The 143,628-nt window shown below is 46.4% G+C and overlaps 2 protein-coding genes and 1 non-coding gene across 12 annotated transcripts; 1 reads left to right on the top strand and 2 right to left on the bottom strand.

Annotated features, from left to right (window-relative positions):
* Nucleotides 1-43,218: 43,218 nt before the first annotated feature.
* On the bottom strand, nt 43,219-118,466 carry KTN1 (kinectin 1). 10 transcript variants are annotated; one of them, XM_086748445.1, is made up of 44 exons: nt 118,381-118,466; nt 95,214-95,778; nt 93,475-93,612; nt 90,908-91,075; nt 88,480-88,610; nt 86,288-86,404; nt 83,523-83,663; nt 81,396-81,502; nt 79,705-79,837; nt 78,860-78,947; nt 78,385-78,551; nt 77,681-77,749; nt 76,375-76,412; nt 75,683-75,773; nt 75,294-75,362; nt 74,536-74,573; nt 74,328-74,418; nt 71,891-71,959; nt 70,515-70,549; nt 70,289-70,379; nt 69,394-69,462; nt 68,541-68,578; nt 67,782-67,872; nt 67,555-67,623; nt 65,890-65,927; nt 65,269-65,359; nt 65,073-65,150; nt 64,134-64,171; nt 63,069-63,159; nt 62,897-62,965; nt 62,450-62,487; nt 61,433-61,523; nt 59,269-59,355; nt 57,335-57,424; nt 56,180-56,260; nt 55,617-55,706; nt 55,435-55,527; nt 54,003-54,074; nt 53,460-53,543; nt 53,182-53,265; nt 50,742-50,825; nt 49,321-49,413; nt 44,761-44,884; nt 43,219-43,733 (listed from the first exon to the last, which is right to left on the bottom strand). In XM_086748445.1, exons 2-44 carry the CDS (start codon nt 95,731-95,733, stop codon nt 43,729-43,731), a joined length of 4,089 nt encoding a protein of 1,362 aa, XP_086604571.1. In that variant the 5' UTR covers nt 95,734-95,778; nt 118,381-118,466; the 3' UTR covers nt 43,219-43,728. The 10 variants fall into 10 exon arrangements, with proteins under 10 accessions (XP_086604571.1, XP_086604574.1, XP_086604575.1 ...); XM_086748448.1 differs by lacking the exon at nt 53,182-53,265; XM_086748449.1 differs by lacking the exon at nt 59,269-59,355.
* A 12,657-nt stretch (nt 118,467-131,123) lies between these two features.
* Nucleotides 131,124-140,935, top strand: TBPL2 (TATA-box binding protein like 2). The gene is made up of 7 exons (XM_086749284.1): nt 131,124-131,174; nt 134,248-134,654; nt 135,685-135,772; nt 136,439-136,530; nt 137,406-137,573; nt 139,159-139,253; nt 140,856-140,935. The coding sequence occupies exons 1-7, from the start codon at nt 131,124-131,126 to the stop codon at nt 140,933-140,935; spliced, it is 981 nt and encodes a 326-aa protein (XP_086605410.1).
* On the bottom strand, nt 131,225-131,296 carry TRNAG-UCC (transfer RNA glycine (anticodon UCC)). Its single transcript has one exon. It is a non-coding gene; the product is annotated as a tRNA-Gly (tRNA).
* Nucleotides 140,936-143,628: the final 2,693 nt, after the last annotated feature.

Genomic DNA, 143,628 nt, shown 5'->3' with positions numbered 1-143,628 from the left:
TCTACCGCATGGCCCAACGAGCTCTTGTTGGATTTGGTAAAGCTTCCTGATGTTGTCTTAAAGTAAAACAATCTTATATTGGACATTTTCTTTGTGCAGCAGCAGGCTGAAACTCCTGTCGTTGCACGATTTAAAAGCCAGGCTGCAAAAGCAAAGCCATACATCCCTCATCATAAATGCATTTCCAAAAAGTGTTCTCACTTCTGTGCTTTGCTTTTCACAGCCCAGATGAGAAAAAGGCTTATGTGAGCAAATCTAAAATTGTTCACCTGACTGTCTTACAGATTTCCAGGTAATAAGGGCAACTGTGAGCCGCCGTCTTTGCAAGATGCACGGACCTCAAAGACTGTACATCTCCTCTCTCCTCCTGCCCTTTCCCTGGGTTTGTTGCTCCAAGACCAGAGCAAACCTCATGTCCTTACGTTAGAGGCAGAAACTGGGCAGCCTCCCCTGGATGGGCAGAAGCTTGCAAATATTAATGCATTTCTACCTCTGAAGCAGGTTGTGGATGGCAGATCCCTTCCCATCGCCCTGCCCCATCCCCTTTCCTCCTTGTCTGCTGCTCTGTGGGGAAGCAATGATCCTTCCCGAGCAGTCAGGATCCTCCAGAAATGGTCCCAGAGCCTATGTGATAAACAGGAGTTAACAGCTTAGATTACCGCAAGCACTACTAGCATCATTTCTGCAACCAAGTAAGATGTTTAGACACGCTAGACCTTGTTTTTAAGGCTGCACAAAGCTGGAGCCTAACAGAGAGCAGATATACGTTCACAAGTGCCACCCACATTCTGGTTGAGTCAAAGAGCTGAGCTCTTGGGTGGCAAGGAAAGGGAGAGATTTAAACATGAAGCATGCATTAAATGTTGAGCAGGCTTGATGTCAGACTGCTCTGCCAGCAAGCTCAAAGTCAACAATTTCACCTATGGAAAAGAAACACCTCTGGCGAGATGTTTCCCTGGTGGAAAACACCCCTGGAGAGAGAGACCTGCCTTAGACCCAGCTTATAGAGAAATACCATCTATGTACACTTCATCACTGATTCCTTTGAGAAAGAGTGAGGGAGAAGAGGACAGGCTGAGAGAGCTGGGGCTGTTCAGCCTGGAGAAGAGGAGGCTTCAGGGAGACCTTAGAACGGTCTTCCAGTACCTAAAGGGGGCTACAGGAAAGATGGGGAGAGACTGTTCAGCAGGGCCTGTTGTGACAGGACAAGGGGTAACGGTTTTAAAATAGAAGGAGGCAGATTCAGACTGGACATAAGGAAGAAATTTTTTACCCTGCGGGTGGTGGAACCCTGGCCCAGGTTGCCCAGAGCGGTGGTGGATGCCCCATCCCTGGAAACATTCCAGGCCAGGTTGGCCGGGGCTCTAAGCAACCTGATCTGGTTGGAGATGTCCCTGCTCCTTGCAGGGGGGTTGGACTGGATGGGCTTTGAAGGTCCCTTCCAACCCAAACTGTTCTGTGATTCGAAGAGGGCATTTGTTGTGTGAGCATGAGTATTGGGATGGGCTTGATCCAAACCTGCTGGAGTCCAGAGGCACCTTCCATTGACTTGAACCAGACCCCAGCAATCTCTACCTGATTACAAAGTCCTTAGGGCTACGGGACAATCTTCATGCTGACAGCTTTGCAAGCAGGGATTAATTTGTAAGAAGAGCTGAGAGGTGTAGTTGTAAGATAGGGCCCCAACCCAGCATGGCAGGTTTCTTTCATTGCTTCTGTTCAATAATTATTTGAGCAATGGCTGCGTTTCACCCAGATACTGCTTTGAAAAACTGTGGAAAACTTGATCTATGGCTTGGCAAAGGCTGCACCTTCTGCCTACCTGCAGCAAAGACGGCGTTTGCCTGCCAAAAGCACAAGTTGAATTCCCCGGGATTCGGGGTGGAATTTGCAATATCCTGCCTGCCAAGCTGCCGAGCACATCCAGCTTTACGTGTGTGTTGATAAAAGAGGGAGGGGATGCCTCTGACACATCCGATGTCTTCTGTTGCTCTGAGAACACCTCTTCTGGAGGCTTTTTTCCCCATTTTGTCCAGCCTCTCCATCTTGGCCCTGTGTTTTCCACCCTGCTGATTTTCCCAGAGATGTAAAACTGTGCAGAGCGTTAGCAGATCTCTCAGATCCATCGTGTCCACTTTCTCCCATGCAACTGGAAGTGACTAGAGTTCATCTTTTGCAGCCCATTCAAATATTTGCAGGATAAGAACAACCGCCTTGCCACACCTGGAACTTCTTCCACCCATCCTGGAGGCACGACAGGATGTTCAGCCCAATTTGCAAACTTTTCCTTGCCTTTCTTGTTTTGCTGCCACAAAACAGGCAAATCATTGTTGCTCTGATTTCTCACAGCAACTCAAGTCCAGGCTGAGAAAAACGTTAATCAAACTTGAGCTCAAAAATGTTGGTAAAGTTATAAGCAAAAGAGGAATATTTCTGCAAGGTCAACAATGTGCACCTACGCTCTGCATAACGGCAACACACTGCCCAGCCACCAGCCCGTCCAGCCTGGCCAGGTCCCCGTCTGAACATCACCTGCAGTCTGCAGCATCAGGAGATGAAGCAGTTTACTCATGACCACCCAGGAAGCATTGTCCAAAACCCACCATCTCCAGTGTCCCAGTCTTGTGCTGTAACCACTTGCAGTCCTTTCCAAGAAAAGGGCCCTATTAGGAGCTGAGACCACCGTGGCTTGGTCCTCTCCTCACCTCTGAGCTTCCAGATGCATGGTGTCCCTTCTCGAAGGTGTGCATCCCCACAACCCTCATGTCAGGGATCCCCACACTGGCCAGGGCTGTCCTGCACCCATCACACTTCTGCATTTGCTTGTCATGGATGTTGTATTAGATCATAGAACCACAGCATGATTTGGGTGGGAAGGGACCTTAAAGATCATCTTGTTCCAACCATCCTGTCCTGGGCAGGGACACCTTTCACCAGACCAGGTCATTCAAAGCCCCATCCAACCTGGCCTTGAACACTTCCAGGGATGGGGCATCCACAGCTTCTCTGGGCAACCTGGGCCAGTGCCTCACCACTCTCACAGTAAAAAATTTCTTCCTTATATCTAATTATCCCAAGAACATCTCCTGTTTTCCAGTCACCCTGTACCACTGCCTGCTTAGACCATTTCCACCATCCATGAGCTACCTTCATGTCAGAGATCCTGCTTTTCTATCATCTAACCCACTCCCAACTTCTACCCTTTTCCTATTATCAACCTGCTCTCTGTGCAAAGGCTGGGGGCTTTCCAGCAAAAAGGTGGGATGGGGACAGCTTAGCTTGGGACAACCTACGCCTCCCTGACCCCAAGAACACTCAGTCCCTCTGCAAGAATCTCTGCTTTCCATCCTCCAGCTGCTGGGAGTGGTGATGCAGGGTTTTAAAGCAAAACCCAGAAGGATTCCCTTGCACACTGGGTGCTGCAAAGAGCACGGGTTCAGGGCCAGCACGGACAGTGATCCCTTGCATTTGACCTCCTCCTTTTTTGCAGAGCTGAACCACAGTCAACTTTCAATCAGTGCCTCAAGTGTCTTCATCAGAGTCTACTTGAAGGCCCCAGGCTGGCGCTGCACAACCTCACCAGCTCCACCAGAGATGTTTGCCGGGGAGAGCGCTGCAGGCTCCGTCTGTTTTGTCTGAGCTGATAATTCTGGGAGATCAGCTTAAAGCGTTCCAGTTGGGAGGCCCATTTCTCATAAACTCCTAAAGCCCCTTTTCTTCCAGCCTGACTCAATCCAACACGTTTGCTACTAGGCTAAGTTCCAGCAAAGAGTTTTATGTTGAATGCCAACAGCAAATTTTTATGACCGCAAAATAAACCTTGAAATATGATATGTTTAGATAAGCGATGGGAATGCTAAGAGACTCTCAGGGAATTGAATCGAGAGGTGTGAACTGTTCTGCTTAAAGGACGTTCAAAAATAATGGCACCGGGGCTGTGCTACCACTTCCAGAAAGAAACATGCTGGAGGAAACAGTCAGCAGACCATAATAACGTTGGTTTGAATTATGGCTCTGCAAAGACAAGCTATGCAGGAGCAAGAGGAGATGGATTATGATCATCCCTGAAGCAAAGACAAGGTCCCAAGGAGTTCAAACTCCAAAGACATGCCCCAAACCTGCCTTCCAAGGGCTTGGCCCAAAGCTACCGAGTGGCACAACCGGTTGCGTCATGGCTGCCTCCTGTTAAGCAGGGAGAGAAATCCTCTGCACACCCATGTCGAAGTAGCCTTTCATATCCCAGTGCATTTTTTTTTTCCCAAGCATTGCACTGAAGGGATTTCCATTCATCCAGATGAAACACTCAGCCTACTCCAGTGCCTGACCTGCTCACCACCACCGCCCACGTCACTGACGTCAAGGTAGCCAGCGTTGGACAAGATCGGCTCCTGGGTGAAAAACAGCTGTTGAAAGAGAAAACCGAAGGGACACATGCTTTGTGGATATCCAGGGACCAAAACTATCTCTGCTCCTCAGTTTTACCTTCCAACAGGTATTCCAACAAGCTGCTTGGAGGGGATATGAGATATCTCAAACAGCATGGATGGATAGTGTATGTGAGCTATATCCACAGCTATCCTACCTGGGGCTCCTCAAAAGCCTGGGGCAGCCACAGCATCTGTCTTCTTCTTCATCTCTGCTGCATAGCCCAAGCATATCCAGAAACATCCAGGATTTCTGGACATACAGCAGCCCTCAACAAAAGCGCTGTGCTACTGTGGGTTCTCACTACTCATGCAGAACTCCACAAATACTGAAGATTATGGCTGCATATTGAGAAATGCTCAAAATCTGCCTGGTGGAAACAGAAGACATTTTCACCATGTAGCCCCAGATGGAGCAATTCCTGGGGAGGAAGAGCCTGCAGCCGTTTGCACGGCCAGGGCATCACAGGCTCCTGGTTTCCCATCAACAATGAACTCAGCCACCATGGCAGCACCCTGTGATGGTAACCATCATCCTGGTGAGCAACCAGCCTGCCCAAGCAGACAGTGACCTGCCCTCAGGCAGACTTCTTGCCAGCCCAAGGCTGAATTGCAGCTGCGACACAGACCCAAGCCCAAGTCATCATTGATTTGGAAACCCCAGGGAGCTGGGGATGTTGCTGCTCATGTCTTCAATCTTCTCTTGTCCTCCCCTCTCAGTGCTTTCTTCCTCTGGGGATTCAGAGTCACCATCTTAATCTTTGAAGCACCCCATGGTCAGGCTCCAGACCAGCTGAACACACCAGTAATGAGCTAAATTGGTTGCCAATGGCATTGCTGTGAGAAGGGCAGAGCTCAGCTGTGCATTAGCAGTGCTTTCTCAGGGGGGTTGTTGGCGGTGGGGATGAACTCCTCCAGGAACCATAGCAGACCTCCCCATCGCGTGCAAAGGGCATTTTGCTTACCTCGGGAAGGCAAAACAACACATCCTTAAATTAACAGAGACAAAACAGCATGAGCGGTTGCTCATCTCACTCCCAGAGGAGAGGATAACACGACAAACACCCAGCAGATGCTGGCCACCTGGGTCCGGGCGTGACTCGGAGACACTCCAAAGTGGTGCACCAGCCTGCCAAACAAAACCTGGGCTCCGACAGTCCCATGCTTTCCCTTAACATTGGCATTACCAAACGCGTTGGGGGAAGAGGACTTGGAGTTGCCTGTCCTCAGAGGTGCAAATCTCATCATGGTTAATATTTTAATTAAAGCCCCGGGTTCTGGAGTCAACATGATGATGGAGAGGGCTCCACTCTTGGTATTTCAACCAAGTTTAGCCTCTGAAGCCTGCATTGAAGCTGGAGACACGGTTTCTTAAATATTTTAAGAGATCTATATTTTGAAATCAGCCCCAAGGGCGAGCTGGAAGCCACCCTAACGAGCTGTGTTCAATCACTCGGGCCCGATGGATGGCTCCAAGACATATCAGGTATCCTGCTCTGGCAATGAGACCCTGCCTGCGTGTCCTGAGCCTTGTGTTAGCTTTCACTGAGAGTTTTTCAGAAGAATGAACCTGAGCCTGGGACTCCTCTCTATTTTTATCATGTTCCAGCACTGCCAGCAAGAACCGGACAAACAACCCCAAGAAACGCCTCAGAAAGTCTGGAGGACAAAAATAAACGCCCAGACTGTGGTTAGAGGGGCTGAGCTTGGCTGAGCCAATTTGAGCTGGAAAACAAGCAAGCTGTTTTCTTTTAAAATAACACCAATGCCTGGAGAGGCAGAAACACCATCCTGCAGGATCGGGGCAGCACAGATCCATGAGGCGAGAGAGAAGGACAGGTTTGGGCAACCTCAGCCTCAACGCGCCCAGAGAGTGAAACTCTGGTAATCCCGGTGTTACATAAAACAGCTTCTTTCTCTCCCTTTCTGCCTCCTCATTTCCCTCCCCTTCTCAGCCAAGCCTACATCTGGATGCACCAAAAATAGTCTCGGAAATCCTGTTTTCACCCAACTTCAGCCACTCATGGGCAGGGCTGGGGAGCAGACGCGGGGCACGGTTTTGTAGGTTGAAATAATAAAATGGATATGCAAAAAAAAAAAGACAGTAAAGTACAACTTGTGATTTCCTCAGACCCAATGGAGGCAAAGAGTCGCCCCACCAATGCCCTATAAGCCCATACGCTGAATTGAGCGGTCCATGGCCAGAGCTGAGCTCAAGGAAGGAGAAACACATGGACCTGTGCAGGGCATCGTTAGCTTTCCAGAAAGAGCCTGATCCCTTCAGAATGAGAAACCCAGGTGTGTGTGAGTGAGATATAAACCAGGAGGAGATTTTAAAAACTGAGATCAAGAAACAGAGGAGGCACCAACATCTCTTTAGCAAGGAAAAAATGAACTCTAAGTTAGTAGGTACTAAAGTTCCTGCTAAACCCTCTGCTGAACACGAGGTTGATCTCGAGCTGTTCTTGTGAGCATGGAAAGTACCTTGAGCAGGGATGGAAGTGGCTGTACCAAACAAGTTTATACCTACCCCTAAATACAATCTTGTCTAGGACCCTGGCACCCAAGATACTGACTCTGGGTCCAAGATACACCTCAAGCTGGCCTTGCTGGCAAACGAAAACCATTCTGTTCTTTGTCTATTATCAATAAAGATGCAGCCTACCTCAAGTCTTCTGTATTCTTGGTGGTTCTTCAGAAATTCATGCAGTCCTTAGTAGTCAAAATAATGAGATTGTCTCCTAATGTGAGATTTCCTTTGCAGGATAAAGTACACCTAAGGGCTGCTGATGTAATTCTCTCATGCTAAGCTGATTAAATGCTGAGGAGTTAGAGCCTTTTATAATTTTATTACATTAGATTCCAGAGATGAAATGAACAGAAATGACCAGACACCAAAGGAGGCAGAAATCTGTGTCCGCAGATTTTAGAGACTATAAATCACATTCGGCCAATATAGCTAGGTGTCTGCAAGAACAAATCTAATAATAGCATATCCGTCTGTTCGACAATATGGATAAACTCGGGCTATGGGTATTGTACAATATTAAAAGGAGAATTACAAGCAGAACCACAGAGAACAAGTAAAGGTCATCGTATCCGAAGGTTTCATGCCACCCCTTCGAGGAAGACCAGCAGCCATGAGTACTGCTTAGCAACTGGCTGCAGGGTATTATTACCGCCGCTAATTATTTCTAGTGAGAGATGAAGGTTTACTGAGCTGGACAGAGGATGCGACACGATACATCCATCATCCCTGCCTGAAAGGTCTGAGCTGGACCCAGCTGCACCACATCTGTATATGGAACCTAATAAAGTCCTAGGCTGAGTTTGGAGAGAAATAAGGATTGCAGACTCCCCTGAAGAAGCCCATATAACTCTCAAAATCAAGGCAGAAACAGCGAAATCAAGGTGTAAATCCAGACGTGGCGTTGACTTTGAGTGAATTGACTCATTTCAGCCATCCTGGCACAAACCCCTTTGTTTCACTAGATTCTGGCTTAGGCAAGTCAGCTGAGGACAGAGATTACAAATGAGGCACATCCTTGTTGACCGCTTTCCCATTTTCCTTCACAGGGAAAGCTGGATTTATAAGTACTTTCCACCCAGGTCTTTGTGCACACTCTTGGTTCATATTGGCCATATTGGCCACACGACCTGGTTTGCCCGACACGGTGATTTATGCCACTCATCAACAAAGCAGCCAGTGTGAGTCAAACGACCTCACGCACAATGTGAAATTCAAGGGATATTCATGCACCGATGCTTTACATTTTTCTCCGGGCACCGCTGTCAGCAAAATGCTCCCATATTCAGATGAGGGTCCTATAAAAGGTCAAATTGAAATTGGCTTGCATATCTGAGCAAATATTTGTGAGCAATTTTCCCCGTTATTCTCTAAGCTTTACATATGGCCCGTTCAGCCGAGAAGTGTGGTATTTTAAAAAATATTAGTCGGGACTGCAGTGACTTAAAAACCGCCTGAAAGCAATTAAGGAGCTGACTGTTCAAATGTATTTTCTGCAAACAAAAGTTTATTTGCTATGTATAGATAAATGCTGTCAGTGGACTAATTTGGAAGTCTTGTTGATTACCCATTGTAATGAGGCCTATTACATAATTAAAAGAGTTTTCTCCTAACTGCATTTTCCTGCTAATTAACATTTTATGCCATCTACAATGGACACTCTGGGCTGCATCAAAGACATTATTATGCAATTTTATCCTAAGAGAAGTCTATGAATTATTAATTAATATCAAATCTGTTGATTAAAGGGTAATTTGTAAGTAAGCCAGTCATAGCTAGGAACATGCTTTGCCCATAACTATTCCCCTGAAACACGCTCCAAAATAATATGGACTAAAAAAAAGTTTGAATATTGGGAGTGTGAAATGTGGGAGACTGGGATAATTTACAAGAACCTCTGATGTTTTTCCAGAAATTCCAGTTGTTGGTGTTTTAATTAAATAGTGTCTTCTAAAACGCTCTGTCATGTCCAGGCAAGATTCACAAAGTGAAAAACGATAGAGCCCTTGTTCTGTGTGAGAGTCAAACAACAACAGAAACTTACTGTACAAATTCACCGGAACGTGGAAGCTCAGATCAAAAAATACCCAGGCTGGGGGTGGAAGCAGCAGATGTTGGCAGACATTGGAGAACATCTAAAGATATGCTTTGGCTGCAGCATCACCTTAAAAAAAATAAAAAGTGGGCCAGACCAACATTACAGCATGAACGTGGGGAAGTTTGCCTTCCCACTGGTCACTTATACAAGCGCATTTGTCTAAATATAGGTTTAATCGGTCAAATCAAGATCAAGCTGTCGAATGGCTACCGGGGAAAGGCCTGGCTTACTGGGGTCAAGAGCAGACTCCTTGCAACGCGAGCCAATTCATCATCTGAGTTGCCCACCACAGGTGATAAGCAATGCACATCAAGTCCCATAACATCACATCCAGCCCAGCTGCCCCCCCAGTGCTTCCACCCATGATGAAGGTGATGCGCTTCACCCCGATGATGGGGTTCCGGAGAGCAGCGTTACCCGCTGGGCTTGCCAAGCTGCTGGCTGGGAGCCACAGACACCCTGAAATGTCAGACCTTGGAGCTTCATCAAAGACCAGGCATCCCGGAGCAGGAGGCTGGGGAGCGCCCACCCCGTGCTGCTCAGCCGCCGTGAAGTCAGGGCTCATTAATCACGGGACAATGCACTGTCTTGGGTTTCAGAGATGAAGGCGCAACCCGATGCGCCCTCCCCCAGCCCCGGCATCTGCTCGCTGCTGCGACAGCCCGCTTCTGCTCCGTGCTCAGGCTTACATTGGCTGCAGCTCATCCCGAGGTCAGGAGTGGTGGTAAGACAATGATGATGATGACGATAACAATAATAATAATAGCAAATATAATAGCAACAACAATAAATATTATATGTTATTATTAATAATAATAATCACCCTGATTATGTGCATGGTCCAGCATAGCTGGAGGTACCTGAAACACACTCCACACGCTACACAGATTGCGTCTGGTCATGTTGAGACAACCAGAAGGCTTTTCTCCAGTGAACACTTGTTGGGAATAACTGCTTGTAGCAGTCTTGTTTACCAACACGAGCAGGCTGCAGGAGTGCTGTGTGTTACTGCAACGGGCGGGCTGCAATCAGCCTTCATGCTTTAATTAGAATAGGAGAAGGGGAGAGGGAAGCACTGGGGGTGATGGTGGTGATTGCAGCGTGGTACAGCCCCGACCCTGTGCGGTAGCTTGTCGTGTCTTATACCCAATATGACCAGTGGCACGTGACTCGGGTGAGAAAAACAGCAAAATAGGTCATAAATAGAAAAATAAGTCAAGCAAACAGCCACACTTCAGATCTTGGACATCTGTAGATGTCTTGGATGGAAAGGGTGTTTCCAAAGGCTGAAGTGAGATCTGTGACACCTCTCCCTCAAACCAGCTCCAGCAAATTCCCACCCCCAAAAAGGTGAAAATCTCCCAGGTTCCCGGTTCAGCCACACCCCAACACAAAAGGTGAAGGTCCTCTCTCTTCTCATCACAACAGCCTCGTCTGTGGACTCACTTTCTGCAAGCCCGTGCCTGCACACAGCCTGGCCGGAGGCAGGTTGTTAACTCCTGCAGTGTCCGGGAGCTGTAACGAAGCTCAGGACCAATTAGTCGTTGTCCTCCTCCCAGGAAAAATACATAGAGAAAATAATTATTGGAATTCATAAGCCCTTGGATACAGCAGTGATTAATGAGAGCAGCTAACTACAGAGACCTGTGAGAAGACACAGCTATGTTTGCATCAGCTGCTTTCATTATGTTTTTCTCATTTTGAGTTCTCCCATTATTTTGCAAGATGTAATGAAAAGCTCCTTCAGCCACGCAAAAATGAAGCCAGACTGTTCCTCAGGTTTATGGCTTCTGGAAGGCTTTTCTTTACAAAATTGGGTAATTTTGAAGGCAGACTAAAGGGAAGGAGTGATCACATCATTATTTTACACTGTATGTATTCATCTCGCCTTTAGCAAGAAGATTTGCACTTTCGGTTAGGTGACAGGTCCTATCTCAAGTGAAAACCCCAGTGCAGAAGGTATCGGTGATAGCAGGTCTCCCAGGTTTGGGTGCTTTTGTTTGTTCCCCAGCACCTGCAGCTCTGCGGTACCACAAAAATGAGGAGGTACTCCCCAATACTGAAGGGACATTCCACTGGACCACCCAGTGCCACACCAGCACACACGGTTTCTCCGTGGGCACTGCACTATTTGGAGCCACGTGAAGAAGATATCTTCTTTTCTAACACATTTCTGGCCATCAGGACTGCAGAGGGGACCACGAAAACATTAACTGGAAGCAACTGAAGGCTCAAAGAGTGGAAAAAGAGACCCCTCGTTGATATTTTCTCAGATTTTAAAAGCAGTATCTCACTTAGTTGATTTCCGCTCTTTGACTACAAATTGGAGAGTATCGAGATCGCCCGTTCACCACCCAGTCTAACTCCAGTCTCAGTGTCTCTACTCCTCGCTGGTTGTTCTCACAGTGAAACCAACCTGCTCATTTTTAAAGCCATGAAAACACAGACGACAGCTGCCTCTCCCATCCTGGTAAGCTCTCTGGGCGGTTCAAGCCATGCCGTAATTCCTGCTTCTACCAGACGAGGCTGCGGACTTTTTGACCCGGGCCGTTGGCAGAAAGCCAGGCCATCCTATGGACTACAGCAATTTTTTTTCTTTTTTAAATAAATGTTTCACATATGGGAGCCTATAAATATCCAAGCAATTTACTGCAGATTTACCACTCTCCATTTTTCAGATCTCAGCACCGATGCTCCAAGTTCAGCCCCAACCCAAATTAATACACAGCAGTAGCTCTGCATGTCAATTAGAGGGAGAAGGTTATTTTCTGGCCCGACCTCTGAGATCAAGTGCTAATGCACTACAGAAAAATGCGGTGATCTATCATCCGAACTCCAGCAAGGACCACTTTTTCCTACAAGAAGGACTTGCAATAACTTACTCGACGCCATCAGTCATTCCTTGGCCTTCCTCTCGGGGGCATTCACCGCGTTACGTCCCAGTGCTGCAGGACCGGTATTCAACCCCAGACATTGATTGAACACAACACCTAATTATTCATTTTATGGCAGTAGCTTGGTTCCTGGGTCATGGAGCAACACCCAGCTGCGGAGAACAGCAGGCCTTGCGCCTGGGGACTTTGTGGTTTGAGGATATGCTGTGTTTTGATGTTGGTGCCATAAACTCTCCTCCATACGGAAGGGTTGCTGGAAAGGGCAGTGGTAAAAGAAGGAGAAGTGAACTGGTAATGAATTATGTCTGGAAGCAGTTAAAAAACAATGGTTTTAAGCCATTTCACTGCCTTGTGTATTGGGAATCATGGCCTAATCTGTTTTACTGCACAGACCAAGTGGGGAAGCAGCATCAAATGATCCCTGGGGCCAAAGAGGTGAAGCTGCGTCCCCAAAGAACGAGCTACCCCTGGGGACACAACATGAACATCACTGCCATCTCCTCCTCTTCCTCCTATCTCCTCTCCCTCCCTGAGCCCCAAATCCTGTGCTGACCCCATGGCTTAGCAAGGGACTGTGACTCTGCTCTCCAGCATTATCGCAGCCCCTTGTCAGCCCAAGCCAACACTCATGCATGGTCAGGAGATGCAGCAGCTATCACTCAGAGCATGAGACACTGCTGTCAAGCTGCCTGCACATCCCGAGCTGCGGTAGCAGCACACGTTGGGGATTTGTCCCTGCCTCCATCAGCCAGGAGCTGGCGAGCTGTGGTTGGGCTCGGCAGCGGCCAGGATGAGCATGGTTGTGCTGGTGTCCCATAGCTGCAGGCAATAGCTTCCAAAAACCTGCTGGAGCCCAGCACAGCTCAGGGCATTCCTTCAAAGGGAATATTCGAGGGCAAAATTGAAAGAAAGAACAGAAAAAGAATCTTAATTTTCTCCCATAATGACCTTTGCTTTCCTGCTCTTTCCCTCCATCCCTCTGTCTTTCCAGGGATCAGGTGAAGAGCTAGAAAGTCTTCTCCTCAGCACAGTACTCAACACTGAGAACTGATGGCATCCTGTCCCTTGGGTAATGTGAGCTGGGAAAGATGCCAAAAAAACCTGGGAGATATTTCCAAATACCTGCTGCATGGTGTGATCTCCACATCCCCAGAGTAAAACAAATCTGCTCACCAGGGATGCTCCTGTGAAAGCAGTGGTGGGAGGTGGTTTCCCAGGGAGGATAGGCCTCTGGACAGAATGGTCTCTAACGCTGCTGCAGGCAGGGAAAGGCAGCACGTGCCCCCTCGCTTTCAGGAGCAAAGCACCATCCCAGGTGCCCTTCGGGGTGGCTCAGAGCCTTGTTTGCCTTTTTTTCCCCAGTTGCATATTCATCTGCTTAGTTTGTAAATCCCTGGAGCCTCGTTTGTCCAATTAGTGCTTGCTAAATCTCTCGCTACGGGCAAATAATAGGCTCCTCCGTACGCTATTGCGTTACCCAAAAGGAAATTACTTGACAGCTAAGTGCTGAGGCGTCTTAGTGCCAGGAGGAATTGAAGGGAGGGGATACAGCTCCTGCACCTTAACTGGCCCTGACATAAGCCCTGCGTGGACGGGAGGGCTCAGCCTCAGCCCTTGCAGGGACGTGAGGCCGTTTCTGTACTGTTTTGTTCTTCTGGGAACCGGAATTTGAGGAAAAACTTGCCTGATCCATCCATATCCAACAGCTTTGCGAACAAACCGCTTCGACTTCTCGCCTCTGAGCCTTCGCGTTGCAGGCGCTGCAGCATCCCGCAGCTCCTTAACGGCGTTTTTTGCCTTGCTTTGCTCCCCATCAGAGCTCACCGCTGGTGAAAGTTCATCTGGGAGCCTGCCCTCCAGTCAGACCTTTTGCAGAAGAATAAATCATTTGAGTGGGTTAAAAAAAAAGATTCCCAAGCATTTGAAGAATGAGAACATATTTTTAGAGGGGGAAAAAAAAAAAAGCTCTTTTTGTTTTCCCCTTTCCTTCTACTGGTGCGGTTAATCACTCAGCGAGAGGGCTCTAGACACCGCCAACACCCAGTCCCTCCAGCCCACCAAACAGGCGGCTGTTCCCTGCCCGTCGAGTGTAACATTAACGTGAGACTGGTGAAAATCAAATTAAACCCTAACAGACTGCCCTGCCTCACCTTGAGCAGGTCATCCCACTTTATTTACTTAAATCCCTCCAAATCTGGTGCATGCATTGCTGGGTATCCCTCGAGGCAGAACCAGATGTATCGACGTCAATGTCGGAAACACGGGTGGAAATTAAGCAGGAGACCTCGACAATATGGGGCTGGGGCACCTAACATGGCAGTAGGGCATCTTACTGGAGACCCATCACTTGGTTTGTTAGGGGGGGGAAAAAAAGGGGGGTCAAAATGCAACATCCATACGCAAAAGCGAAAAGGGATATAACTAATGGAATCACCCATGCTGGGATGTAGTAGGACCACAGGGCTCAGGATTTCTCTCCTCCAGCCTGACATTTAGGTTACACATATATATTCCTTGACAGAGGTTTGTGAGCGATTTGACCTGCCGTAATTCTTCACCCCCAGCCAGGAGAGAGCCGCACACCAGAAATCAATCTGCCTTGCCTGGGTTTCTTGTCCAGCTGCGTGCAGCTCCTTAGGAAAAGGCAAGCGTGTCCTTCTCTGATTTGTCATGTGACTTTAATAAGTGCTTTTATAGTTTAGGTCATATCCTTTCATGAGTCTCATTATTTTAGACTGGTTTTATAGCAACAAAAATGTGCCGTAAATGTGTCTTTTTCCAGTGGAGTCAATTAGCCCTTCAGTTTAAGCCCCCCTCGTGACTTGGAAAGAAGGAATTTTGTTTGTCAGTGTTGAACAAGACACCAAGATGACAACAGAAGTGCCTAAAAAGGTGTGTAAAGTAATTGTGGCTGCAACTGGAGTCTATTGAGCGTGGCTGTAACATCGCTCCCTCTCCCAGGAGGGGTTTGGATGTGCTTACCAAATCCTGTCCCTTGGAGAAGACTCTGCCCACTGATCTTTCTTCCCTTGGCTTGATTTTTGGCTTTACAGAGGGGCAAAGGAGAGTAGAATTGGGCCTGGATCTGCTGGAAGACTGTCTGTCCACAGGCCAGCTTGGTATCGAGAGAATTCAAAGCTCCATCAGACTTTAGCGGGCATTGGGTCAAACCCTTAGTTCTTCTCCACCTAAAACCAACGTTAGAACCAGAAATAAGCCAAAATCAGAAATACTCTCCCAAATTTCAGAATAAGTTGAGTCTGAACCCAGTTCCTAAAGCCTGTAGGGCAAACTAAAGCAGAGATTGGTCTGAGTATAAACTCCGTATCAAACCCCCCTGGATTTTAGGCACAGCTTGGCACAACAGCTAACCCCACCATGTGGCCTCCTTGCTAGACAAAAACAAGACCGAAAGTCAAATTACTTGGTCTTACAGTACTTACTTGGCTGTTACAGAGGGCAGATGACTTCCTTTTCCCCACATCTCTTGTTTAGCTGCCCCTCTCCATACAGGCCAAGTACTTCAGACTGAAACCAAAACCAACCTGAAATTCACTTCTCCACAGACTTGGGGGAGAAATCAGCACATCCTTGGCTGGCAATATTCGACAAAGTCTGGGTATTCGGACTCAGCCTTCCACCTTTACTTATTTCTCCCAAAATCTGTGCATCCCCAGTGTTTCTCTACTGGTACGACCATGCTTTGTGCTCTCCAGGTGAATATTGTAGGCTCTGCTGCCTAAACCTTAAACTAAGTAAGTTTAAATCTGGGCTTCCAGATTTGAAGGTTTTCATTAAAAGAGGACTTTGATTTGGGACAGCAAAGTTTGGATAGGACAGAGGTGTTCCCCATCACTTTTTGCTCTCCACCGAGACAGGATATCAGCCCTGACTACTGTTTTGCACTGGTGGAAGAAGCAGGTCATTGCATGTGAGATATCTGACCCTACATCCCGTAAAATGGGTGGGACACTAATGAAGGGAGGGAGGAAAAAAGCACACACCACCTTGAATTGCTGGACTAGGAAGCTGCAGAGGACTGGAGGGCACAGAGAGGTGAGCCAAAGCCTCCAGAAGAGCAAACCTGCAGGAGGTCCATGGGTGCAGACCCCAGGCTCCCACCCCAGCACCGAGCCCTGTCCTTCTCCACTCAGGACACCATCACAGCTCACCAGCATGTTGCAGAGATTTCAGGAGACCTTTCTGCCAAGATGCAGGATTGCACGCTGGGGCAGCCAAGGAGAGATGCAGGACCTTTCAAGCAGGAGACCATGGGGCAAGATAGGGACAACTCCTGGCTTTTGGAACCATGTTTCCAGGTGGAAATAGCTCTAAATTTAAAAAGACATCCCAAATTAGCAAACCTGAACTAAGCCAGACTGAAGGATTAAATAAAATAAGCCAAAGGCTGACAGTGTCTGTTAACCTGCTCGGACAGAGTAAATATTTGCGTGCCAGATCTGTTTTGCTCTTCCAGCACACATCCCCCTGTCAGCACAGAAGCCGGAAGATTTCACCACTCTGATGTGCTCAGAGGTCTGCCCTCATCATGAGGACTTCACATGGATCCTGTCTCACTCTTTTCTTTGCCTTACTCCAGAAAGAAATGGAGATCCACCTGCAAAGGACACATTTCCTCAATTTTCTGCACCCTAGACTGAGGTCTCTCCATCAGCATGGACAGGATTAGCTATGTGCCAGCCATGTCGGCATGGCTAATGGGGCCAGTGAGCCGCCAGCTGAGCCCTCCCCATCCACCTATGGATCTCTTCCAGCCAGGAATTATTCGGTCTTCTCCATCCCATTCATTCAAAGACCCCTTTGCAAGCAGAAAGTGAAACCTACAGGAAGGCGTATTTGCTCCATCACATCTCTCTTTCTCACAAGCACAAAAGCTGGAAAACTGAGTTTGCAGTCAGCTGCCACCCAAACCTCTCCAGCAAGTATCTGAGGATACAGGCTCCCTTGTAATTAGAAAGCATCTGGGCTCGTAATAGACATAATAACTTTTACTTAGCTCTACTTGACTTTCTTCACTGGGACTAGAGCCACCTGTCCCAAGCTGCACCTACCTTGGAGAGGTTGCAGATGTTTTCCTCTCTGCTGGTTGAGTGTGGTCCATCTTCTGCAAGAGGAACTATAGAGCAGAGGTTGGAAAGGAGTTAAGCAGGGATTTATGGACTGAATTTGATTACTGAAGAGGCAGCTGGAGGAGAATCTGGCATTAGCGCCCTTTTTAAAGCTCTAGATGTGTTTATTCGGGATCCTGCTGTGTTTGCTGGGACCATCACCAGGAGTGGCAGGGGTTGACCAAACTGGCACTGATCCCTTTAGGGGGGTTCTTGTTTGGCCATGCCATGGACATGACACAGTGAATGCAGCAAACGGGCGATCCCCATCCCCAGGGAACGAAAACATACAGCTGGGTCATGGCTACAGGTCTGGTCCTGGAGCTGGTTTTGCAGATGCTGAGTGAAAAATCATCCTTGATCTGACACAGATGAAGGTATCAGAGATGGGCACTCACCTGTGTTTGAAAGTCGCTGCCCGTGACAACTGGTGTTTAAGGGCCCTTGCTCCATGACTGGACTAAGACAACCTCTCCCCAGCGGTGGGAAATGCCCCACTATTGCTTCTGCAGACAGAAAGGAGATACTGTTTCATTTCACAGGGAAAACAGGCAATAAAAATGTCATGTATGAACTAACAGGGTATACATACATTCCTTCCCAAATACTCTCCCTTCAGCCAAAAACAACACAACTGCCTTCGAACTGCACACTCAGCATCACACGGCAATTGTTCCTGTGAGTCACGGCCTCATCGCAGATTTGGTTTTGCTGTATTTTGCAAATATTTGCTTTTGAGCAATACCATTACTTTTGTCGCGCCTGCAGACCTTTGTGGAAGGCATCTCATTGCGTGCAAGGAGATCTCTGCTAAACTGCAAGATAAAAAAGACTTTCACAAGTAAGCAAAACTCCCAAAAGCCACCGCTCTCCCTCCGGAGGTCTTCTTCAAGCTCAACCTTTCAATCGGGTGGGTTAAACACTGTGGTCTCCATCATTGCCATCAGCCTCTGTTTGGGCAGTAGGAAAGGAGGAGAGGCTGAGTCCACCCAAGTTGGATCTAATCATCGATGGATGTCATGAGCGCGTAGTATATTGTAGATGGAGATCCTAAGATGTCAGACAACTTCTTAGGCACCAAAACGGTTGGGGGAAAACTGTTTTATGAAATCACGGGCTTCCATTCTGTGCATAATGGGTATTTTAGCACCATGTTCTCAACTTTGAGCTTTCGAGAGGATAAGCTGAAGCCATCATTCATGGCTGGACCGGCTCTCGGCTCCGTGGGAAGGGCTACATCTTGGATGCTGCATCCCATGATGCCATATCCTCCCTTCACATGCGGCTGTACCCCTCCACACCCTAAAAATAGCAGCTCCCCTTTCCTTCCTAGCTAGGTTCAGACCTACAGAGCACCCCAATCCAAAATATGAACCACGTGGAGATGAGGAAGGACGCGCACAGGACCCTACTGCTGCTGTCACGGACCCTCTGGCAAGGCTGGCCCAGAGCCGCCGTGCGCTGGCACTTCCCCGTCCACAGCAAATTGATTCAAGGAATAAAAAAAAATCCCACAGTTTGTGCTAAGAACAGAGAGACCCTGTTCCTAACGCTGCATTAAAACGCAATACTTCGCTTAGTGCTGTAACAGGTTTTTCGGACATTTCTGGCTCTGTTATGATATTTTAATAACACTGATAATATTTATCATGTGGTTAGGGATGTTTGGGCTAGAACAAGCCGTAACTCCAGCTGGCACAAACCCCAGAAGACAAATAACTCCTCTCTCCTGTTCACAAGCTGATGTCCGTTGACCACACGCTCCCTGGACCATCCCCGGTGATGGGAAGCAGCGTTAAGCCCTTTGGGAAAAGTTTTTTAACAGCCTAAACGACTTAGGCACATAATGCCATGTAAAGCCAAGAAGGCTTAAAGCCAGATGTTTTGAAGCAATTCCAGCATGTACCGAAGTGAACAGGTTCCCGTGGGGGATTGCACAGAGCCTCAGGGACTTACCCAGTAGGAAAAGGTGCGACAGCTCCCGGGGCATCACCCGGAGCAGGCACCAAGCGGGATGGAGAGGAGGCGCTGGGTTTGGAGAAGCCTTTACCATCACGGGATGCCACCACCCCACTTGCCAAGAGCAGGTGCTCCTACTTGGGGGGCTGCAGAGGTTTCCTAGACCCCTTATCCCACCAGTACCTTGCCAAAAATCTCCTATGAATCGATTCTTTGTTAAGACAACTAGTTCAGCTCCAGAGGAGATGTCACTCAAATAGCAGCAATGTTTATTGGGACGTGCGCCTCGCCGGTGGGAAGCAGGGTGGGTTTAGGTAAACAGGACGTTCCCTGTGGGGAGCACTGGCTTCCACATCCCCGGCCGGCAGGAAAGAGGTGGATTCCTGGAGCAGAGCCTTTTCCACTCGCTGATAGAAATAGGTGGACGGGGCCCGGGCTGTTCTCTTCCTGTTATGCCAGCAAAGTTTTAGGTGGGTTTCTTTTTTTTTTTTCCATTGCTGTCAGGCATTCCAGATTTATTTCATTGATTTTGGCGAACATTTGAGTGTGCCACACCGATTTATTGGGGTTTTCACCCTGGCTTCAGGATGTGTAACGTGTATGTGTCTGCTTGTGCACGCGCACCAGCCCAGGATGATTTTTATGCTGATTGAAAAGTGCAAATGTGTTCACTTGCCTTCTTCACTCGTTTTTCTAATTGGTGATTTCTAATGACTGCCAGGGCCCTGGGCCTGAAACAGAAAGCATGATACGAGCTCAGAGTATCACCCAGGCTCCTTCCAGCACCATGCCGGCGCCGCTCCTGATCTTCATGAGGTTGCAGGAGGTGAGTCAAGGGGAGAGGACAGGTCTACGATCAGGCCTCCCACGAGGTGCCACAGCGTCTTAACTGTGTTGTGCTACTCGGGAGACCGTGCAGGGTGTAATTAAGCTGTAAGACAATCCGGAGAACGCGCTTCTTCGGAGACGATCGCAGTCCCAGGATGTCAGTGTTTGTAGGCCCGCCCAGGGGGACCCAAATCCCTCAGGAAGGAGATTAACAGCTGACAAACAGCCCAGCTGTGATTTACCTGGAAAAACTCTGCTAGAGGTTGGTGCAGCTTTGGAGCAAGGGCTTAGGGTGGCATCTCCCTCCCCAGGGGTTTGCAGGGCTCAGCTACGCAACCAGAATCAGCAAAATCCCATTTTGAGGAGCAGGTTGGGTAGGACATCCCCCAGATGTCCCTCCCCACCAGCACTGGTGGGATCCATGATTGCACGTGTGTGGTTCGCTCTTGAAGGACCCAACACAGCATGACTTCTTCCATGCTAGCTCGTCTCCAGCTGTCCTACAGCACCAACCCAACATGGTGGCACAATCCTGATGCGCATGTGAAACCCCTTACTGAGAATGGTCTGTCAACCTATCTAGACCAGCAACCTACCCTGGGTCTTCCTTTTGCCAGGCCCAACCGTGTCAACTGTCCCCTTGTCGAGGCAGAGACCCCCATGGTCCTTCAGCATGCCCTGCTCTGACCACTGACCCTTGAATCCACTGCCACACAAATTATTAGCAACAAACCCAACACCAAGCCGACGGGCAATGCAAAGCGCATCGAGGGGCTTTCAACCCGCTTCCAGGGATGCGAGGAGTGGTGCTGGGGGTCCTGTGGGCTGGGCACTGAAAAAAGCCTGGCACAGCTGGGGTTTGCAGGCACTCAACGTCCACCGCTGGGTAATTGCTTCAGAAAAGCTCGTGGCTCAGCGGCCCTGCTCCGTCTTTGCCAGCCACCACGCAGCAGCAGTCCCCACCCTCTGGGCTGAGCTTTTTGGAAGGTGCAGCTCCTCAGCCAGTGCCCGAGGCTGCAATATTGAAAGGAATCCGAAGCAGCATTGAATTTCACTGGGATCTGAGCCTTGGTCCTTTTCCAAACCCCCAGCCAGCAGAAGCAAACACAGCCCTGGAAGAGCAGCATCACTTTATCCACCACACACACCTCTTGTAGATTGGTGCTGGCCCTCCATCTCCATGTCCCTCGAAATGCACCGCTCCCAGGGTTTGAGCAGGACACCTCTCCACCACAGGTCCGTGTACCAACCGACCTGCTGCTGCTAATTACCCTTGATATTAGTGCTGTCAAGAGCTCCGGAGCCTGTAATTAGAAGCAGAAAGCGGAGATGGAGAGTTGGCAGGGGGAAAACTGGAAAGTACGAGATGCTGCAGGTCAGTGGGCAGTCTGGAGAACATGTGCAACAAGAGACTTCCATGGGCATCGTTAACCTGGATCCTTTAATTGGGAGTTTGGAAGAAGCCTTTTCCATCTGTCTTCAAAGAGGGAGGGCCAGAGCTGCCCCGAGGAGGCTGGAGCAGGACAACATCCGGCCCCTGTGGGGCTGGCACCAGCTCTCTTGCATTGATTTCCATCTTCTCTCACTGCCAGCAGCCTCCTGGACAAGGGATGAACATCACAACATGTCCCTGGCCCCTTCCCTCTCCCGTGCTTGCTCAGCCCAGCACAGCCCCAGGGGAGGATGAATTTCCATTACGGCTTTCAAGTCTTACTGGTGGTTATTGCTTACCGCTATATCAGCCATCAAAGTTCCCATGAAAACAGTGAATAGGACACAAATTGCAAATTAGGCTTTAATTAGAAGCTGGCACCTGCTTTCTGACCAAGAAATACAATGAAGACGTCTATATGTTGCTATGGTAGTCCAGAAACATAGATTTCTGTTTCAGGAGCCTTTGAAGACAAATTTACTCAGAGCTATAAACTTGTATGCCAAAGTGATTAACACTTTAATGCTAATATCAAGCCGGACCAGTTACACACATTTTATTCATTAGAAGGCATCATTTTTCAACTGTGCCTTATCAGTATGTAAATGAGATTTTGACTCGGTCGTCGTCTGCTCCCAAAAGCGCAGCCAAAGTGAATTCAATTAATGCGATTTACATCCCAATGTGACACGCGAGGCTGTGCGGGGCTTGATAAGGCGGCCAGACGGGAGCTGGGCTCCCAGCACAGCCGTGCCGTCGTCCTCCACCTCCTCCCCGTTCCCCATCTTCCCCGGGCACCTCCAAAACAAAGAGCCTTGGCCAACCCCAATCCAAACCTGATTCTCCCTTAATGCTCCTATGGGCATGGGACACCCCATCTTCTGCCATCGCCCCACTGCTGAAGCTATTGAGATGGCACTGAAGCCACCAGTGCCAGCACGGGGTCACGTTGGGGCAACTGAGAACAAATTCCAGCCTTTCTTTATGGTCAGACTCTTAAAAGTCTTTTCCAGCCAAAATGATTTTGAGTCTGAATGATTCTATGATTCTCCTGAGCTCAGGCAAGACCTGCAGATGTGCAAAACAGCTGTTTAAGTGGCTTCCACTGCAAGGACAGAGCCTCAGGACATCCTGGCTCCTCTCTTTGAAATGCTTCTAGCTTTTCCTTGATTTGGGCCAAAATCCTGATCCTGCTTACAGCAGGGCCAGACTCGAGGAAGCCTGCTGCATTCGATGCTACATCAGGCACCAGCCACAGATTTTGGTGTAAACACCAACGTGGGATGATGTGCATGGGCTCAGGTGCTCCCCACCTAGGCTAAGGGGAAGAAGGACATTTATTCTCCCCTCCTCACGCTGTATAGCATCTCTTCACATCTTCATTTTAGCCAGAAACTTGAGTTTCACCTCATAGCTCAGGATTGTTCCCCTCCTGGGAACAACCTCACGGACATTTCACCAGTGCCTAGTCAAAACGGGATGTGGTTGGGTCTAAGAGCCATCCCTAAAATGGGAGGGAAAAAAAGAGCCTTTTCCTAAAGTGGCCGAGCTTCCTCTGAACATTAAATAGGTGTTTCTGCCCCTGGTTGTGCCAGGACACTGCCCAGATGTTGCGTGGAGGCACCTCCTTGGCTGGAGGTTTGGAGGGCTGGGTGTGAGGCTGAAAGCCCTCATTGTGTTACTTGCCAGGCCAATTTGGGCACAGCGTAATAGATTTTTTTCTGCAGGAGTGAGCCCTTGCTAACATTTCCCCAGAGCTTGCCCCAGCCCTGCTCTGCGCTTTGCCACCCGATGTGGACGCCCATAGTTGAGCACGAGTGGGTCTGCAACGTAAATGCAACACACGGCTCTGAGCGGGCACGCTTCCCGAGCTGGCAGCTCCGATGTGGCTGGGAAACGCGGAGGTCGAGCAAAGCCCACATGTCCGTGACAGCTCATTAATCCGGGGAACGCACAACCCTGCTGCTGGGGGAAATGCAACGCCTCGCTGCACGGGAAGAGCCAAGAAAGGAAAGTGGTGCTTAGCTGCTGCTCTCTCACTTCCTCTAGTGAGCCTCTAGTTTTTTGCAGTTCCATCGCTCAGTTTTCATGATCGCGCAGTGCAAGGTGGGAAAGCTTCTCCACGCACTTCCCTCTCCTACCTGCTCTCCTTCAGCTCCCACCCGAGCACGGATGTTCATCCCCAGGCCCCTTTCGACCTCCCGCGTTCCCACAGCCCCCTCCCCACCACCACCCTGATCCCACCGGCTCCCTTGCAGCCATCCCCTCCACCAACAGGGATCCATCCCAGCTCAATTTGATTTCCAGGCATGGATTTTTTTTGGGCAGACCCATCGCACTGAGCTCCCAGGCAGGCAGCTACCATCAATAACAACCTCGCATGCCACTCTGCAGCCAGCCAGTACTTTGTTATCTCACCTGTAAGCAAGATTGAGTTTTTTCCACAAATAAAATTTTCCACAATAATTCTTCACCTTAACAGAGTGATTTTGGAGGGAAGCAAAGAGGAAAAGACATTTCTGGAGAGGGGAATTCTGCCTGGGAGCTGGAGCGGTCCCCATGACCCCGAACACAAAGTCAATTGTTGCTCAAAAATCTTCCTTCGTAGGGTTCAAAGGACAGGCAATAAGCAAGATCAAATTATCGCCGGGCGTTAATGAAGTTGCATTCAGCCTGAGCAGAATTGCCTACTTATTCATGCAAATTCACTGTAACCAGCTTACGCACATTAACCAGCGCGGGGACCCGTGGGAGATCCTGGTTGCCTGGGGGAGAGATCAGGAGAAGAAACTCAGGACCTTGTGTCAGCGCGAGCGGCTAAGGTGCTTCCGAATATCCCCATTAATTCCCAGATTGGCCCTGCATTAAGACGACATAATAGGCCCTCATTGTCTGAGCGCCTGTGACTGTTAATGACGAGGAAAAGTCCCCGAGAGCCTGGGACAGCCTCCAGCCAAGCAGCCCTACGCATCCAACCAGGGAAAAACAGCGTCGCAATGATCAACCGATTCCCGGCCCTTAATCAATACTTGCTTTGACTATGTGGAAATGCTCATTTGTCTGTCGCGCGCAGATAATAATGGGACTGTCGAGGTGGCCACGAAGGAAGTGCTGGAGGATGCTAACAACCCCCACGGTGCTGGCATCAGCGGGAATTCTCATTTCTCATTCCCACATTGTTGCAGATTTTAGATACAGAAATTCGGTGGCTTGTGCTCTCCAGGGCATTCACAAGACACCGCTCACCAGAGGCAGGAGCGTGTTTTGCACAAACCAGACAGGGTCTCAGGGCTTGCTTTAGAGAAATTTGGGCACCTGGCGTCAATGACCCTCACCCAAGTACCCTCCCAAGCACAGCTTCGGCTCTGCCTTTAGGAGGAAACCTGCATGAATCTCAGCAATCTCATACCAGTGCGTCCAGAGCCCTCTCTGCAGTCATCCAGGCCAGACCGACCTCATCCAAGGTGAGCTTCTGCCCCAACATTGGCCACAAAGGCCATACTTGTGCTGGAGGAGACAGGTGCTGGCAGCACACAGCTCACCTTGTCCTGAGATAGAGGTGCAAAATGGGTCAGTGAACCCATCCAGGATTCATCTTTCATCGATGGGATGAGTTGACGAGAGTTTGGCCTCATTGATGAAGTCCCGTAGGAAGGAGCAGCCAGAGGAGCCACCCGGGACCTGGGGGATGGAGGGAAGAGTGAACAATTGGGCAAGAAAACAAATTAGCAACTCTTCCTCTTGAATGGTGGGAGAAGAGGCAGCCCAAGTGATTATTTTGCAGCTTCAGGAAAGAGGGGTACCTTTGGAAACGTGTTATTCTTCCGTTTGTTATTCTCCTGTTTGGAAATAGGCTGTTGTAGGGACACAAATACCAACTTCCCTTTCCTTATCAGCTGGGGGAAAAAAAAACAACAGGCTGCTGACCCCGGTTAACTCCTTCCTGCAGCCGCCAGCGGCAGGGTTCTTCACGCACGTTAGCTGCATCCTCTTGAGGTCAGCGGGTTACGGCTCTTCCCGAGGGTATCGATGTCAAACCCCCCCAAAAATCCCCCGCTGCCGCAAAACAACAGCTGAAGGGGAAAAGGGGGCTTGCTTTCAGCTGAGCCTGTTAAAACTACCAGGTGCCATGAAAGCAAGGAAGAGCCAGATATTTCCAGGAGCAGCTTTGTAGCCCTAATACAGCCCACCCAAATTCCGCTCCTTTCCGCTAGGCACCTTCAAGCACCTTGAAAACTGCAGGGCTGGGGTACTGAATATTTAAAGACAGGAAGGACTAAGGGTGAGGGGGATTTAGTAGAGGCTGGACAGGAGATGGACAGGACAGCCAGGCTCAAACTGAGACCTTCCTCAGCTACAGCACTGGACCAGGGGGTGGTGGGATCTCCATCCTTGGTGGTTTGAGGTTTTCAAGGCCCTAAAATAGTACACCCTCATCAAATTCACATTCCCTCTGTGGAAATGCTTCAGTCACACGGTTTGTATCTCTCCTACCAGCCCAGAAGCACCAGCCAAATGAAATGCTGCCACGACCCAAGCGAGTCCCATGAGGAATTTCATGCAGCCAGGGCCAAACTCCAGCTTATCTAACAGAAAGACGCCCTGCAAAACATACACGTGCGAGTAGAACCCTGGAAAGCCAGAGTTAATTAAGCCTCTCAGTGGCAAAAGCTTTTAATTGCATAGCAGCAGCCTGGCTGGAGGCTGGGCGATTTGTGCATAGCTGCGGGGAGACTTTCCGTGCTCACGCTGCTACAGCACGCGAGCCCACCGGAGAGGAGGAAGCAGCAGCACAGACGTAGACTCAGAACCAAGGGTCTGGCCCCTTTCCCCAGCCACATCCTCATCTCCAGCCCTCCATTCAGGTGAAGCCCTGGAAGGGTTTGCAACTCTGACTTCTCCCACTGGTCTGGAGCAACCTCCCTCCAGCCCCACACATTGCTCCGAGGAGGGGTAAGAGACCTCCTCTGCCCCTTCTCACCCCAAAATAGTGCTCTGGGGAGCACTCCTGCACAGTTAGCATCAAACCCACGTTCTTCCCTCTGTGGGTATCGAGGGCTGGACCCACAGCAAGGTTTAGGTCCACTCAGGACAGAAGTGCTGGTTGAAACCAAAGGTCCATGTAGGCGCAGACCCCATCTCTGCAAGGGCCCAAAAACTCAGGCCCAAAATCTCAGCCCCAAAGGAAAAGCACGATAGCGTATTCCTGTTGGTGCCATAAATCACTGCTCTACACTCTGCTGTGCCTAAATTCCCATCTGCCCCCACCAAAGAGCCGGGAGCTGTTCTTACTCCCTTCCCCAGCCAGGACACCCCGTCTGCAGTTTAGCACAAGCAAGATACACTGAATCCTCGCACTTTTACGCTAAAAGGAAACACACAGTCCCTATCCCTTTGCCCTCTCATTTTCAAGCTCCAGTCTATAAATTAAGCCACATTAATCCCCAGCCAGTGACACCCTCTGCTCGTTCCCACTGCCCCTTCCCAATTGTCTCACAGTGCCTTGGCTTGTTCAGCCCAGCAACCTTGGGGTGGCACGATGAGGGTTATTAAGAAATGAGATGCTGGGGCTCATCAGCTGGGAACAGGGAAAGGGAGATGGAGTTGAGGGAGAATGAGATGCTGATGCGTCAGCCAAAAACTCGGGGTTCTCAGAGCCACCAGTCACTGGCTACAGGCTCAGGTACCCTCTGACCCTGTGCCAAAAGCCCTGCCCTTAGCTGCCGAGGCCAGTGCCACATCTGCACTGCTGTCCCTGAGACCCCACCACCCCTGAAACACAGCTGATGGAGCAAACTCTGCTTTGCAGACCCCACGCAGAGGAAGAGGAGGAGTTGGCTCGTCTGGGTCCTCTCCTCCCCACAAGGAGAGATGGAGACATGGGGATGCCTCTCCAGCAGCCTGGGGGCACCAGCTACACCCAGGACACCTTTCTGGGTACCAGTAGGTCACCCCAGCAGCCCCCTTCCCAGCCAGGCATCGTGCATGGAGATCCCAACCTGCTCAGCCAAAACAAGCCACCAGCGCCCCATCCCCACATCTCCTCTTGTTGCATGGTTTCGGGTCCCTTCTCCCAGCCCTGACGCTACAAGATGAAATTCAGTCCACGCCTGCCTCTGGGCTCCGGAAAGGTTTCCAAATTGCATGACAGCATCACTCTGGGGGCCAGCTCCAACACCCAGCTGCCTCTTGCCTTGCTACTCTGGGATAATGATAGCAGCCTCCATTCCCCGAAACGGATGCAGTCACATCCAAAGCCCCCTGCGCTCTCCTTCCCCTAAAAACCGGTGCTGCACCCGTTTGGGACAGTGCTGCTCCCCTGGGGCTGTCACCACCTCTTCGCGGTACCCTGGCTATATCACGCACGGCCCAAAATGGGGTCATGTAAGTTTGGCGTCAGTCTGTATTGTCAAAGCCTTCCCAGGGTCACCGTTGCTTAGCACACTGGCAAAACGGGGAGATGGCGGGAGGAAAGGTCTTCTACGCTGGTTTCTGCAAATAGGCAGAAATATCATCATTTATGGGCAACACCAAACTGGAGAGGAACACGGTTTTGCCCACGGGCTGACCCTGCCTGCTAAGAAACCCTTCACTGCACCGCAATCTGCCTTTTCCAGCTTTTGGGGATTTTATTGTAGGTAAGATCCAATGGCAAATCTAATGGGAAACTGGGCCGGGCAGCCAGGGCTGGGACACCGCAGTGGCCCATCCACCGAGCCCAAGGGCAGCCGCTGCCCAGATCCTTTCACAGAGGCTGTCTTTGGGCATCCTTAAGGCAGGACCATCGTCTCCCACTGATCCTCCCCTTCCTGCCCACCTCCAGCTCCAGCTCATTATCCATCCAGAGCTCCATCCCTCTGCAAATCCCACAAAGATTTTGCATCTTGAAGGGATATTTTATAAAAAAAAAAAAAATAAATTAAGTGCTTACGTGATGGGTAAGAACACACCATGGCAGAACATGAGCGCTCTCTCCAGCGTTGTTCCCTTCTAGTGGCTGCGGCTGGACCTGATGCTCCATTTGAGGCTCCATCACAGTGTAAAGTCAACTCAATCCCCCTCTGCACGTGAAAACCAAATCCCACATGCCAACGCAGGGTCCAGCACGGTGCGAAAGGCAACGCTGAGCCCCGCAAACACCAAACGTGCGGCTCGTTGCTGCTGTGGGGCTCGGGCTCCCGTCAGCTCCTCTGCCCCGGGTAGCGGCCCAGCAGCATCATCCCAATCCAACAAAATCTTGCTGTCCTGCGTAAATAAGCCAGCTCAGGTCCAACAGGCAGCATCCTCGGGGATGGCGAACCGGCTGCAGTCCCACCAACCCACCGCTCACAGCAGAGGACTCGGAGGGTTTGCTCCCATCTAAGATGTCTGTTGCAAGGAGGCTGCTTTGGCTTTTTTTTTGTTTAGGTTTTTTTCCCCAATTTCCTTCTATGCTTTCCATTAAAAAATAAAAGCAACAGCAGATCTTTTTAGGAGCGGAGAACAAAAGAGCTGTAAAATGAGGCAGCTGCATCTGAAAAGCCGCTGTCTGTGTTGTCTGGGTGTTCGGCAGTGCCCCTGCTTCCTTTTTGAAGTGTTCTTGTAAAATCCCATTGTTCTTCGCTCAGACACACAAAACAACTGCAGCCGGAATTGAAGGAATAATATCTTTGCTTCCATGCCAGTACTTTGCCACTAATGTTTTATTGCTTTTAAAGCACTTCACAGCCTCCCTCTCCCCGTGTCCCCCCTTTTTTCACATTCCAAGATGTTCGTCAGATTCTAGAGGTGGGCACATGGGTTTAGGCAAACCTGCCATCCAGCCCACCGTCCTCCTGAGCCAGCAAGTTGAGCCTTCACAGGGGCTTGGTGTGAAGCGTGACTGCTCGGCCCCTCACAGGACCAGGGCTTTAAGAGATTAAAAGACCAAAAGGCAGCTCCTGGGGAAATCGTACCTCTGATTTCCATCATCTCCTGGGTCGAATTCAGCTCTCCTGCGCTAAGCATCCAACAGTAACAGAGCAAGTCCCGGCCTCGCTCTCCTCACTGCTCTGGATTTAATTCCCTGTCCTGTAGTTACTTCTCATCTATTTTCTGAGGTTTTCCAAAGGCAAGGAATTTTTTTTTTTCCCCAAGGGAAAGACTGGGAGATTTCCCAGGGAAATCTCATGGCAGTGGCAGGCACGGAGCCGCAGCGGGACAGGGCAGGATGCCCACCCCCGGCAATATCCCTCCCTCATCACCGATGCAGCTGAAAAGTCAGCAGTGTTTCCCTTCTAAAGGCAAAATAAAATGCAAACATCCTTTAATCACGTAATAGAACTAACCAAAAAGACCATTGGCATGGGGTAACGCTGTCCCTGAATCCCCACAAACAGAGAGGAGCAAGGTATTTATTTCCAAAGGCAGAAGAAATGAATCCTCCGAACGCTTCTATCACAATGACATAATTTCCATTATACCCTGCGACGGGCGGAGATGTAATCATGTCACTTGATGGATGGCGGCGTACGAGGGTGCCAATTGCATTATCGACCCGCTAAGACCGAGCTACTCCTGAGCATCGCTTGCTTTGGCCAAGGAGGGACTGCAACGTCTTATCCACACAAGGACGTTTTGGAGGTGCACAGGGCTCTTTCAAGCCTGTTTCTGGTGGGAAAAGGTTTATTTTCACGGCAGCAATCCCAAGTTCTGGGCCCCACCCCGTTAAAACGCGTCGTTTCTGAAAGGACATGTGGCGGGCACAGCAATTGCAAATGAGGTTGTGGCCACCTGCTCCTGCACCATGCAAATTATATTATTGCAGGACGAGGAGGCACCTCCACCATGGCCAGCTGCTGCCCACCTGCCGGCCACGCTGCCAGGAGCCCATCGGCTGAGCCAGCACAGCACGGATGCTCCCACTAGGACTAGGTGGCTGGGGGAAGTACGTCACACTCAAGACACGTTGGGTCATCCTGCAACTGATCCTTCCATGGTATGGAATAAAAACTCATTAGTAAAAAAAAAAAATAAATAAACCCCAAATAAGATATTTATATGTCAATGATATTGCTCCTGGTGATGTTGGAGCAGCCGGCATCGCCATCGCAGGGCTGGCTCTTCCAGGCACTGGGTAGCGCAGCCAGCGCCCAACTGTCCTCCACCCAGCCCTAAAATCAGGCAAAGCATTAGGACATGTCGTAAACCCCTCGTGACTGCTGCATGGTCAAAGGAAGGTGGCGAAGGGTTGGCTGTTTCCAGGGAAGGAGAGAAAGTCCCACGCATCACGTGGGCTCTCCGGCAGACTTTGCATCCGAGCAGGGCTCAGCCTCCCCTCCTGCAAACTGTCCATCCCTTCGTGCCTGGGGCTGCTGCCCAGATTTTTCAGGCCGGCCAAAGTCCATCACTGACTTCTCCCGTTCACCTCCTCCAAGAAAGAGAAAGACCTAACAGCGACCTGCGTCCCGGGATGGCGCTGGTCACGTGGAGGGCAGAAAAATGCACAGCACAGTAATTATCTGTTGCAGAGCCCTGTTAATGATTAAGTTTGGGAGACGCTAACAATCAAGCCTATTGAAAAGACTACAAGGGTTTCAAAGTGTTTCCTCCGAACCATGTGATGGCGAATTGTTCCGAGTAGACGGCTCTTAATTCAAATGCCCGTTGTCATGGGGACGGGATAACACCCCTCCTATTCAAGGATGCCACACAAGAAGCCTACTATTTGCTACAATAAGCTTTTTAGTTCAAGTTACAGTTTACAAATAGCAAAAAAAAAAAAATCTAGAGATTAATATCAGTGCTGACCTTCTCTGGCCCAAGAGCCAAAGGGCCAGCGGGTATCAGGGCCGGAGGAAGAGTTGTGAGGGCATGGATGGATGGACAGACACGGGAAGCACGTCCCTGTGGCCCATGCTCTCATGGCGTTGATGAGGCTCAGCCACGCGTGCATGGGCAGCGACTTTCTTTTTGATCCCAAGATGTCACCGGCAAGGTCGTCTCCTCCTCACACTGGAGTCAAAAAGCAGCCCGGACGCTGCCAGGCACCAGCAGACACCAGCTCCTGCAGACTTTGAGGAAGGCAAGAGCAGAGTCAGGCTTGCACCCAGCGTTGGCACTGGCCAGGAAACCCAGTTGTCACCAAGAACTCTGGATTCGGAGCAAAATCCCAGCCCATTTCACACATTGAAGAGAAATAGGTCCTGCTGACAAAACCTCTGCCCTCACCAGTGTCCTGGATGGGAGCAGAGGCCTGAAGGTGCAAGAAGGCAGCTCCATGGCACAAGAGGAGGAGGAGGAGGAGGACTGGATGACCCTAACATCACCCACCTTGATGCACGAAAGCAGTCACTTGTGTCAGGCACGGCTCCAGCCTCTCCACGGGCACACCACTTGCCTCGACCCACGCGGCAGCAGGACTGAGACCCCCTATGCCCGCGCTGTGCTAATTCCCCTTAATCCCACCTCACCCCATTCCCTGGCCCCACAGAACAGCAGGAGACTCGTGGGTCCCACTATTACCCACCACAAGCGGAGACCCCAGCAGCGTCCATGGCAGGAGGAGGCACGCACCGCTACCCAAAACAAGGGCTGTGGGGGTAAAGGTGAGAGGCACCAGTTCACATCTTGGGGAAGTTTAGGGCCGAGCTGAATGAGAGAAGCCATCCCCAAGGGTAGAAATATTATCTTCACGCAGAAGTGGGGTTGCACCAAAGAAGCTCTTGAAAAAAATCAGAGAAAAGCAACAGGTAAGAACATCTCCTAGGGTGTCCTGAGCAAGAAGGCATCTGGACTTGCTGGAGTTGTGTGGGACTCACATTTCTATGAAGCCATCTTGCAGCCCCAGTCCCTCCGTAGAGCCCACTGTACCCCTCCAGCTCCCCCTTCGCACACAGATGACATCTCTGCCATGGGTCACAGCTGGGCACCAACCGCAAAGTGCCACCAAATTGCAGAACAGGGCCAAGGAAAACCAACGTTTGTTGACATTTGAAGGAAAGGCCATGTTCCTCCTCATTGCTCTCATGCATGGGAGGAGAGATCTACCTCATCTCCCTTCCCTGAGTCCAAACCAGACCACTGCACCACCTGAACCTGCCGCCAGCTTCCCCTGCTAGCCCCTGCCCTCTTCCATGCTCCCTCAACCTCTGAGACACTTCTCTGCCCAAAACCCTTGCGTGACAATCACTTGTCCTAAAGACATGAAGGAACAGGCTCAGCTCCTCCCAAAGCCAAGTGTCATCAGACCAGCTGCAGCACCACCCATCCCATTGCACCTCTTCCTCTATGTGTAGCCTTTTGAAGGGATCTCCAATAGCTTCTGAAAGGCCACCAAGCTTTGCTGCTTCACCCAACACCCATAATCGCTGGGACAATGGATTGAAGGAGCACACATGAGCCCTGAGAAGATGCTAAATCTGATTTCTCGGTATCTGTTAATGACAACATTCTTCAGATTCCCAGGACCCAGACTGGCATCCAAACCCAGCTCCCACCAGGGAAAAGAGCAGCACCCACCCACCCAAATCAAACCCTGGCACGGGGCGGATCCCGAAGCCAAAGCCTGCAGGCAGGCTCCGCTCGTTTGCTCAGAGCTGCCCAATTTGGGCTGTGGCAGCAGCCTTCTCACCTTCTGCTCACAGGGACCCAGGAAACATTTGTATGAAATATGAAATCAGTTCCCAGGAGCTGCTAAAGCACGCCAGGAATTTCTGGAACAAAACTGGATGGCTTTAAGAGCTTTGTTTGCATTTGGGGTTGCAAACTCAGGACCGATGGCTGTAGAGGATTTAACGATGGATCCCTACAAGTGCACGTGTTTAATCTCCTTGCCTCGGGACGTCGAGGTTAGGTGGGCTCCAGGAGGGACCGGACAAGCTCATGGGCGGTTACTAAATACACGGAAGCCACATGTGGCTCAGTCCATCCCATACTGCAGATCGCCAGCAGTTGGGAGAGGATTGCTACACCCCTGCCCAGCCCCTGGGCTCTCCTCCAGCAGCTCTTGGACACAGGGCAAGTGCCTTGGAGGGCTCTTGATCTCACCCTGCCCAAAAAGCCTTTTTTTTCCCCCTTAGGTAAAGCACAAAACCACAAATTCCTCTGGGGCTGGGAGGTGTGATGGCACATGCCCCCACTGAAGGGGTCTCTGAAAGTAACCGGGGCTTCAGGCTGCAGGAGACAAGGGGCTACGACAGCTTTACTGCTTCCCCTGATGAGGAAGGAGGAAAACCACCACCTTCTTGCGTGGGAGCCGCGCTGAAGGGGGAGAAGAGACCTGCCAGACAGATGACTCATCTCCATCGCCACCTCCTCCTCCAGTGCGAAGCACCCTCAGAAAAGGAGAACAGGAGGCAATCCCTCCCCTTCAGGCTCCTGCTCTGCCTGCAGGAGAGAAAAGAAAAAAAAAAAAAGAAAAAAAAAAAAAGAAATGCAGCCAAAACCCCATCCCTGCAGTCACAAAGGAAGCACGCTGCCCTGGATTCAGCAGCGATGGGGGAGAAGCTCTCAGAGCATCACCCGCATCCATCAGCATCGCCCTCGGGTGCAGGCTGGGACCACATCAACGGCCACGCAGCAGCTCCCAAGAACTTGATTTCCCAGCCATGGGTTTCCCCCGCAGCAGCATCCCAACCCAGGAGGACGTGGGGGGACAACCCTGCTTGTGAGTGGCAGCACACCCCAGCGCCCCCCCACCCCCCCCCAAAACAAGCTCCATGGAGGCATGTGCTGTGGCAGCCCCCGATGCAAGGTCCATGCCCTGATGCACCTCCAGCTGCTGTGGGGCAGCTGTCGATGAGGATAATCTCTATCCTCATCACCAGGATGACTGGAAAAGACAAAGGGAAGGGTCACACATCTCCCACGGGCTCTACCGCTCACTCCCACCTTGGGAGAGCAGTGAGGGACAGCTCACACCTCTCCCAAATTCCCTTCCAGGCTCCTGCAGACCAGCCAGCTTGACACTTCTCTCATCTTGCAGCTCCAAGCCACCGAGAGCAGACTTGAAGCCAAGGCTGCCTTCTCCGCTTGCTACTGCATCCGGTAACCAAGCAACTTAAAGGCAGGTAGGAAGAGATGCAATCATCAAGTCATAGAATCTTTAAGGTTGGAAAAGACCTCCAAGATCATCAAGGCCAACCAACCATCCAAAAGCCACTGGCCTTACCACTGTAAATACCTCAGGCGCACAATATTAATTAAGATGCTTCTCGTTAAGTGTCTACGGTGCAGGTCTGAGCCACAGAGGTAGGAAATGGTGCAAATGAGGTGCAGCCTTTTTATGGGCCAGTGCACAGGATCCATCACGAGCCATCATGGGAAGAAGAACCATGTGTACGTAGACAGGAACCCTTTCTTCTGTCAAGAATCGACTCGTTTTAAAAGTCTTCCTACCTGCGGGACATCTCATTCTCTCCAGTCAGCAGCAACGAGAGGAGAGTTGCACATAAAAGAGAGGGATTTTGTGGGAAAGAAATAATGAAAGTGGGGGAAAAAAATAAATGAGGGAAAAATACGGAGTAAAGTCAGGATGCAGCAGTTCAAAGCCGGTGTGATTGTTGGTCTCTGTAAGCTCAGCTGCTGTAGTCTGAGCCCTCGTCTCTGTTTCATGAGCCGCCCATCGCTCTGCTCACAACGTCCACAGCGCATTTATTATGCAGCCAATGAGCAAACGGTAATGGAATATTTGAATCAGATTTTTAACAAAATGAAAGCCCACGCGACACGAGTGGGAGAGCAAGGTAAACACCAGAGAGGAAGGTTTAACGTGCCCTCCACATCCTCCTAACTTCAAGTTTGCTACATGAAGAAGCGGTGCTTGCTCTGCTCCAGCTTAGACAGCAAAACGATGTGGCCCCGTGTCCTCGCCGCCCCATCCGCCCCGGCACAGCGTGACGCCCATCGCTGCGAGGGGTTCTGCCAAGAACAAGCCCTCGCAGGACGCTCCCCGCCACCACCCCGCTCCCACCGCTGCAGCTTGTCCCCAACACTTAATCCCCCTTCCTCTCACTTTTATTCCATCCTAACGAAGGCGTTTGGTGTTGGGGGACAGGGGGAAGTGGAGGAGGAGCCTCCCATTTCCAGAGGGACTGATTAATGAAAGGTTTTTTTCTACTACTGGGTTATCGCTCCCCATTTTTCTTAATTGAGGCCTCTAAACTTCAAGGATGACAATAATTAGCACAGCTAGGCTTTATTGCTCTCATCATCTCTCCCCTTCAGGAAGCACAAGAGCTAACGCACCAGCGATGAATACGAGAACTGGCTTTGCGGGGCGCGCGCTTACAGGCCTCGAACCGCTCTGCTGCCTTGTAATGAGCGGATTAGCACGGAATACATATGTGGCCCTTTAAAAGAGAATATTTATTAAAAATACATCAATATATCACTGCTGCGGTGCACACGCAGCTTATTAACAAGAGACCCCCCACTCCTGAGCTGGCTTTTGTCAGCAGCTCCCGTAATGAAGAGGAGCCCTCACGTTCATTCCGGTTGCTCTCACGGCGGCCCTATTGCCGGCCGCAGGGCCAGGAGAGCAGAGACAACGGCAAAGGCTGATCCCAAAATGTGGATTTAGGCAGTAAAAGGTGAGCCTGTAACATGGGCCTTAAGGAAAAAAAAAAAAAAAACATCATGCTTGGATTTAGCCGTCTTTGGACAATGTTAACCGAAAATTAGGAACTAGCACTTCGAGCCTTATGGGTTAAATACATAACATGTATGATGTACACATGCCTAGAATCACAGAATGGTTTGGGTTGGAAGGGACCTCTAAAGCCCACCCAGCCCAACCCCCCCTGCCAGGAGCAGGGACATCTCCAACCAGATCAGGTTGCTCAGAGCCCCGGCCAACCTGGCCTGGAATGTTTCCAGGGATGGGGCATCCACCACCTCTCTGGGAAACCTGGGCCAGTGTTCCACCACCCACAGTGTAAAAAATTTTTTCCTAATATCTAATCTAAATCTCCCTCCCTCTATTTTAAAATCACTACCCCTTGTCCTGTCACAATAGGCCCTGCTGAAGAGTTTCTCCCCATCTTTCCTGTAGCCCCCTTTAGGCACTGGAAGGCCGCTCTAAGGTCTCATAGAATCATTTAGGTTGGAAAAGACCTTTCAGAGCATCAAGTCCGATCATAAACCTAACACTGCCAAGTCCCACTACACCCTAAGCACCACATCTATCACAGATCCGATCAGAGTCCCAACTGGCACAAAATGTGCTTAACACTGCTTACGGCGGGATCCTCTTCCGGACTCAGTCCCATAGGATTTTCCCCTTTACCCAGCTATAAGGGAGGAAATTTCTTCAGCTTCCAAAAGGAGCTGAGACACTGGTTACACAACCCTGCAAACAAAGACTTGACAAAAAAAACATCAAATACCACGAGACGTACAATAAACTCGCCCCAACTGGCAACAACAGCAAAGAAAACTCGGGGACGGTTTGTCTTTTCTGCCCAGGGAAAAAGGATATAGACTGGGCAACTCGCAAAACAATGCTTTTTCGCCACATCTAACAACTGGTTGAAGGCTGGTGGTCCCATTCTGACTAGCTGAAGATGCAGCAAAACATCTCAGCGAGGTCGTTTTGCTTCCTCAGCCCATTTACAACCCCATCCAGTGAATTAATAACGACCGGCCCGGACCGGTGTTGCTGATACAAACCCACTCCCTCTGCTCCTGAAATATTTATTGATTTTAAAGAATTATATCCCAACACTTGATGCGGCTCCGGTTGTTTTCAGTAGGGTTGGATTAGGACAGGCTTATTTGCATAAGGAAGAGATCAGGTCTTCAACCACGGCCCCAGGGAGCGTTAACGCACCATAGAAACACGGCCGGCTCTAAATATAAGCTTTGAAATGGTCTCAGGCTATTTCTTCCTCACGGTTATGCCTGGTTGAGGTGGTGATAGGTGTTTCACCCAAAGAGGTCCTGCAAGAACATCATAAGGGTAAAGCCCGTGAGCTTCCCCAGGTCTCCATCCATCTCCCGGCTTTGGGTCCCTCAGCGATATAAACGGGACCCACGGCTGTACTTGAGGGTGACTTGGTCAAAATAAAGAATTGCTGATGGCCAGCCTGGAAAGCAAAGGCCCACCAGGACCTCTGGGCACATCTGTGCTGGTGACCAACCCTACATCTCTAGAAATTTAACAGGATTAAATTTATTACAGCCTAAGCTCTTTGCCCGGCCCCATCCCTTGTCCAGCCGAGCACTGAAGGCGGCTGCGGCCAACGCTGCTCATGGGGCCGTGCGACGGCTGCAGTGGGGTTGAGGCTGAAGTTTAGGGGTTTGGGGGAGTCAGAGCTAAAAAAAAAAAAAAAACAAAAAACAACAAACCCCAAGCGCTAATGCCCAAGGGCCCAGCCCTTCCCGCAGAGGTGAATGTTTGGCTGTTGCCCCTGCAGTGCAAGAACGCGGATCAGCGCAAAAAGGGGAAAAACTCGTCTTCAGCAACACTGAGCAGGTCCTGCTCAAAGGCCTGCGTTTCCCCTCAGCTTAATTAGCTCCTCAACGACACATAGCCAGCTTCCCCAGGAGCCCAAAGACATATTTTTAGGTGCAACCGCTCCAAAAATAGAAGCGTCCCCGCAGGAAGCTGAGAAGAGCCAGAGGAGCCGCGTGCGGGTTGCAGTGCGGATGCGCCAGCTGAAAGTGCGACCCGCACCCGACCTGAGCACAGGGGAGATCAAAACAGGCTTCCTGCGAGCAGGGAGCTCAGCACCCTCCCAAACATACGCTCGCAAAAATAAAAGTGAAAATAAAAATTAAAATTAAAAATTAAAAAAAAATTAAAAATAATTTTAAAAACATAGGAATAATCAATCTTTTGTACAGATCTGGGTCACATCCCACCTGAGCCACCCCAGAAAGACCACGGTTTCTCCAGGACATCCGCGGAAGCAGAGGCGACGCGTCCCAACGCCGCACGCCGGAGCTGACACACAACGGGCAGGAGCTGCCCGGCAACGGCAGGGACGTCATCCCTCATCTCCGTGAGCGATGGGGACGGGCTGGAAGGGGAAAACGCTCCTTGCTGGTGGGTTCAGGTTGTTTGGCAAAACTGTTCCCAAGCTGTTGTAAATCATCACTGCAGATATTTTGGAGAAGAGGTATTTTGTTTTCTTCCCTAGAAAGATCAGACTGGAACAAAAAAAAAAAAAAAAAAGCCACAGAAACAAACAAACAAAAAAAAACCAAAAACCTTTTTTCCTTCTCTTCTAACCGAAAAAGGGGAATTCAATTTATTTGATGGGTTGGGGATGTTCTTCGGGGGTTTTTTTTGAAGAGTCATTTTTCATTTACAATGGTTCTCAAATGACTTTTTGTTAAAAAACACAAGGGCAAGTTCTTTGGTCCTGACTCTGACTTCTGTTTCTTGCATGAAAAAAAAAAAAAATATTTTTTATTTTTTGCGGGGGGAAGACAGTTTCATGGAAAAACTATTCCCTCAGGCTGGCACCGTTTCCTTCCCAGCTGCTGAGACCAGGGATGCCTGGATGCCCTGCCCCTCGCTGGCTTGGTGACGTGCACTTGGCTTGGGGCAACAGCTGGTGGCTGGGAAGGAGCAGAGGTGGTGTTTGGAGGGGGGACACACCATGGGCGACCTCCCCCAGCGATCACCTGAGCAAGTCCTGGCATGGCCACGGGTTTTCTCTGTACTCCCAATCTCTCGTGCAGACTCGGGAAACTCCTCCAGGCCTTTACTGATGCGGTTGCTTCGGTGGAGGCTCGCAAAGGACAACATTCAGATGAAGCTCTGACTGGCTGAGGTCACCTCTCAGGTCCTGCTCCTGCAACAGGCAGAACTCAGCAAAACCAGTGTAATTTGTACCTTCAGGAAGCCAGTTCAGGCTTATTTTAAGCAAGTCTGGGAGAGACAATGCCCTCCATGATGAAAATAAAAAACAAAAGCCACGCAACTAAAAGACACCTCTCGCTGAAGACACCTGGCCAAGCGCCCTCACCCACTGCTTCCCCAGACACTGCAGCAGGGCTGAGATGGGACCCATGGGGATTTGTCAGAGCAAACTTGATCTCCAAAAGGAGGTGAAAGAAATCTACTGCTTTTCCAGTATCCAAGCTATCTTCATTTCATTTTACAGCTTTTGGAGACTTAGCATCCCATAGCCCTACCAGAAACTTTCTCCTCCAGACCTTTCCCCTCCAGCCAGGGCACAGGCTGGACCCATGGAGAAGAGTTTGCTGGAAGATGATGGTGAGACCTCACCTGGAATACTGCATCCAGTTCTGGAGCCCCTAGAAGGACATGGACCAGCTGGAGTGAGTCCAGAGGAGGTCACGAAGATGATGAGAGGGCTGGAGCAGCTCTGCTGTGAGGCCAGGCTGAGAGAGCTGGGGCTGTTCAGCCTGGAGAAGAGGAGGCTCCGGGGAGACCTGAGAGCGGCCTCCCAGTGCCTAAAGGGGGCTGCAGGAAAGATGGGGAGAGAGTCTTCAGCAGGGCCTGGTGTGACAGGATGAAGGGCAATGGTTTTAAAATAGAGGGAGGTAGATCCAGACTGGATACTAGGAAGTGTTTTACACTGCAGGTGGTGGAACACTGGCCCAGGTTGCCCAGAGAGGTGGTGGATGCCCCATCCCTGGAAACATTCCAGGCCAGGTTGGCCGGGGCTCTGAGCAACCTGATCTGGTTGGAGATGTCCCTGCTCCTTGCAGGGGGTTGGACTGGATGGCCTTTAAAGGTCCCTTCCAACATAAACCATTGTATGATTCTATGATGTTTAACTAAACAAATTGAGTATATCAAAAGGTCCAGGCAATGAAGGGAAGCTCCTGGGTGGAAACTGAAGCCACCAAAGCAGGCAGACATGGTGTTTCTCTGGATTCTTCCTTAGAAACTCCCACCTGGCCAGCAGCAGCTCTCCCCGCTCACAGCTTCCACCAAGATCTGCAGAAGATTTCCCCCTCGCCAGTATAACCCCACTGCCCAACATGAGGCAGAGCCCTGCCAAAACCAGCCTGGCAAGAGCCTCCATGGGCAGCAAACGACCGAAGGAAACCCACAGCTGACCGCGACCGGCACGGCGAGCGCTGCAGAAAAAGGCCGAGGTCACGCACCGAGCAAGGGGGACACGGGGAGCACGGTGGCACAGACCACCCGCACCCCCCACAGCCCCGGGGAGAAAACACAGCTGCGTCATTGCAGAGGGGTTTTACAGCAAAATCCCTGGAATTATTCAGGGCTGAATTAAAGTTGCATGAGGTTTCTTTTTTAATGGCGAGGAGAAACAGCTGAGTGAGTCACTGCCCGAGAAAACCCGGCAGCAGCTACTGGATGAGCAACCCACTGCTTGTGGCTGCTGGATGCGGCTGGGAAAGGGTGGGAGGTTCATGCTTGGCGAGGAAGAGGAGGCGGCACAACTTCAGCGAGAGTAAACAGCTCAGAGCCTCCCCCTGCCTTTCTCCTTTTCCATTTGAGGGGCCGATAAAGAGGAGAAAGCGAGAGAAGCCGGTTTTGTACATGCAGCAGGCTCAGCGACGCTCGACAGCCAGCACCACGTCGCACAGCTTCTCCCTATGCAATTAAAAAAAAATATATATAATATATATTTCCATTGCCAGCATCTGAACATCCCCGTTTGGGTTTTTTTCCAAGCAAAGCAGCCCTGTATCCATTAGCTATTGTCTCCCTCTAGCGCGGGCAGGGACCAACCGGCCACGGCTGCGGCTCCGGGCCTGGCTGGAAACCAGGGGCCAAAGCTCTGCGGCTCGCGGCGGGCGGAGGAAACACGCCAAGTACCAGCTCTGCCTTCGCGTTGATGAATCAGCTTCCCCTACATCCACTTTTTTTTTTTTATCTTCGCATTTTATCTCGGCAGATGCTCAGGGCAGGAGGGATTTCTCGGTGACCGAATCAGCAAGCTAAAGCCTTCCAAATTTGAGAGGCGACAGCCAGCAGCCGCATGGTACCAAGGGCCGGAGAGGACACGGGGATGAAACAGCATCCATCCCCCTTCCCACTGCTCCGGGGAACCATCCTGACCTCCCTTCACCCTTCAGAGAGGGGATGGGGGTTTGCTCAGCTGGGCTTCTCAGGGATCTTTTTACAGTTGCCTTTAACACCTCCGCACATCTCCCAAAGCAAAAAAAAAAAAAAAAAAAAGCCTGCACTTAAATTTCAAAACAAACGGTCTGGTATCCTCTCCTGGGAGGATTTCTGCCAAGAGGGAGAGGCAACGATGCTGCAAATCTCTCCTCTTTTAAACTAAGCACCGCAGCAGCACCTTCCCCCCCCTGCTCTGCAGCTTAACCCAGCAGAAAATCGAGAGCCTGGAGACACGGCCAGGTTTCCATCTCCACCCTCCCATTGCCTTCGTTCCTCCAAAGGCTGCACCCAGGGGCTCTCCAGCACTGCCGTCCCTTCCAGGAGCATTTCTTCCTTGGGTGGGGCAGCATCAGCATTTGCAAAGCCATGTTTTTGAGGAAAAAGGGACGTCGCTTTACCTGGAGACCCCAGTTCTCATTGGGATGTTGCCTGAAAGGCTCTGAGCAGCCCTAGACCAGTTACCCACAGACACTGGGAGAATTGTTATCCAGTGAGCAAAGAAGGATGGGAAACAGCTCCCTGTGAAGATTCCCTGCTGCCCATCGCTGAAGGGGAAAGGAGAGGAGCAAAAACATAGCCGAGACGCAGATGCATGGAGGAGCCCAAAGGGGAGCATCCGATCCAGGAGAAGGTCGAGCTCCCACCCAAGTGCAGACTAGAAAGCAGATACAAGAACAGAAACTCAGGTCTGCTCTCCCACACGACCACCGTTAGCCAGCACCTGCCTCCACGACCACGTGTTTCACAGAGTGACAGAGCTTCAAAGAGGAGCTGGGGTGGCCACGAGACTCTCCAGCCGGGCAGGACCGCAATCACCCCCAGCCCAAAGTACCATCGCCAAAGCTTGTGAGTTACAGTTTCAGTTTCAAACAGTTTCAAAACAGTCAAACCTGCACGGACCCATTAAGCTGCTACTTACCCTAAAAATCACGTGTCTAGACATCTGCCAAAGGACCGTAACCTGGACAAGTGTGGAGACCCCCCAGGGTCCAGGTTTTCCTTGGATCTAGTTGCTGAGGGTGTCCCTGGCACTAGAAATGCGTTCTGCCCCAAACCACCTACAGAACAGACTAATGGCATTGAGTTTTCACTCAATGAAGTAACACCTCCAAGGAAGATGATGGTTTAACGGCTACAGTTGAAACCCAAGGGGAGGTTTTGTGAAGAAACACAGGTTTTTCCATTTTCTCTCCCTCTTCTGAGCTATTTCATAACAACAGGACTTGCATCACCCAGGAAACCAATGGGCCCATGTAAGGAAGAAATTTCTTCATTTCACCTCCTGTCTGGCCAAGGCAGGTGGTGACAAAGGACCAGAATATTAACAAAAAAAAAATCCCACAAAGGCAAGAGTATGAAAAGCTCGGGGTGAGGAGTTTGAACCATTTCACCCCTACAACTAATTCACTTTGGCCCCTGTTTTGTTGCCTTCCCTCAGATAGCCACATCCTCACGTGTTATCAAGAACTAACCAACATCTCACCTTCTTACTGAAGAACCTCCTGCAGAACTGAAGGGTTCATCCAAGACACTTAAAAACCCAAAGCAGAGGGTGGCCACCTGATCTCCCCACACCCCCAGAAGCTTTGTCCCAAAGACCCTCCCCACATTTGTTCCCAATGAAGCACCCAGTAACAAAGCACTCAACTCCTTTTCCAGGCTCCTTCCACCAGACTCCCATCCAGGAGGCAGGTCTGGGGCAAACGGAGATACTCTGTGCACCGCTGGTGGCCAGGCAGGCTTGTCCCACACTCAAACTCTTCTCAAACTTGTGCCTCCTCTTCTGCCCAAAAACAAAGTACACAGAGTGTGGCATGACGTTCGTTTCAGGGAGGGGAGAGGTGGAAATCTCACCTGAGTCACCCATGTTCAGTGAAAAGAAGAGCAGAAACACCTCGAATAATAGCATCCCTTTATTTGCTGACACCATTACAAAAACTGATTACATTAGCAACCAAAAAAAAAAAAAAAAAAAAAAAGGAGTGTTTACTTGAGGTTGAAGTCAGAGGCAGCTAATCCCAAAAATGTAATTAAGTAAAACAGTGTACAACATCAGTATTAAAATGTTATAGCCCATCGGTGACTTTACCACATCGGAGTTTTCTGAACAAGTTTTATTGAGCAAAATAAGATAAAAGATTACGTGTTTACTGTCTCTCCAGGAATGTAAAGGTCTAATTATCCAAACAGGTTTGTTTTTATTATAAAACTAAACTCTGGAGGTGTCTACAGAGTTGGGGTTTTTTTTTCTTGAAATCAGTAGTCTAACAAGGATTAGAAAAGACAAAACTCTGTTCAGTGTTTCTGACGAAGTAGAAAGGGTGAAAACATAAATAAGGCTTTAATTTGGCAAAATATAATACAATGCCTTCTGCTATCCTCAAATTAACGATTCCCCCGTGACTTCATTCTGCAAGAGAAACACAGAGCGCCGCATTAGCCGAGCAGTTTCTCAAGGGCAGTGTTCAAGCAAATCCACACCTCGCCAGCACTTCAACTGGCGCTTCGTTAGTGTCAGCCCGTGACGAAGCCCAGGGGAACAAGCTGGGGTGGCAGAGGCTGAGCAGGACCAGCCTCCCAGAACAGAGGCCAGGGCATAGCCAACACCTTCCTCCCACCCGCACCAAGCGCTCAACCCCACCATGAACACCCCGTTACCAGCCCTGAGGTCCAGCTGTGCTGCCCACACCATGTTACAGAGGCAGGAGCGGAAAAAAATACCCAAATTGGGAAAAAAGCAATTCCCCATCCTCAGCAGACGAGAGCAGCAGCACATTTGCTGCCAAGGCTGTACTGCCTCCCAAACCGAACCGAACCCCCCTTGCAAGCCGCATCAGCTTCCTGAGAAAGTTCAGCGCCTCGAGTTTATCCAAGCATTAGCTAAATTTGAGGCATTTAAGAAGTTTATCAGCATGGTGAAGCCAACCACAAAGGCCCAGGTTTCCAAGTTGGCTGTATATTAAAATAAAAGCCATGCTTGTGTGTTTAGAATTGGATGAAGAGTCCACACCAGGCTGATGCTTTGGATACTCGTATCCCCGCGACCACAGCAAGCCACTGCCGCCAACTCAGTGAAAGCCCAGGGGGTCACTTCATATCCGCCCTCCCAAAGCAACCAGAGCATGGAAGTGTAGGGATTTTGCTCGTGTTGCCGAGAAGAAGGAAACAAGGCACAGGCACTGGGAGAACAAAGCTTTGGGAAACCTGCTACAAAGCTTTGGGAAACGGTACATGCCCAGAGAGGGACACGGAGATGTAAGATCAGACCCAGGTAACCGAAGCGTGGATCCAGAGAGGGACAAATCCAGGGCCTACCAGAAGCTTTTGATGAATTACGCACAGATAGTTTCAGATTTTGACACTGGGCTTGTTAATTCTGAACAGGGTCCCACCATCACAGACCAGTGTCCTTCCGGACAGCCACCAGTGGCACCTACCTAGTAGCTGGTAGTGTTCTCGTCCCTTTGACAGCATTTGGCTTACTGACACCAGCAGCTTCTTGAGATGACCTAAATCCTGGTTAAGATTCATCATCGGATTTAGTCTTTTCTCAGTCAATTCCTAGAAGAAGGAGAAAAAAATTAAAAAAAAAAGGAAATCATTAAAAACTCATTCACAATCTAATTACCAAGAAAGCCTAGAATTAGCTCCTCCATATAAAATTACAACTCCTTGTGCAGATGGGAACAATTCTTCTAAGTCTGAGGGTTACGGCCACCTTTAAAGAGAACATGGTTCAAAGTCAAGAAGCTGTTTTCCATTCCAGGGAATCACCTGCACACGCCAAACGCTGGCGAGAGCATCACTGACCTCCAGCTCCCACCCTCCCTCCCAGGACTCCACTTACTCGCTGATTCCAGGAATTGCGCTCGTAACCACAGCTGATCCAGCCTCAGAAGTTATTACTCCCCGCTCCAAGCCCTTGCTTCCGGTGACACCCAGGCTTGGCTGAGGACTTCACAAAGCAGTCTAAGCACCAGTCAACACGGAGAAGTGGAAACAAGAAAGCTACTAGGAGCTAGAAAACTGGTTTCTTGCTCTGAAATGAAAGTGTTGAGCTTGCTTTTTCTAAATAAAAATACGTGGGGGTTTTTTGAGGAGTTCTGTAGTTTATTAACAGGGAAGTGTCACAACTGGAAACGGACTCTTCCCCTCTTGCCTGCCCTCCTCCGCAAAGTCAGTCTAGCTGAGCTAACGACGATAGAATCCTTGGTTTATTACTTTTATTGATTAGCTCCTCCGGAGACGCACAAAGAACTCCACATCTACAACACGCGTTACCACTCCTTATCCAGCCCATGACACGATGTGCAGGTAGCCTGCAGGAGAGCTTTCCCTTGCTTATTTTTAGCTGTTAAATTGCAAATCTGCCTTGGTGCCAGCAGTACAGAAGTATCCAATTCTCAACGCGAGCACAGAGGTGTTCGCAAGCGCTCAGCGTCGGCCAACTCCGCCTCAGCCAAACGCGGTTTTACGAACAGAACGAGACTGATGCACAACGCTGTCGCAAACCTCTCCCTGGAGTTTCAGGGAAATTAGAGCGAGTTCAGAGAGGGCCACTTTCCCAGCTCCCATTTGGCTGGGAACGCCGCTAGACGTGCTGTAACGCAGAGCAGGCAGTAAATCAAACTCAACCACCTGCTCCATTAACAGAAAAAACTCTGGGCTGAGGCAAGAGAGCAAAACAATATATTGCAAAGCTCTTGCGTGCAACTGGTAAACATTGTTCTACTGTAAAAAAAATCACTGGGAATTAGGGTAAGCAGCCTTAACCTATTTTACCCTTATTAAAGTAGAAAATCAGGTCTGCTAAGCAAATTCTCAGGCTTGACAATCTCATAGGGGTTGATGAAAGCGGAAAGGCAAACGCAATTAGCATCCCAGCAGCCGAACGAATCGCACCATGGACCGACAGAGCCAGGTATGAGTGCCCGTGCATTAGAGCAGAAACCACCATGACCAGAAGCAACCAAGGAGCCTTTCCATTCACTCTCAGCCCTCACCTCGGGGAAGAGCTCGTCTCTACCTTGTTTGCTTCCTCTCCCTTCTATTTGTGGCTTCACTAATGTTCACTCATGAATTATAGACACATCCCCAACCCTCCTGGGGACAATCCTGCCCAGTTACCGACAGATTTAGACTCAACGCAGTCAGACAGCGGCTTCTGCTAACCCAGGAGCGCAAGATGCCTTACGCAGCCATTGCTGTGCCCCAGCCCTGTACTCTCCACGATTCAGGGGGAAAAGTGTGTCTTGGGGATGAAGAAAGGAAGAGGATGGTAGCAGGGAACCCACAGCGATCACAGATCTGGTAGCTAAGACAACGCTTCCCCTCTGCAGTTCAGCTCCCTGGAAGTTTATACGCACTCCCCAAACATCTCCAGGATAAGCAGGAGTCTGAAAAACCTCCGGGGTACATCTGGAGTTGGGATGTCCCTTCTGACAGGCGCCAAACTGACAGATTCCCCTCCGCTGTGCTTTACACATACGGCATTTCCAGTTTTCAGTGAGGGAGGGTTTTACACAGATTTGGGGGGAAAAGCAAATTAGCTTCCACATAAGCCTCAAAATAAGTTTACTGCCTAAGCAAGCAGCCGAATGTAAATTACTTCCTTAGAGCGTACTAAAAGGCACCCTTTAGTCATCATCCAGTCCCATAAGTGACAAGGAAGCTGATTAGAGAAACCAAATGCTCTATTTTTAGAGGGAAAAAAAAAAAAAGGAGTCTAAAGAAAAAACACAGAATGTGTTTAAGGGTTTACGCAAGCACCATTTCTCAATTTTGTGGGTTGGTTCCAGTCCTCAGAAGGAACAAATACGCTCATTTTCGAGTATGTGTTTTCAGGTCCTTCTTAAAAAGACAGAGGCTGTTGCTAGGTGGAAGCAGCTGGAGGACTTCCTTTTTTAATCTGAGAGCTATTTTAAGCTGAGTTTTTAGGCTTCTGGGTAGACTGAGTTGGGGTTTTTTTTGACAAAAAAAAAAAGGCAGTAAAGAGAGCTTCTGGAAGATGATAAAGAGAATGTTCTAATTCCAGCTTCTGCCAATGGCTACCTGTCAGAGTGCTGTTTAGACAATTAACATTTTTACTCATGAAGGCTTAATTACAGGTTTATTAGGACTGTTTTTCCACACTTCTCTTCAGAATAAAGCAATGCATATTCCGGAGGAAACCTGGTTAGGGTTCCACAACGTGCCCACGCAGCTACAGCGGAGCAACGCATGAGCCAGAGGAGTTACACAAGTTAAGGCTAAAGCAATTAAACCAAACTAGCGTGCTCGGGCCACCGCAGGGCACATCGAATGGCACCCAGCTCAGGAGGGCTCACCGGTGTCACCAGGCAATTGATTGTCACAAAACGCCGTGGCTGATAGCATCACTGTTCTGATGTACCACTTAGATAAGCCATAAAGGCACAGAGGAGGGCAAGCAGCTTGGCGTTGGTTTGAGGAGAGCTTTTCTTCCCCAGCCTGCTGCAGACAGGGACGCAGAGCACCCAGTTGTCACCACTGGCTGGCCTCCTCCCAACAACACAGGAGAGGGCTCGGCAGATCTACCTTCTCCTCCCAGGAAAGCAGCTCACAGGGTTGCGACATCCGTGGTCTCGCAGTCCCAGCTGCTCCAAGGCAGCTTGGACATCTCTGGCTTGGACACAGAGAGCCCGCAACGTGAGGGTCGATCAGCATCCACAACTGATCGCTCTGGAAAAACCATTTCATTTCTGCTAATGACTACAAAGGCAAAGGCTTTTCTACAGTACTCCTTGGAGGAGCTTCCTCTCCCAGCTGACAAAGCTGCTTACTTTCAGCAGCCAAAAGGAGTCAATATAAATTATTTGTCCTACCAGCAAGCGCTCCTCTTGCCCTCAAACGGCAGCGTTTCCTTGCACTCTCTCCATCAGAAGAAAATGGCTAACGAGCTCCATTGACACCACTTAACTGTGGAAAACGCGCTGGGACAGTATCTGCTTTAGCCTTCCCCTCCCCAGCTGCCTCCTGCTGAAGCTGTTTTGAAGCTGGTGCGAAAGCTCTCGTTTCCAGAGACGGAGAAGCCCAGTCACAAAGCTGCGACTCAAGCACTTGTACAGGCGGTGTCTTTTTAGGGCCAGCACTCAGAGTAGCAGCTACACAAACAGTTCAGAAATCATCTGTGCAAACAGTAACCCACAGGCTCAGGCAAGTCACCTGCAAGCGTGAAAACAGGCCACTCTAGCCACAGTCCACCCAATTCCAGACCCTGCAACTGCAAGGCCGTTACTGGAGGATACAAAAACACCACCAATCTGGAGAGTTGCCCACCCACAGCAGAAGGCAGTGCTCAAGTTTCCTTAGCGAAACTCAGGCTAGTAAAGATTTTGCTGCTGGACCACCTCTAGGTCAGCGCAAATTTCCAGGAGCCAGGACCAGCTGAAGTTGCATTCAGGCACCCGCCAGTGGCTAAGGACAGGCTCTTGCCCACAGCTGCAGAGGACCAGGAGGGTCAATGTTCTGGCAAGACACTGTCTGTCCTGGTGTTACAAGGCATGCAAGATTGCCTTCTTCCTTTGCCATTACAGATCTCAGCAAGTGCCAACCCAACAATTAATATTTTAAGCTCATTTAGTAACCAGCAGGTTTATTTTTGGCCTCCCTTCTTGAAAGGACAAGTCTAGAGATCTTCCCAAACTCTTGCCACTTTAACCCAGACCAAACCAACCACCCTTTAGAAGCCCAGATCTCATGTCCAGAACCTCTTCCCTTCCCCCTTACAAATGTGAGCTATGGGAAAGAGGTCACAATCCAGATGACAGCAGAACTCCCATCTTAGAAAGATGTCACCATCCGCAGGATACAGCTTCAGGACACAACCCTGACAAGCTGTAGGACAGGAAGTTTCATTAAGCCTTAATTTACCATCAGAAGCACATGTCCTGTTCCTTTGCTGGACCTCAATTCCCAAAGTTCACACTTTGCATGAGATTTTTGAGCCCACGCTCAGGGGCAGCACAAGTAACACTCACCGACTCTGTGCAAACATCGCTGTTTTCAATAACATTGGCGTCCCCAGCAACTTTTCCAACTTCTCTCTCTAGAGACGCCAAAGACTCCTGAGCCTGTAGGGGTGAAAATAAAAAAAAAAAAAAATTACAGAGGTAGCACAACAATTAGCAAAAAGAAGCAAACCCCCATCTCTCCAAGAGTCCTAGAGACACAGGAAATCGTTGTTCAGGAGGAAATCTGTTTTATGCCAGATTTGCCCAGGGGACCAAGACATTTGCCAAGATTGACATGTCTCCTTACAATCAGCATGCTGCATGTCAGCCTGCCTGCATTTGAAAGCAATTCTACAGTGAAGCTTTAATAGTTTCATGTCAAGTTATTAGGTAAAAACTATGCAGGAAATTTTTTTGTGCAAGAGTAACAGCGCAGGCAGGTCTCCAAAAGCCCAATCATAGATCTGCATTTCTACAGAATGTACCATGAACCAGGGACATCAGCACGGCTCACTTTGTATCTCAACATTCAATATAATTGTCCTGAGTAAAACGTTTTAAACACCTTACTGCACCAGGTCTCCCTCGTCTTCTCACCTCCTAGCAGTGCTTTTGTGACCATCTGTCCCTGGTGCCAGGGCAAGACCTGCCCCACCAACAGCTCCCCACACTCCAGCTCTGCAAGAACGCAGCCCAATTTCCTTCCTATGCACCTCTTGCAGAAGGAAGAGGGTGTTATACAGCCTGGAGCCAGAGCTCAGCCACTCTGCAGGCTACTCTTGTCTCCATTTATCAATTCTCCTGCGAAAGGTTCGTTTCTGGGGTGACAGACAGCACTGAGACCTCTCACGCGTAAAGATTTCCCACTCCAATCCATCTTGCAAGAGCAGCCACTGAGAAAGAGCAGAGGTAACCCACCTGCTTGTCTCATCAAGCTTGCGCAGAGCTAACTTTAAAGATTTGCAGTCTACTGGGTTATAGCCAATTTGTAACCATGTGCAAACAGGCAGATGGCTTGTAAACCAACTCGTAACTCACTGTCATTTGAGACTGGATTTAAAAGCTTCAGGCTGCGGTGTGGGTGTAGGGCTGTGGGACAGGCTTTTTGTTAGGCTGGGTTTCTTTAAATAAAGCATTATTTGTCAGCCCCAAATCACTATTTGTTCCCACTGGCATAAAATTATCATGAACAGAGTTTTTCGAGAAGGGCAATTAAACAGAGCTGTTAGTTGCATTTTTATCATTTCACGATCATGCAGGTATCTTGCGTGAGCTCTTACACCCACAGTCCCAGTCACTTGGGGAACCAGTGAGTGGAGCAAGACACTCCACCAGGCAGGCAGTCTGCTCAAGCCACTCAAATCATCAATTTTACAGGACTGCAAAACTACAGACCTTGAGGTTTTCAGTAACATTTAGATCTGCAGCTCTTGGAGGGCTCTGCTTACCTTGGGCAAGTCACCAGCTACCTTCTGTCTCTCGTTTTGATCGACTTTGAGTTTCGATAGTGTTTCGTTTAGCTGTGTTTTCAGCTGCAAAACAGTAACAAAGAAAATCCGTTTCCCTCACACACACAGCTTTTATCTGTCTGTCCCACGGATTAACCCAGCGCACACTGACTGCAAGATTACTAACAATTATTGCACACACTGGATTAGTCAACATGTATGATGAGGTTTACAAGGACAATCAAGGAAGAGAGACTCCATCTGTAAAGATAAATGTAAAGAATGGAAACTACAGAAGAAAAGACATAGTTGGCATCAGCTTGACTGCAAGTGGTTTCAACTCAAACTATATTGTCGGTAGGAATATTAGCAATACTGAAAGTACGTAAGCCTCTCCAGCACCAGTCAGCCCAGATTTCAACTTAATTCATGGCAAATATGCAAAAATACAGATTGTCATCTTCCTAATGCAGGCTAAACAGTCACTTTGCTGCTGAATAAACTAAAAAGCTCTACTTGTCATCTTCATAAAGCACTACTTAATACAACTATGTTGACTTAACCAGTCTGTTAATGTCACATCAAGGCATGAATCACTGACAAGGGTATATTAAGTTGTAGATTCTGTTTAGATTCAATCCAAAAAAAAAAAAAAAAAAAAAAAGTGAAGTTATTTCAGTGAAGAGGGATGAATACTTTAACTGGCTGCCCTTAAACTACAGCCTTCCAAAGGCTACAAACATTTTTAAAGAATATTTTGATCGCTCTTCAACACAGCGTACAGAACGAGCGATGGCACTTAAGGCTTGAGTCTCAAACAGGAGTGCTAACAAGAAGCTCGAGTGCCAATTTTGCTGGATTTGTGCCTCTGAAGTGCACTGTGCTAATGTTCACTATTCCTGCTGTCAATCTTCTTGGGAGCCAGCAGGAGATTAAAAGAAGTGAACAATAGGCTACTCAGAGCCCTGAATTCTAACTGATTCCAAATCTACACATTGTATTGTCTCACCCTTGGAAGATTCCCTGCTTTGGGGCACCTGGACTGATGGATGCCGTTTTCTACATTTTGGGGAAGCACTGTTGAGCTCCTCTGCAGTTTCAGCTTCTCTCCTTGCTCACCTTATAAATTAGTGGGAAATACATTTTGAAATCCCATCATTTCTATCCTTTAGCCTCCTGCCTACTGCAGAAACATGCTCAAATACACTGGACAGCATTCCTGAGCTATTTGCATGAAGGTAGTTGTTTACCAGCTCTTCACACTCTACCAGCACAACATCACGAGACTGCCGAGTCAAGCTGCCCTAGCAGGGAGCTCAGCTTTTTAAGCTTTTGTTGTTACAGACATAATAGACTGTTGCCTCTTATATTCAAGAGGTTGGCGTTTACTGATTAACTGTAAGATATGCATTCAATTCCCATTTCCCTCACTTTCAGAACGAGAGACTTTGGTTGCTGAGGAAGGATGCTAATCAGTGCTGTACCAGACTTGCCAAGCATACTATTAAACTTAAGCAGATTGTTATTGCGGTGAGGTTTTTTTTTAAATCAACTATTTTAACCCTGTTAATTACTGGCAGTAACCCAGTGAGGTCAGCAGCTCAAGTTGTCCCATCAACTACTCTAAAACCCACCAAAGACATGCTGACAGAGACAACCTTCCTTGATTCTGGCTCAAAAGCAAGAAAGTGCCGCTCAGATACAAGCAGAGGAAGGATCTGACTGCTCCTGCAGCCATAAAAAAAAAAACCAAAACATGTCACTGAAACAAACAAGAAGTGAAAGGACTCAAACCGGAAAACCATGCATCTTTGGGTCCATAGGTCTGGCCTCAGTTAATCCAACTCCTTCTTGAGAAAACCTGGTATAGGTTTTGACTGGATAGCACTGCTAGCCAAAAACACTAACAGAGTGCATGCACCAAGCCAGCACAGCTATTCAGCCACATCAGGATGCCAGCTGCTGAAGGGCTGGGTACCCTGAATTAATCTAACGTTGGTTTTGGCCAATTTCTGTACATACAGAGGAGGATGGAAAAGGCTCTGCACGGTCAGAGCACGGATACCACAGCTGCATCCTCAAAAGCTTGGGGCAGAGGGGAGAGAACAATCCTCAAGTTAAATCGATGACAGCACAACTTTTGTTGTTCCAAGGACATTGTAGTTGCTGTTGCGTAGGTCTACGCTGTAAAACATTGATTCTCAAGAAGTTTCAGGAATGAAAGTCTTACAGACTTTGGAAAAAGTCTTAAGAACCAGACATGCTATTGTTAGGAGCAGAGAAAGAGACAAATTGTAAAAGTCAGACTACATAAATGATTGCAATGGACAAAAATATCAAGCTGAAGAGGTTAGCAGAACAGACAGGATTTGAAATAAGTCTCCGCTTCATAAGTATGCTGGGAGTCTAGTTTGTGCCCAGCGGAGAACAAGCTTCTTACCAAATTTAACTCTTCATTCTGTCTTACTGCTTCAGAATATGAATCATCAAGTTTTTTCTGCAATTCAGTCAACAGATCTTTGAGCTGAAATGAAGTTTAGAGTTTTAGGATTTGTCTCCTTAGGATGCCCACTTTTCTTCTGCTCAGTTATTAGTGTGTCGCTCTACTCTAAGGTCACAAGCATATAAACTCCTCAGCCACGGGGGCTAAGCATTAGATTAGTTTGCCAGCCAACTGGTAACCAAAAGAAAAAGAACAGTTTGGTCAATTCTCTTTACCTCTCTGACTTCTGAAACATAAGTAGATCGTTCTATTTCTGCCTTTTCTAGTTCACTTTCCAAATGTTCTCTCTCTTTTTTAAGCTAGAAACAGAAAAACAGAGTTAAAAAGGAGGTTTTCAACGCCTTCTTGCAGTATCATCTTCTGATTTATTTTTAGCTATTAATTTCATCAAATATTCCATGACATTTAGCAAACACTTCAAATCCAGTGATTGCACAGCACAGATTTTAAACTGTTACATTTCAAAAAGATAACAAGAAAAAAGAATCAAGCCCAAGATCATCAACAAGCAGTAACTCAGTCTCACAAAGAAAGAGCCCCAGTGGGTGAGTACAAAAGTAAAAAAAAAAAAAAAAATCTCCAATACCCAGCTTCTCTGCTTCTTAAAAACACTAGCCAAAAGATTCAGTTCAAACTGCAGCACAGGCTGCACTACTTGCAGGAGGAAAGTCCTAAGAAGTTCAGAGCTATAGCATAAGCCTAAATCACGTTTTAAGTAACAGAAAGCTTTAAAGACAAAAAAAGCCACCTGCACGTACAGTTTCAACTTCTTTGATTTCTTCCTTTAACCTCTCTACCTCGTGCTCCAAAGAAACGACTGAAGAACGCATCTGCAGTTTTCAAGAAAGATAAAGACATCATTTAGTTGGGTTGGTCTAAGATGAACTCTCCGTGTAAACAGGAGCTTGCTTCTACGATTTAAAAATATTAAGGATGAAGTCACAGTGACTGAATAAAATAAGACGCTCACTCAAACAATTCAATATTCTGAGTCTCCATCAGAACACCTTTCCTACCTTCTCCCAACAAAACAAGTTCTCTGACATATTTAGAATCTAGATGTCTAAATGATTTGGAATACAAGGATTAAGTTAGCTGTCCATTAGTTATGGTAAGGGAAACATCTTTCCTAAACAGGGAAGGCTGTCTTCATCCACACATCGCCAAATTCAGCATATTTAGCCTTATTAGAGGCTGCGTAAGTATAGCAGACGGCAGCACATCTATAGTTCAAGATCTGACAGCCTTTCATGAGCCCCTCAAACAAGATGTTTATAAATCATCTGTCTGTTCGCTCCAGGCTCATATTCTGGCACTCGAATTTACTAAGCAGGAGTACTTTAGAAATAATTTATTTTGAAAAAAGCAGTTTGACCTACTTTACTTCTAGATTAGGAAAAAACATAAAAGGCTTTTTTCTCACTACTTTTGCCAGCAACAGAGCCTTCCTAAAAAGGAAAGCTTTGCAGGCAATTTCAAGTGTAATTAGTTGACCGTAATGGATTAAGGAGTATTTTAACAGCTTCCAAAAAATTGTTGTGATTATATGATATTTAGATTTTAGCACAAAGAGTCTGTATCTGTTCAGAAGTGGACTTTGGGAAAAAAAAAAAAAAAAAGGTGCTTAACAGAAACACAGTTTGAGTTGCCAGGATCAGAAAAATATGTATTCCTGGGCACATGGATGGTACGCATGTACATTCCTGAATCTTTGGCTTCCTAACCTGTCAGCATTAATATTACAATGAGCTATTTGGCTGCCTCCTGCATCGCCTGCAAAGGACTGACACAGACTTGTCATAATGGTCAAAGACCTTACACCTATGCTGTTCATCTGTTCTTGCTTCTCTAAAGATGGCAAGAGGAATAGCCACACAAATCTAAATACAACAATTCATCCATTTTTTAGGTTTTTTTTAAATAGAAGTATGTTCAAAGAAAAAAAAAAAAAAAAAAAAATCACTCTTAGCACGAAAGTAAGTGTCAGAGCACCAAAAATCCTAATTTTATAAGGAGGGATCATTCCTGTTATACCGGTTCCAGACTTCACCTTTTTCATCCACTGGTCACACAGACATCAAACCAGGCAGCCAGGGCTGTTCTACACCTGCCTTCACAGCGCTCCAACACCCTCTGCGACTTCAAGCAGAAACCGCCTGGCTGCCGCAAAAAGCGGATCTTCAGAAATACCTGTTTAAGCTCCTTCTGTGATTCCTCAACTTTTATCTTCCATTTGCTTTCTTCTTCTTCCACACTCCTCTGTAGCCTTTGTAAAATCCCCTCCTATGAAGAGAGAGGAGTTTGAAAGCTTACAGCAGAAGAAAAACAGCTTGCAACATCACAAGGCACACGCGACCAGGCGTCCTGCTTACCGTCTCCGCTAGAACCGATTTGTATTTCTCACACTCCAGTTGCAGCAGCAGGTGCGTTTCCTCAGCCTCCTTCAACTTCTGCTCCATAGCCTGGCAAAGGTGAAAAGGGAGCAGAAGACTCATGTCTGAGCTGACAGATTGGAGTTCTATTCTTCATCTCATTTCAACAAGCAAGCTGGTATCATTCACATTGGCAGCTCTGTCTTTCCAACCCACGTGTAGAAAACAGCAAGCGCAATGTTCACCTACAACTCCCAAAACTCAATCACAAACTTTATACGAGTTACTGCAGTAACTCTGAGTCACCTAAAAAAACCCACAATTACTTGGAAACGGGAACAGGGATTTTGAATTTCATGAATGTTTTCACAGCCCCACAAGGTGCTTTTTGAAGATGCAGACACATTTCTGATTTCCACGATGCAAATATCTATAAAACTGTTTTCTTGTCATCTGTTTGCCAAGCTGAACTTCACAATCCAGAGCACAATTTGCAAGATTTATACTGGAAAAATATGCTATGCCATACGCAAGGAAGTTGTCCACCATTTGTGTGTGCCTACCTTGACGTCTTCAGATCCTGAAGCCTCTCTCAAGTATTCTTTAGCCATCTTCTCAAATCCACATATCCATTCACTATGACTCTGTTGGGAAACATATTCGGTTAAAGCTGAGAATAACCTCAATAAATCTCTCTTCATGACATTTGCCTCCCAACTGCAGGCTTACAGAGCAGTGTTTCAGTCCCCTAATTCCCTGGAGCTACCACTCAGCAGTTGTTCTGTTAGTACCACACACAGCCAAGCCAAGCTGATGGTCAGCAGTCCAGGAGCACGAGGTTATGAGACACGCACAGGTCACGGGGGCTTGGAAGTGCTGAAATACAACTGGGTGACAGAGGGCTCTCTGCAAGTGTCAAGGCTCTACATGCGAAAACTTTAAGGGAATCTTTCCCAAAATCCCTGAGCAGTTAAAGCAGATTCTTGCTATGTAATTCCAGGGACCTTATTAGGAAGACTGTTCTATAACCTTACAAAAATCAGTCTTTTTAAAAACTCTTTCTAGCTCATCAGGAGACTAACTTTAGCAGATTTGAAAATAATTTTAAATATGAATATTCAAAACCTCTAGACATTACAAATGAAACACAGATCCCATTTTTCTAGCCTCACTTCACATCACTCACACAGCCTAAATCATACAAATGCACTTCCCTCACAAACAACTGAAAGCCACCAAGAATTAGAAATCAGTGGTCTTCAAAAGGTATTTTGGGAATAAAACAAACCCTCCTGAACTGTATTAACTGCCACTGAGGCAGCGCAGCCCCTCTAGAAAGGGGAGCCAGCCGTTATCTGTGCAGCAGCCAGGGAAGATATGGATCCCCACCGTGCCAGACAGCGAGCAAACACACAGCAAGCCTTATCTGCCCCTGAAAATTTTCGATCTCAGCTAAACACAAGTTAACACAGGCATATGAAACAGATGTTGGGGCAGTAGAAAGAAACCAAGATAACTTTAAAAAAAAAAAAAATACTTTTCTTAAAGTAACCATCTGCAGCTTCGCCTCTCTGCTGCTAGTGTCACCAGCAGACGACACTCACATTCCACTGCCAAAACCTTGGGGCAGAGGAGACTGCAGGGAAACGCTCCAGATCTCCCAGCACAGCAGGACCAGAGCTCCCCAGCAGCAGGGTAGAAAGAGCTCCTTCTCTTACCATGTTAGAAGGAAGAGAGACTTTAGGGAATAGCTTCTGGAGTAGTTCGCGTGTCTCCACCTCGGCAGCTTCCAGATGCTGCTGCTTCTCCTAAACCAAGAGAAAGGCTTGCGTGAAATTGGGCAACACACTCCATGGATCTGCCAATAGCCTCTTCTACGCCTAGAGTAACTTCCTTAACCCCAAAAAAAAAAAAATCATTTTTTTAAGTGAGAAAGGCTCTACAGTCTCTAAAATTGCCAGTAAACTGCTTAAAAATTGACACTGAATTGCTTCAGAATTTGGCTTTCACATTTGTTTGTGCTTTCAAGCTGTTATTTTCATTAAACCCTCCTCCAATCTAGCCTGTTTGTACAGGAATTACACCATCACTTGTTCACAACACAACACAAACTACACGGAGCTAACTGCATCCACAGATCACACCAGCCCTGCCACTCACGCTGAGCAATCTCAAAACCAAGAAATTTGATCAACCAACAATATTTTTAAAATCCATACTTATTTTAAACAACTTTAGGTGGGGGAAAAAAAAAAAAAATCACCAAATCAAAACCACTGAATTAAAGTCAAAAGGAAACTTTGCGTTAATGCACATTTGAACCAGGCCAAGAAAGCAATACTATATCTTCTAAGTATTATTTTTAGTTACTCAAGAGAGAGAGAGAGAGACCCTCGCATCCTCCTTCCCCAAGCTCGGATGCAATGGGAAATAATTGTTAGAGCTGTGTGACAATCTCCAGGTTTTCTTTGTTATTGCTCTTCAAATATTAATATACAGAGCCAAAGGCCCCACAGATCCATCGTTCCATTTATTTAACATTAAAAGCAGACCAGGCACAGGATATTTGCTTGCTGTGCTTGTGGCAGGTTGGTTTAATTTAGCCACATGACACTCAGGCTCCCGTTTAAGTTTAAAAGCAGGAAGTCTGAAACCCTGGACAGAAGGCAGTAAAAAAAAAAAATCCTTCACTCGTATTTGGGTTTGGTTTGTTCTTTGACATCAGTGTCACTGATGCTCCGAGCTCCTCTGCTGCAAGAGATTGGCGGCATTAGTACGGTGAGATTCAGAGACAGAAACAGACAGGAGACATTAGGTTGTGAAGTTGTGCTAAGTGTGTTAGTTTTCAGCAATTTAGGAACCACTAAGTGGCAAATGGCTGTTCGATGAAGCCTTCTGACTGCAAGAGAAAGCAGGCAGGCGTTAGGACACGGCAAAAGCAGGTACACAACTTCCCCAGACGTGTGGCCAAGCAAAGAGCGGAGATGGCTCCTAAACACAGAAACACAATCCCAAACCAGAGCTCCTCTGCTTCTAGCTACCTGACTTGTGTTTTTGGAGTTATTTTTATGGGTTTTTGAGTTCTGCATAGTGACACCACCGAATCAGGCTTGTAGCAAACGCAAGCTCCTCTCAGGGCAATTCACACTCTGTGTAATTTTGAACATTGCCTATGACCGGACCTGTCGAGCTTCATATGCTTCCAAGGAGGAAATTCACAGCTGCGGTGACACCGTTTTCCTGAGAAGTTCTCAGGTTTTTAAATAATAATTTAGTCCTAGTTCTTCATGGGTCCAACAAATTTCTTCAAGCACAGCAAAAGCCCAGTAGATGAAAGCAGGTTGCTCACCAGCACAGTTATTTTAGAGCTCCCCACAAAGAAAAAAAAAATTCACAACAGCTCTAACAATTATACAAACAGAAATTAAAAAAAAAAAAAAAAATCAGCATGCCCACAAATTAAAGATTAAAAAAACCATAAAAGAAATCTAAAAGACAACAGGAAGAAGCAGAGGTGAGAGTATATGAATGATCACTCAGAACAGACTATTTAAATTGCAGTAAAAGTTAAATGCCTCCATTTCACTTAAAAGAACCAGCTGCAGATCCGCTTCTAGCTTAACGCATCGTTTCTAGCAGTTAACATTACAACCTTGGCAGTCTTGTTCACTTTGTCCTGCAGCAATTTTTCAGTTGATGCCAATGCTTCCATGGCTTTCCAGTTTTTCTTCCGAAGGTCCTAATCATTTTTAGAAAGAATGATTTCAGTTCAGCCAATATTCAAACTGTTTCTGCTTTTACTTCAGAGATCTATTTTTGCATTACATTCCACCATTTGCATTTAAATGCTGGTTACTGCAAGATGATTTGGCCGGGTAAGAGGACATACACTAGCAAAAACAAGTGTGATGTTCAACGAGTTTCAATGAAAGGGAGGGGAGGGGAAATAAGCCAATTTCTGCCCAACCTGTCCCCATATCCAAAACTGATCCAAGTGTTACTGCAGAGCGTATGGCTACAGCGACCCCACACTTTGACTGCACTTGTAAGAAGAAAGAGGGAAGTTTTCAAAAGTAGTGAGGAACACAGACACCAAAACCACAGATCACACAACAGAGGGTTAGGCATGTCGCGTTGCAGAACCCAGCACGGACCCCAGTACACATGGAGGTGCACACATTTATGCCCCTGATCTTGCAACCAGATCCAGCTGTGCAGATCCTCGGGCCTCAGCCCAAACCTACTACACCAGGGTTGATTTTAGAAACACAAAGCTCAAGACCTTGGTTGACACCCACGCAGGTCTCTCCACTGCGCCCAAAGAAAACTGGTTTGCTCACCAGTGCCCTCCTGGGAGCTTTTGGGATTTCACCAGTGGCAAGCACACCCCAGATCCGCATGGAAACACCACCGTGCCATGCTCCTGCATCTTTCTTGGCGAGGTCATCAAACGTGTACTCCACAAGACGTCAACATGCAAGCTCAGTTACAAAGCTGAGAGCTCTTATAAAAAGAGTCTGCCAGCTCTTATCCAGGAGGAATGGTGGGCCTTGTGTGGAGGAGATTATGGTACCCAGGACTTATTTTTCTTTTCCAACCCTCAGGGCAATCTGCTTTAGCAAAGGGCTATTTTGGAAGTGCTGTATGCTATTTTTCTTTAATTCACCACGCAATGTGGCATCCAAACCCTAGCACGTACCTACATTAGTTTTACTTCACCACTTCGGTTTACCTGCTAGGCTGAGGGCTGTTTCCCAGGACACAAAAACAAGACTGGATAAAATTGCAATGTGGAAAGGTGGGACCTACGCACATGCTCTGCCTTTAGCAGCAGCCAGATTTCTGCCTGCACCACAAAGGGTACTCAGACCTTGCAATTCCCCAGGAAACAAGCACACATATGTTCTACCTTTCCAGCTCATCTGTCTTCTGAGAAAACCCAGCCACTTTCCCACTACTTTATTTCAGCTGCTAAGACACAATACTTACTCAAAAGCTCACGTTATCAATATTTCCTTTATGCATCTTCCCTTACATTGCCCCACTTTTAATCAATAAAGTTTACTGCATGGTATTCAGGCAATAGCCCTTAGAGTCAAGGAGAGCTAGGAGAGTTAAAAACCCCGTATTTTAAGAAGTTTCTTCCATATAACTTAAAAGACGCCATTCTCTTGCCTTGCCCTGCACAGGTAATGTATCACAAGGAGGTAACTCCACACCTCTGTGATACAAGATACAATCTTTACTTCCACCCCCAAACAACCATAATGCACCATCAGCAGCTGCTGTAAAGGAAGGCTCACTGTCCTGTCCTTCACCACTTTCAGAAGATCAGGATTAGTCACTCTTAGGAATGGGAAAAGTCAGATCCAAGAGCCCTGAAGGTAATGAACCCTCCTGTGTCCACGCACAAGGACCATACCTCAACCAGAGCACGGGGCCCCTTCATCCTCCCACCCTCCCTCCCCAAACACCCTCTTCTTCCCTTGGCAGAGGATGCGTTTCTGAACAGGGCTAACAAGGCTTGAATCCAAGTCTGAGAACTTGCTGCACAATGTGTCCTGCAGCAAGTCTTCTCCCATCATCAACTCAAAGAGCTGACGAAACTTGGAGCACTAAAGTAAAGCATGCTTAGTCACTCCCAAGAAAAGAGGGAGAGGAGTGTCCAGGGGACACAATACAGCAGACAACTGTCAAACATTTTCTTAGCAGAATGGCCTAGGCATTGAAGAATGCTGTGCACACAGGTTTGGTTGTTCTTTGAGATTTGGGTTGGTTTTGGGTTTTTTTGAGGGGTGAGGGAAGAATATCCTTACGTTGTTCTTTTTCCTTTGTTGCTCTAAAGCATTTCTCTGAGAGGCGAGCTCATTTTGGAGACTGGCGATTTCCTTCTCTTTCCCTGCAACCCTGAATTAGCAAAAAGAATCATAAACAAGTCAGGAGACATTTAAGAAATTTCAAGTGAAGCATACTACACTAACTTGCCTTCCCTTCCAGCAACACACACACTTTGAAAAGCTGCTCTCACTGACTTGGCAGTACCGCTCGATTCCTACTGCTCTGTGAACTGCCGGCTGCCAGAGCAAAGCCCATTGTAAAGCTGTTGTTTGCCTACAACAGGCATCTGCAGACATTTATCAAGGCCACAGAAAGGCAGCGTGTTAGACAAGGATAAGTCAGCCAGCCCACGCTAGTACAATGCTACAGAACAGGTACTGCGTGCTGGATAAGAGCATTCTTTTTCAAGCACCTAGTCCACAACTTAGAAGTCATTTAACTTAAAAGAAAAATAATTCAGCCAGCCAAAAAAGCATGACAGTGGCAATTTGTGTAGCACAGTGTAAGCTAGTGTGGCATTAGCTTCCACACGGTTCTTTACTGCACTTCAGCTCTACATTATATCACACTTTTACCCTTGAGATTTTCCCTGGGAAAAGATTTCTACCAGATGATTTTATAATGTGAACAACAACCGTCAACTAAGTTGAAGTTCCAGTAAAAAAGCCTGTCACTTCTGCTTGAAACACCAACATTTAACTCTTCAGATACAGAGCTGAGCTGGCATGCATTTAAAACTAAATCAATCACGGCTTGCTTGCGTTGTGGGCACAACATACTGAAAGCACTGTCTGCAGAAGACCGCAGCTGAGGTTTATTTGCGTGAGCAGAATCTCTCTGTTGACGTTTTATTAGATAGTAAAGTGGGGTTTTTTACTGGCCACTTCTCACACACTAATATTGTACATTTGGCATTTATTTCATCTTTTAAATTTCCTGAGCAATAAGTGAAATGAAGTACTTATCTACTGCATTCAACTTTTGGCAGTACTCACACTTGCAGAAGCTCCTCGCTTTGGACAGCCAGAGATGCCTACAAACAGATCAGAAACTCATTAGGAGCAGATCAGCAGCAAAGAGAGATGCAGAGGGCGTGATCTGCCTTATTAACCAGGCACTGCCGCAACACTAAACCGCTGCGCTCTTGGCCTTCGAGGGAGCCCTGTCCAGCCTCCTGCACCAGAACAACCCTGGCTGTGATACAGCGTGTAAAGACAGCGGTGGAAAGCTAGACAAGAACACAGCAGGAATAAGAAAGAGGACAAGGCTGAACAGATATGCCACAGCCAGAAGAGCTGTCTTTGTGCAATTCAACCCTGAAGCTGTCCCTGGATTTGCATGGTCAGTACAGCTGCTGGTTTTCCACGCCATCCACACAAGGTACCGCCCTTTGGCCACCGCCCTTTGGCTTCGCTCAGTAACACTGCAATTAGAAGCTGTACCTGTTTGCAGTTCTCCTGCTTTAATTCTTGAATTTGAACTTTAAAAGATTCATTTTCCTTTTGCACATCCTGTTGAAAGAAAAGAGACAACATATACACACGTATACATACGGACATACAATCATAATACATACACTTCTTACAGCACAAGACCCTTCTATTAAAACTTCACCTGCAACTGTTTTACTTGGCTTGCCATTTCTCTCTCTTTTTCTTCCACTACAGCTTTCAACTTCTTCATTTGTTCTTCTTCCTCTTTCAATCTGCAGACATAGTTTAGAAAGCAAGAAAAAAGGGTTAAAGTAAAGATTCATGCTAAAAAGGGACAGACACTCTAGCTAGGACAGTTTTCAGCAGCAGAAGATAAACATATTTTCTATGCTCGACAGAATAATCAGCCAGAAGGAGAGCGCACACACACATGGAGAAGAAATCATTGCACTATGGCTCTAAACCAAGAAAGCTAACAAAACTACATGCCAGCTGCAACAACGTGCATTGCAAACACTCACCTGCTAAGAACTGGCCTGAAGCAAGCTCATCATTTCACATGTCAATCAGCAAACACATTTAGTCATAGCTGATCTCAACACCATTCAGAGCCAAAGTGGGAGAGAAGCCATTGACCACCTGAGCAAATCCCACAAGCCAGCTGGCTCTGAAGGTGCCAGGAACTATTTCCCAAAGGTGAGGCTGCCTTTGGTACCATGTACTGGTTATACAGGAGCCCTGCTGGGAGGGCAGCACATTACAAGAGCTGCACTGAAGACAGAGCCCTTTTTGGCACAGTCTCATACAACCTTCCTCTGACTTAGAGCAGCCAGACAAAGCAGAATCAAAACAGAGGAAAGTCTGGCAGCGTTTCTCCATAAAACACGAGCTGGAGAATTGGCTATTGCATCTCAGACTGAAAATGGCAAACCATATCCATTCATTGCTTTTACCAACTCAGCCACAGGCACTTAAATCCACGCTTTTTTAAACACGCTAAACAGAAGGAGAAATTATCACTAGACACAAGAAGCAGCAGCAGTTTCACTAGTTAGTAGAGCCCTACGACGTCAGGCAGGGACGCCAGACCGGCTGGCTGGTGTACGTCTGTCGGCACTAATAGCTTATTTTAGCAAAGCACGTAAAATTCTTGAAACCAATTCATACATTCCAATTTAAGATAAACCTCAGCACTGAATGCATATTATCAGCAGGCACTTGAGAAACTGCTACGAAGCATACTCACAGGCTCTCCAGGTCCTGGACTTGGGATGCAGCAGCTACCTGAAAAACAAAGTAATTCCCAACCTCATTCTAATGGCACAGTTAAGCTTTCAAATTATCAGCAACTCTTTGCACTAGCAGCAGTACCACACAGCTTACAAGGTATTTGCCAAAGAAATACCAGAAACTTTGCATCACACATTGCTCCAAGAATATCCAAACAGATAACAGATTTTCAGAAGCACAGCTTAGACCAAGCATTCCAAACTTCACACTAGCCAACTTCTCTCCATTCCACCTTTCCCCTGGGACAAATGCCTGTCTAGACATCCACCCAAAACAAGTGTGCACCTAAGTTTCTCCCCTTTATCGTCAACAAAAATCCACACTGAGCTAGAATATGGCCTTACTGGAAAAGTTCTTCCATTAAGTAACACCCAGCTTCAAGGATGTCCAGTTGCCTGTTCTCAAGTCCAGTGCAGGAAATCAAAAGCCAAAATATTCTGACCAGTTGCAGCTCCCGCCACAGGTAAAGGCAGGAAGGAAGGACAGCAAAGCCTGATCGCTTCAATAGGAGCTGCTGCTTTCAGTTACAGCAGGACCTCCTCCAAGACCATAGCGTTACAGAGACGCTACTTCAGTGTGCCAAGGAAGTAACTTAGGACACAGCCATGACTCTGCCTAGGAGCTTCCAAGTTTTCAGAACACTAAAGTGATTCATGAAGGACAGTGTCATGCAAGTTAAAGAAAAGCTCTTAGAGCTTGTTATCTGTGTAAAACCTGTTTTGGATTAACACAGTTGAACTAGTGGGCTCTTTACACCGTAGACTACCAGTTTAGTCAAGCTGGATTTAAAATAGCTCTGTAGGTTGAAGCCTTTGTGAGAGACAGAGGACAAAAACAATATCTTCCAGTTCAACTGAGCAACACTCCCAAATCACATCCACTCTGCAAGCCATACCTGCTGGAGATGTTGCAGGTTCTGTTTTTCTAACTCCTCAACTTTTCTGGTTAATTGTGTAATTGTATCTTTCTGATCCTTTGGGGGAAAAAAAAAAAAAAAAAAGGCAAGTTTAGAAGTGCATAAGTGTAACTTTTCCACAGCCAGAAATACTGCAGCAGAACATATTTCCCTTTAGAATACCAAGGAAGCTTACCTGCAGCCATTCTCCTTTCTTAACAATCTCTTTCTCCTTCTCTTCCAATAAGGCTTCCATGGTTTTCACCTGCTTTTCCTTCCCCTTCAACCTGTACCATTAAACACACGGACACACAGCATAAACCTTTGCTCTTTTATCTATCTGAAAAAACACCACCCAAAGACATCCTATGCTTTGCAGCACGTAACAAACAAAAGCAGTCTATGTGATCAAAGGCACAAACACAATTCATCTGCTACAAATCAATGTGTGAACACTTCCACTTCAGTCTGGGTTAGCAGGAGACGCCCTTGATCAACGGTACTGCTCGTTAAGTGAAAGCAGACAAATTCTGCACCAACATACATTGCAGGGATTTCACACACGTGTGCTCTCCTCATCTAAAAATACTTTCTCCCTCCTCCCCAGTTGGGGACAGAAGGGACTGATGACCATGAGGACTCAATTCTCACTTCTCCACCCAGCTACAGCACAGATATTACCAAAGTAAGTTTGCCATAGCACCTTGTCTAAGTCCTTCCATTCATACAAAGCACAGACACCAGGAAGAACATTTTATTTTAACTTAGACTGCAGCTAAGAAGCGAGGGGTGCACAGGGCAGATCAACTCTACTTACAGAGTTTGAAGTTCTTTGATTTGTGATGTAATCGACACCTAAAGAAAACAATCAGTACTTCAGTTCAATGCACATGGAAGAGAGAAATAAACACTATAAAAACTGTTCTAGGGAGAAATACAGGGGGAAAAAGTCATTAGACATTACTAAAATCACTATCTGTTACAGTTACACAAGCAGAAGCATGCTTTTTTGTGGGAAAATAAATTATGAGAAGCCAACTGTTTCCACTATTTACTTTCTCCACATTTAAAACGTGACTTCCAGAGCAGAAAAGAAAACAGTGCGAACGGGAACACAAGCAGACCCACTGGAGCATCCTTCCACCATGAGAGGCAAAGGAAGAAGCTGATGGGAACCATCTCACTGGCAACTGCAGCTCAAATCAGGGCTACCAACCCTGGTCATTCAGACCTTTGCACAAGCCAGGGCTTTTTTAGTTGCTCTCTGCAATGTCAGCTCTCCCTTAAATTCCCATTCTAAGGCTGAATGTGGATTGAAGAAACAAGATTTAGTGGGAATATTCCCTTTGAATTTTGTATAAAAGCCTGACAGTGGCTATCTGTGTAGATACTGGCTGTCCAAACAGCTTAGTTCTCTACCACAACACAGCAGGAGTTTCCACATTCCCCAAAAAAAAAAAAAAAAAAACCCAACTCATTCTGTTTGCAGGATACCAAGAGCTGCATATACACCACTTTCGGAGCCAGCATCCCTCATATGCAGCTTTCCAGAGACAGCAGCTCTAAACTGCCTTTTGTTCTGGGCTCTGTGTCAGCTCCAGGGAAGGAAAAACACAAAAATAATTTCTCCAGTTCCTGGGAATTTGCTTTGGAGGAAAAGCCCAAGATGGAAACACATTATATGAAGCTTTGCCTAAAAAGGACAAAACTTTAACGCTAAGGAAAAAAGAAAAGGGGATGACATGTTGGAACGTAGCTAGAAAGACTGAAAAATGTGCAGACCAAAAAAAAAAAAAAAACCAACCCACACATCCCACACAAACAAGCAAGCAAATTTCCTGACAGCACGATGGATTAAGCTGCCTGCAGAACGGGCTCCCTAAGGAAACGCGGGTTCCCGTTGTTTCGGATGCTAGACAGCAAGCATGCCAAAAAGCCAATACTCCTCCATTTCTGCATTCCTGATAGCTAGAGTAAAACTTACTCTGCCAAGACAAGCTTTCTTTGGACATTGGAAAGAAAATAGTCAGGTTTACCTGGAAATCAGATACTATTTGGGCAAGTAGTATTGTTATAGCAACACAGGAAGGCCAACAAAAGGAGAAGTGCCTTCAGCATCTGAGATTTCTGAGGTGCCAGCCTCAAAGGATGTCTTGGGGTTTTGTGTTTACTACAGGAATACTATGCAATGTGCCCAGCCAGAGCTAACGCTACAATTCTTTAAGTTATAGCTAATTCTTGTCAAATTTCATATTAAAAGTCCAAACAGCTCAGGCATCCAGAGGAATGTGGTTTCTGAAGGACAGCAGTAGTTATACTACATGTTTACGGCTTTATATCCAAGAACAGTGTAGCTCTACCATTAAGAAGTTCCCTCACCCAGTAACATTCACCAGTGAAAGAAAACACACTACAACAGACATAAGTGAGCAGCGCATCCAAGGCAAGGCTGTTTCACACTTCTGGCACTAAGGTATTTTACCTGTTTTTCCATCTCAAGCTGGGAATTTCCTACTTCTTCTTTCAGAGCCTCTATTTCCTGTGTCAAAGCCTTTTCAATGACAAAACAGACAGGATTGGACAATGGCAACACAGAAACGCCACAAAAATGGATGCTACAAATTCATCACTATAGAACGCCATGCAGTAACAAATAAATGGTAGTCGGTGGCACAGACACAGAAAGGAAGGTAGGGATTGCACAGATACCTGAACAGTCTTCTCCTTGTTTGCTACTTTAAGAATTTCAGCTTGTAGGAGTTCTTCCACTGATTTTATTTTTCCATCTTTCTCATGGATTCTTAAAAAGAGCAGAGGAACAACATTAGCTGGCTGAACAAAGGCGTCACCTCAGCAAACACACAAGCTTTGGTTCTATCATATCACATCAGCCTCTGGGACCCACAGTGGGACTCCCTCCACTACTGCAGGTGCCATCTCTCACTGCAATCCCAAATCCAGACAGAACAAGCAGGAGAAACAAACAGGAGGAATAAGAATGGGAATAGCTTTATATAACCCGTAGTTCTCAAACTAAATAGACACTATTACTGTCTAGAAATGCAAATTCAGGTATCAATAGTCCCTGGAATGACACAAACTTAACTTCAGCTTTCACTGAGCACTCCAGCAAAGAATTTATCAACTTCAAATACACACACACAGAGCAAACAAGCTCACTCCTTTCAGAGTGCGCACTGAAGGAAAATAATTATCTGACAATTCAGCGCAGTTCCTCATCTAGTCAAACTTAGGCTTATGAAGTTAATTGCTTAGCAGAGAAACAACTCGATTTTCAAAATGTATTGATCTGACTTGACATGTTTCCAAAGTGATAATGCTTCCTGCCACACACACACGCTTCACCCAGTTAAAAGCAAATCATTTCAGGAAAGTAAAGTAGTTGTAGTCACAGAATAAAGACAGACAGAAGTAACAATGAAAAGTGAAATCTGTGCAGTCACTTACACTTTCTGGAGTTCTTCCACCAGTGATTGGAAGGAAACCTGTTCAAAATAGAGCTTCAACTTAGAAAAAACAGAAGAGAGAAAAACAACCTGCAAATGTTGAGGGGTAGGGAGTAGAGATCCCTTCGGCACTGGGTAAACTATGCAGCAGTCTAATGATTTTATCTATCTGGCTGCTCCTGAGAAAATTAGCTGTTGGTCTCCAGTTCCTGGCAAACCAATAGTACCAGGTCTGCTACAAGTTCCAGGAAAACAAAAGCAAACCCACACGATCTCTACCAGGAGAGGCTGAGGTTCAGGACCAGCATCTGATCAGCTAACCTTTTCATACTGGCACTGCTGTACACCTCTCCAGAGTTATTGTGCTTCTCTCCCATAAATGATTTTCTAGAAACTAAGTGGTCTCCTGCTCCGGAGTTGTCCAAGCAGAGCTGGACGTCGAGGAAAGGCACTTCCGAATCGGCACCAAGTGCACATCAGAACGTGTGGATTAACATTAGAAAGCTCAAATATGCAGAACAAGGCTGATGCAGTGTGAGTTGCCTACCAGCCAGCTTGCTGCACTAAACTTCTGGAAAAAAGCAACCCACAGCCACTTCAGTACTTGGCAAACTCAAACCAACCCAGAACTGCCGCTGAACTGGAACCTTTACATCTGCTGCGTTTCTGACACTTACGCAAAGGAAGTATTTGACAGAAGTCTCAGCTTCCAGACCAACGCTGGAAGAAAACAGGATGCTTTGCCAACAGGCTTCAAAGACGTCTTCACCTTTTTCCCTTGACTTTTGCAACCACAGCAAGATTTTTTTAGATTTAGTTTAGGTGTAATAAAAGTTTTAGATGAAAAGTACTACCTGCTCTGATTGCTGAATTTGCAGACTTTGAAGTTCCTTTCTCAAGGATGAATTTTCCGTTCGCAGCGCCTTTGAAAGCAGACACACAGATAACAAAAGACTCATTTGCTGGGGAAAAAGTGTTAAGCTTGACAGAAAAGTAATTTCTTTTAGAACAAGTGAAAGACTTTGAAAGTCTGAAAGAGAACCCCTCTGTAGCAGTTGGAGCCAAATATTCAGTGGACTAATTATTCATTACAGGCAACTCAGAGTGGACTTCGTCTAGAGGAAGGTAGAGTCCATGGAAACACCAAGGTGACGTGCTCACATCTTTGGCTGTTTAGTAACGGGACAGTTTGCTAACGTGCAGTCCCTTCCCAGTACAGGGGTCTCAGCAACGCACCTGGAATTTAGGGACATTAAGTACACGAGCACTGTCTTGGCTATGTCCAGGTAGACAGGACATAGCCTTCCAGCAAAACCCAGCTGAAAACAGATTGGGGTTTTTGTACTGACTTTCCAGATTTCTCATCATTAGCTTCTTTATGACAGAACAGGAAGGAAGTACCTTCAGCATCACCCTAGAAGTGTCACTGATTTATGATCCATCTAAACCTTGAGATTACCAACTAAGCAAAGAGATGCAAGAGCCTCATACTGCCAAGTTTTTACAAAACACCCTTTGCTAAAGAGAGGTTTCTTTTCTTAGGCCTAAGCAGAGAAGCACTTACTGTACGCCACCAACGCTCATGCTTAGTCTACCTTGCCAAAGAGGTTTTAACCTTGTCTTCCTGAGCTGCTTTTCCTATTCAAAGGGAATGATCTCAGACTGCAGTACAAGCACTCAAACATACACTTTGTGTAAGAGCACTTAATCTCTACTTCCTGATAAAAAGATAATACGAGAGATTTTTACCTTCAGTTCCTCCTCTTTATTAGCCACCTGTATGAGTCCTGCCTCAAGCAGCTCTTCAACTGTCTTGATTTTATCATCCTTCTCTCTCATGCTGAGAAATCAAAAGGGAGTATTAGGAAAAAGAGTTAATCTTTGACAGCCATTTAGCTATCGACAGTAACCCTGCTGCCATCAAAACTGGATCTTTATTTTAGCCTCTGATTCAAAAGAAAAAGAAGTTTCTTACCTTCTTTCCATCTGCTCTACCAATTCTTTGTTTGCCTGTAAAAAACAAAATAAGGCGATCATTAATTGGATCAATAACGGTTTAGGATTTTAAAAGTAGAAATAACTGGAGAGTATCAACTTAACCAGAACCTTAGTTACCACTCTAATCCAGAAAGGAAAACAAAATGCCATGAGGACTTTCTACTCATACAGATGTCTAATATTGATGCTGGAAAGATGTCAGTCTTTCAGGGGAGGTACAGATTCAGCCCAAATACATTTATGATTTTACACTGATTGACTACAGGATTTCCGGAAACAAGATCCTGTGGGATACAGGAACCCAGTGATCCTAGGAAGTGTCAAACATGCCAAGCACTGTGCAGCATCTAGTCCACAGCAGGCAGCTCAGTACCTGAAACATCTGTCTCTTTTGAGCATTTATTGAAACCAAAACCTCCACCTGAGGCTCACTCAGCATGATTTCTCAACAACACATTGTGAGAGACCACAGGAGAAGCAGAAGCCAACTACCAAGAAAGATCAGCCCCATTATTTCAGACAGGACATCAAATCAGCCAGACACAGGGGAATAAGGCCGCACATCTGGTTCTCTGCCAGAAGAAAAGGAGTCACTCCAGACAGGGAGCTGCTGCCTAGCAGACACCAGTGCAGAAAAGGAAACATGTTTCCTGTCCTGCAAGTCTTTTTCCAGTGTTTCAGGAAGTTTTCTCATTCCACAATGGTACAAAGTCAGGGGTGTACACAAGAGCTCTCCCAGGCACCACTCACAAAGGCGATACGGCTGAACAACACAACAGCTTTGAACATACAGCATCCTGTGTGAGTACCAGTCAGTCTGGCTGCAACAGATGTGCCACGGGCAAAAATATAGAAGAGAAGAGACAAAAGACATCACAATGCACGTATTTTTCCCATTCTGTGAGTCTGTTCTTTAGTTACTACTGGTTTGAGAATTCGTTCCAGTATGGAAGAAACAAGTAGGGTAAAGATCTTACTCTGGTCTCTCCACAGCCTAGTAAGAGCTCTCTCCCCTGGTTGTTCATGGGTTTTTTTTTTTTATTCCAGAAGATTGCTGATAAAACTAGGAGAGGTTGTAGAATAATTTTTTGCTTGTGTTAGGCTAGCATTCTTCAGGGGAAGAAGGAAAAAAAAAAAAAAATACACATTTTGTTTGGACGCTCTTGACTAGGTCTAGCAGACAGTCACAACTGTTTTACTTGAACCCCCAATGCAAGAGAAAATGCCTAGAAAGCAACAGGCTTTGACACCAACCAGCTCAGACTAGGGTCAGCTTTAGGAAAAAAAAAAATACTGAAGTAGTTAAAAAGAACAGAAGATATTTGATACAACCTCAGTAAACATTGCCTATACCTGCTCAGACAGGAGAGTCTGCAGCTTCTGAACTTCAGCTTGCAGAGTCGCGTTTTGATCCTTGAGAATCTGGAAGGAAATTTAAACATTGTATCAGTTCAGAACTGCAAACCCTAACTACAGGATTTTCATAATGGCAATGAGGTAATTAAATAGCATAGAAGTCATTACAGTGAGTTCTTTGAAAGCTACAAGACTACAGAGTCCCTTTCCCCTTCTTTCTTGCTTTTCTGTATTAATTCTTTCATTCTTATGTTCCGATGAGAAATTCAGTTGCTACCACCTTTATTCCCTGGCAGAGAATCAGACAGTATCACGTGTGAGAGGCAAGAGAAACTACTTTTCTCCAAAAGCAGTGTTAGCATCGTGTCAAGATTTGATAGCTGCCTCTTTTACAAGCAAATGGTCTAGGATCACCTCTCTAGGTCTTTTCAGCTGCCTTAACACCGAGGATGCACAGCAAGGAATTGACAGTCCAGCAGCAGAGAGGTTTGCACAGCTCCCACACTTTGGTCTGACTGCAGGCTGGGAAGAGGAGAATGGGGAAAACAGGCAGCTGTACCACAGACCTTGCCTCCTCTCCAGCATCCCTGCTCCACACAACAGACACGGTAGCCCTTGACAGACAGACTGTCTGTCTCAAATCCTCATATGTATTTTAAAAATCATCCTCCATTATTGCTTTCTGCTTTACAAAGTCTTTAAAAAGACTTGCTTGGTGCTTTACGAAAGTAAAAGGCAGGACACGTGAGCTGTGCTTCAGACCCAAAGCCGTTCAGGGACAACACAAGCAGGAAGGGACAGCAATGGTGAGGATTAAAAGAAGTGCTCTGTTTTGAACCTGGGTTTTCCCTCTTTCATATGCATGGAAAAAAAAAAAAAGCAGCACTTCCTCAGATGGAAGCATTTAGTGCAGAGCTGGTCTGGCTTATGTTTGGGATCAAAGAGAGGAGGAAGAAGAGACTACAAGAGCACACAATACTCATGCCGAGAGCACACTATGGATTTCCACCGTACCACAATGATGACAACCTGCATTCAGTTCTTTACTCACTCCCTAAGAACCGCGAGAACTGCCTCCAGATTTTTGCCATAACTCAGCACCGAGTTGATTTCAGCACATAAACCATCCTCAACACCTCTAAGGCCTTGTTCCTGGGTAACAGTTACTACAGAACCATCACACTAAAGGAAGTTCAGATTATTCCTCCTCATGTTCATTTTCACCACTCCACCTGCCATTTTAGAACGTTCCACCACACTGAAAGCCCTGACAGTGTCACTAACTTGAGACTTGCCAACGTACTCCAGCCTGCCACCTCTTCCCACTCCCTCTTCCAGACTGTATATGCACTCATTACCCAGCACATACTTCACTGAAGATTCAGTCGATAGCTTTATTACAAAAATCAACTGAAGTTGTACTTTGTCTCCTGTTTTATTAATTGAGTAAATTTCTTCCCTCTTATTCTCTGACAGCACAGAGAAACTACAGAGCCTTGCAAGGGACTCTCATCAAAAGCTCTTTGAAAGCGCCACTCTTCAAACGTGAACTAAGTTTACACTCTGCGTGCTAACACGTTCAAAGAGCTCCAGGAAACTCATGAGGCATGGCTTCCCCTACAAAAGCATGCCGCCTCCGCCACTATCCGCCTGCTCTGCTCCTCACTAGCAAGCCTACCAACTTGATATTATGAGATTCAGAGCGAGAGACCTTTCCCCAGAAACATCAGAAGAGCAGCAGTACCCAGTATGAGCTTTAAAGGAGTTAAAAAGATGGAGCCACCACCTTTCTCAGGAAGCAGGTCTATTTCTAACAGCTGAAGTTCAGGAGAAAAAGCCTAAGGCGGCAGAGGGCAAGGAAGGGTTAAGTTGCTTTCTGTGCATGCCATCTAGAAACAAGTACCAGCTTTGCTCTGCAGACCCCAGATGTCAGAACTAAAAGCTTTGGCAATTTAGCTGCAGCCTTAGGAGAAGCAATTTGGAAGGCGGCAGGAGAAAAAATAAGCATTTTTACACCTACCTTGACAGGAAAAAAAATAAATAAATAAAAGACCTGACAACATGATAATCCAAGCAACAAAGGCTCACACCAAGGCCTTGAAAGTCACATTAGGAGGTGGAACGCAGGAAAACAGCAATAGCTTTTACTGAACAGCCTCCTCTTCCAGATTTTCAAGACCTCATTCTTCACAGCTGCAGACACCACACTTAATTTGTGCTACCCCATCTCTTACTCTGCTGCATAGTCTGTTGCTATTACTGTGACATCCCACATCGCTCTTGCCTCACAAACACAATACTGTAATTTACCTTAACACCCAAAAGTCAGTTCTATTTTACAAATCAACATTCAGTTCTACGAACTGCTCCACAACCTCTAAAGTCTGGAAAATCTACTGTAAATAAGCACAAGAATAGCTACTCTGTGTCTTACCTTGAGTTCTTCTTTTGTATTTGAAATCTGAGCAAGCTCTTCTCGAAGCTGATCTTCAAGGGTTCTTATTTTGTCATCTTTGACGTGAATGCTGAGACACAGCAGAACGGTTAAATACGTTTCCTCATCCAAGCCTTACAAAAAGCATCAACTCAAAAGAACATCAAGGACTGACAAGCATTGTTTATCGAATCCCGGAGCTATTTACCTTTTCTGCATCCTTTCCAGCTCATGTGCAGCAGCAGCCTAGATATAAAGAGGATTAACACAGACTTAGGACATATCACATGATTCAATCAACCCTTCATTCCACAGTATTAAAAAGCTAGAACAAGTCATTTGGCCTCTCAGCACATGACTCACCAGCAAGAGTGAAAGGGATAAGTTTGTCTTCGTGCACTTTCAAAATACCAATATATACCAGACAAGCATGCAATTATGCAAGGGGAAGAAGATCTCAAAGAGATTCCTTTGACAACCAGGATTATCTCTAATTAAACACTTAATTTCCACTTCTGTTACTGCTATGTGGCCTCTTCATTACAGAGGGACAGCATTTTGTTTGGTTCTAAAAAGATATCTGTCGTGAGACAGGAGGGGTTGTGTGCTTTTGGGGTTTTTTAGAGGGATGCTTATGACCCTTGTGAGCAAATGCCAGGAGTGCATATTCAAGCACAGTTGCGTTTACTCCTGTGAAGCGTCCTGCACTCTGCATGCCTATAAATCTAAACCAACCAAGCCAATTGCTTCAGCAATTTGGATATCCAAGACTTCACTGGATATCCAAGACTCTCACCAGCTAGAAAAACTCCAGGGAATCACGTATTCGCCTGGCTCAGTAGCCTCACACCTTTAACGTGCTTAAGCACAGCTCACTTAAAGCCAACAGATCTGCATTTGCATTTATGACAGAATAGGCAGTGGGAAGAGAGTAAAATTAAATATTTAATGAAACAATTATTTTACCTGTTCATTTGTCAGAGCCTGTAGCTTCTGTACTTCTGATTTCAGGGTTAGGTTCATATTCTGTAAAACCTGAAGAAGCAGAAAAAGAAATCTATTTGCACTTCGCACAGAGACAGTATTTCAGGTAAGTTCACTCTCCAGTGCAAGGTATTTCAAGTTACTTTTTGAAGGACTCTAGAGGTAATAGCAAGGAAAAATCTCGAGCTTTCTTATCAACAGCTTCCCAGCATCAAGCATTGGCCTTGCCTACAAGAGCAAAATCAGTAGACGTGTAGCTGAAAGAGCTGTTTCTAGACCCAAAGGCAGCAGCCTTGTGGGCTTCATTTTGTACATGCAAGCAACGAGCTTCTCCCTGTATCAGCTGGCATTTACACATGCTTTTATTATACCTTGAGCTCTTCCTCCTTGCTGGTTAAGTTGGCATGTTCATTGCCTAACGAGTCCTCCATCTGCTTGATCTGTTTGTCCTTTTCTGCAATCCTGCGCAAATGAGAAATTACGTATCAATACTAAAAGGTCTTGGATGAAAGTGGTACACAAAACATCACGCTGAACACTAAATACATGCCAGCCCTTAAGTCCAGCTCCTACTCTAAATCCTGCTGACAGCACATTTTGAGTCCAAAGGCTTTTCCATCTGTTTTAAATGCTGTTTGCTTGCCAAAAATTTAAGGGGCTTTCTCTAGCTCTGAAACACAACCACCACCCCATCTCCCAAAGGGAAAAATCTCCTGGCACAGCCATACAACTCAAATATTCGTAGTTCTCATGGTCACGCACATTCCTGCACACTGCACTGATCTCTGCACATAGGCAGTGGTAAACAAGAGGAGACATGGCTTTCTGTGTACCATATAGAGCCACGTACAGACTCCAAATCTGAGGCCAGACACAGCAGGGAAATCCACAGGAAGCAGTTTCCCAGCTCCCAAGTCAATCTCATGGTGAGAAGTTCAAAAGCATGGACAGCAATATTTCCTTCACCGGTCCCTCCCATACACACTGCATGCGTGTGGAAAAAAGGCGGCATGCGTTAAAAGCCAGTAACATCTCCCAAATACCAGAGGAAATGAATGCTCACACTTTGTGCAGTTCTTCTGCCAGGACTGAAGCTGAGGTCTGCAGAAGAAAATAAAACAAACAAACAAAAAAAACAGCTGAAAGTAAAGCAAGTCAAAGAATCATCGTGTACAGTGAGGCAGGAATAGCATCTGTAAGACTGTCCAGTTACTTTAAATTGGCACAGTATGATTCCATCTATTTCCTGGCTAAGGAACATTGAAGAAATACCAGCACATACTAATGTCCCTTCCCCTTTGGCCTACGGCAACATGAAGGGAAAAAAAAAAAATGAACCATCTTATTTGTCCTTTACCAGATTCAAACAAGCCACGGTGGATCACCAGTGCCTGTCTCCCAGGGATTAAGTGCTTTACGAGACACTCTGACAAGCCACTCGAATGTAAACAAAGAAAACCCTGCTCAGTGCATCAGGACTTGTGTTAGGAACAGAAACAGCAGCAGAAACAGCAGTCCAGAGCGGTATCCAGTCCGGCCTCACTTCCCCAAAGCGCTATTTTCACACCCACTGCCCATGATGTAAAAATGGCTTTGCATTTTCACAGCCAGTGGGGCTACATGAGGAAAACATCCCTCCTTTCAACAGCCTCCTTGTGTAACCCAGAGCTAAAAACTAAAATTTCCCTAGGGATTTATTTTCAAAGTCCTTTTAAAGGACTGGCATGAGAGGACTAGGTCACGAAGATGCTGTAACTCCAGAGTGCCTCTTCCTTCACTACTCTCCCCATACATTTGGTTAAAGCACTTCCAGCAAACACAGATTACACATTTTCAGTCTGACGTTGAATTTAATCAGACTACATCAAGCACATCCATGATTAAAGAACCAGCACCTGCACAGGAACAGTGCAGGTTTGGTGGTTTGCTCTTTTTTTTTTTTCTTCTTCTGCACAGAAATGACCACTGGAAGGAACAAACAGCTTTATATGGGAGCTAACACAAGACACTGCTTCTCAACCTGATGCACAAGGGAAAAGCATGATCAAGTGGTTCACAGAAGAACTGCAAAGAGACCAAAGAACAACAAGACAGAATTATACACATGCAAAGCTACAGAAAACACAACATTCAAAAAAGTATTCTACCCTTTAGTTATAAATGAAAGCCACTACAGGAGGAAACGAGGATTTTTTCCACCAAAAGGACAGCAGAAGCTTAAGTTTCCTTAGAAAACAGGATGCTAACAAGTCTTTGATTTCAGCATTATGTATCTCATATCCAGCCACACAAACAAAATAAAGAAGTCTGACTTCTAATGAAAGTTCACAATTGATGACTACAACAGAAAGTTTGAGAACATGCTGTACCTGGGCTGCCATTTGCGAATGAAACTTCTGAAGCTGAGCATTCAAAGCATCATTCTGCTCTATCAGCTCCTTGTAAGAGAGCACAGAAAGAAAAGCAGGCTGAGATCTGCAGCTAGTCAACTTCTGCTAGGATTAGCTCTTAGCCATGATTATGTTAGTAAGAACAGTTTAGCATTTATGTGTCAGACACTTTTCAAAGACGCTATTTTTCTCCCCACTAAGATCAACCAGTTTAAGCGAAAGCATAAGAACCTGTTCTGCATCAAGCAAAAAATACTCCTTGCCCCACCATACGCCATTTGGTTTCCCTGAAGCCCTCAAGAACAACATTCACGCTGCCTGTCACCACTTGGTGCCAGAAGAGAGATTGCTCCAGAAGAGCTCACAAACATCAAAGGGACACAGCTGCTGTTTCAGGGTGTTCCCCAGACCATGGCGTCATCTCACAGTTTGGGAAACTGCCTGGGTCAGCACATTTTCCTGACTGGCCCGCAGTGCTTCTCAGGTCTGAGATGGCCCCAGACCTCATCACCATACACAAGGTCTCACTTCCTAAGCTGCCAGATGCCAGAATAGCACACAGTTCTCATTCTTTATTCAGTCGGAAAACTTGACTGAAGCAGCATTTCAAGGACAGTACTGTGTTTCCATAGGCACAAAGCAGGAGGAAAAACCAAACCTTTAAGATACTTGAGCAGTACTACCTGCACCTGCATCTGCATGGAGTCCTCCGCAGTAGCTCTCTTTTGCTCAGCCTCCATCAGCTGCAACATCCTCTGCTCCAGCTGCTGTTTTGACACCATTGTATCCGTAAGTTTACTGTGCAAGCTCTGGATTTCATTGTCTTTGGCCACAAGCTTGTTCTGCACATCTGTAGCAGAAATGTCAGTATTTTAATTCAGAAGTAAAATATTTAACTTTGGGGAAAATAATTTGCACTGTCAACAGGGAGACTGATTAGAATCCTCATTCCAGCAAGCCAAGGTTCAGCTCTCTCATCAGCATTCAAACTAACTGGTATCACAACATATTATTTCCCCAGGCTGCTGAAGCACTACTGACTTCATCTGAGTTTTATTTAAGCAATTTACTTGATAAAGCCCTTTTTTTACAAATGGCAATAGCCAAATCACTGCAGTGAGCATTATTTTGTGTTACTTGGGAATTTGTGATACATGCCTTGTTGTGCTGCTTCGTGTTCTGCTGTTCTTTTCCTGAGATAAGCTTGGATTTCTTCCCATCTTCTCTCTGCTTCCTGCTGCTGGACCTTCACATTGAAGAGAGAGTTGATGAAAAGAAATTTAACCTTTAATTTATTTTTGAAACATTCAGAGTGCATCTCTTCAGTGCTATTCCCAAAACATATGGCAATGAAGTAAAATTGTTTCTTGTTTCCATCAGGGCACATCAGAGAGACAGAGTGCCCTGTAATCCTCCTCCCAGAGTAGTTTAGCCTATTAATTTAAAAGGCAAATTGTGAACAGGATTTCATTACAGGCTCTTAACAGAATAGTTTCTGTAATATGGAAGTGTAGCATCTTTGCCCTGCAAGTTCAGAATTAACACTAGAAGCCAGACTAGCCATGCATCACATAAATCTGCATCTAGTAATTAAAACAGGTCTCAACTCTAGATACCAGCTCTCCACCTGCAAGGGCTAGAGGCAAGGAGAACTGCTGGTAACTAAGACTTAATTGCAAATATGAAAAAAGTAGTGAGCTCTGGATTGGCATTCTCACTCAAAAACACTAAGTTTCTCTTCTGGGAGAAAAAAAAAAAAAAAGAAAGAAAAAGATTTATACAAGACATGATTTCTCCCAAAGAAACAGAAAAAAAAATGCATCCAGAAGCCAGCCCACTTACACTTGAACTCTTAAAAAAATCATAGAATCATTAAACAAAAGCATGTAGCAGCCAGGGAAACAGCTAAATCGATTCTCACACACCTCACATCCTGCCCGATTCCGAACTTGGCTCGGATAAAGCCCTGAGCCAACTCAACTGGCAGAGAAAACCCAAGTCACCTTTAGTTGAGCAACTGCCTGCTCTGCGTTCTTCTTCTGCAGCTCCTCTTGTTGTAGCTTGCTGCTCTTCTCTCCCAGCTCATTCATCAGCCTAGCATAATCCTGGCGCAGTTTGTTCAGTTCAGCCGACTGCCTAAAAATAAACATTTTCACAGCATATTTTTATTTTCTTTTTTAAAACACAAGAAGCATAGGCCATAACAACAGCTACTCAAATATCAACATCAAGTCCTACATTTGCAGAGTGCTGCACTGGGGTGGATTTTTTTTTTTTTTTGCTATACTGCTTCATCCTAGGGAAAGGATGAGGGTCAAGTACTCTTGGCCATCACCACAGCACAGCAGCTACACCCCACAGAGTCAGAAAGCAAAAGGTCAGCAAAAAGCCACAAGTTCCTTTAAAACGTTTGCAAGCTGACGGGCATAATTTGAACAGGCTTAAATAAACTAAAAGAGGCTCAGCATAAGGAAAGGTTTCACATTGAAATCCACATACTTTTCCTCTTCCCATAAAGGATTATTGATCTTAGACTTACTCAAGACTATTCCTCCTGGACTAACTGCACGCATCTCTTCGGACTATCTGTTGTCTCCTGGCCTTGACTTCTCTATTAACCTACGAAGGTAGCTGATGCACATTCTCACTTAGTGACAGAAGATGTATCAGAAGAATTTTAAAAGGCTTCCCTTTGTGTCTAAGCAAATAAAAAACATTTTATTTTTATCTTAAGTTTGCCTGAATTAAGGCTTTTTGAGACAAGAGATAATGATGCTTCATTTATACGAACAGGACATCTAAAATCAGGGTACCAGGATCCTTCTCGGAGTGATCGTTACATCAACCTGCCCCAGGAGGACACGCGCAGGAGCGGAACACACTGCTGCTGAGTGCAGCAGCTGTTAGCAGAAAGGTCCATATAGAAGCAGCATCTCTGCGAGAACAGCGTAGCCAGAAAAGGAAGATACAGAGCCCTTTCCATGTCCTGACAGCGGTTTTGACGTTTTAGTCTCCAAGAGGAACAAATATCTGAGAGCATATAAAGTGTCGGTTTAGCTTTCCACAGGCAGAAGCCCCCTGGCAGCAATTCACCCATGTGACTACGCACCTTACCAGCATCCTCCGCTTTTACCACAGTTTATACACTCCTCTCTGCCAGCTCGGGGGCAGCCTATGTCATAACTCGCAAAAAATGACACCTTAAGATGTCTTTTTGTTTCTCCAGACATTTGCAACACCAGCAGATAAATCCAAGCGCCACTCCAGCAGTACTGTTAACTGCAGGGTGTCAATATTTTTTTTTCTCATTGCAACACGGAATTATAACTTCAGAGCTTTTTTCCTCCCAAGAGGGCAGCATCAGCACCTCTCCTAAAGCCAGAGGGGAAAGGACACATACCTGCCAAAAACACCAAACGTGGCTGAGCATTTCCGCACTTCTTTCTGTTAAAGCCTCAGCACCCACTCTCTAAAAGCCCAGGCTGCAAACTGATAGAAGACAGTAATCTATTTTGAAAGCCCTGGTTCAAAGCAAATACAAATAGCTACCTCCCCAGTCCAAAAGAACTGCGTTCCTAGTTTAACTACAAATTCGGAGACAGCCAAGGAGACGGGAAGAAAAGCAGAAGAAGCCAGAACAACTCTTCAGAGAGGCTTAAAACACACACATTGCTCTGAGTAGCTTCTAACATACTTGCTCTCCATTTGATTGGTAGAAGTACTGACAGCATCTCTCAGGATACCATTTTCCTGCTTCAGGTGGCTTATTTCTGCCTCCATCTGCTCACGGAGTTGCTGGAACTGATGGGGAAAGAACATCAAGTCCAAAAAAAGATTAAACCAAGGAACAATTAAAAACCCAACAACTTAAACTACTGTGTTATCTTTTCTACTGCTATAAGTACATAAGCGGATTTTCTGGAGACCGGTAACATTACCTCCTACCTCACACATTCCCTCTTAAACTGTGCAACTCAGACTCTCTTACTTGAATAAAAGCACAGTTTCCTTTTATACCAATGTATCAACCTACTTACCAAGGCAACCTTTTTTGCTTAAAACAGTACACAAGTGTTACTTAAGATACTGACTGCTCACTCATACAACTTGAGATACTTGTCAACAACTTATCAATATATTATTTTTCCAAAGGGAAATAAAATAAATACACTCTGAATTAACATTAGAAGTTTACAAAGTCTTTAAACAAAGCAGAAAAAGTATACAATAACTAACAATACACTGATTATAGCACGTAAATTGCAAAAGGCCAGCCTTTATATAATATCGTGAAGTCAGGATTGTGAAATAGATCCTTTATTTAGGCAATAATACGCTTTGATTGAATTTTCAATATGGTTCCAAAGTGGAGGCAGAAAGAAGTCCCAATAACCCAAGGCTGCTACAGGATAATGCAAACAAAAATCAAAGACAGGATTCAAAGGAAAATATTGACTCAGAGCACAGCATAGCTGGTCTTACAGCCCAACAGCCTGCTTTGAAAATCCTCAAGCAATGATACTTTCTTCCTCTACCAGTGCTGGTTTGTAGATATGGCTGACACCATTTCCAAGACCCACTTTCATCAAAAGGCTTGCTCACCAGTGAGGATTTGTATATAAAAAAACCCAAACAAATGTTTGTTTAACAACCACAGCGGGAGACAGCAGTCCCTTGTAGGGCAGCCATCTCCAGCTCAGTACCAGTACATGTACAAGCTGGTCCTGGCGCATTTGCTGGGGAGCTGTTTTCCTTTTTATGTTTTTAACGCCAACAGATATACAAGATCCAAACAGAAGCAGTGGAACAAGCCCCATATAACTGGAAGCCTGGACAAGTTTTGGCTTCTATGCAATGCTACAGCACATCAGCAGGGGGAGCAGAACCAGAGCACTGGTTCCTCTGCACATCCTTTCTCCAGCTTCGACTGCGACAGCAGCGTTGGCAAAGCCACCCGTCTGCCCACACCTCCTTCACCCTCCCCAGCCAGCAGTAAGACCCTCTCGTTATGCAGTTGTCTGTACAGGTTCAAAGGAAGTTGCCTCTGCTCCAAAACTGCAGAGATGCTACTCTGAAATGCGGAGATTGAAGATAGAGTGTTAAAGCTGGGAAGTTCACATACTGGGCTTGATGCTGTGACAGTTATATAGGAAAAAAAAAAAACCCCAACAAACTAATCAAATCTATGCACCAGTCAAGTTAGTATAAGAGGGGTCATTTTTCTTACAAAACTTTAAGTAAAAAACTTTTCAATCTGATGAAACAAACTCTTCTGGAGATCACTCCAATACAATGTAACTTCAGGAGACCGTAACACCAGTCTTGGTGCAAGTACCTGCTCTTCAAATACCTTCAGCAAAGTGCTCTCCCAGGCAACATTTCTTGTATATTATGCTATACTGTCACTCTGCACTATAAATTTAAAAAAAATCAGATTTATCAGTTGGTAAATGACCCTGTTGAGTTCTTCCATTAGATTTTACACCTTAATTGAATAACATTTAAGCAGAACACTGTGAAGGAAAAGCAGCTAGATCAGAGACCGGCTACCCAGCTAGCGCTAGTCTTTTACAGAGTACAAAAGTCACCCATGAGAACACCTTGTCTTTCTTTTAAGTCAGGAAACTGCCACGAAGTTTCTCATCCTCATGCAGATGTGTAATACCACCAGCTACCAGGATACTGCATTCAAGGCTCAGGGTAACAAGTGAAGCCAGTTTCTGTGTGAGCAAACAACAAATGCTGCATCCTGGCTAAAGCAAAGACTGATCTGCTTGTGCATGAATATCACCAACTCAAACAGTTTTGGTAAAGCATTTACCTTTATCTTCATCTGCTGAGATTCTTGGTAGCTCACGTGTATTTTACTCTGAAAAGTGCCGTGCTCTTTTTCTAGTGTGTTGATGCGCTCTCGCATCTTTGCTGTGAGCAAGCCATTCCTCTCCTTTTCTGCAACCAGCTCCTTGGGTGGGAAGTGAAAGGAAAAAGGGAAAGAAGTCATCTACTGATCCCTTCTAGAGTCTAATAGACAGTGTTTTGATAACTAAAAATACAGCAAGTGTGCACCAAACCAAAGTCAGCATCACTCTTCACTCAGAGAAATTACAGCATTAGACCTGACGAAACTTCCAGCACACCTTTATGAGGATTTGGGATCAGCATAATTCCACATTTATTAAAAAGAGGTTTGCCAAATTAAACACTGATCTTCTGTTGTCTCAGCAGAGTTGGAGTCTGACTTCTATAGAGTTTGGCCAAATTACACAGAGTCCTAATAATTAAAACTACAGATATCACACAGGGCACAGCTTAGATTTTCATCCCAAATTCAGCAAAACGGAAGAATACAGGTAAAGAACTGTGACAAAAGAACAGAGCATTTTAGTGCAAATAATTACTTTGTAGCAGGTTGCAAAGCTGACAGTTTTGCCAGAGGAGATGGGCTATTAGTACCCAGCAACCCAGCCAGACAAGCCCCAAATCCCACCAGCATGATGCCATATTATAGCTCTCAAATGAAAATACACATTGCTATTTAGATTAATCATTTATCAGCCAGTAATTCAACCCAGACACCTAAGAAATCCATAGAGCTACTCCTCTGTGATATAAATGCACTTGCTGTAGTAAGCAGAAACATCAATACAGCTTTCAGCAAGCTCCCGTTGCGGAACAAGGTATTTGTACCATCTAAGCTCCAGGTGTCTCCAGCTATGCAGCACAGCACGCAGCTCCTTACAGTGCCAGGGAGCCTTGACACATCATTTAAGTGCTCCAAATTATTAGCCTGAATACCCTCCATCTCCTCAGAGTAATTATAGCTTTTTCCACATTTTAATTTATATAAAAGCTAGTCTCTTTTAGATCCAACTTACTAGCTTCAGGAGGCTGTTTCTCCCTGCATGAAATAAGTGACACAAGTTCCCGAGCCCATGCTCATGAAGGCATTTAGGAACTTGAGTTACACTAAAAGTTTTAAGTCATTCCTGCAAATACAGAGTAAACAGCTTGGCACAAAGTGTTCTCCAAGTTTTATCTGCATCTGCTAGATGCAACAAAAATAAGGGCACCAGGACATACTGCAGCTTCCTTCTGCCCCTCCACCAGTTCCACCATCCATCTGCAGACCTCACTAACCCTGCCAAGGCACTGCCAGAGATCCCGAGAAGATTAACTTTCACCTAGCCTGTGTTTTGCCAAATACCTCCGAGGTCAGGCACCTCTTGCTCTCATTTATCCCCTCTAGTTATCATCTTTATCAACACCTCTGCAGGAACATCACTGTACCTTGAAGTCCTCCATAGCTCTTGGCAGCGCTTTCAGAGAAACACGTTCATCAGAAGGTAAGAGCTTTTTGTCGGTCAGGCTGAGCTTTTTCCCCTCATTCATCCTGATACTTTAGCACTGCAGCAATTTAGCTTTTACTCATTTTCTCCCAGCTTTCAGAAATGCCCATTTATTTCTCTTTCTCCCTTTCCTCCCCTAATCCAGATGGCAAAAACCCCCGATGGCCCCTACTTCTCCGCAGCTCCCACCTTGCCTTCGCAAGCACCACTTTGCAGATGTTTTTCCCCAACCACATCAGCTTTCCCCACATCTACGCTCCTTCACGCATTCCCTCTGCTTCTTCACCAGCAGATGATATCTCCCCTCTTTCACCCTGCAATCCTAAGCCAGTTTCCTCCCCCCTCCCCAAACACATCACAAGTCCTTTCTCCTCACAGCTACATATTCACTATTCCAAATGTCTCGATTCCCCCTGCAAATACACACCTACCTGCGCCCTGCCAGACGCTCACACAATACCCACTCCCTTCTTCCCTTCTCACCTGCCAAGGCTCCAAACTCCGGTGTCTTCTGGCCACTCTACTCCCATCTTTAGCCACTCAGTTTTCTGTGCCTAACTTTTGTCCCACAACACAACCTTCCCTGAGCCTAATGCCCATGTGCTCCCAAACTAACCCAAAAGTCTCCAGTTCACTCCGTATCTATCTAATTCTTTGTTCTATCGTAACCACTTTACTCTGAAACCTTCACAAAAAGAGAAGTCAAGTTCCATAAACTAGTCTTGGCAGCAGTGCACCAGCAGTCTCCTAAGTCTAAAGCGATCAGAGCTGCAACTCAAGAGGCTGAGCAGGCAGTCTACATTTCCTGTAGCTTCCCTCTTGAAGAAAACTGATGATTGTCATGCCTAGAAGCACATAAGCATGTGAATGCTAGAATAGGTACCAAATTAAAACTGTGATGCAGAAAAGGCGTTTAACATTTGCATCCACAAAGCCATATTATACTAGTGAAGGAAGCGTTTTTAAAGTAACCTTTTGAAAAGAAAAATAGTCTCAGCTTAAAAGTCTCAGTAAATGAACTCTCTGGAAAAGCCACTGGAAAATAACTTTGCATAAATACACTAATAGCATCATAAAACCAAACATAGTGTCTTGCTAAGCTCTCCCAATAAAATAAAAAAAAAATTCCACCTTCCAATTTATACTAAGCTTAGTAAACCAGCATTTACTGGCTGCTAGTCCTACAAGCCCCTGCTCCTCTCCCACAGCTCTCTGTACGCCTCAACCTCTTTATAATTACCTGGGTGAGCTGCTTGCACTGCTCCTTCGCAACAGCTGCCTCCTCCTTCATCGCAGCGAGCATTTTCTCTTTGTCTTGGAGCTGATGTACAGCCGCAGCAGACTCAGCCTTGCTAGCCTGCAGCAAAAGTACACAAAGATCATCATACGCGCCTGAAGTCCTTCCACATCACACGAGCAGGCAGCAGAGCAAACTTGAGAGGAAGAAACACCTCCTCCTGCCCCCAAATCGTCCATCTGCATGGCGTACATGGCACCACCAGTACCCAATTCCGCTGCTAATGGATCCTGCAGCACGGATTTCATTAGACAAGGAAATGCATTTTCAAACGCACTGAAACCAATTAAGAGAATAAATGGGCTCTCAAGATGCTTCCACGTTGGAAGAGAGCTGCTGTGGTGGCACTGGGGAAAACAAGCAACAGCCATTAAGAGAAATAAAGGAAAGAGAAACAGAGATGCTGAATCATTCAATAACTGAGGTTGGAAGGGACTTCCAGGATCACCTGGTCCAATCTGTGCTCAAAGCCCCTTGAGTTGCTTGAAATATCTCGCTACAAAAGAAAAAAGGGAACACTGATCTGGTCTCACCTTCCACTTCACAGGAGAGCCTGCAGTTGACGTAATTACATTTCTGCTGGCACACTGACACACAATGTTTCAGAGATACTACAGGGAACAGAACTAGAGGAACAATTCCCGCAGCCCTGCCACTTCCATACTGCTCTTAAGATTAAATAACTCAGATAAGGGGAAAACTTTTTAAAATCTGCGCTTTGACTTCACTCAATGAAGTCTGATAACAGAAGAAGCAAAGAAGTGTCAGTCCCATAAATGCACTCTGAATTTGATCGGAAGTTCTCCTTTAGTGGTACTATGTATGTAGTACACAACACACTTAAATGTCTTGCGTGAGCTACAGATAGGAAAATATTCACATTTCCATCCACAGAAATCTAAATTTTTTGGTTGTATATAAACACAGAAAACCATTTTGATCCTAGAGGTTTAGCTTTAACACCAAACCTTCCTTTAAAAGAAAAGACACGCAAGCAAGATGGCTGCTGTTCCAAATAAAACAGGCAGTACCATCGCAAGTGCACCACTATTGGGTTTTCAGTCAAGCACTGAAACAGAGGCCCAGAAAGAATGTGAAATCTCTGTCCTTGGACGTTTTCAAGACCCAGCTGGACAAATCCCTGAGCAACTTGCTCCAAATTCAACACTGACCCCGTTTTGAACAGGTGGTTGGACTGCATGACCTCCTGAAATCCTTTCCAACCCGAATTATGTGATACGCTACATATTGCGCCAACTGAATTGACGCATATCCAGTTCTGCATTTCTGGTACCGTATCTGCAGAAGAATACAGAATTGCAAGAGTTCAAGTGTGACAAACAGGATGTTACGAGCAGAAAATGACAATCGTACTGAGTCATGGGAGGGAAGAATAGATATTTGTAAGACACTGGTAATCACAATTCTCTTGTCTTAATACAAAAATTAAGAATGAACTGAGTACTGCCACAGGCTGCCCAGAGGCGCTGTGCAGTCTCAGTCCCTGAGGGTTTGAAGCCAGACTGGATAAAGCCCTGAGCAGCCTGGGCTGACCTTGGAGCTAGGCCTGCTTTGAGGTCCCTTCCAAATCTGAACTCAGATCCCCTCAGATCTGAACTGCCCTACAATCCTGTGAAAAACACCCAAAGAAGTCAGCAAACGAGAATGTATAGACTTGTAAGATGGAGAGACTTGCAAAACACAGAAATAGCTGATCAAGTGCACAGCCACAGCAGCTTTTTCTTGATTTCTCCTACAGTTTATCCTATTTACACTTCAGTGAAAAATCACTCCTGAAAGTCACCAGATAGCTTTCCCCCATGCCAACACACACACGTCAGCTGCAGCAGCAGTCCTGTGTTAGGTACCTTACCCTCCACGGTCATATCTGCTCTTTACGAGCGGTCAGAAGCCATTATCCTGCCTAGCCAGCCCATGGGATGGCAGATGGCAGCACACAGACATCCGACAACTACTGTCTGCATGCAAAGCAAGCACAGACCAGCTGGAAAAAGTCTTCCAAAGACAGAACGCAGAAATCACAACAGAATGTTGATACAGCTAATTTGAAAGCATCTCTTCCAATTTCTCACTATTTCAGAGCCTTCTCTCCCATCCCACCCATTGGCGCTCACCTTTTGCAAGACATCATGAATTGCACTGGATTTTTCCTTTAACACCTCCACTATGCAACGAGCCTCATCTTCAGTGAAGATCATATTCTTCATGGCCATTACAAAGTCTTTAAATTTTACTTCAGCATTCTCTGCAACACAGAAGGGAGGACATATTTACTTTGGACTCCGTACAGAGTTATTTATTTTGCCTCGAAACAGCGTGTGATGGGGTATCATTATGCATTATATTTAATTTCAGTCTGAAATGCCAAGAAGCAAGAGGTCACGAACATTCAGCAAAAACAACATATCTCAGATTTACATTCGATAGCGATCTGCCAGCTGACAGTTTTGGGAAAAAAATCCCACCACTTTGTTTGTACAGTTGGTAACATTTATAGTGCTGCTAGCAGGAAGACAAAGCATAACACAGATTTTGGGGGAAAAATAGCACGAATGTGAAAACTTGAAGAGTCCTTCCTGGGGTATTATGATAATAATTCAAACTGAGCTCTCAATTTAAAGGACAGCCTGGATCCACAAGCAATATGCAAGTGACAAGGTAATGACTAAGAACCAACACATTTGTGATCACAATACATGGAAACCAGAAATACATTCCATCCATCTACGTTTGGAAATGAATTGCTGCAGAAGGAGTTCAGCAGTAGGAAGATAAATCAGCTGTTTAAAAAGACACAAACAAGTAAACACAATTCAAGTCAACAATGGTCTTAGAGGAACAAAAAAACCCATTTGTTCCTAAAAAACAGGCTGCACGTACATAGGTCATTAGGTGGCCCCCTAACTTAAGTAAAAGGAAGTACACGACCAGTATCTCTGTCAAATACTCACCAGTGCACGCAAGTATGTGAAGGGACTGGAGGAAAAAAAAAAAGGAAAAGCTTGAAAGTGATGCTTGGTTCAGAAAGCATCCCAAAGATCATGAGGAAGGGCCCAAGTATCTCACCACAGGTGCTAAACATGCCATTGAAACCAAGCCACACATCAAACCCAAACTTCTCCAGAGTTTGAAAAATCAAGGGCAAGAAAGTGCTGGTGATACTAAGCCCCTAAGATAAGTTATCAAGCATCAAAACAAATCACTGAATTAATGGAGTACAGAGAGGTGGGGGAAGCACTGAGAAATTCTAGCACACCTTCTCTTAGTCCTAAATCCAACTTAGTCTTGGCCACAGATTTCAGATCACATCATTGCTGCACTGACATCACCAATGACGCTGTTACCAGGAACATGCCCAAATCCTGAGGCCACAGTCCAGCTAGCCAGGAGCCTGCAGCAGCTTGGCCTCGACCAGGCTGAGCCCTGTGCTCCCCGAAGCCAGGCAGACCTTGCCCTTGCATGCAAGAAGCTTACAATTAGAACAGGGGAAGATTTCTATATCGGGAGGGCAAATCCCGGCTGACACAGGAGAATTAGGGGCTCATCGAGAAGGTTATGGCTTGCAAAGGAAATGAGGAGGTGCACGTGAGAGGCTTTGACGCTGCAGGGCAGTAATATGCAGTCAAGGAGCTAGAAGCACACAAGGAGCCTCAGGGAAGTGGGAATCCAATCTAGATACCACAAAGAGCTGCCAGGAAGCTTTCAAGTGAGCATTTTAGAAGACAAATCTAAAAAGAGTGGTTCCAAAGAGGCAGCGAGTGACCAGGCAGGCAATGTTGGAGAGCCAGCCTCCTGCACAAACCTGAGCAGGGAATCACTGCGCAGTCACTTGGCTCCTCCTCTCTGGCTGCCCACAAATCTGAGGGTCTCACCTCAGGGCTCAGTAAGTCTGGCATGCTTTGGGCAGGTCAGTGGCCTATTTAAAGTTTCAGAGTGGGACATAATGCTCATGGATAACTCCAGGTCTCCATGGGACAGTATGAAGGAGGCTCCCCCTTCCCAGCCAATTCCAACTGCATTGAAAGGAAAATTTAAAGTCTTCCTGGAAACTGCCAGGCTGGCAATTTGCCTCAGGTGTTGCACTCAGAGACACAGGCTGGCTGGTCAGCCCCAGTTAGCTCCATGAACCACCCTGGAACATACAGGCTGCACTCCCAGTCTCAAGCAGACTCCAACCACCCGTGCTGAAAGCTCTTGGTTTAGAGTCCATCACTGTTAGCGATGCCCGAACTATCTACTGCAAAACTAGCTCACATGCATCTGTGTGGTCTGCGATCACCCATTCGCTCACTGTGAGGACACAAAAGCCTACAGTCAACGTTAAAAGGATTCAAATGGCGCAAAGCCCTCTCAACAGTGCCAAAGACAGGGGAGAAATGAGCACAGACAAGAACTGTGTCCCGCAGTCACAAGTGTTTTCCTCAAATCACTTCTTCCTAGCAAACAAGAGAGGATTCCCCTCCCCATATACACAGCACGTTTTCCCTGTTCAGGTTTGCAAGCAGGCTATTCCAGAAACAGACTGCATTATCAGTTTCTTACCTTTATCAGTTTCATTCTTCATTTTCTTGCCACTGCTCTTGTGGATCCCCTCATTCACGCTTTGTTTTACTACTTCAACAGCTTCTCGCTTTTCCAAAGTGCCAGCATCAGAATTATCCATCAAAGGAATATAAGTAGTTGCCTGAATAAGAGGTTCATCCACCAAAACTGTAATCAAAAGTCCACAGGATGGGTTAAAGCTTTGTGTTAATTAACATCAACTTTTTTTAAAAAGGTGCATAACATATTAGGGAGCTGGATTAAAGCATCTCTAACCTCAGCAGTTACCTGTACTCTCTATTTCTATTATCCTTCACAGCTTAAGTCATTAAAGCTCTTCAGGTAAGTTCATTAAATAAAGGTCTCCAATGCATAGTAATTTAGCAGCTTCAATTATACTTCTATTTCCAAAGCTGCCCTTTAGCATTTTAACAAGTAGCAGAGAAAAACCTTTAAATTTTGACTTTCATTTCACTTTAACGAGAAAGCTGCACGTAGCATCATGAGACTGGTTTACTTGTGGCATCATTCAGCATCCTTGAAGCACGAGTATAGCCAAGTCTTTTTTTTTGTCCCTGCTCTGTCAAAAGCTGGTACCTTACTGCCAGCGTTTTTGCCCAGATTACATCACCTGCGAACTAAATCATTTAGGCAGAACATGCAGGAGGGACAGCAATCAAGCTTGTTTCACATGCAGACTCAGCTGCACTTCATGAAGATCTCTCATCTGCCGGAGCAGGCTTTAGGCATCATTAACATTCAGAGAGGTACTGATCGGCCGCGGGTCTCGCTCACACAGCACTGTGTAAGCGCGGGGAGGATCAGCCTCTGCCCAAAGAACTTTTCAATGTGTGCTGCCAGGACAAAAGCAGGGGAGGAGTGACAGACCAGGGACAACAGATAGGGCCAGGACAGAGAGCTGGATTTGCTGCGTGCCCAGCTCCCGAGCCGCTGGTTCAAGCTGCCCGAAGTACGCAGGACATGCAGAGAGCCATGCCACAGCAGGAAAGCTCACTGACCCAGCCAGCCCAGACTGCTGCATTGATGGAAAACAGATGCTACGCAGCAGACCAGAGAGAGGAGGAATTGGGTGGGATGCAAGGTTTCAGGCATCAGTGCAAGATGACTACGCATTCCCAGCTGCCAGAGAGCCAGTCACAAAACACTTCTGTACTCTGGCTGCCGTTAAGGAGCAGAACAGACCAGATGGACCTTGTGTCACCTGCTAGAGTCTTTCCACTTGAGCAGCCAAACACCTGCAGGTACACTGCAAGCTCAGAAGCGAGGAGAGGTCTCCTCTAGCAGAAATATCGACCACCTAATCCAGTTACCATCCTCACCTTTTCCCTTCCTCTCCTTATTAACTTCTCCTCCTTTCAAAATCATTTAATATCAACGAGACATTTCACAACGTCAGTAACATCTGAAATCCCCACAGTACTATCTCAGATAATCCAGAGGTCAACTAATTTTTCCTCTGTCATTTTGGAGAGGTGGCTTTAAAAGAAAACAGCCTGCATTCAAATAATGCACGAGCTATTCCCGTGTAGCACTGAGCTCAGTGCTGGCTGAGCAGGTACTGATCCTTATTTGCCACACACGGACAAGTATGCGGTCCATAAAATGACCCCTCAAAAAAGGGGCAATGAATGCATCAAGAAAAGCACAAAAACCTCCATAAAAGGCAATCACATCCTAGGTTCCTCATCAGTAGGTTTCTTCCTGAAACAACTGGAAAGTTTCTCAGTTGTTAAAACATACAGGAACTCTACGCTACTTGGAACCCCACCCTGGTCTGAGCAGGGGCCACAACTGATCTGGACCCCAATGACCTGACCAAAGCATAAAGGAAACAGGGACTGACATTGTCTGCTCCAGGAGCAGTCCACCAGCCGCCAACTTCTTCATAGCTGTCCCAGTAAAGAAGAGTTTTGAGAAGCTAACAAGGTGGCCTCACAGGACTTCATGGTCATGCTCTTCCCAAAGGCCACAGACACAACAGCGCTCATTGTAAAACACAAACACAGAGGCAGACTGAGCCAAGAGGAGACAAGAAACAGCATCTTGGCAGAGAATGAGGGATGACGAACAGTAAAGGCCTTGACAGCAAAGATGCACAGTTTATGTTGGAGCAACAGCTAGCTAACAAAAGGACAATAAGAGAGGAACGTGGTCAAAGCAACAGGATAAAAAAACTGCAGCCTCGTTTGGGGCAGATGACTGCAGCAGTGCCAGACATGCCTTGCTCAGAGTAACTTCAGAGGCTGCTCAGCTTATACTCTAAGTCAACATATTACTCCTTAATTCAAGCGTGGATGTTTGGATCCAAGAGAGCTCAGAAAGGTTCACAGCATCAGCCATGTTCAGTGGTACCAGATGTTCATAAAATAAAACAGTAACTCAATCAGAACAATCTTTCCTACCTAGAATTCCTGCTTTTTCAAATTAAAAAAAAAAAGAAAAGTTATTCTTCTACAAGTTTCTTTTCCAAAGGAAGAGAAACTAAAGTATGGATGGCAAAACATTTAACAGGTTTATCTGAATTAAGTCACAGTCTGTATTCTCACCATTATCAACTTTCTGCTTCTTTGCAGAGACTTTCTTCCTTCCTGATACATTCTCTTGCTTTATCTCCTGGTGGAGCAGCACCGGGTCTTGCTTTTTGGCAGGAGATACAACAGAATCAGTCTTAGTATCTTGATCATCTGTAACAGACAATTAAGACAATATGCTCCTCTGTAAACTCTTATCATCACTTTAAACGCAGTAAATCTGTAATAAGCAAAGTCCACTCCCAGAAAAGAGAAACCCATGTATTTTAAACCAGAACACAAAGTTATCCATACATATGAACACACACACGCTTCCCATAGCAGGTGACACCCCAAAGCAACAGAAAGGTTTAGGAGAGTCAAGAGCCACAGCACCCAGTGTTTTGACAGGCAGGAATCTTATCTGCAAGCGGAACACACAGCAATGCAAATCATAGTTTGACAAATCCAATCCAGGTTTTACTCCGACAGAGCAGACCGCACGTGTTACCCATACTAGTTTCTCATCTGCAAGAAGTATTTCATTTCCCCCTCCACGAACCCCCTTAGGTGTTTTACACACACACCCCCAATAGCTACTGGGACTGTGAGAAGCAGAAAATAAGTGTTCCACATCAGGGAACTGTTCTTTTTAGAAGTTGTTTCTAGTGAGAAGTTTTTTTATCTTTTTGGACAGCCTGTGCTATAATATTCTTGTCAGAGCCGACACACACAATACGGGGTTACGGCATTAGCTGGTGTAATCAAGGATCACAGTTAGTTGTGGCTGCCCTCAGAACAGTGCTTGCAGACCACATTTTAACCATGCCACAGAGATTTTCGGAGAACACCCACAAACAACATTCGATACTTTTTTTTTTGTCAGTAGTGGGTGGGTCTTTTTTCTCCCTTTTTTCAGAAAAAAGAAAAAATCCACCACATCAAGCAGCAATGTTGTTCTTTTCCTCACTCCCTGTAGCAAACCTGTTATGCCTGCATTCTCAAAAGGGTGATCTGCAAATATCTCTGTTTTCACTTATTTCTCAAACTGGGTATTTTTGTTCTTTTTTCGCTTCTATTCTTAGTCAGACAACCACACCAATACACGTCAACAACTGCTGAGGACGTGATCATGCAGTCACAGGCAATTCTCAATTTTTTTTGGTCTGTTCTAGGCTGGATGCTTCAGTTACAGTGGCTGGACCAGTTTTCTTTTAGTATCAGTTCCATTCAATTAGAGAGGCGTAGCAGGTGGGAAGAAGCTCTAAGTGCTTCTTCCCATGAATCAGCCACCAAATACCTCTTTGTACATTAAGTCCGCACTTAAAGAGCGATTTATTTTGCACATTCTGCTATGATGTTTCCCTAGATGTCTTTCCTTATCAGAGCAACCGCTCTTAGGACTCCGCTTTTTCAGTGCCTGGCATCAGAATGCACACAGCAAACACCTAATGACTTCTTCCAGGTAATCAAAATTTTGACAGCTTGAGAGGAAAGTAGCCAACCCGCAGACCAAAGCAGAGATACGAGCTGTTCTGTTTCCCTCAAAAACCTTTAGTAGAAGAAAGCAAGGATGGGAGGAGGAAAACCAGAGCATTACTGCCAGATGAAAACAGGGAGAAAAAAGAATAGCTCTTAAAAAGGAAAAGGTTAGAAGTGAGCTTTGCCCCACAGAGATCAGGCAGAATAGTTGTGAGAGAGAGACTCTGTGGCCTTGCAAAAAGCAGAACACTGTTTTGGCGTTCTGTGCAAGAAGCATATGCAACATCAGATACCCATTCCATTTTTCTGCTTCTTCTGCCCAGACTTCTTCTTAGATGCTCCTGATTCAGATGGTGGAGTGGGCTGTTTTGTAACAGGGACTGGATCTACTTTCTTGCCTGAAGACTTGGATCCTTCCGACTCCTTATTTACATGATCATCTTGAGCAGCCTTATGCTTCTTCTCCTTCTTCTTCCGTTCTCTAACACCAGAGGATGCTTCAGTCACGCTCAAGGGAACAGGAGCAACGTGCTCTTCATCCGTGCTCAGGGCATCAGAGAGCTTAAAGTCCCGAGGTGTGCTCTCAGAGTCAGACTCGTGGATGTTCCCGTTCTGAGCTTCTTTCTTCTTCCTCTTCTTCTCCATTTTCTTTTTATCAGTCTTCGTAGGTGGAAACTTTAGGTCCCTTTTCTGTTTTGCAAGGGCTTCATCATATAAAGTTTCTTTCATGAAAAGCCAGAAGAAGAGGAAGATGACTGTAATAACCACAGAAGGAACGATGATGATAAAGTAGCTAGACTCGTAAAACTCCATTGTGCTTTTTCTTAGCTATATTAAAAAAAAAAAAAAAACACACACCTACAGGGGAAAAAGAAAAAGAAAAAAGTTAGGTTTTGAACAGGTTTTCCCCTTGCTATTTTTTCCTCTATCAATTATAACTATAAAAGAAGCTCCCTCATTGTTTTAGAGAAGCCTTAAAATAGCTTTTAATGAAATTACCAAGTCATATCAATCATGAAACAACATTTACCATTTGCTTCAAAGCTGTTAGCCTGGATCGGAAGGAAATGCACCAAGACTGCTGATCTTGGAAGAGAGCAGTTCTCTTCCCTTACTTCTTTCCACATTCCTCAGTCTCCCTCCCCAAGCGAATTTCATAAAGTTAAAGCTTTTGATTTCAAAAATACACAAGATGGTACTTTCAGAGGTTGTGAAATAAGGACCAGTACATGCAGAGCAACAGTTTTGGTTTTTTTCCCCGTAAATCAAACATAACCAATTGAGATTTTTATCTTGGCAAGTGGGAGTTAAATTTCAACTTCCTTTTGTTCCCAGATTTATGACAGCTTCAGAAGTGGAACAAGGGGAAGAAGGGAAAGAGTCCTAAATTTTAGTCAACCATAAAAGAATCAGGTATTTTCAAAACTGCTTTTTGAAGTCTCAAACCCAGCTTTAAACTGACGAAAATTCCACACAATTACAGGAAAACAGGAAGATCTGTTACTTATTTCGCACATGTAACAGTGTACAACTTCCAGGGCACTAACAGACCAGATGACTCCAGGATAATTTGCTGAAAACACTACTTATGCCACAAGTAGTGGTTTGGTTTTGGGTTTTTTGTTTTTTTTTTTTTTTTTTTTAAAGCAGGAACTGCAGAGTTAAAAAGAAGTCAGAATTAAGTTAAAAAAACCTAACTTTGGGGCTGAGATTTTCCCATTTCACAACTGATCACTACGAATGGACCTCGATTTTTGCAGGAAGAATCCTCTCCAGACTGTTTGTTTTAAAGAAAAAAAAAAAAGCACCAACCATTGAAAAAACCACAATCAAAATTCTAATTAAGCAAGCGCAACTCCTGATTCGTCAACTCAGTTTAAAAGCCACCACAGAAAGCATGTGCTTCAACTACGTTTTCCTCTACGCAAGAAGAGATGACTCTTCAACTCAACTGTCCCTTGGGAGCCCTGTTCTCCTGGGAATTAAAGGCAGGGGATTTAACCCAGGTTGTGTCTCCCATAATCTTTTGTCACCTTCTCTGCAACCGCTGCCCAGCTGCGGCATTCCCCATCACAGCTTGGTTTGGAGCCTGGCGCTAACTCAAGAGGGAAGCGCTGTTACATCCAATAGTTTCTGCAGAGAGAGAAGTTACTGTGATAATATATTTGCACAGTGCATTGAGCAGCACAGAAAGCACGGAGTGGGAACTCTAATTTGGCTATTAAGTTATCCAAATAAAAGACTAACATTTCAATACACTAATTAGTCATCAGTTGTCTTAACGTTAAGTCTCCTCCCAGTTTGTATTTGTTTTCTGCGTGCGCGCAGCTCACCAAAAAGGCTTGAGTCTATAATTACATCCAACACAAGAAGTTTCAGAAGGGCTGAGAGGGATGGGAGGAAAAGCTTGTCTTTTGAGAAGAAAAAGCACAGATGCTCAGAACTAAGCTGGAGCTCTCAAAATGATTAGTTACAGCTACTTGATAAAACCAGCCCCCTGCACTAAGTGATCTAATATTAGTCATCTCTTGAAGGAAGCAGATATTGAAAATTTGTCTCAGCCAAAGTCAATATTGAATACTTACGGGAGAAGCTAATCCCCAAAGTAAATACGTAATTAAGCAGGTTTTTCACAAGTGTAATTAAGTTCATCATGACAATACATTCCTGAAACAATTACGAGACCTAACCACGAAGAGCCCAGAACAGCCCACCTCTGCCTTGCTCATGCACAAGCACGCAGCCGGCCATAAATTCATCCGATTGCTTCGGCCAGGCTGGGACAATCACACCCTGCAGCCGTCCCTACGCGTTTCCCAGCGCCCGACACCAGATGCTCGGGTCAAATGACGCGCTTGGCAAAGCACGTGTCGTAAAGGCTTGAGACATCAAGTGTCAGGAGGCACGATGGTCAAGGCAGGAGCAAGTATAAGCAGAAAGTGATTGTTGCTTTGAGACCAGAGAGGTTAAACACATTTAAAAGCTTCAGCTGCTTTCAAGAGGAGCCATAAATACATAATTATAACAGCTAGTCAGTGTGGGGAATATGTACTGGACAAGATGAGGTCTGACCTCAGAGCTGGCTGAGCCTCTCCCTCCACCGCCCTGCTCTCCCCTCCCTGCGCTTCCCTCCCCTCGCGCAACGGGATTGCCTGCGCCCTACGCCGGATCCAGAGCACAGCATTCCAACGTTGAGTTTCAGAGCCTCTACAGAACTCGAGCGCTGCTCCCGTCCTCCTCTCGCTCGTTGGGGAGCGACGGGGCATGAGCCAAATGAACGCTTCCACCCCAAACACTGATCACAGGCACACAGATTCCATCTCAAGAGTCCAGCGGGGAATTTCACATACACACATTCAGCCTTTCTGATGTAAGCAGGGTTAAACAACAACAACAAAAAAAAAATACAAAAAAAAAAATCCACACACACACAACCAAACAAGTAAAAGCCTGAGGACATAACTAGAATTGATTAAGTACACTCAGGAATGGCAAACAAGAGCTCTCCTCTGATGGTAATACGCTAATTTCCCATCTCAGCCCAATATGAGCAAGGGCATTTAAAAAAAATCACTCCTAGAAGGATACCATGGCTCCTGGCTTGTATGTCAAATGACAGGATGACAGTCTTCACCATCCACCCCTTGTCAAGACACCTTTATGAAGTGGCATCTTTGCCATGGGGTATTTGGCTCACACAGATTCCAGTTGTCCTCTGACAATCTACAATTACTAAATAAGTTTCTCCACACCCATTTATACTTCTGTGTTACGTTGACAAGCCATCTAGGAAAAAACAGAAGCAATATATAGGGAAAAAAATCCTATGCCATACAATAAGAAACAGGACAGAGAAGCTCCTTCAATTAAACCAGAAAAAAGTGAATGCTACATTAACTTAAAAACCTTCAGGTACCAGCCTAAATGCGCCTCGGTATTTAGTTTTACAATTCCTCCCATTCCTGTTAGCTATGTAAATAGGAGACACTCTCACAAAAATACTTTCTTCTTGCCAGAAGTGCTGGCAAGGGGACTTCTATCACTTGCAGCCCTCCCTCGGACACCTTTCCCAGGCGGTTGCATCAGCTCTCTACCCACTCAAAGCTGCAATCCCCAGGCAAGGCACACCCGGCCAAAATCACACGTACACACTCCCTCGCTACTGCCAACAAGAGATACACTGGCTTTAGCTGTGTTTGAATTCAAGGTAGTTGGTTAAATACTCACTTTCATCCCTATTTGATATTTAACCTGACCTCTATCGGCACGCTTCCGAGAGCCCGGCTGTACAGCATCCGTGCCAGGCTCCCCGCTTGCAGACACACTCCCGTCTCGTTCGTAAATTCAAGAACTCACAACATCCCTTTAGTCATTCTGAAAAAGGGGAACAAACCGCATCTGTCCCAGCCCGCGCGCAGACTCCGTTACTGTTCCCGTCCTGCCTTTAACAAAAGAATTGCACTTTTGTTTCCCCTAAACAGAGCCCGTGCCACAGAAAATAACCATTTCTGAACTTCAGCGCAGCGTTATTGCTTGCGCCTGACCTCCTCCGCTAGTTAACACTGCCCTGGATTTTGTAACACGCCCTTCGCTTTTTGCATTTAAATCTCAAGTTTCACTCCGCACAGATACCACATTTCACGGAATATTCATTCAGTTTAGGTCCAGGGGATTAGCTTACTTGAGAAGACAGAAATAAATTACAGCTCCATCTGGCTAATGAGTCACCCGTAGCTCAGCCCCAGCACGTTAGAAGCTCAGCTTCTACAAATGGTTGGGTCCCAAGATGCAGATAGTCTCCAGGGACTTGTGCCTCCGAAAAAGTAACATTAAAAGGGAGGAAAATATAGGTACCAAAGACTTTTGGGTGGGTTTGTTTGTTTTTATTTATTTTAAACACTAAGTAGTTTAAGACATACCACATATGATTTAGCTAAGGCAACAGCTTCTGTAATGTGAATCTTTTCCCTGGATTTCCCCAAGCTGGCAAGCGGACCAAAAGAAAGCCCTCACATTCAACAGTCCCTAGGAACGCAGCAAGGAGTCTCAGAGGAGTATCTATACTCAACAAATTACTCAAACAGATAACAGTATCTTTTCCTCAACCTGCACGCTGTTAGCAATATGCTCCACGTCAGCCAGCTGTAGAGGATCCTCTTGAAAACAGCTTCACTCCCAAACTCATCTTCTCCCAGAGCTCTTCGAGAGAGGATGCCCAGCAACTTGGGTACTAAACCCAGATCTGCTACAGGTGAAATATAATATTAAACAAGATGTTTAGCCACTCCATGCCTATTCCTCATCCATACAGTGGGATCAACCAGCTCTGTGACTTTGTTTGTGAGCCTTAACTAACCAAAGCTCTAGGAAGGAGGGCTGCCAGAAAAACCTAAAGGCAATTCATGTAACATCAGCATCGCTACAGTATGAGAAAAATCTGCAGATTGAGAACTTAGGTTGGTTTGTTTTTTTTTTTAAAAGCAGCCCTATATGTCACTGAAAAAACAAGATGTGTTCTTCACGCCCCAATACAAGACACACAGGACAGCAAAGCTTCTGCGAGGCGACACTAAGAGGCAGAGAGCAAAAGCTGAGCTGTCAGAGCAGGCAGGGATTTCAGCCCATCAAACTTGCTCCGAGTTCGTTAACACCTGGCTAACTTCAATGCTGGGAACCAAGGGAGCCAAAAAAAAACCACACTGCCCAGCGAACACCAGCCATGAACTGACTACACCTGAACACTGTTTTTAAGACAGGAAAATAAGACATTACCTATAAATCTCACCTTCCACCTATGTAAGGAAAGAGGCACAGCTCCATATAAGATCGCACACAATCTTCTCACAGGGTCACTTAATTTGTACAACTAAGAGGTCTGCACGAAGCATCCACCACCTAGGAAAACTGAAGGTCTAAATGGCCCTGCCAGTTTTGAGCTGGAGAGCAAAGTTTCACCTACTTTTTTTTTTTAAACTCTACTTTTATAGCTATTATTTTCATGCTCTGTTTACAGAAGTCCTCTCAAAACTTAGACTGGGGGGGTGAAGCATAATAAACAGCAGTTCAAGTTCTGAGTGTCTTGTCTTTAAATACTTGCCCTGCCAGTATGATTTACGCAGCAACAGGAGAAAGCTGCAGACACTCAAAATTACCAGCCAAACCATTCACACAAGTCACTCTTCTCTGGGAAGGAGACCTGTTCAAGTGAAGCTCAACAGTGCTTGACGCACCCTACAAACTGCAAACAGCAAGAGGAGAAGGAGACTTCTCAATAAGTCTTGCTCTTCTTCACTTGATTACACTGACACAATTAAGCCATTTGCAAAGCACAATCTCAGTGCTTCAAATACCCTCTAGGTAAATATTTGCCATTCCAAACGTGCCGCTGTTTGTACCATCTGTTGGGCTCTGGCTGTTCGCAGTTGCTTGATGTTAGTTAACACAGACACGCTATTTATTAAACTCCAGAAAAGAGTAACTTTGCTTCTACAAAAGCCTTTACTTTCAGGTTTTTGTAATACATCTTCAGAGCCAACACCTGACAAAAAGCAGCAGCGGTGCCGAGAGCGAGCCGGGAGCACAACACAGCTACACAACGTTGCCACCACTATCTGGCAGATGACCTTGCTCTTGTCCAAGCACCAGCAATGGTGAGCACCCGGGAGGTTTCTACCGCAGCTCGGCTGTCCAGGCAAGTTCGTACAAGCTAAGGAAGGGCAGGGATTCATCGAGCAGCAGCTGACGCCCTGAAACCACCTGGGCTGCGGGATAAAGCCCAGAGTTGGAATTAGCATCAGTGAAAGTGGAATGAACAACCTCGCATTTATCCAGGGATAAAAGCATGCACACTGGTTGTTAGCACAGAACGAGGAACGGGATGGAAAACCACGCTCTGCTCTCCTGCCCGGCAGCTTGCCTGGATACCCCAAAACTGCATAGACCCTGCCACACCAGCAACTAATGGGGTCTTCACCAAAGCACAAGCACAGAGACACTGATACTGTTCAGGACTGAAAAGTCTTAGAAAACCAAACTGTTTCTTGCAGTATTTGTGAGAGGATGCTATTTGGGATAAAAGTTGGTACACATCACGGCCAGAGGAAAGCGTCCTCACCTGCACCGGACTCCAGAAACAGCAAGTTTTCCTTCAAAATCACTCACTTGTAACACACACTTTTATTATCTACAAAGCCAAAAGATAACAAATTATCTTTACACTACCTTCTTCCAAAGTGCCTGTAAAGGATCAAAGGCTGCTTTCTTCCAACAGGAGAGGGCTGGGGGAGGACTATGCCCCGAGAGGGCTCCCAGCATTACTCAGCAAGTCTGCATCTTCCCATCGTTACTTCTAGGGAGTCCCTGAGGCTTCCCCAGCGCCTTCCTTCACACGCTCGTGTACAGACATGCTCTGCCCACACCACTGTGAACTATTTGAGAGGCATCTGAACACCCAAGCAGCAAGCTCATGGTCTTTTGGGTAAACACTTCCCCTTCCCTGCTCTCCTGGCAAACAGAGACCAGATCTGGCACTCGCTCTTCAATCGCCACTCACTTCTGTGCACGGAGAACCGGGAAACGATACTTCTCAAAATACAAAGGGAAAAACCGCTCACTGCATTTTCTCAGAGACTCTCAGAAAAAAAAGACTAAAGAGCAGCAAAATCTAGACTAAAGGTTCAACAACAGACGCCGATTTTCTCAGCTTGCGGTTTTGCTGACACCCTAAGCGGGCAGCGATAGCAGCCAAGGTCACTCACTCACACAGCAGCTCCAAAGGGCCAGAAGATCCCTCATGACATCCATGACTTTCCATGGGGTGCGATACATCAGAAGGCACAGTTCACCAGCAAAAAAGGCTGCATGTGTAGCCGTACGAAGGCAGCAGCGTGAACAATTCTGCTGATGTTAAGGCAAGGAAAGATGTCAGTACGGCTGCTCAGAGGCACTGCCTTTGCAAGGCAGGCAGCAGCCAAGTCTCACTTCTTCTCCAAAGCTGCCCTGTAAGAGTCAACAAACCCGGTCAGCAAGGCAGCTACACCTTTCAGCCACATTTTAGAAAATAAAAGTTTACATTTCTAATAGTCTCAACATACCAACTTGACTGGAAACAACCTCCGCTGCTCTCACCACAGCATTGCCCAGCTGCATCGCAACGCATGGCTTTCACAGGTTTGCTCCAGGTATCACAATACATTGCAATAAACCCAGCGTCGATTAACTCGTTAGTGAGGGCTTTGCAGGCAATGCGAGAACTTGGGGTTTTGCCAGGGCCATATTAATGCAGGATTACATACTAAAAATAAGAGACAAAGCTAGCAGATTAATGGCCAAAGCTGAGTTTAGATTACCAGTCTGAGCAGCAGTTCTGCAGGTCGTGTAGTTTTCGAGCACCAAGGGGTCTCCCACAACACAAACACACCCAGCAGCAGGAGCCGGCTGCGGATTTAAGCCGGGACTCTTGGGTCAGCCAGGCAAAAGCATTAAACACGCACAACCGCACCCGAAATGCGTCTGTGCCCAGCACCTGGACAGGAGGGAGGAATCAGGCCATGCCTGTTTTGTTATTCTGATTAGCTGTTTGGAAAGTCAGCAGAGGTTCGTACAAGCCAAGCTGACGTGACAGTCCATAGCAGCTGAAGTTTACCACACGAAAGCCATTTACACAAGTTTAAAGCCACTATGCACCTCAACAAAGGCCTTTTGACATCTGTTGTGGTCTATTGTACAAACACATATTCTCAGTATAACCTTCACCTTGAATCCACAGAAAGCCTCGGAGCGCAGCTATCGTCCGGCGAAACCGAGGGCAGATACGACACGACAGCTCTGGCGCAGAGCGCTGCACTGCCCGGCTGGGTTTGCTCGAGGGTTTGCCAGGGCTCTTTCAGCCAGCACGACACCCTTTCCTAGGGCACGGGGTTTTTGCATTACCAGCACAACTGTCTGCATGTCCCAAATTTGGCTCCACCAAAACAAGGGGTCTCAGCTGTGAGGGTCTCAGGCCGTCTCACTCCGACACTGCTTAATCCTTTTCTGAGTCAGGAATAAGTAGCACTAGCACAAACACATTTATTCTGAGACTTCTGCACCTACCCTTGCCATGCTCTATTACTTTAACTTGATTAAGATAAGCTCTACAGCACCCACAGCCATTACACCGTTGACCTGCCCTATGGTCACAAACAAGGCAGAACCTCAAATTCCAAGGAAGAAAAAAAAAAAAAAAAAAAAAAAAAAACGAAGATCATCTCTTAAGAAACTTGGGGCTGCTACAGTCCTTTCCTGTCTTTATATCCAATTCAGTCTCTGCAAGCATGGACAGAGAGAGGAAAGCAAGTACCAGCAGTAGCTTCCCAGTATTCATATTCCTCTTGTACTTTCACAGCAATCTGCAGAGAAAAATTCAGCTGGAATGAAACCTTTTCCCTTTTCCAGTGTATACAGCAAATGTAACTATCTAAACACACATTCCTGTATTATGTATTCTTGTTTATATTTTAAAAAATAAATGTAAAATGAGAAGAGACAGAAACAAAAGAGGAAAAAGCCTTTGCTCCAGCTTTTTTTTTTTTTTGCCTTTGCAGATTGCTGTGAAAGTATGAACGGCATCTGGGTACTGGGAGGCTAACGCTCATTTCAAAAACCTGGGATTTTCTGTACAAGAGCTGCAAATAGTCAAGGAAAAGACCCAAGTGTATTATCTGCCTATGCATCTCAGCAGAGGTAATCACCTCCCTGCAAGCCTCGCACAGCCCCACCAACGTTGTTTCTTCTCAGGCTTCCTGGCAGGAGCAGCACCACTGCAGGCACAAGCTGTCCTCCACTGTGAATCCAGGGCAAAGCAGATGTCCTCAGCGCCAGAACAACACAAAAACCATGACAGATTGCTAACGAGGATGGCACTTTGTTTAGTGGAGGTATTTCTGAAGTTGGCATACACCTACAAAAAGGTACATCTTAATTCACTGCTTGATTCTCCAAATTTCTGCTCAACATTGCCCTTAACAACATCGGTCAGACAACATTTTAGCCTACTCACTTGAATTTCTCCAGACACAGAAGAAAGTTTTAAACCTACCACTTGTTCTGTGGGTCTCCAGACCGCCCGGTGCTAAAGCTTTTCTCCAAATTTCTCACCAAAGCAGCAGCAGCAATGGAGAAGCAAAAAAAAAAAAAAAAATCCAGCCTTGAAGGGTTAGCAAGTCGCTTGGCGCAAGGTTTAAGCAGGTCCGTATAGCTGAATTTATTAACCTTTGTACCTCCACACCCCGGTGGCACGGAGACTGCCAAAGCTATCCCACAACCCAGCCACGTGCAGCCTAACAGTGTCGGGCTACTGCTTCCACCGCGTTTCCGCCCACATTGAACGAGGTCTCGCAGGAACGCAGGGAGGAGGGAGCACGCGTGTGCCGGGGCGATGGCACGGGAGGAAGACAAGAAGCCTTTAAATAAATGAGAGAATTTGGGAATTCTCCTATAGCAATGTATCACTGAAGTTTTCCTGCAAGAATATATTAAGTTCATGGCAGGAGTATTAACCTTGTTCATATTAGAATTTCTTTTCCCTACAAAAATAAATCAGGCAAAGATATTCTTAGTGTGAATATTAGAAAAGTGATTTTATCTAGACTTATTTTTAAAATGTGTATCTAACAGATGAGAACAGAAGTCTTCTGCCAAGACAGACAAGTATTAACCCAGGAGAATCTATTTAGCTTCAGCCTTCTTAACTGTACAAGATTTTACTGAAGTCTGTGCCCACAGTCCTTTACCCTGTTGCGAAAGGAACAAAGGAAGAGGAAATGACTAATCAAAGCAGCAGCACATTAATATATTTTGGTATGTGGAAAGGGAAAATCATAGCGTGTATTTTTAACATTCCCAACAGGGGAAGGCACTGCCATACGTACGCCAGCTGCCACAGAGGCTCGGCAGCTCCTGGGAGGGGAAAAGGGAAGTCGTGTCCCAGAGAGGAGTTCTGTATTTTCCATTTCCCAGCAGGAGCTCTGGCTGGAAGCACAGCACACCGCGATGCGAGTGCTGTTTGCGAGTCGGCTGACGACATCTTTGCCTAACGACACGCCTGGAAAGGAGGCACCGCCGGGGCAAACAGCAATGCCTCAGCGATACTGGGTGCACTTTGACTTGAGCCGTAGGTGAAACCCAGCCTAGAGAGGTGCTCCAGAGGGAAAAGGTGAGGGTTTCTTGGAGCACGGCCACAAGCAGGCACTCCTGCAAGGCACCCCGCCACCCAGCTCTGCTGTGCAAGGGATGCTCTCGCCCATGGGCTGATAAAGGACGAGGAAGGAGTCCCTCCCTGCCCCAGCTGGCACCCAGCAAGTCACAGCTCACCCACATGCCACAGAGCACGACCCCATCCTGCACGTTTCCGAGCTTAATTCCCCCAGACTCCTCAAAGCTCTCCATCGCTCGCACGTGCAAAGGAGCGGGGCTGTCAGCAAAACACTGTGCCTTCAAAGCTTCCCCTGCAATTACTCTGCCACAGCACCTACCCAAGCCAAGCCGCTGGCATCCCAGTACAACTGGATTTAATAGCTGTGTTTTAGTCCTGTGCTCAGGAAGCTCTTTGGGGCAGCCACGATAAAAGATTTGCTCAGAGCAACAGGGCAGAAGCCTGAAGGACTACTGTGATAAACCCAAAATGAGAACTTTCAAACCCCCTCCTAAAAGAGATAAAACCCAACCAATCTAGCAACAGCCTGCTACGGTCATTTGTGCAGCGGGATGGCACAGCACAAAAGCATCGCTCGCTCAGTGAGAGAGAGGAGCTGGACCGCTGCCTGCCTGGCTGCAATTGTTCCTGCACTTCATAATTAAGGGCTACAATTCACCATTTTTCTAATGCCAAACCCCAAAAGACTCGTTGTGACAAAGCCATTTTAAATACTAAGTGGGAAGCTACTGCTCAACCAACTGTAATGATTCAGATCTCCCTACTTCCAGCACTGTTAAGTGCAAACGATACAGAGAAACCAATATTCAATGTTCTTGCAAAGGGATTTGTAATCGGCCGCTCCGTACGCTGCTAGAAGCCTGAAGCTTAAGCAGGTCTTTACCCTGGTATTGCAAAATGACAACCTCTGTCACTTCACCGACAAGATTTTCCCATTATTTCTGTTCAGTCTGCTGTTGGAGGCAACTATACAAAGAGATTGGACCACTGACAAAAAAAAAAATTGCTTCGTTAACCTTTCGGTGACTCAACGATCCTATTGTTAAAGAGCAATGGCCAAAAGGAGAAGCTGACAGCAGACGGATGCTCTCCTCCATGTGAATTCCTAGAGGAAAATGAGATTGACCTGCGCTGGAAACAGGCTGCAAGCTAAAGGAGAGTTGTTAACTCAAAGAGGGAAATCAAAACTCTTAAGTTAACTGTGAATCATATCAGATCTAGATGCTTTCATGTGGTTTCTTCTAACTACCTGAAATTTTAAGATACTACTTACCACACACATTATGTCTAAGCAGTTGAGTGATCTCAGTTTTCTCTAAAGGGAAAGAAGTGCGATTGCTGCATCAAAATTACTGTAAATGTGGCACAGGCCTTGCTAAATGAGAGCATCAGAAAGCAGCATTTGAAACAAGACTGCCCTACCCCATTATTAGGCTAAGTCCTGATAATTCTTCAGCTAGAAAGGGAGATTAAATCAACAGGCAAGATTTTTCTCCCTTCTTACCACATACACTATAGTGAAAAAAGAGTGGAAAAAAGTATCCATCAGTTAAACAATCAGAGTTCACAGAGCGGTAATAAATTTTCAAATATGCCAAGAGTTTAAAACTCAGGGGTATGCAGTTAGTTCTCAACCCTGAGATTTTAAAAGGGCAACCTCAGTTTAGGCTAGATGATAGGAGGAATGCAGACTCAACATACAGAAGTCAAAGTTCCTCCAAGTTGACAGAGGCATCATAAATAGAGTTCTCATCACCACGCACAGCACAACTGCCAAACTAGGGCTTGGGAAGTACGAGCACCACAAGGCTCCCCAGGCTGGAATTGCCTCCTCTGCAGCCTGCACTGCACCAGCGTGCCGATTTCTGTTTTTAACACTGCACATTGTGGTTCAGAAAGACCAAAAAAAAAAAAAAAAATTGGAAAAACTAAACAGCCAGGCTTGAGCAGGCATTGGTTGCTACCCTTGCATCCTCCCGTGCACGTACAGCTACCCTGCTCTGAACTACACCCAAATGAACGAGGGCCATACCCAACAGATCGGCTTCCTCCAGCTCCTACCTTGCAGGGTGGGGTTCAAGCCAGAGGACAATGCTGGCGTAGGAACAAAAGGGCAGCGAAGGGCCATGAATGCACTTTGCCTGCAAGTTGGAAAAGCGCTCTCAATCCTCAGCCCAGCGAGGTGCTCAATGCTGTAACGGCATATCTGCAGCCTCCGCGGGTGCTGTATTTTATTTCACCTGGCCACACAGCAGCAGGAGATTCCCACTCGCCGCTCCTGCCACTTCACTACAGAGGTGAACCAGAGCCCCAGGATCACAGGGAACATGTTTTCACTGATACAAGAGGCATCTACCACTCTTTTGCTACTAGCAATCAATGAATTCTAATCCACAGTCACGTTAGGAATGACACCTGCAAAGAGGGCTGGATTTTATTACAACCATGCATTAAATTTAAAACCATTTGCCAGGTGAAAACATTGTTCATGCTGCATTTATAAAACCCTTCAGACACAGGGAATGCGTAGAGGTACATTCAGGACTGAATTTCTGTCACAGCAGCTTCTGCTGACAATGGGCTTCCTACAACACTGATGTTTTGACTTTCTGCTCCAGCACAAATTTGCACCAGCCAAAGGCTGAACAGGCTCCTGTTGGCAAGACTTCCCCAGGGGACACAAGTTTGACTGCTCCACAGCAGAGCTGTCCTTCAACATTTATCCATTCTGTGTACGTTATCACACAGGCATAAAGATAGCGCTTCTGTATCCGAGCTAGATCCCTTACGCTGTAGAACATGGTGCTCTTGATAAGCTCAGAAATATTAGTTAAAAGTTTCAGAATGGTTAAGGATCAAAGGAGGCTTTAGAAGCAATCCCTACAGCATTGGCACCTTACAAGTTAGCCAGTGTACGTCGAAGTACAAAGTGCATTACGAGTTGCAACTTTTAACTCAATTTAAAAGCACAACACGAAGTTTAAGAAATTGCTGCTGAACTGTGGTCATTTCCCTACTGAGACAGGTGAAGTGTTAAGGTCTCTCTCCACTCTTCTTCAAGACACTGCACACAGACCATTTATCGAGGGCAGCGCTAAGAGCTCACCTCATCATCTATCCCAAACATCTGCACTACGACAGGCACCTCACCAGCTACAGCTCCAAGACATCGTCCTTTCAACTTCCACCTCGAGGAAGCGTGCTCCTGAATGGTAGCACCACATAAGGTTTCTTTTCACCTTGTTAACCTCTCTGTGCTTCATTTAACAGTCTGCTGAAGGTGCTCACACACAATCAACTGACATGCAGTTAGCGTCATCAGTCCGTGGACCCTTCGGGACCTGCGCAGGCCGCTTAAGAAGGTCACGTGTGCTCAGGAACCAGTGCAGTATCTCAGCAGACTCCAAGCCAGTATTTGCATCTTGTCCTAAACACCCCGAGCAGGAGACTAAGCTTCCCTCCAGGACCAGGGAAAAGGCTCCAGCTCCTCTACTTAAGAGTTGCTTGAGATATCTGAATTACACCTGGGCCACGCTGCGAAGGAGCTTTTTTTGACAACCATCCTTGTGTGGCTGTTGATTCCTTGGTAAGCGATGCTGAGGCTCACTGACACTTCTCCGAGCAGCAGCAGCAGCAGCTCAGCAGACCTTGCTACACCCCTTAGCCATACTGGTCCCAGTTCACTGTGTAATCCCACACAATGTAGTGTTGAGGGTTGGATAGTGTTGAGGGTTGGATGACCACACAAAAACTGTCCAAAAACATGTTCAAAATGCATCTCTAGGGGCTTCCTCGGTTTCTGCGCTTGTGACTGTAAGGACCAGCCTTGTAAGTCTCCTAAAGTGACTTCAAATATGTATTTCACTGCTTTCAGAATTTTGAATTCAAGGCAATAACTGAACATCCTAGAGTTTGCCCTCAAAAAATGCCTCCTAACACATGCACACACACCCACCCCAACACACTCAGCTTGACTGATCAGCGCCGTACTGATCTGAACTCGAGAACATGTCAGGTTCTTAAAAACGCCTGAAAAGGCTCAGCAACAGAAATGCAGAGTAATTGAGGTCACTTCTCTCATGCTTCCCTGGGTTCTCACTCTCCTTGCTTTACTGTGCCACAAGCTGCTGCTCCTTTGGCATGTGAGGATTGAATAAACACTTCACTGCAACCACACAGATCTAAAGTTACTTGCCTCCAACTTTGGTTACACCTCAAAACTATCACTCCAGTAGCCCATAACGGGGAGCAGGGATTAAGAAATCAACTTAGAAATAGGTACACTGGACCTGAAGCAAAGAAAGTCTTCTTTTGGTACACAGGCAGCATGGAAAAAAAGGTAGAAACTGGGAGGTCAGGGGTGGGGGGGCTGAAAAGGCAGGCCAGTAATGGAAACATCTGACCAAGAATGTTCACAAGCCTTCAAAACTTCTGAAGCCTAACCCCTTTGCTAGCACTTCTCACATGCCGCCTCAGACTGCGGACCGTGTTACGCAAGTCGCAATTGTGCCTCAGCAACCCTCCCTCCCACCCACGGCGCTCTGCACCTTGCCGAATCCATGTGTTGAAGTACACCGAGGTGGAGAAGCACATCCGTTCCTCCCACCGTTGGCCTGGTGTACTGCCACTCCTGCAAAGAACGTCTGGCTTTGTTGTGCATCTCGGAATCATAAAATCATTTGGGTTGGAAGGGACCTTTAAAGGTCATCTAGTCCAACCCTCTTGAACTATGCTCTAACCCATTAAAAGCTACTTTAAAAAAAAAAAAAAATCTGGTTTTACATCCACACGTGCACACTAAGCTGGAAAGAGGTTTACTAAATTTAGCACGTAACCCAATCCTAGTGTTGGGGTAGCACGGGCTGTAGATATGGAGGTGACCTTACGCAAAGGTAACAAGGGAAGTTGGTACTTCCCATTAAGCTGCCACGGGAAAGCCCAGGGAACCCAGTAAAATCCTAACACAACCTCCATAAAACCTCCCTGCAGCTCGGTGGTTTCCAAGGTTTGGAGATGCTACTTGTGCCTCTCTTCTGGACAATGAAAGGGCAAAGGCACCTTCTCAGCAAACATTAGGGCAAAGAGCTCCTCGGTCAGAGGTCAAACCTGGAGAAGCGAGGCTTTGATAGACCTCCACCACCACTGCTGTAAATACAAAACAAGGCGGCGCAGAGAGAAAAAGCAGCACAGTACTTTATCAGCCCATCACAGCTCAGGCTGCCCACGCTGCCAACAGGTATTTACACAAGCAAAGGTCAGTAGGTGTGACATGGGATACAGCATTCACTTGTAAACTCCATTTTCTGCCAGCTTCCCAGCACCGCACCCCGCTGAGAACACGGCCTGGTCCAGGCCGAGTCTCCCCAGAGGACAGCAAGTTAAAGGAGGCAGAAAAAATCCTCGCCTAGCCTCGGGGGAAAGGGCCCATCCTGGCACCTCACTACTACATGCAGATAATTTCTCAGATTTGAAAATGCCCTGTGAAAGACCAGTTGGGCACGATCCGCTGTAGCTGTGACGTTGCTCTTGGGTACACCCGGAGCCGAAACAGAAAAGGGCAGAAGAGATCCTGCAACGGGTTTCAGATACCTGTTTTTAGGGCTGCATAGCATCAAAAAAAAGGCATTGCCTACATGAAAGCCAAGACGAGATGTCCCCACAAGCAATGACTTCACAGACAAAGCAGTGCTAATCATCACGGCAGCCTTTCCAGCTGGTTCAGGAGGCAGGAAGAAACATCACTTTCTGGGACCAGGCTCGGCCTCCCACCCATGCTGCAGCAGAGACCCAGCCTCGGCCACCACAGGAGAGCGGTTTCCCACTCACCTACCAGCTCACTGCCGGCCCAGCACAGCCAAGGCAGCGTGCCCTGGGGCCAGATCACAAACGGGACCAAGAGAACAGTATCAGCAGCTGGTCTGCTGGTGACCTCCTGGCATCCTCAACCACAGGCGCTGGGCCTCAGCTCTCCCTTCTGTGAAACGGGAGGGTAAGCCACCTCCATCCTGCCGTGGAAGACGCCGTGCGAGAGCCTGGCAGCGCGATAGGGCAGAGGGCAGGCGCCTCGCAGAGACATGTCCACACGAGTCGAACGCAAGTCATCAGCTTTAAGCACTCCCGCCACTCAGCAATCCTCACCAGAGGCTCAGGAACCATTCACATCCTCTGATAAATGGGACTTTGTTCTCACCAAGTATGGACTTTTCAACTTAAAACTCCACAGCAAATAGGCTGAAGGAGGGGGGAAAAACAAAAAAAAAAACCAAACAAACAAAAAAATAGAAATAGCCATTGGTCAGATTAAAACAGTAATAATAAAATTATCAGCTGACTGATACTATAGGCTCTCTTATCAGTCAGTCACGATCCGGTCCAATCCTGCTGCACTCCCCGTAGAGCTGCACCTTGTGCAATAGCTTAGTCATCTTCCTTGACAGCTATGCACTTGCAAATAGATTGCAAGTCCACTCACATTTTCCCATGAAAATTTTCTCCTCCACCCTACTACAAGCAAGACGGGAAGAGTGTGCTGCTGAGCCGAGGAGCAGGCAGCTTGTCCCCGCGCAGGGGAGGAGAGAGCGCTTTTATCTCCTGGACTCAACAACTTCCTTCCTGCGCAGTTGCAGGCAGACAAAAGACACCTTTACTCATCGCAGGCAGGAATGAGATGTACTAAAATTTGTCACATCCCTGAAATAAAATAGCCTGCTTACCATTTTCAGTCCGTACAGGAGAGTGTAAAGCAGAATTAAGCCAGCATTTCTTCTACAAGAAACCCTTGCAGGGTGGGATTTGGAAGGAAAAGAATAAGGAGCCCAAAATAACACAGGTTGAGTTTATCTCTCTCTGGCAGGTGACACAGCTAAATGAAAGATGATAACACTGGACCAAGGTACTTCCCCTCCGCAGGATGAGAGCTGGATTGTTTTTGGAAGCGCCACGAATCACAGGCATAAATATACCAGGCTTTAAAAGCCTTCGACACCCACGTAATTCCGAACCCAGGCTTTATTTTCCCTGGGTCATTTAACACATGCTCAACGAGCTGGACACCAGGCAGGCAGGCTGAGAAGGTTAGCTATTCAATTAATACGTGCGATCCAAAAACAAGAACTCGTCTTTTGCTGGACATCAGCACACCTCTTCTGAGAGGGAAAAAGCCCTCTCCGATGCTCAATTAATTATTCAACCACAACTCAAAGGAAACCAGGAGTTTTGCTCTATTTCCTCAACTTTACAGCATAAAAGGGCTTAAAGGTGTTTCCTGCAGCAGGAGAGCTGTTAGCTATGTAGTGGCTGCTCTGGAGCGGAGCAGGGATTTGCAGGATTGCCCGGCAGCAGGCAGATTCAGCCAGGGCAGCAGGATCAGCCAGGAGGGAGGCTGCCCAACCGGAAAGAGCAAAAACCTGCAAGAAGCACCATTTTCCATACTTTACCACCGAAAACCCCGCACACCTGACAGTGACAGCAGCAGGGAGCTGTTAATGCTAGCTGAGGACAAGGCTATAACAGTGATTATTAGTGCAAAAAAATTAGTAGCTTGCCCATATTACTAATTTACAGACACTTTATCCGAGTTAAAATGCAGCTTGAAGCAATCTACAAGCACAGATGAGGTTTCATTTGAAAAAGATAAAATGCTATTATTCATGGGAAGAAAAGGGGAAGGAATATCATCTACCACTTATCTTCAGCACCAGGAATTTAGATAAGCAGGGTAACCACAAAGCACTCACAAAAACTAAAAAACATCGCAGAAAACAAGGAGGAGAGTTGCATAAAAGTAACTATTTTAGTTCTGATTAACCCGCAGACCTTACAGTTCCTGTCCCTCCTCTCCCTCCCATCCCCCACACATTGCACAGCAAAATTCAAGCCTTGAAGCTCCTAAACTACTTCTTTGCATAACACAGTTGCAAGAAGAGGAGACAGTATTCTTTATTTGCGTTAGAGAGTCAGAGAAGAAGCTTTCCAGAGTTTTCACGTGCACACACGTAACAGAAACCATTTCTCTTTTTCCCCTGTTTTCCACGGTATCTAAGAGACTTAGTCAAAAAAAAAAAAAAAAAAATCACCAAAGCATTAAAAAGGATCATGAGATTTGCATTCTTTAGCACCTCAGATTATTACAGTTTCCACAGTCATGACTCCCCCTTCCAACACCCCAACAAGCTTCAGTTATAAAACGCCCGTATTTTAGTGGATTTTGACATTTCTTGTACCAAGACACTGGAGCATCCAGACCGACAAGACGGCAAGGCAGCAGAATTTATGCATTCCCAGGAGATTTCCGTTTAATTTTGCGGCACAGATAGATACTGCAGCAAGCCTGCACTCTGCCCAGTACCTATATTTAGCGCCTAAGTTGACCTGGCAGTGCCCCCCATAAGCTCATTTATTAAGATTCACTTACTCATCCTAATATAATCTAATTAGGCAGCAGCACTCCTGCAAGGGGCACGGCGGTGACCAAGAGAGGACGAGTTCAAACACAGGGAATATGGCCCAGATGCTACTTTAGTTCTCGCATGAGGGGAAAGAAAGAAAAAAAAAAAAAAAAAAAAAGAAAGAGAAAAAACACCTTCACAGAGGAATGGCAGGAATTGCGGATGCCTGCATACTGTCTCCCTGCTCAGAGCAGCACCTGGATCCACTCTGCTTCTCCCGACCAACAGCTAAAGACCAGTTCTTAACTGGAAGAAGCAGAGAAGCAGCAGAGTTCAGATCGATGTACAGTGCTTATCGATGAGAGGGCTGCTGCTCTCGCTCCAAACTCACTGGAAATACCCACCACCATTCAGTGCCAGGGGTCAGAAGTAGGAATCCAAGTCTCCCGTGCTCTCAGGCAGCGCCCACATCAGCAGGCACAGATGTGTTCCCAAACCAGAGACCGCAGGCATCAGCCTGGAGAAAGCGCCAACAAGTCCACGTTGGAAGAAATTATTTTAAAGGCTCTATTCTGGCAAGAAAGAGGAAGTTTTCAAAGCTGAGAAGTACCCCTCTCCTGCCACCAGCTGTAGTTCAGGCATGCGAACAGGAAGAAGCTTTTACCTTTCTAAAAACATAAATAAATACTGATTTTTTTAAAGGCATCACATGTTTTATTTGCTTGGACATGTTGTATAACGATGAGAGGAGAAACAGATTCCCAAGATTCATGAGCTGGTAATTCTCCAATTTATCATCTCCATAGTTTATGCACAGTCATTAGCAAGAAGTGATTTGTCTGGGCCAGATTTAGCCCAGCAACTCCCTGTCTCGTTAGCCCAAAACAATCACCCGAGGAATGTCAAAAAGTTTGAGAGCTTAGTGCAGCGAGTAGGCCCCCCAAAAATATTCATTTCTTAAAAATAGTCCAATCCTGCTGTTTTGCCAACGCAGAGCAGGAAGTTTAAAAGCTGAACACAGATGTAGAAAATTCTCTTTATATTAGAAAGGTTTTGATGAAGGCAAAAGGTTTTCACTGACAAGGAAACCCGGGGAATACTGACAAGAGAACAACAGGAGGAGACTTAAAGACTTCGACTTATTTAACCCAGCGGTCAAGAGGGGATCCAGTCGCTCCCTCTAAATTACATCTGGGAGGGAAAACAACTATTTAAACCAAATGGCAAGGCTAGAACAAAAACAAACTATACGAACCAGCCATAAACACCGTGAGGATGGCAATTTGGCAACTGCTCTGAGAGTCAGAGGAGGCTCTCCTGTGGAAACTGGGGTGAAGAAAAACCGATCAAGTTGCACCTTAAAAGCAGTTACGTTACGAAAGGCATCCACAGAACAGATGGGTGCTATAAACAGGGAAACTAAACTCGATCGGGGGCTCTCTTCCGCTCTCGGGTTCTTATCGGCCCGCTTGCCGCCGCAGCTTTTGGAGCAGATAGCCAGAATGAAGAATTACCCTCCTGTCTTCTGCTTCTTCCCCACGCCTCCAGGACGGCACGGGGGCTATTCACGCTATTTACTCAGGCACGTAATTGGGGTATGATCAGGGAACTAAACTTGGGAGCTGAAGCTCTCAAGAAGTCAATGGCAAGAGATGGGTGTCTTGGCAGCAGCGAGGGAAGGTATTAGGAGTCACCAAGTTCGAAGCTTAAAATAAAACATACGTCCTCTCCCCCCGTGTCCTTATGCTTAAGGGCCTCGGCCAAAAAAGTATGTAATCTATACCCATCACTTCTGAAATTCACAGGGAACTTCAGTTTCGGAGGGATTCTGTTAACCCTGGGTTTACAACACAGACAGTCAAGCAATGATTAGACACTTTTGAGCCATAACCATCCCATCTCCACAGCAAGAGGAGATGATGCAAAGGAAAGCTGTTACACAGCCAACCCAGTAACACCACACTTTTATATAGGCTTGGGCAAGATCCTCCCTTTTCTTCAAGGGGTTCCAAATCCAAAGCAGCTAGCAGGCAAAGTTATCTGTAATAGGGGTTTGATGACAGCAGGGGATAAAGGATCAAATTAAAAACTAATTGTGTTCTTCATACCCTGCTGCTGCTGCTTCCAAAAGCAGAAAATATCTTCTTGAGACTGGCTACGTAAGAATGGCAGAAAAAAGGAAAAAAAAAACCCTAACAAAAAAGGTATTTGGTAATAACTCTAACAGAGAATTACTGTTTCTATCCAAACCCCAACCTTCCCCTGCTGCAGTTACACACAAAAGTTATTTTAATCACAGTATGCAGAAAGCAGCATCAGCATATGAGGCAAGAGAAAAAATATGTGGTAAAGCGAGTTGCATAGCCTGTTCGCGGAGAGAAATTACAGCGCAGTTATAGGGAAGAGGTCCGCGAGGCAGAGAAACGCTTCCAGCCCAAACCAAACAGGAGGACGATAGCGATCCACTGAGAGAATAGGCAAGAAAAATATTTGAAAGAAGGTGGAATGTGGGAACTGCATCCCCTTTTAACTTTCACAGCAATCAATTCAGACTTTCCAGCAAGAGATTTTTTGCCTTGTCATACGTAAAGAGATGTTAAATAGAACTTGTCGGTTATTTCTACTAAATATGTGCGTTGCTCGACAGAGGCGGCAATGCAAACACCGAAGAAAAAGATAATTTTAAACAGAAAAGGACTGCAGCAGAGTATCAGCTCAGCTCTCCTTCCACAAAGCAAGAAATTACCTCCTTGAGTTTTTCTAACTGTGATCTCGAAGTAGACAGCAGAACCTTTAAGAAAAAAATGTTAAAAACTGATGAACCTAAAGCACACAGGTGTACGCACATCACTAGAAAGTAGCATCCGGCATTGCCTAACGCTGAAAAGACGCTATGCTACGTTATTCTTAATAACCACCTACTCAATTAAAATACTTCATCAATGGAAATCAGTTGGTTACAAAAGATGGAGCTTTGCCACCTCAGCTTTTCCTCCCCCACCTCAATAACCTGCACGCTGGAGGAAGGATTCCAGCCAGGGAGAAAGCTGTGAGCAGAGGAGGAGGAGAGGCGAGGGGGCATTCACATCTCCGGGGTCAACACAGCCACACGCAACCCATGCCAGCGCTGTACCAAAGGGCGTGAGCGTTCTTAAAAAAATAAAATACCTCTGGCAAACATAACCTACGTACACGGGAAAAAGCAATATACTTAACCGTGCGCAGTTAATAACAGGAATACAAAATGGGCCAGACGATTTCGGCCGGCCAAGCGCAATGCTTCGGTCAAGTCTGCAAGGCCAGCCGGGCGCTGCAGCGTTCAGTTCACGGCAAACGCTATCCAGGGGGCTGAAAACCACGGGAAAAATCCTGGTAAATCAGATTTTGAGGGTAAATTCTTAGTTCACCGCCATTCACGGGTTCGTGCCTCTGGCAGCGAGCAGCTAACTACACAGATCTATGGAAAACACCCGATACATCATTTTTTTTATCCCCGTTTTTACCGGTTAACTCGGTTTAAGGAAGGTTACCGTGGGCTGTGCTCGGGAGGCATGGACTCCCCCCCAGCCTCTCCCAAAAGCTGCGGCGGCTGGAGCCCCCCACCGCCCCACGGCCAGGAGTGGGAGCGGCCTCTCCCCCCTCCCCCGCCCCACGACCGGGGCCCGCGGCTCAATCTCTCCCCAGCTCTCCGGGAGGGCAGCGGGGACCGCGCCGCCGGAACCCGCAGCCCCGGGGCCCGCCCCGCCGCCCACCTGCCGCCCGCGGCCCGGCCACGCCGAGGCCTAGGCCCCGCCGCCCCTCGCCGGGCAGGCCGCGGGCAGGCCCCGGCCCCCAGCCCGTCCCTCCGCCCCGCCGAGCCGGGCGCTCCCCGGGCGGGACTCACCGTGAGGCGCGGCGGGCCGAGCCGAATCGGACCGGGCTGGGCCAGGCTGTGAGGAACCGGGCGGCGGGGACGGAGCGGCGGCGGAGCCGGTGCCTGCGCGGCGCTGGCTGGCGGGCAGGAAAGGGAGAGAGGGCGGGAGGAGGCGGCACCGCACGTCCGCCGCGTCTGCCGGCCCCCCCCGGCCGTTAAAGGAGCGACGCCGCTGCCGCTTCCCCTCGCCGTGGGGATCCCCTGCCCACGCGCCTAGTGCCACGCACGGCGGTACCTTTGCCCGGAGCCCACCCACGCGCGGGGTAGCCCGCGGGGGCTCCACGGGGTATGGGACACCCGCGGGAGTGGGGATCGCCCACCCGGACCTCCCCCACGCAGGGGTCCTCCACCTATCCGTGGGGATCACACACACCCCTCCAGACCCCTCCCACGCAGGGATCCCCAGAGATCACCCCACCCATGGGCAAGGGTCACCCCACCCAGACCTCCCGCACGCAGAGATCCTCCCACCCAGGTTTCCCACGCCCGTGGGTACACTCACCCAGACCCCACCCAAGCGTGGCAATCCCTCCCCCCACCCAGGACCTCTCCCACGCAGGCATCTCCCCACCCATGCGTGGGGGACCACCCCTCCGAAGACCTACCCCCATGCATGGATCCCACTGTCCAGAATTTCCACGAACAGGGATCCCCCACCCACGCACCGGGACCACCCACACAGAGCCCCCCACTCTCCTTCATTAACCCCTCCAGTGCCAGCCGGCTCCCACCAGACCCCTGCCCACCTCCTTTCTGCGGACCCCACGGGCCTGGGGTACCCCAACGCCTTCCCCAGACACGAAGGACGCCTCCCCATGACCAGAAACAGGGTTTTCCCCTAAATTTCCATTAATTGCCTTAAAACCGCCTAGATCTGCAGCGCGGAGCAGCCCTGCTCGCAGCACACGATGAAGTACCAGGGCCTCGTTCCACCACGGCCCCACCAGTCTGCGATCAGGGGGGGTTTAACAGGATTTTTTCAGCCCTAACTTCTTAAAAACCTTGGCTTTTTCTTCCCTCAGACGTGGATCCTTCCCGAAGTGCTCGCGGGGCAGATTTCTTTCACCTTAAACGTGGCAGCAGCGTAAGATCAGCAGCTGACCACGGATCTGTGGGCACCCACGGGGAGGAAAACGGATGCTCCATCATACAGTTACTTGGGGACAACGACGCAGCACAAGAAGCCGCCAAGGGCACCAGTGTGGCTTCATCACTGGGGGACTGACATTAACTCTGAGCTTCCCGAAGTCCCAGACATGACGGGAAAAAGCAAATGTCTGTGCACAAGAAAATTCACCTTTTTTTGGCAGCCGGAGCAGTGACAAGGACAGCTGAGCCAGCAGTGGCTGCAGGTCAGGGCCGGCATCCGACAAAACCCGCATCCCGAGCCCGGCTGCGGTATCCACAGTGGCTTGTCACTCTGCTACGGGGAAAAGTTGGGAAAAGGGAGTTACCCCAGCAAAGTGGGGTAACCCCAGGGCTTTGCACGCACCCTCCCATCATTTCAACAGACCTCTGGCGATGGAGAGTCTGGTTTAACTTCCAGGCTGTGTTGCTCAGAGCAAACAATTTGTTTATTTATCCCAAAGCATCTTTGAGAAATCAACTGCTGTGCAGCGTTTGATATCGAAGAAGGATTTGCATCAAACTGCACTAAGGGCTCATCATCATCCTCTTCGCTAGCCCTGCGCGTCACTCGGCTGCAGGCTACCGCCGCGATTCCAAACTGTCTGCAGCAAACAAAAGCCGCGGTGCGAGGCGGATGCTGGCGGAAGCTGTGCCTTGGATGCGAGACGAAGCGAGCCCGGAGAGGCAAGGCCATCAGCTGGCGAGGCAGCGTTTTGCTGCTTCATCCCAGAGCTTCCCTGGCTCAGCACGTCCCGGCCGGTCACGCCACTCTGGCAGGAGCGCTGCCGAGAGCAGCACATGAGGCAGCCAAAGGCAGCGTCCGCACTCTACGCTTGCAGTGTGCAAATTTAAGGCCAAATCTTTATATTAACCATTCAGGTAGCTGCAGTGGTTGTGGTGGGGCTCGGCAGCAGCAGATTTTGCTGATGTTTAATTGCTTTTGTCCACAGTGGATTTTTCCAGCTGGCATCTGAACCAAATCACCATTTCCCGGGAGCAGGAACAGATCTGCTGCCCCATGAACAGGGGATGGGGGTTCCTGCCAACTGGGGCCAAGAGCCAGGGAAGGACACAGGAGGGACAGGGCTGCCCGTCCTGCTGGGAGCTGAGCAGGAGTGGAAGAGCAGAGAGTGCAAATCCGGCTACTACAGCTACAGAAGCTTTTAATTTTCCTCTGCTCTCCAGGACTCAGAGGGAATTGCCCTGCTGTCTGGTCACTGCTTGCTTTGAAGGAGTCTCAGCCAAAAACACCCCGCTTACTACCAGCTCAGAAATTCCTGGTGCTTCACATGTCTTCTACATTTGCCACATCACAGCATAAGGCATGACATAAGGACCTGAAAATGCTTTTCAATCATATGTTGTGTACCGTTGCCTGATACATAAGGCAATAAACTGTCTCGATTACGTGGACTGAGAAATATAGTGGAAAAACTCACTGGAGAGCTACCGCTGTGCAGATCAGCCAGCCAGGCTAATGATGCTGAATATCCCCAACTGCAGGGAGGAAATAATGCAAACCGTCACTGAAATCCCAGTCACATTAGGCAGCCACTCATGGGGAAAAAAGAAAAGGGTTTAAAATGCCGCAGGAGCCCCAAGTCATTAGTTTCGTCAGGAATTTTGCTTTCTCAGATCACGGGGAAAAAGCTTTCAGATCTGTGGGTTCAGAGAAGGCCGGAGAGAAAGGCCAGGCTATGCGAGTAGCAGGGCTGTAAGTCATGGCAGCTGATTATTGTTAATTTAGCACTTTATATAAGAACATGAGAGATCCTTATCAATGCCAGGAACAAACGTCCTGCAAGTTTCAACACCTCACTGATTCCAGCTAGGGGGAAAAAAAAAAAAAAAAAAAAAAAAAAAAGAGATGACCAAATGCTGAATTTTCTCTCTCCCTTTATTTGCCTTAAATTTTTAATACTATTTACAAACATGAATTCCTGTGATCAGTAGAAAGTGGAAATTAATAGATCGCACACATGTGCCAGAAAGATTTGAACTGCTGCTAAAGCAGGTCACAAAAATGACTACAATTTTCTTCTCGGAGTTGTAAACTAGCTGTAAGTCCACTGCGGAAACTTGAGCTACATGGAAAAAGATGTTTGATTCAATCCAACTGTAAGGGAATAAAAATACATCTGTCCCAAGCAGCATCTGTCAGCAGAAATTATGCTGGAAATTCTTGCAAGAAGAATGAAAGCTTATAATAAAAAACAATTATCTAAACCATAATGTTGTATGTGACCAGTATAAAAATCTATCAGGCTAATACAAGTCTCCACATAATCCATGTGCTATCACAATGTATAGAGATTTTTAATTAAGCTGAGGTTATCACAGTCACATTTTGTAAAGCTGAAAATCCAGCTAATAAAATGAATTGTTAGAAAGTGTTTCAGAGCTCACTGAAAAAAAAACCTGTATTTATAAACTGTATTCACCTTCCATTTCTGGATTTCACCGTTATAATAGAGCACTGAAAAGCCCAAAATGGGGTTTAAGTCTCTGCTGTTCAATTCTATCCTGTTCAAAAGAGGCGCAACGATGAGCAGCACAATTAAAGACAGCCAGACAACTGAGTGCCCAGCTCAGTGACTCATGTTTTCGGAGTGATGAGACTGAAATCATGACTTCTGACAGTTTCCCTTCAGGCTGTTCACTCCTCACCTCCCAGCACAGGCCTGGGTCTAGTTGCTCTCAGCTTTCACATTTGCAATGAAAAACGGAAATCCCACGGGAATCCCCTTTCCTTCCCTCCCCAGGCTGCTGTTCCTGTACCAGACACCTGAGCCACGCACACGTCCGCTCCCAAAACGCTGTGGTTTATACCACAGCGTGGTCTGGTGCCGTAAGGGCTGCATTTCACCCAGCTGTCCCGACTGCGCCGCTCGTCGCCTCTGCCCATGCCACGGCCACCCTAAATGCCCCACCAGCCCAAAACAGAGCCCTTCCAACATCCTATGCCCTAACACAAGCAAGCAGAATAAAACAAGCACCTACACCCTTGCAAGATCAGGGCCTTCCATCAGTCTGAATAATCCCTGCTCATTTTCAAGTCAGTAATTATTCTTATGCCTGTATCACATGGCTTTAATGATCTTTTCTTCAAAAAAAAAGTTCAACCTTGACCAAAAAGCAACAGCTTTAGCTGGAAGAGCTCCCCGTAAACGAAACCCTATTTGCTGAGACTCCAGTGAGTCATCAGGTCCGGGCCACAGAGGTGGAATTTAATTTCTAATCTGGAGATTTCAAGCCTTCACTATCAGATATAGCTAAAGGGATCACAGGGAAGCCGGGCAGAAAAGCGGCTTTCCGTAATAGCCATGCTTTGAATTCACATCAGGAGTGCTGTTCCAAAGCAGGCTTCAAATACTCTTCCTCTTTCTTGGTAGCATCCTAGCAGAAGACGATTTTTTCAGATTGGATGGGTATTGTTAAGCAAAGCAAATGAAGAAATGACACAGAAAATGCCTTGCCTCCTGTAAAACACGCCCTGTGTGGTATCACAGGGACAGTTCAAATCCTTTCTCCCATTCATCATTCATAATATCCAGTTGTTATTTATGCTGTTGTACATTAAAGGTTTTAAATTAATACTCTTCTTCATCAATACCTATGGAATGAAGATATTTCCCTTTGCCAAAAAAAAACGTCTGCAACACCAACGCAATGCATCTCCTAAGCACAGACCCGTAACTCACCTGAAACGTAGCAGGATGGGTAGCAAAGAGAAACAATACGCAGTGAGAGATGGGGGGAAAAAAGAAATGGAAAGTCAGACAGACCTTCTGCTGCAAGGGCTCTTTCAGCGTGAGGCTGAGGTATCCCACCGCTGAAGCGGCCTGCAAGGCTGGCTCAGCATGTTTTGCTCCCGCAGCCGAGGAAGGACATTGATGGAGCTCTGCGAGGCGTCACGGGAACGGTGCGTGTCAGGCTGTGACAAACTTCTAAGGAAACGTGTGGCAAACACACTCGTAGCCTGTCTGGATAAATAAAAGAGCGCAGGAACCATCCCAGCTGTTCATGCCACCACAGAGTAAGTTAATATTAAAGTATTTTGTCTGTGGCTACACAAGGGATGTGTCCACCTGCCTGGTGTAATGAGCGTCACGCCAGACAGGATCTTTGTTCTCCGGTCCCTAGTGTGCCACCACTGGTGGTGACACGCACTTGCCTCCCAAGGGTGGCTGGAGACCTGGAAATGTTTGCAAATCCTTGGGTCTGCGAACAGTGTAAGGATCACCAGTGCCCCAGGAGATCCAGCAACAATTCCCAGCGGTGTCACCAACTCACCATACATCCCTCTGTGAGTTGCTGGTTTAGCTCCTCACACTTAAAATGTGCAAATATGCTTCTCTTCGCCTACATATTCCATCCCTGGAAACATTCCAGGCCAGGCTGGACGAGGCTCTGAGCAACCTGATCCGGTTGGAGATGTCCCTGCTCCTTGCAGGGGGGTTGGACTGGGTGGGCTTTAAAGGTCCCTTCCCACCCAAACCATCCTGTGATTCTGTTCTAGACATCCGATATTTTTAGCTAGTGAACCTACATCTGCCCACGTTGTGTCTCGACTCATAAGACATCTAAGGGTTTCTACCACACCATTCATAAGGCCTGGAGGACAGAAAGGGTTAAGAACCAACTCAGATTCTCTAGGGAAAGCAGAAAGGCACCAGAAAAGAAGGCAATTCAACTGATTTTACCCAAAGGGACAAAAGGAGATTTAGAAGGTCCTTTATAAAACATCACAGAGGAAAGTGTTATTGTCCCACAGGGAAAAACATACCTGTTAACAAATTAGGTGAGAGCTGAGTGAGATGTAAGAGGTCTGAAACAGCAGCATTCCTCAGCACCTTTAAACTGTCTGTCTTCACGCACTTCATTTATTTTGGATAGCAGCTTTGCCCATACCAATTTGGGACTTCAGGGGTCTGTAAAAATACCTCAGGATAGATGTGAGTATTTTTTATGTTAATAGGCAAAATTCAGTGGATCAGAGCAACACAATTTGGGTTTTAGAAAACAGCCAACTGAGGGCCCTTCCCAAACTTATGCTCGTCAGGGTTCCTCATTTTCCTCAAAGCATTGCTTAAGCATACATTAGCAACTCTACCTGTCAAATGGTCTGAGTGGAAACAGAGCTCAGGGGAGCTACTCCTGTATTAATGAGCTGGGTAAATGCCCGTTGAAGGGAAGCCAAAGCAATCACAGCATTTAATTATTTCTGCTAAGTCACAGATAAGTGAACTGAAGAAGAAAAAGAGGAAAAAAATGACACCTTCATAAGGAAGGGCACTGTGAGAAGTCAGCTTCTCCTGCAGCCTGCAGACACCAAAAATAGGTAAAAATATTCCTTAACAATATATTGGATTGAATGGAGAAAATTAATTATATTCCACTTCTACACACCGGCCATAAAAGCTAAGCACGATGTCCATAGTCTAATATCATAGCATATTCAAGGGAAAATTTATTAGCAACAGAAACTGCAAAGACAGCAACGAGGAGTGAGGAAGATCCAAATGGACAGATGAGGCTGTACCAAAAGGGATCTCAGTCTGGGTTCCCGCCTGGCTGGGATGAGCATGGAAATCAGATGAACTGCAGGAGCACACTACGGCAGAGCTGGGCACGGACTCTTTCGTCATGGCTAAGCTAACGGGCAAAGGGCTAGAGTGACAGAAACATGACTCTTAACAGTTAATGATGTGTGTTAAAAGTACAAAAAGGTCAAGGTGGGGGCGGATCGGAGCTTCCGCTGATGTCTGTCAGCATTTTGGGGAAGTCTAGTTTCTCCTGAAGTCAACGAGGACTCAGGAGCGCTGATTTGCTTGCCGTTAACTGGAGGAAGAGGTAATGAGAACTGACTAATCGCCGAGCTGTGTGCCCTGCAGACTCATTCCGGTGTCAGTCATTATATCTTGCTGATCACTCAGACAAAACCAAGTTTCAGGGGATTTCAGTGACTGGTCAGCACTCTTCCTTGGCTCAGTGTATTTGCATAGTATGTAGGTGCCTTCCCCTATACAATAAGCTAGTAAAAACTCTAGTGTTGGCGTAACTCAGCTGACACAGCAGTGAAGGCATCACAGCATATGCTCTCCATATTCCTGGAGAGCTTGCACTGAAGGTCCTAGACATGCTAACATCATTGCTCACGTCTTCAATGTTACCGCGACCCCTGCAAATGAAATTGAGGTCTGTTAGCATCTGCTATAGGCACTCTTCTCTGCTTTTCTGTACAAACATGCATGAGTGCTATTACTATATTGTTTTTTCCAGATAAGGCTTAAAGGATCAGTATTTAACTGCAGCAGTAAGTTCAAGGTATGAGACACGGTGTTTGCAGTAGAGTGATTTGTCACAAAACTTGGAGGGAAACGGCAGCAGTCAGATGATCCATCGCACGCTCACCTCATTTAAACGCAATTCAATTTAGACAGACCATTTGGCACAAAAATTAGAAAGATGACTTAACAAAAAGCGCGGAAGAATACTTCTGAACCCAGGTGTCAGATATATTTCTGCGTGACATCCACGGAGGAGCTGTCCAAGAAAGCCTGTAGCCATTAATTGCTAGGTTGCAATTAAGGTGGCAGACAATGTTTAAAGCCCCTCCCATTCCACCCTTTCCTGAATGTATTTTAAGCGCAACACAAAATGAAAAATAAAAATAGACCAATGTGCTCTCCCCCGCACTGTAGTACAACGCTTAAGAGCATGGCTGGGCCAGAAGGAGTAGATTTCTATGCAAACAACATAGAGAATGCTTTCCTTTAATCAGTTTGTTGCTTTGCACAGATAGCAGAACTAAATGAAGTCAACTGTAGAGTTTTAAAGTCACCATTCAGCCTTTCAGTTGAGACAGATGGCTTTTACTTACAGTGCTTCCTCTGGCATTCAGTGGAGGATTTGGCAATCCTCTCTGGGTCTGGTTCTCAGCAATTTTCTGACATGGGGGCAGTTAGTGTCTTCATTGTACTGCTGTAGAAACCAGAAAAAAATGGCTCTTTTCTAGCCAGTTTACTCCTTTTTCGTCTGACAGAAGTGACTTTCTTTGCTGGTCCAGGAGTCAATGCACGCTGAGCACTGGCCTCACGCTGGTCTCTGCCAGCAAGCACGGGAGGCACATGCATTAGCAGACAATTGCTGAGAGTCCACCATTTTTTGCAAAGATTGCCAAATCCCCCATTACTGTCCTTTTCAGGGAATAAGAGAGCCCCAGTTTAACTGGGACAAAGAAGCAGCAGCTTTACCACTGTGTGACCTGGGCTGCATTGTCCAATGCGGGGAGGGATATGTGGCACTAGGGGGTAAATGCAAAGTTACAGCTTTCCCATCACCCAGTAAACCTGGAAAATTAAACTAGATTCTGAGCCATACCCCATTTCAAATCATTGTAACCTCACTTCTGTAAGAGGGTTACTCCTGATTTACACAGCAGCAAGTTAGAACCAAATATCGAATCTAATGGACCCGATTCTGATCGTATTTATACCAGCATAACCTAATGATGATACACTTAATTCACAACTAAAAGTCAAATTACTCACTATTGCTCAGTGAAGAGTCATGGTGGTTTCTTTCCTTCCCTGGCAATGAATAGAGTATCTACTGACACTGACAAGTGTTGATCAGGTCTAGAACGGAGTGTTATGGGACAAATAAGTATGAGAGCGCGATGGTCACACTTGTCAGACCGAAGGTACTCCAGCACCTACCTCTGAGTTGCCTTTTGGGCTGCAGCTGCTTGCCTCTCTCTCTGACCCTTCTTTGGGCTCCTCCACAGCACCTCCCTCTGTGTATATCCCTGGGAAGAAGGAAATCAAGGCACAGGGACCAAAACAGAGCTAAACCAAACAGAAGGAATCACCTTCACAACAAGACTCGGATTCTGCTCTTGATAGAGTAGCCTAGAGTCCTGGGGTGACTGGAAGGTGCTGCATTCAGAGACATTTTGTGCATAATGTATTCCTGTTTTCTTGGGACATGATCCTGCTCTCAGTTGCTCTTCTACCTCCTCTGAAGGCAGGGTTTTAATGCCACAGGCAGCGAGGGCACCAGGAAATGCAAGCGACATCTGAGACAAGCTACAATTACACCTATAAAAGTTTAGCATAAAGCTCAGGAGAGCAGAAAGCAGAACATTGTCAGTCACGAGCTTTTAATTCTCAAACTGGCTCCTGAAAAAGATAAGATAAAGCCAAACCAGATTAACCAACTTCAAAGCAAGCAGCAAGGCATTTAGGGGGTACTAGAATAGAAGGCAACTGTTGAGAGCACTACTGAATAAAGCAGGTACAGCTTCCTCACTGACTTGCTCCTTGTCCTTTCCACATTTTTGGAAGGCTCCTGTGATGAGTCCCATCCCATAACCAGATTACAGCACCTAGGTAATGCAGGAATGTTTGCTACAGAAATGTTTAAGAGACCGATACAGGAATGCTAGAAGCTCTGTGGCAGAGTCTTCTCCAATTAGTTATCCAAGAAAGAATGATATTGAATGACTCTTACAAAGAACGCACAAAGCACTTATTGTTGTACTAATCATCAACTTTCTAAGTAAAATTAACCAATTTGCTAATTAAGACTCATGACAGTTCATCATTACAGTAACTGTGCACTTCAGATGATTCATCACCTCGTAGCTGGCTCCCGTCGCTCGGGGATGTGCGTAATGGGTGCCTCCAGCGTGCAGGCGGGAGCGCGGCTCCTTCCCTGCTCCGAGCAATCCTGCTCATGAGTCACCTCGGCTTGGCTTGGGCAGCTGCTGCTTTCCAAAGAAGAAAAAAAAAAAAAAAAAGAAGAAAAAAAAATAAAAGAAGGGAAAAAAAGAAAAAAAGTAGGCAGCTCAAGACAGAAATAATCTTTTTTTCAGTTGGGATGGGAAAACTAGTTGCCCTTTCTAATATTATTTGGCCTGGATGATCAGAAACCGAGCAGATAAGCCTTATGAGTGCCAAGTGACACATTTTAAATTAACATCTGTCCAACTGATGACAGGGGTCAGAGTCTCCTGCTGAAAAAAAGAAGGAAGAACACTACTCTGCAGCAGAGAGGATGATGCAGCTGATGACTAAGAAGGGGAGACCCAGAGAATGGGAGACTCAGGGAGGGGGATGCCCAGGGATTCGGTGCCTCCTGCTCACTGGATCACTGCTCTCTGGACCTCCCGCTACCTGGGCCTCCACTCCTTGGGGCTCCGCGTCACTGGGCACCCCACTCACTGAGCCTCCACGAGTGGGTGCCCAGCCTCGAGGAGGACAGAGCCCTCCCAAGGCACAGCCATGCCTTCCCTCCCTTGGGCACCATCCAGAAGACCCCTTCCCCCCAGCAACCCTGAGAGCTTGAGTGGCCCACACAATGTGACTCTTGACTCCTCTGATGATCTCTCAGCTTTCTAAACATCTTCCCTTCTTCTCCACCTCAAGATGGGTCAACAATCTTACACCCATTTTACAGAGGAGGCACCAAACTCTTACCCCAAATTACACTGCTTCCCACTGGTGCCCATGCCGTTTGCAGAACGCCCCGATCCAAGGCAAGAAGCAACACCACTATGAAGAGATTTGTATTTTATGTTCACCTCTGATGTAGCCTTCCTCACTTAAAAGCCATGGTTTGACCTGTCCATCTCAAGTGCACAAAATGCAGACAAATCAGTCCCCAGGAGCTGCAGAATGAACGTATTTCACCTCCAGAGTGTTCTGCAGCACAGCAAAGGATTAATTAGATGAGGAAACTCAAGGTACTACAGCTGCAATGGTACAGGCAGGGCCACACGACACAAACACCATGACCACCACAATACTCCAGCTTCACAGGAAAGTGTTCACACACTGGGGGAGCACCAATCTCCTGTCCCCGTGGGATGCCACCGCAAGGACAAAACACAATTCAGGGTAATCCCTGCATCGAATTCAGTGACACCCTTGCGTGACGCAGATCCACACTGTCATGAAGGAGCCTGCAAGGGCTGGGCTTGCTGCTGCCGGTGGGAGTGGGGCCCCCCCACCACAGCCCTCAGTACCCCGCTCCGTTGTGCTGGCAAAAGCAGCTGAGGCCACGGAGCTGTCTGCAACCACTTCAATCACCTGCCAAGCCCTAAATGGGACATTTTAGTTGTAATTAGCTTAAACTGGTCCGAGCTAGCTCCACCAGCCTCCGTAATTCAAGGTGCAACCTCATAGAGTCCTCTCCTTGCTTTGCTGCTCAACTTGCCACCTGGGTGCTTGGGGACAGGCTGCATGATGTAAATCAACCTGCTTGAGGCTGAATTTTTCTGAGGCCAGGGGGATTTGGCACCTGTAAATCAACTGGGCAAGGTGAGTCCCAGAAATACCGCAAAACCAGCCCAGCAGGCTGTGCGGAGGAGGGAAGGATGCTCATCAGCCACGTACGCTCTGCCCCACGGATAAAGGATACAAATCTCAGCCTTCACACCTCTGAGGCAGCAAGAAAAGCCTGGCAGCACCTCCCAAAGACCTGCTGCGTGCCTGGGCTTTGACATCTTCTTCCAAAGGGTTTCTTCAGCTCACCCAGCTGCTTGCAAGCAAATCTCGCAGCAGAAAGCAAAGCCCTGTCTAGCAGAGCAACAGGTGCATCGATCACGGCAGTCAACACATCCACCAGCCCAGCCAGGGACAGGGATGCGTCCCCAGCTGCGCCTTCACCAAAAGTCATCCGTCCGTCACGGCGCAGCGACAGGACAGGAGAGATGGAACAAGTCAGACAGCAACCACAGGCATTGAGTCAAGCCGAGCCCAAGCCAAGCCCCGTTGGCAGCGCAGGGCTCCCGCAGCATCAGTCAGCGAGGTGAGACACAAACTCCCTCCTGGGAACACGCTGCTTCACACGAGTGTGAGCACTCCACACACGAGTCTTTTGACAGGGGAACGGCTTTAAATCATCCCTCACGGAGGGCAGAAACAGAGACACCAGTGGGAAAAATGTCTGCAAGGGGAGGACAGCAGCGATTGCAAGGGGTAACAGCTTTCTCCTCCTAAGCAGCACCAACCCAGCTGAGAACAGACCAATTCATTGCAATGCCTTGAGCCTGAGGTTTATAATTTTGGACTGGGGCTCCTCTCACAGGACCAGATGCATCTGATTGTGCTTGATGAGGCAGGTGGGAGAAATTAAGGGCACGTTAGGCCCACTCAGTAAAAAGCACTGGCTAGAAGTGAAGCATTATCTTCGCAAGGTCCAAGTTACAGCTCCGATTCCCCACTTTCTTCAGTCTTGCAGAGGGGAATGGGCTCAGAGGAGCTCAGGAGCAAGTTTTATTTGTAAATAAGTTGTATTTGTAACATAAAGCACAAGAAAGCTGATTTTTTTAGCCCTTCCAAAGGATGGAGTAAACCCCTGCAGACAGCCCTACCAAGGGCAAGTAAAAGGCTCAAAGGTTTTTTCACGGGGATACAAATCACAGTGGGAGGGACCTCAGTGCCCGTTTTAAACAAAAAACAGCTGTGAGGGGTCCCAGCTGCCCGACGAGCAGCACCTGCCCCCGGTGCCGCCCCTCGGGGTTAAAACCGGGCCTGGGGGAGGCGTTAGGGGGCCTGGGCGGGCGGCTGCGCCCATGGATGGCGTGTCGCCGCTGGAGCGGTACCTGGAGCGCTGCGGAGGGCAGGTAAAGGGCAGGGGGGAAGAAAGAGGAAAATAAAAAGCAAAAAAGAAAGCTGCGTTGGCCGGGAATCGAACCCGGGTCAACTGCTTGGAAGGCAGCTATGCTCACCACTATACCACCAACGCCACGTTGAACAAGGTTCTCTGCCTGTGCCTGAACTGTATGCCGCCCGCCTAGGCCGGGCTTGGCGGGAATCTGCTGCCCTGCAGGGCTCCTCTCTGCGCCCGGCCCGGCCGCCATGTCCAGCCCAGCCCCGAGTGGGGGAGTTCCGGGTTACAACGATACAGCGCCCTTTCAGGGCTTACTTGCCTCCTGTTGCAAGCTTGCTTTTTTTTTTTTTTTTCTTTTTTTTTGTCTCAGAAAATGGGTTTAGCACAGGCTGTTTAAATCCGGAGATCTCCTAGTTGCAGTTAGTAAAGCCCTCTGAATATAGCCCTATAAAATATATAATGTGGTGAGGTACGGCACAGGGCTTTACAAATGCTACTGAGCTTTTTGCACTTCAGACTTGCTGGGATACTTAATAATAGCAGATGGTTGGGATATGACTGCAGAAAGAAAAAAAAAAATCCAAGTCTGTTCCTTAAAGCAGCTGGGTTTGATTTATGTGTACCTGGGTTGCAGAGATTCCTGTAGCAGAAGTGAAAATGGCTGTTTCCCCTCAAGCTGCCCCCAAAGTGAGTGATCTCAGACAGGATCTATGTGTGAAATCTCCTTCCTGGAGCTGCTGGGAGATGTCCAAAGCTATGCAGTTGATGGGGCCTTCAGTGAAGTTAATTAACCCAGAGTCTATAGCAATAACCCCTGGCAGCCAGCCCAATATAAACACGGTCTTGTGCCCCCCTTTCACAGCCTCTGAGCATCTGTCTGACAAGAAGACAGTCTTCCCCAGCACTTAACCCTATAACAGCTTTTTTTTTTTCTGCACCAGTTATATGGAAATCTGATGAGAAAGAAACAGAAAGATGTTCTTATCTACTTTATGCAGTTTACTTTCTGCTGCTTTTCTAGACTTTTCAGCTGTTCAATGCTTCCAGCCTTATATACCACTCAATTCTCCAAACTGTCTGCTTTACATTTTTTTTTATTTATTTTTCATGGTCTCTGATGTCCCTTGATATGATGTGTGAGTAGTCCTACAGACTTGCAGTGCTGAGGCTTTTTTGTACTATCTTTTCTGCATCATAGTTCATATAAAACTTTCCTAATCTGTTCCTGTACAGCTAGGCCTTAGTCCACTGGAGGCCTTGCAGAGACCGTGCCTTCCTTCTCCTGTTGTTAACTTGAAAAATACCTATTTTAAACAGAAATATTTTAGCTATTCTATAGTGTATTGTTATTTGTAAGTGTTAATGCATTTTTATCTGATCTCTTAATTCTCAGATAGTGCTCTTGGATCCTGTTTTCCAAAGACCTAAGGGATTAATGAGTACCTAGTCTTTTATTTAGTCGCATTCTGCCTCAAATGATCCCATATGGGACTCTGCATCTAGAAGTCGGTTTTGGAAACAGCTTTGAACCTGGGTGTTTGCAATGCTTTCAGAGCCGGACCTGATCACATCAGCATTCAAGCTAGTAAGGGTTCTCTGGGAGGATGTGTTACTTAGGAAGAGTTTTCCAAGTCTCTGCGGGCAAATACACTGCAGAGTAAGTAGGAGCAGAGATCTCTGTGTGCATGGCTGCGTTGCTACGTGAGCTGATTAGCACAGAAGACAGAGCAGCACTAGCTCAGGGCTGAAAAGCATCGATCTGGAAACCCTGCTCCCACTGGAGCTCAGGCACTTGCTGCCAACTTGAGAGCCTCTCTTGTGTGCTGTTCTGATTTGTGCTTGGATTATTCAAGTCCTTTTGGCTCTTGAGACCAAAAATGCATAAATGAACACAAAACCTCTTGTATGGACCATCTAGTCCAAGCTGTCACCTGCTGTGGGTATTGGCAGAAATCTTGGCAGAAGCTTTCCACTAACTGGAGATCTATGCTCTAATCACAGAGTGGTTTGGGTTGGAAGGGACCTTCAAAGGGCATCCAGTCCAACCCCCCTGCAAGGAGCAGGGACATCTCCAACCAGATCAGGTTGTTCAGAGCCCCAGCCAACCTGGCCTGGAACGTTTCCAGGGATGCTCTCTGGGCAACCTGGGCCAGGGTTCTACTACCCTCACTGTAAAAAAAATTTCTTCGTTATGTCTAATCTAAACCTACCCTTTTCCAGTTTAAAACCATTACCCCTTGTCCTGCTGCTACAGGCCCTGCTGAAGAGTTTCTCCCCATCTTTCCTGCAGCCCCCTTTAGGTACTGGAAGGCAGCTACAAGGTCTCCATGGAGCCTTCTCTTCTCCAGGCTGAACAACCATAATGGAGAAGAGAATAAATCCTTTCTAAACTCTTGCCTCCTTGATATTATGATGCTTTTTAAATACCTTTTAATAATAAATAGCTGATAAAGAAGGACATTAGCATGCAAGAACTAGCTTGCAGATATGTCTTATGCTTGATCCGGGAAAGGATGCTGACTTTGCTGACTGTGTCTCACTTAAATTAGTCTGGTGACCTCCAGCAGCAGAAAGAATTAAATGGCTCGTGGTTCTGTGAGCTGCTGCCCTCTGTTGCACAAATCCAGCACAACACTGACACTGTGCCCTGGGAGCAGGGCAGCGAAATAGTAATGTACTGCGTGGGAGCTAAAGCTAGCCAGAGAACGCCAGCTGTCTTCCTTGGAGAAACTCAGGAGCAATTATGTTGGTTATGTGAAGGGCAAAGGGCCACACTGTACCCCTGGTCACTGCTGAAGGTATATAGTATTTCCCAGTTTGTGGTATTACAAGAGTATTCTAGACTGCCTTTGAAGTGTGGTGGGAAAATGCGTAGCTCCACTATAAAGTTACCTGGATTTTTATGTGCTGACAGACAAGCAAAGGACACACTGCTAAATTTTAAGACTATTCTTTGCTGTAATATGTGTGGGGGGAAAAAAATATTTCAACTTGCTCACTGAATAAAAGGTTAATCTAATTTAGTCTCCCAGTTAAAGTAAATGTTTTAAGAAAAGATCCTTAATGATGCTTTTTCTTACTTCAAGGATGACCTCTCAACTAGTCCTCAGCTGTTTACTCCCATGAGCCCTTATGATGTAGACCTTCCCATTCAAACAACTGAAGATGTGTTGTTCGGTTCTCAATTTCATCAGCCCAAAGAGCTTCCTACAGACTTCTCCTCTGTGGATCTCAGCTTTCTTCCAGACATTACCCAAGAAAACAAAGAACAAAATCTATCTGAAGATGGTCATGAAATGCAAAAAGAGCATGATGGCTCAATGTCAAGAAATGAGGACAGCGATATCTTTGTGGATGAAAGCAGCTTGTCCTACCCAGATGCAACTCAACCATCTCCTGAGGCATCTGGCACGTGTCCTCCTCTGACACCAATGACTCCTATGACCCCAGTGACACCTGCATCGGAAAGCTCTGGCATAGTTCCTCAGTTACAGTAAGTTGATGTATGTATTACGTATGTAGCATAGGTAATAGTAATAGTTTTGCTTAAACTGCAAGGTACTGCTCTGACTTCTCACTTAGAGACTGTAGCAAGCGTGGTTTGGTCTTCAATAAGCCCACTCAAAAACCAGAGGGGCAGTTATTTCTATTTGAGGAGATACGGAGCAAATGAACTGACAATATTGGAAGTCTGGATACTGTGCTGAGCAGTGCAGTACAAAAATGGAAATGGCACAGAACAATACCCAGCTTAGCAAAACAAGGGAGAGTGGACTTGATAAATATGCTGGGTGAGTGAATCTCTGAAATGCCTCTGGCTTGTTAAGGGGGAAAAGTCTCTTCTGGGAGACAGGAGATGAAGTCTCTCCATGGGAGAAGTGTTTGGTAGAAATTACTTATATGTAGTATCTACTGCTACTTACTTCAGTCTGTAGGACAAAAAGGGAAAAAAAAAGACTTGAAGAAGAGGATTTCTTCCAGCGAAGTGAATGGTTAGGCTGACAGCAGACTCCCGGGGTTTAAAGATGTCCATCTGCTTTTCTGAGTGCAGAAACAGCTTGAATTGAGCAAGGGAAAGGGGCATGAAAAGAAGTCTGAGAAATGCTGGCCTTGTTAAAAGGTCCTCTCTAAGCTAGAGCAACCATGGAGTAGTTTATGCCTGTAGAGAATAACATACCCTTACCTACCTTAAGAGTGCTGTAGTAACTCTGCAAACACTCCAGTAATGGTTCCATTCAAAGCTGTAAGAGACTTCAGAGATGTAGTTATTGGAAGACACACAAACTTAGTATTCGGGGACTAATAATTTCATACCTTGTTATATCTCAGACTGTAATTTTTGTATTGAATTACTTATGTTTTGCCAAAAGTAGCTTAATGCTAGAGTGGGAAAAAGGCAGGCAGGAAATTAGCTGATGGCAATTATTAACTGGAGTGTGACTTCACACTAAGCTAATAATGTTGGGGGTTGGCTCTGCGGTGGCTTGCTTTTGCAATAAGAAAATTCCCCTCTCATTCCTCAGGAATATAGTGTCGACTGTAAACCTGGCTTGTAAACTAGATCTGAAGAACATAGCTCTGCATGCCAGAAATGCAGAGTATAATCCAAAGGTAAATCCTAAGGACTCAAAAGCTTTACCTGGACTCCCCTCTTTCAGTGCTGATGGATTCTAATACACAAATCCACCATGAGCTTTGTCCCTTTTCTAATAGCACTGTCTTGATGCATGGGGAAGGTCATAAAAATCTGCAGTTTGGGCCTGTTAAATTAAAAGAAATACAAGGAGATTTTATTCTTTGAATAAAGCCCTAGCAATGAGATGTTATTACCAAGCTGTTTAAGAAAGGAGACGAACTCTCCCACCCATAGCCAGCTACTTCCAGATGAAATGGCTCAATCATACCTCACTGGGAGGAGGAAAGGTCTGCCCTGAAACTCTTGGCTGAAGGAAGCAGAATTACTAGAGTCAAATTACTATTGCAAGATACTTCCAGCAACTGGCCTAGACTGCAGAAACCTCCTGGGAATAGATGGGTTTTCTGTACGTGACTCCAGACCGCTCAACAAAATGGAAAGGACAAGGCAGTGGTCCTGTGAGTGCAGTCCCCTGGTCCTGAGGGGTGGAAAATAACTTCAGGGTGGTAAATAAACACTTTTACAAAGCAAATGCATGCTGTGTTGTGCTTTAAAAGTGACAGTTCTTGAAAGAATGAGCAGAAACATAGCGCCAGCTATATCCCTCAGCTGGACTGTGACATCTTCCTTTGAATTTGTAGAGGTTTGCTGCTGTGATCATGAGAATCAGGGAACCACGAACAACAGCCCTCATCTTCAGTTCAGGAAAAATGGTCTGCACAGGAGCAAAAAGGTATTTTTCTTTTTTTAATTTTTCCTTCCCTCTAAAGGTCTGGGTCTTGCAGCTATGCCTATATTCTGATGAAAAATGGCAGAAAACTGTTTAAATTATCTAGCAAAGGGCTGTCGTAATTGCAGTGAAAAAATGAACCACTGGTGTTGAAAAGTGTCTAGCTTTCTTCATGACGGCAGTTTCATAATTACTGAATTGTGTGCTTCTGTCCCTGAATATAGATTGAGCTGAGCAGACATTAGCAGAAAAGCTGCTAAAATGCCCAGGAACTGTTGAGGGGTTATTTGCATTTCTTGCTGACTTTAAAGTGAGTTAGGACACAACTTGTGTCTGTCAAGTCTCCTTCCAGTGTCTGTGTTCTTTAGTCAACACATCTGCCTCTAGAGAAAATGAGAACTGGAGCAAAGCAAATATCACTTCTGTACTTGGAAGCTCTTTTCCTCAAGTTCATCAGCTGCGTTGGTTTTTATGTCCCTACTCTGTCAATTGGACAATGCATTAACCTACAGCCTAGGAGACCTCATCTCCAACCCCTACCACCATCCCAAACTAGCTAGATTATTGTATTGGTGTCTCTTGGGTCAGCTCTGAGAAGCTGTTGTAAGGAACTGAGAAAGAAACCTCTGAAGAGGGAACTCCTGGGTGATGCAATGTGCTCCAGTGTGCTCAAACAGACCACAGGGAAGTGAATGACAAAGTGCCTTTTTCCTTTTAGCTCACGGAAGTGGTTCTGGGGATAGAGGCTTGCTATTTTGAGCAGTAGCGTATCTTTCTGGAGCACAGATTACCATGGTGGTGGCTCTAAACCGACTTCCATCTCGAGAGCAGAAGAAAACACTAATCAAAGCTGCTTTCCCCTTCTGCTCTTCCTTCAGTGAAGAGCAATCACGGCTTGCAGCTAGGAAGTATGCACGTGTGGTGCAGAAGCTTGGGTTCCCTGCCAAGTTCCTGGACTTCAAGATACAGAATATGGTTGGGAGCTGCGACGTGAGGTTCCCCATCCGGCTGGAAGGCTTGGTTCTCACTCACCAGCAGTTCAGCAGGTATGTGGAAGTGAGTTACAAACCCACGCAACTTGGAGCAGTGTCTTTGTAAGCTGCAAATGGACTCAAATTCTGAGGTTGTACAAGCCTAGGAAAACAGAGTAATAATTAATTGGATACTGGATAGCAAGCAAGTCTTCTGGTGAGCAAAAGATGTGTTCACTGGTCCAGCAAGCATGAAGTGGCTGTAGATGCCATGTGTTACAATATAGTAAGGTTTATCTTCCGCAGTAACTCCTGTTCTGAGTGGGGCACAGGCCAAAATGACCCTCTGCTTAGTTGCCAGGATGATGTACAGCAGCTAGCAGTAATGTTTCCAGTGCTTGAAACCATGACTGACCCAATTCAACAGTGAAGGGCTCTTCTAAATTGCCCTCCTGTGTGTTGCTCGCAGCTTTCTCCTTGAAGGGACACCATAACCACCAGCTTTAGAAACCTTGCAACTGGGAGCATCCTACACAAGCGTTCAGTCACTGCTGGGGTAAACTGGATGCACACCAGATCTGGTTAAGATGGGCTGAAGAACTGCAAGAAGCTGCTGGGTTTCTTGCTCAGCTGGTTAATAAAGAAATTATCTTCTGTAAAAGCTTTCTTTGACCATGAATAGTGACACAATCCTCAGTGTTGCTGCGTATCGGCAATGTGCACCAGATTTTCATTAATCTGAGCAGTGCTGATCACAATTTTACTAGTCTCTTGTTATTGCAGAGTGCAATATCCAACCTTAGTGGGTATTTTTCTTCACTGCAGCCCATGTCAACAGGAAAATAACCAGTCTTGATCAAGCACTTCAGGTTTAATTGGAGCAGCTGTTAAGCTTCTTGAACCAGGCCTCTGCCCTTGCTCCATTGTGAACCTTTAATACTAAGCGGGCCTCTTAAGCATCTGGTTTGACAGGAGTTATCTGCAAGGATAAGGTTTCTGACCTTCAGGCATGAAGCCAGGCTCCAGCTGCAGAATACAGAACTGAAAATCTGGTATGTTTCTGGGATACCACTTCAGTTCTTGCTGTCTGGATGTCTACAGGCCGTCACTTTAAAGTGAACCTGTAGTTGACTGATGGGCATGCTGTGCCTTCAGGATGGGCTTGTTCAGAACTGGTTATTGCCATCGCTGAGGAAAGGATGAAGATGTCAGCACTGACAAAATCAAAATTCACTTGTGTCTTTTATTAGCACTGCATTTAATATTTTGCACTTAACTTGGGGACTAAATATACACTAAAGATTCATTTGGCTGTCATCTTGTCTTAGTTGCACAAGATGCTTCCTGGTAAGGACTTTTTGCAGACTAAGGATTTGAGTACTCTTTGAAGATTACAATGATGGTTTCAATGCTATGTAAAATCAGATTCAGAAGTGGCTCAGGATTTTTTAAAAGTAAGCATGAAGAACTCTACCCATTCCAGCTGGGACTACCAGGTTTCTCTTGATGTCTAAAACCTGACTTGCCTTTCTCTGGGTAGCTAGCTGAAATCTGGGTGTTTAATTACTCTATTGTTAGTGTGATTAAAGAGCATTTTATGCATACAACACTGCAGAGGTATTTGGTTTTTTACTAATCTTACCTGCTTGCTTTGAAACAGCTATGAACCTGAACTATTTCCTGGCCTTATTTATAGGATGGTCAAACCAAGGATAGTGCTGCTTATCTTTGTGTCTGGAAAAGTGGTTCTGACTGGTGAGTGGCCTTCCTCTGTATATCTGTAATCAAGTGCTACCACATCTTCTGAGAAAGCATTTAAATTGAACATCAGCTAAAGCAATATCTTGCCACAGTAAAGCCATTCAGCAATCTTTGATGCCTACTGCTGCTTATCTGTGTTTTCTGCAGTTAACAATATCAGTATTGTTCCGCTAGAATGCTGTATTGCTTCATATAGCGTCTCAGCTTTCCATGTCGTTAAACCCGAGTATCTTTATTCAAAGCATAATGCCACATGTCAATGTACAGGATCCCAACAGGATGCTGTGACATGCTAGGAACTACTCAAGTCACTTAAATATGAATATCACAATAAGCAATTTAAAGTTGCTTGGCCAGGAAGCAAACTTCTTAAAACACTTCACTGACAACATTTTAGTAGGAATTATTAGAGGAAAGGGTGGAGATGTAAGAACTTGTTCCAGACTGTTTGGCAAAACACTCATGAGGCAAAAGCCTTGCTGAGTAAGCGTGCTCAGGAGATATCTGTACCTCAGATCCTGTGTCAAAAGAGTTGAATTCCTGAGTGCATGTTCCTAACATGTTCTTTTGTAAAGCTTATGAAAATACTTATTCAGATGTACCGAAAGGTAAATGGTATTGTTCGCAGAGGACCCAAATGCTATATGTATATTCACAGCACAGCTTTGAGGTACGTGAAAGACAAAAGTGAAGTGCCTGCATTAACCAGAGATTCTCGCCATCATAAATCATGAGTGAGCTCTGTCTAACTGAAGAATGGGGCACTCAATACACAGTTTAACTGCTTTCCACCTCCAAAGTCCCCCCACCTTCTTAGGTCCAGTAAAACCATACCGGCCAGTTCCATTCCATTGATACTTGCATTTCTGGGTACACTAAGGTGGAATGGAACTGGCCAGTAGGATTTTATTGACTACCATTCTGAGAAAGGTTTACACACTTACCCTGAGTGCCACTTAATCCAACTGCTAGGTCATTCAAACACAGATATGGCTAGTATTTGTTGCGCTAGCATGGTAGAGTAGCATCACTGACAAAGAATGTTCCTACAGTTAGCATACAAGAATTAGTATTGAAGATTTGCTTGAAGTAATATGGAAAAGGCTGGCTTTGAAATGACACAGGTGCCCTAAGAAAGCTTAAAAATGAAAAAGCTCCTCAGAACTGGAGGAGAGGAGTTCTCAAGCTGTAGATCAACTTCTAGTGTTGGAATAAATGCTCTTCATTCCTTGTTTCTATCTTTACACTTACCTTATCAAGAGGCAGAGCTGTTATTGTTAAGCAGATAATACCATAGTTCTTCTCAGTTGCAGGTTTTTTCAAAGCCAATGCTTTGCACCTGTCAAGAGTAACCAACTCCTGTTTTCATTCCACAGATTAAACAAAACTAGTCTAGTCTTAAAGCAAAGCAAGCTAAAAATTGTTCTTTGTGAGGCGGCAGAAGCATTATATAAATTCTGCCTTAAACTAATAATAAGTTGCTTTTAAACGCCTGTGTTTCTGGATGGTTTGTAATCTTACTAGGCTTGAGTTGCATTCAGTTATTCTCAACACTCTGTTAATTCTTAATCTGTTTTTTCCTAAATGTCTTTCTAGGAGCAAAAGAGCGTTCTGAAATCTATGAGGCATTTGAGAACATCTACCCCATTCTGAAAGGTTTCAAGAAAGCATCATAACATGGCCCGTAAAGCAACTAAGAATAATACGTGGGTTTGTATTATGATGCGTGGAACAGAAGCAAGGGTGTTGCAGGACCCAACTGTACAGTTGTGGATTATTAAGCAAACGATGCTATTCTGAGTGCTGTAAACGCTGATGCCTTTCCATAGTTTGTGAAATGGATTTTTGCTTTCAGATTAGCTGTCTGAAATCCACTTGAGTTCTGATAACTTCTGTCAAGCTGGAAAAAAATTGCCAAATGAACGTACTTTTAATAGAATGCACACTGAGGTGGCACTTTAAAGTGTTTTGTAATAGGGAACCACGTGTCTCTTCCCCTGCTGAAAAAGTGAATCAACACTGCACTTCAAACTAGCTTTATCAAAATCCTCAGCTTTAAGCATACTGAGACCTGGCTCCTGCAGTGTTGTGTTTTCATGTTTAAACTAAAAATATATATTTGTTTACAATATTTCTTACAAAATCCAGCATGAGTTTATTTTGGTATTTTGAAGACAGTGATTGTAGAGAACATATGCCGAATCCCTCTGATCCTACTGGCTGGATAAACCCTTGATGCTGGTACTGCCTTTACAGAGAAAACATTCAAGGACCCTGAGAATGCTGGAACAGACCTAGAAAGTGTGTGCAGGTGGAGGAGTAACTAAGCAAATTATCTAATTAGTCATGGCACAAATTAGATTTTTAACAAAATGGTGCCCAGTTGTATTATCAAAGTCCCCTCAGATGGTGGGAGTTTGTTGCTTGGTGCAGATAAAAACACGGTGGTTAGGAACTGCCTTTAAAATGGACTTGAGGAAAACAGAAAAAGCCTTGGATGCTCAAGACTTATCTGGGTTATTTAACTAGAGTTCAGCCAAAACTGGGTAATTTTGCAGCTAAAACAGTGGGGTTCTTGTACTTTGTTTTATGCCTGAGCGAACTCACGGCTTCCTTTGCAAAAGGTGTTACGCTCAGATGGGCGATGTGACTATGCGCAGTGCAAACACCATCCCTTGGCTAATCTGGTACCTTCTAGGATTCCCTGGAAGCAAGGGTTGGTTTTTTTTTTCCCAGAAGAGGGCTTTAGTGCTGCTGGGATTTGTCTTGTCCTCTCCTTGTTTCCTGCTGAAGATGGGACAGATGTCAGGAAGCTCCAGGAGCCACTAGAGGCTGCTGTTAGATGACTTAAGTGTAACCCTGCCCAAAAGCAGCTACCTGTCCTTCGCGGTGGAAACACACGATCTGGGCAATGGCCTCGTGTACAGAACAGGCTGTCACAGTCTTGCTGGGCTTAGTTTTGCTGTCTCAAGTTTATTTCTGATTCAGTGAGGATGCGATTCCAACTTTTGTGTCTGTAATATGTCTCACGAGTGCTTTTTATAACTGTGTCTCTGCTCCTCTGGAAAAAAAATCTGAAAAACTTCATGTGCTTCCTTATGATAAACTGGTCTTAACTATGTTATCAGTTTCTTTGTCACAGTCAAACTGTGGATTTCCACGCTCAAATCTATTCTAAACAGAGACTTACTTCTCTGTTTGTTTTCTAACACTGTAGACTTTCCACAGCTATGGGCTGGACTTTTATTTGCACTGGAGCTGTACAAGCTGATAAGCTTGAGTTACAATAATCTTTTGCAAGTGGAAAAACAACAAGCTGTTCTTGCTGGGATGCTGGAAGAAGTTTATCTAAGATGAGCCCTCTTCAAGAAATTGCGTTTTCGTTAAGAGCTTTGCCACATAATTTCATGAGTGAAGTTAATGCTCTTTAAAAGTGTAGATAAAGCCTTAAAGATAAGAAATGGGCTCTGTGCCTTTTCACTGAGCTACTGATAACTTAATGTTTGTTATGGTAACTCTTGTCTTAAAAACAACTATCTTGGTTCTACCTACATAGTGCTGGTTTATGCTAGGGTTTTGCAGCGCTTAAATACACAAGGAAGAGGAAACAATATAGGCAGGGATTTATTTTTTAACTGGGGCATGGTTTGGGTGTGGTTTTTTTAAAAGGAGTGTTGCTTTAAGTTATTTCTGGCTTGTGCAGACTCTGTCTCTAAGTGCCTGGTGCTTCCCACTATATCCTGACACAGAGGACTGGCTCTCTGCTTCTGGATACTGATTGATCAGACCTATTTAACTCAATTCTGGTGCCAGCTCTGAGCCTGGGGTGAGGGAACCTACTAACTCGCCGCTCCTGAGGATGCGTATCAATATTTGCTGCTTTTCTTGTACAAATTGTTCTTGGTGGTGTTGTAAATGTAACCCCAAGGGACTGACTTGGGTAGGTATGCATAGTTTCGGGGGTGGTGGTGGTGTTGGCTGGCTATGGTGGAGATGCCCCTCTTGGGACTGCAACGAGGATGAACTGCAGTTGGAGCCCCAGTACTGCCCTGCTACTGGTCCGGGTGTCCTACGCTGGGAAGTCAAATGTGAGGTTCATGTGAATGCCCATCACCCCAGGAAGAGAGTACAGCCACACTCCTTACTGCAGGCTTCATGCATGGTGGTAGGTCTGCAGTGGATGCTGTCGTCTTTTCTTTGCAAAAAGTGAAGTAAAAAAAAAAAAGTAAATTGCACAATTTCTTTACCAGGCCCGGTGGAGCTGGGCTGGCCGAGCCCCCTGTTGTGGGGCAGGGCCTGTACCCACTGCTACCCTGTGGGAGCAGAGGCAGGACCCCTCCTCCTTCCTTCAGCAGGTGCTGCTTCCTTC

The sequence above is a fragment of the Chlamydotis macqueenii genome, chromosome 5 (genome assembly GCF_036417535.1).
Source record: "Chlamydotis macqueenii isolate bChlMac1 chromosome 5, bChlMac1.mat, whole genome shotgun sequence".
Classification (NCBI taxonomy): domain Eukaryota; kingdom Metazoa; phylum Chordata; class Aves; order Otidiformes; family Otididae; genus Chlamydotis; species Chlamydotis macqueenii.
This window is presented reverse-complemented; position numbering and strand designations above follow the sequence as displayed.

Bases quoted from the DNA above. Each gene is read 5' to 3' on its own strand.
- KTN1 (XM_086748445.1), bottom strand. From the start codon at position 95,733: ATGGAGTTTTACGAGTCTAGCTACTTTATCATCATCGTTCCTTCTGTG. The intron at 62,488-62,896 runs GTACAGCTTCTA...ATCTGTTTGTAG, and splicing joins AGCAGGAGAACTGCAAACAG to GCATCTCTGGCTGTCCAAAG. The intron at 53,266-53,459 runs GTAAAGAGAATT...ACTTCATTTCAG, and splicing joins ATGTTTCAGAAGTCAGAGAG to CTCAAAGATCTGTTGACTGA.
- TBPL2 (XM_086749284.1), top strand. From the start codon at position 131,124: ATGGATGGCGTGTCGCCGCTGGAGCGGTACCTGGAGCGCTGCGGAGGG. The intron at 135,773-136,438 runs GTAAATCCTAAG...TTGAATTTGTAG, and splicing joins ATGCAGAGTATAATCCAAAG to AGGTTTGCTGCTGTGATCAT. The intron at 139,254-140,855 runs GTGAGTGGCCTT...ATGTCTTTCTAG, and splicing joins TGGAAAAGTGGTTCTGACTG to GAGCAAAAGAGCGTTCTGAA.